Below are 135,830 nucleotides of genomic sequence, written 5' to 3' on the forward strand. Positions count from 1 at the left end.
AATTCACCTGAAATTTCTTAAACTTTGAAATCCAATTCCCCTAGACACTGAGCGCTAGGCCAGCAAGACGTATGCATTTGATCAGTTAGTCAGTGTGCCAGCTTGCCTTCTGCTGCTGTGATAAAAACACTACAACTTGGGGAGGAAAGGGTTTATTTCAACTTCCGGTTTCCAGTTCATAAACCAGGGCAGGACTGGAGGAAGGGACTGAAGCAGAGACCGTGGAGGATACGACTTACTGACTTGCTTTTCTATACAACCTACCGACCACCTGCCCAAGGACAGCACCTCCCACAGTGAGCCACAGTGAGCTGGGTCCTTCAACATCAATCACGTCAGTCTGATGGAGGCGCTTTCACAGCTGAGATTCCCTCTTTCAGCCTGTGACAAGCTGACAAAAGCTGACCAGTTCAGTCAGTTAATGAGGCAAGAAGAGGACACTGGATCCCCTGGAGCTGGGGTGACAGCTGTTTTGTGTTGACACAGGGTCTCAAGTGGCCCAGGATGGCCTCTAACCTACTATTTGCCTAGTATGACAGTTTGAATGAGAATGGCCCCCATAGGCTCGTATGTTTGAAAACTTGGTCCCCATCAGTAGAACTGTTTGAGAAGGACTTGGCCTGGTTGGAGGAGATGTGGCATGGGGGCGGGGTAAGTCTTGAGGGTTCAGAAGACTTACCCCATTCCCAGTGTGTGCTCCGAATCTGCCTTCAGTTAGAGATGGGAACTCTCAGCTATTCCTGCAGCAATGCCTTCAGTCTGCCACCATGGGCTCTAACCCAATTACATGCTTTCTTTAAAACTTGCTCTGGTTCATAGTGTTCTGTTGTGGCAAGAGAAGAGTAACTAAATCACATATAATGGTCATGGATTCCTGAGCCTTCTGCCTCCATCTCCCGAGAGATGGCATTAAAGCTATGTGCCACCACTCCCTGATGGAGCCCTTGGCAGGATGGTTGGTTTTAATGTCCAACTTGCCACAAATTGGAACCACCTAAACTGGGAGCCTCACCTGAAGAACTGTCCCAGTCACCTTGACTGATGTGGGAAGACCCACCCCATTTGGGGGCAGCACCTTTCAGTAACCACTCAGATAAAAAAAAAAAGGGGGGGTACCCCTTTAATGGAAAACTGTTCCTCTCCTCTTTTCTTGCTTGACCTCCCTCTGCTAATTCCTTCCCTGACAGCAGGACCAGCGCCCCCTGCACTTTTATGGTGGAGTAGGGACTAGAAGCTCTCCGGGAACCTTTGAGCTCCTGGTGTCAGGCTGGAACTACTGAGGCACCCGTCTTGGGGACCGACTAGCTACTGGTTGTCACCCACCGGTGAGAGACAGTTGTTCTAGAGCTACTCTGACTGTTGAGGCTCCCAGACTCAAGGACCAAGTGACTGCTGGATTCTCAGGTGTGATTCGGCTGTTGTTTCTGTTTTAAAGCTCATTTAGGGGCTGGAGAGATGGCTCAGTGGTTAAGAGCACAGGCTGCTCTTCCAGAGGTCCTGAGTTCATTTCCCAGTAACCACAGGGTGGCTCCCAAGCATCTATAATGAGATCTGGTGCCCTCTTCTGGGATAAAGGTGTACATGCAGATGGAACACTCATTAAAATATTTTTTTTAATTAAAAAAATGGTCATTTAAATTCTGATTTTACACACATACACGTTTATCTCCTTGGTTCTGTTCATCTAGAGAACCCTTACTAAAACATTCTTTTTCATTTTTCCATTTTGTTTTTCTTGTGTGTGGGAGGGAGGACTGCACCATCGTGAGCGTATGGAAGCCAGAGGACTTGTGGGGAGCTGATGCTCTCCTTCCATCATATGTGTTGATGGGGTTGAACTCAGGTTGCCAGGCTGGTGGCAGATGCCTTTACCTGCTGAGCCATGTCATCATTGGCTGTGGCTCTCTTGTTTTAAAAGACAAATCACTTTCCAGTTGATGGCTACACTGGGTTGCCTTTCTGAGCCTTAGGCCACTTCATTTGCTTAATTAATTGTGTGTGTGCATGCATGTGTGTGTATGCCTGGGTGTATGTATGTGTACTATATGCATCTAGGAGACTGCAGAGGCCAGGAAAGGGCATGGGATTCCCTGAAACTAGAGTTACAGATAGTTATTAGCAATGGCTCTGAACACTGGTCCTCTGCAAGAACAAGAAGTTTCCTTAGCTGCTGAACCAGCCCTCTAGCCCCACTTCATCAGGGATGGTTGCTATACATTTTGACCAGAGTTTCCAAGTGTTATCTGTGGGTGGCTAGCGATCTGCAACTTACCCGGCTGAGACCAGACTGGAACGCCGCCCCATTCAGGAATAGACTAGCCTTTATTGAGTATCTTCTGATACTAGGTGTGTGTTACATCAGACAAAGCAGATATGCTGGCTCCATTGAGGTCATGCTGTGGCTCCAGATCCAGCAAGACAGAAGCACGCTGAAGTTGGGGACGTGGAGAGGACTGTGAGGACCTAGACATCAACACCCTAGAAACATTTTGCTGGAGACCGGCTTTGTAACCTCCGTCCCTGTAGCCCTGAGTTCCCCTAACAAGCCTCCTCCTTTTCTTCCCTCCTCCTTCCCATGCTTCCTTCTAGAAACATGTGCTTTTTACTCCAGTGAGGATCCGTAGTTTACTAGAGTGTTGTGGATTCATGCTAACTTCCCCATTAATTAACTCCTGGTGAAAGCTAACACCATTTCATCTGGTATTCTTTCTTTTTTTTTTTTCAACCAGGTGGTGGCAGGGCACGCCTTTAATTCCAGCACTTGGCAGGCAGGGACAGGCGGATCTCTGGGAGTTTGAGGCTAGCCTGGTCTACAGAGTGAGTTCCAGAACAGGAGCAAGTCTTCAAAGCTACAGAGAAACCCTGTCTCTAAAAAACAAAACAAAACAATCTATATTTATTTCCTTTGTGTGCCTGTGTATGTATGTGTTCACACATACAAGCATGCCTGCCTTCCTTCCTCTCTTCCTCCCTCCCTCCCTCTCTCTCTCTCTCTCTCTTTTTCCCCTCCCTCCCTCCCTCCCTCCCTCCTTCCTTTCTCTTTTTGGATCTAGGACTCATGTAGCACAGGCTGCCCTCAGACTCACAGACTCACTATGTAGCTGAGGATGACCAAGAACTCGTTTCTCTCTGGTCTTCACTTCTCCAGAGCTGGGATTACGTGGTTTAAAGCGTGCTAGGGATCAGACCTGGGCTTCACTCACGCTGGGCAGGCAGTCTGTCTCTGTTTTGTATTCTGAAGAATGCACTGTGACATATCTTTCGTCCACTCTGCAGTCTCTTAGGGGAGCTGTCAACAGAGACCCTGGCTTAGCCAAGGTAATTGCTCTCTTTAGAGGCAGCACTTCCCAAATATCCAGCCTGAAGTTTGCTCCTCAGTGAAGCAGGTCCCCTGATTATGTGGGTTTTTTACTTTAATTTCTTTCTTTTTTTTTTTAAAGATTTATTTATATATTTAATAAGTATACAACATTCTGCTTCCATGTATTCCCACATGCCAGAAGAGGGCACCAGATCTCATTACAGATGGTTGTGAGCCACCATGTGGTTGCTGGGAATTGAACTCAGGACCTCTGGAAGAGCAGTCAGTGCTCTTAACCACTGAGCCATCTCTCCAGCCCCCTTTAATTTCTTTTTTAGATTTATTTGTTTTCTATGTATGAGCATTCTGCTTACAGATGTGTATGTGCACGGCACACATCTTGGTGCACACGTTGGTCGGAAGAGGGTGTCAGATTCCCTGGAACTGGGGTTGTGGGTGGTTGTGAGTACTATGTGGGCGCTGAAACCGAACTAGGGCCCCTTCTTTGCAAGACCGCAAGTGCTCTAACCACAGAGCCATCTCTCTAGCCCTTATTTATGTCTGTTTCATACCAAAGAAAACAGCTTTAGCAGAAAGCACTTTCCCGAGACCACACAGTGATTACCGTTGTTTCCTGCTCAGCGTGGGTCCCAGGGACCTGTGCTTGCTCCCTTTTCCCACTGAAGCCACAGCATGGGAATACCCATTTTGAGCTATGTACAGAAATGGAAGACAGAGGTCAAGGGGGCAGAGGGACCGCAAGATTGTTACAAGATGTTATATAGTTGGTCCTAGACGTTCAGAGAAGAGTCCTTGGAATCATTTGTTTGATGTGAGGTTCAAAAACTAGGAGTGTTTCAGACTTCCTAAAGCGGGGCCGGAGATCTAGCAGAGATTGCTAATCTCCTGTACCTTTCTTCCATCTCTGAGGGAAGAAAAACCTGTCTCGTCCAGGACCGCAAATTAGACTGGCTGGTGCTCTGGCGCCATCTCGTGGTAACTACTCGCAGTACATCGTGCTGATGACAAGTTATCTAGAATAGCCCATATCCCTTGAGCTCTAGGGGAAGGAGCCAAACTGTTAGGACCCTGCTGGGAAGAGGCTGGTGGGGGTGGGAAGGTTCAATGGATAAACCACCTGTTGCCAAGCTCGAGGACTAGTGTTTCAGTGGTGGGAAATTGTTCTCTCTTCATGTGTGTGAGCACATAAACAAATAACGTATCTTTGGAAAAAGAACTCAGTTTCTGTTTAGCGCTGGCTGTCCTGGTACTTGCTCGGTAGACCAGGCGGGCCTCGAACTCAGAGATCTGTTTGCCTCTGCCTCCCCAGTGCTGGGATCCGGCTGAGAGCTTGCTGCTTTGACAGAAGACCCAAGTTCAGTTTCCAGAACCCACACTGGGCAACTGGCAACTTCCTGTAACTCCAGCTCCAGGGGATCTGAAGGCCACTTCTGGCCTCCACCGGCACACATGTGCACAACACACCCACCCCTTATACGTATAATTTTTACATATACATAATTACAGATAATTTTTCAAAAAAAGAATTTGGAATTTGGCTTCAAATAGAATTAGATCCTCATTCTACTCTGTATTGGCTGAGTGACCTCGGGCAAGTCCCTTCATTTCCCTGAATATCATTTTCCTCATTTGTAAAGTGGAGAGCATGCGTATACCAGCCCCTCCTTATACCCAGGGCCTGTTTAACACGAAGCCTGGAAAGCTTTAGATGTTTATCTTATGCAGAAGGCACTTCATAGTCAAAGGCAGGGAGTAGGGTGTGCGAGCATGCGGAAGACAATAGCAACAGCTCCTCCCTCTTCCCTGGGTCTCAGCTGGGCAGTCCCTGCAGCAGGGCAGGGCAGCGGATAAGCCAGCTTGGAGGTATTTATTTTAAAGATGTGTGTGTGTGTGTGTGTGTGTGTACTTGTAAGTGCAGGTGCCTTCAGAGGCAAAGAAAGGGCATCAGGTCCCTGGTTGTAGTCCCAGACACTTGTGAGCTGCTCATCTGGGTGCAGGGTCCTGAACTCTGGTCCTCAGCAAGAGCAGCAAGGGCTCTTAATGACTGAGTCATTTCTCCAGCTGTTTGTTTTTAATTTCTTGCTTTGTAGCCTAGGCCGGCCTAGAAATTACAGTCCTTCCACTTCAGCATCCTGAGTGTTGAGATTCCAGGCATGCCCACCACACCTACCTCAAAGAGAAATATCCATCTGTCCGTCTGTCTGTCTATCTAATAGATATAGAACAAGAGAGGAGCCAGATCCCTCCCGGGAGCCGCTGCCCATCCTCAGCTGAGTGCAGCCCTCTGCAGGTTTGCTCCCCTGGACTGTGGCTGTCTCTTGTGCCCAGGAAACACCCTAAACACCAATTACCTGCTCGCACCTCTCCTTTCTTCAAGGTCTCACTATGTGGATCAGGCTAGCCTCCAACTACCTCTGCCTTCAGCACCACATCCTTTCTCCAGCATCTCTGAACAGCCGCACCTGGCTCTGGTTCTGTCTGCCGGCCCACAGATGCACCTGACTCTTCCCTGGTCCTGAGCCAGCACCCACCACCTGCAGGGCGGTGTCCTAGCTCTGTTCTCTTGGTTTCCTTCTGTCTCTTTAACTGTTCCTTTTAGGAGTTCCTACTCTGCACACCCAGGCTTGGCTCCTCAAAGGTCTGTCCTGCCCTTCTCTTTCCACTTGTCCTGCTCTTCCAGAACCATGCATGCATTAGTTTTTAGAATTATTATGATGATTATTTGTGTGTGATATGTGACTATACCCACCTTGATGACCCTATAGATTGCCTGGTGGCTTGCTTGTTTTGTTTGTGACAGGGTCTCATGTTGCCCAGGCTGACCTCAAACTTCCTATGTACAAGATGAGCTTGAACTCCTGATCTCCTGCCTTTGCCTCCTGAGTGCTGGGATTACAGACATGCGCCACATGCCTGTATTCGATAGTGCTGAGGATGGAACCCAGGGCTTTGAGCGTACAAGGCAAGCACCCTGCCAACTGAGCTACACCCGCAGTCCCTCTCCTTGACCATCTGATCTACCCCACTGGCTTTAATTACCAGCTGCTTTGTTTTTCCCAGGGCTACACAGAGAAACCCTGTCTCAAAATAAATAAATAAATAAATAAATAAATAAATAAATAAATAAATAAATAAATGGAAATTTGTTTTTACTGGGCTACACAGAGAAACCCTGTCTTAAAAGTTGCTTTTAAGGACTGGAGAGATGGCTCAGAGGTTAAGAGCATTGCCTGCTCTTCCAAAGATTCTGAGTTCAATTCCCGGCAACCACATGGTGACTCACAACCATCTGTAATGAGGTCTGGTGCCCTCTTCTGGCCTTCAGGCATACACACAGACAGAACATTGTATACATATTAATAAATAGATATTTTTTTAAAAAGTTGCTTTTAATTATTTGAGTGTGTGTGTGTGCGCGCTTGCACGTGTGCACGCACCATAGCTCCTGTATTGAGGTCAGAGGACAACTTTTAGGAACTGCTTCTCTCCTTCCACCATGTGGGTTCAGAGGACAAGATTCAGGCCATCAGGTTTGTCCACAAGCACTTTTACCTACTAAATCAATCTCACTGGCCTAGCCACAGTAAAACCTCCCTCTGCCTCTCCCCTCTCCACTGTAGGCCACACTAGGCTGATCCAGTTTCAAAGAGAAACAGAATCAGGCGGTGGTGGCTCACACCCTTAATCCCAGTACTTGGAAGTCACACACCTTTAATCCCAACACTAGAGAGGTGGAGACAAGAAGGGATTTGGCTGGGCAGAGAGAGGAATATAAGGTGGGAGGAGACAGGAGCTCAAGGCATTCAATCTGAGGATTTGTGGGAACAGGATCTTGCCCCCTTGGTTCTGAGGATTTCGTAGAGGTAAGAACTCGTGGCCGCTGCTCTGCTTCTCTGATCCTTCGGTCCTTACCCTCTAATATCTGATTCCAGGTTATTGTTATTTTGATTTTTTCAAGATAAGGTTTCTCTGTAGCTTTGAAGCCTGTCCTGGAACTAGCTCTGTAGACCAGGCTGGCCTGGAACTAGCTCTTGTAGACCAGGCTGGCCTCAAACTCACAGAGATCCGCTTGCCTCTGTCTCCCAAATGCTGAGTTTAAAGGCGCGCGCCATCACCGCCCGGCTCCAGGTTTTTATTATTAAGATCAATTAGAATTCACACAACAGTTACTCAAGATCATTTCCCATCCTATGACTTTGTCATTTTAGAGAGTTGATACTATTTTTTTTTATTTAATAAGACCAATTTACAAGTTCTGAGGGACTAAAGGTGTAACCATGCTTGGAAGACCATTGTTCTGCCTACTGTCAGCCTCTCTCTGGTCCCTAACTATTCATGGCGCCTAGTCCTCAGCCCACTCAAACCCCACATCTCTTCTAAGTCTCTTCAGGAGAAGAATTTCAAATCCCATCACTGAATTGACCTGTGCTAGGCGTTCGATGAGACTCATCGACCACAGTTTATTCTCTGTGGACGCACAGAGCTAGACGCAAGTCCTTGTCTCCCCAGATACCGTGGTAGAATGGATGGAGCCACGACGAGGACAGGCGGCCCCATGCAGAAGGAGAGAGTGGAAGAAAGAGTTCCAAACAGTTTCAAAGGAAGATTGACCTAGGAATGGTCAATCCCCCGTGGTTCATGGACGACCCCACCCACCCCACCCGAGACAGTTTCCTTCTCTATGAAAGTAGCACGCATGTGCAGCTGTGTAGTTTCCTGCTGGCGGGATTTGCAGATGTGACTTCCCTTTCATTTGGTCCTCTCTCCCTCTCAGTCCACACTCCAGTGCTTTTCTTCTGGTGTTAAATTCTCAAACACCTTGTGGGTCTCTTATGAATGCTCTGGGCGTTCATTCCGTTAGATTCCTTTATGGGTCTTCCCTAGATAATGCCCCCACTTCCTTCCTTCCTCTCCTCCTCCCTCCCCTCCCCTCCCCTCCACTGCTTGACCCTCCCCTCCCCTTTTCTCCTCTCCCTTTGGGAATCTGAGAGTCACCCTGTGTAGCCCAAGGTTACCTAGTCCTGAGAAGCCTTGAACTTGTGATTCTCCTGCCTCAGCCTCTTGAGTGCTGGGACCACAGGCATGTGCCACTGTTCTCAACTTAGATAGTCTGCCTGTTTTAAATTAAAAGTGTAGATTCGTTAAAAATGAGAGTAAAAGCATTTGGGTGCCTGATATAGGCTGAGAGCAGGCTGAAGTCAACACATGGGCCAAGAGTCAAAAGCCTATGTTTTATTTTTGGCTTCCACTGAGATAATAGAGAGATGTGTGTTAATCTCAAAAGCATTTTCTCTCAGAGAATGCTCTGACCTTTTCATCGTATTAGCAACAGATCTCTGACCTATTGCCTCAGCTTTTTCTCTGAAACACACTTTCCTGATGGTGAAGACTTTTATTTTAAAATCAGTGCGGTCTGAGTAGGCTGATAATTCCCCAACCATCAGGTCCTAGGCTTATTGGTTAGTTCTTCTGAGTCATGGGCTTGTTATGTTGCCCAGGCTGGTTTCCAACTCCTGGGTTCAAGCAATCCTCCTGCCTCAGACTTCCACATATCTGAGACTACAAGCTCACAGTACCACGCTCAGCTCTGATAAAAAGAATCACTAATATGTATCATAAAGCAGATACAAGATATTTTACATTCCTAGAAGTGCTTCTCTGTAGTCCCATCCTGCATCTAAAATATTTAACAAGGGGTATGTACTTTAGGTAGTTTTTATAACATTTGTGTGTGTGTGTGTGTGTGTGTGTGTGTGTCCATGCCACGTGGTCAGGGGAACTTGTGGAAGTCGGTTCTCTCCAGCATGGGAATTTCAGGACTGAACTTAGCCTTAGCTTGTCAGGTTTGGTGTCCAGCACCTTTATCTGCTGAGCCATCTTGCCAGCCTGTGATACACTTCCCATTGCATTATTTGACCCAAATGTGGTGGTGAACACACCTGTAATTCCAGCAGCACCCAGGAGGTGGTAGAGGACGGGTGACCTGAAATTTAAGGTCATCTCTGCTAGGTGGTAATTTGAGACCAGGGTGGGTTAGACACTTTGAATAAATCAGATAAACAAGAGGAAGTCTCCCATTTCCTAGTGAAGGCCTTTAGTAGGGGTAGCAAGATGTGAAGGCCTTTAGTAGGGGTAGCAAGGTCACCAGCCAACCGCTGAACCGACACCGGAGCCACAGAATCAGATCCTACCATGATACCTTTTCGGGGTCAGTAAAGGTTTCAGAGGTGCGTGTTAGCCTGAGGTCTCCACTCAGTGACAGTATGAGCCATGGCTAGAGCAGGAGAGGCCCAGGAAGCTGCCCTCTCTCAAACTCTGAGAACAAGAGAAAGGGATTGGTGGCCATGGGTGACACATCTGGGAAGAAGCAGAAACCACAGCAGGACCAGGACGGCACAGCTGGTGTACACGGTGATTTGCAAATCTGGGCCACTTCCTGTTCAGAAACCAGTGATGAAATATGCTTGGGCAACTTGGGCCTCGACGGGCACATCAAAGGGAGGTTCCCACCTTAATTTCAGGCCTAAGGATGCTCTTTGCAGATCTGTTGGGGCCACACAGCTGAATATTTCAGGAACATGGCACCTAAAGAAAGGGCTGAGTTCAAGAATTAATGGGAAACAACCCAAACATCATTGCTAGTGAACAGACTTAGTCAGGTGAAGAACCTTCCTTTTTCTTTTCTTTCTTTCTTTCTTTCTTTCTTTCTTTCTTTCTTTCTTTCTTTCTTTCTTTCTTTCTTCCTTTTCAAGACAAAGTTTCTCTGTAGTTTTGGAGCCTGTCCTGGAACTAGCTCTTGTAGACCAGGCTGGCCTCAAACTCACAGAGATCCTCCTGTCTCTGCCTCCCGAGCACTGGGATTAAAGGTGTGCGCCACTACCACCACCCGGCTCTCCTTTTTCTTTTTAAGTTTTATCATTATTATTATTATTATTGTGCATGTGTGTATATATATATATACACATATATTTATACACACACATATTAATGTATACACATACATAGTGTGGGAGGGGGATGCATGGGTGCCACAATGTGCATGTGGAAGTCAGAGGATAACTTTCAGGAGTCAGTTCTCTACTTCCACCATGTAGGTCCTGGGGATTGAACTTTGGTCATCACATTTGGTGCCAAGTACTCTACCTGCTGTCCCATTTGGCTGTCCCTGTTGAGCTATTGCTTCTTTTTCCTCTTCCTCTTCATCGTCATCATCTTCTTCATGCTGTCTTTCATCTATCTATCTATCTATCTATCTATCTATCTATCATCTATCTATCTATCATCTATTATCTATCTATCTATCTATCTATCTATCATCTATCTATTATCTATCTATCATCTATCTATCTATCATCTATTATCTATCTATCTATCATCTATCAATTATCTATCTATCTATCATCTATCTATCTATCTATTATCTATCTATCAATCATCTATCTATCATCTATCTATCTATCTATTATCTATCTATCTATCTATCTATCTATCTATCTATCTATCTATCTATCATCTATCTTTTTCTCCCTCCCTCTCTGATACAGGGTCTCACGCAGCCCAGGGCCTACTTGGTAGATCTGGAGCGAGCACAACCATGACTGTCAAGTTTCCAGTTGATGCTGATGGAGCTCATCTGGGGACCATTTGAAGATCACTGAACATGAGCAAGGCAAAGCAGAATAATAGTACCCTAATGCTGATGGTCTCGTCAGGGAGTTGAGTCAGTTAAACAACTGCCCTGCTTCTGAATGTCTCACCCGGTGAGAATAAACCACTATCTGTTCAAGCCCAGTTGGATTTCTTATCATTTCCAAGATCCCATGTCTTCTTATGGCCTCTGAGGACATCAGGGTCACATATGATGCACATGCATACATGCAGGCAAAACACTCCCATACATAAAATTATTAAAGAAAAAGTGTAAACCTCAAGATTCTATGCCCAGGGTTTATAACGTCAGCCAGTACTGCCCCGCCTCACCCCTACCAGCTTGATGCCTGCTCCTCTGAAGAAACTAGTTTCAACTCTTAGGCAGCTTCCTTTGCAATTGAGGAATTTGAATAAACAGCTTGCTAAATTACCCTTATTTACCCTCCATCTTTGTTTTCTCCTTTCCTGTTAAGCAAGACGAAGATACAACTTTTTTTTACTCTACCCCTAGACTCCTCCAATGATTTCCTGATCCAGTTGAGTGACAGTCTCTTGCTACTGTTCACTATCTATAACATTGTGCTGACCATTGGATTTACTAATTAGATTTTCCTCACTGTTTAAGCCTTTGTTTTCTCTGGAGTCAAATGATCACTCTGTGCTGAGGTGCCTAATTTCTAAGAATCTGTGACTAATTCATCTCTCATTTTCTTCACGGGGGACATTTCTTGTTTCTTTTCTCCTTGCCCCATTTCACCTAGGGTCTTGCAGTGTAGCCCAGGTTGGCCTCACGTTTACTATGCTTACTGTGAAGCACAAACCTTGGACTCTTCTTGCCTCCACCCCTGGAGGGCTGGAACTAGAGGTATAAACTGTCAACACTGAGCTGGGTGAGAATTCTTTTTTTGTTTGTTTGTTTCTTTTTTCTTTTCTTTCTTTCTTTCTTTTTTTTTTCTTCTTCAAGACAGGGTTTCTCCTATAGCCCTGGCTGTCCTGGAACTTGCTCTGTAGACCATGCTGGCCTTGAACTCAGAGATCTGCCTGCCTCTGCCTCCTGAGTACTGGGATTAGAGGGTTCTGGAAGATCATGGTTAAGAGCTGTAGTTGTGGGCAAGGCTGCCCTCACAGCAGGGCTAGCTGTCAGTGCAGGAAGGAAGTGCTCTAGGCCGCAGGAAGAAAGCAGAGAAGAAAATAAGTAACTCTGCATCCTTCTGGTTTCCTGCCTGCTCCTCCTGTTGAGCACAACCAGGAACCTGGCTGCAGGGGAGCTGGCTGATGCTCTCCACTGGAGTAGATCTGGGCTCAGAGAGGGATGTGGGGGGCTCAGAACACAGCCACAGGGGGCGGGGCACAACTTTGAAAGCAAGTGCAGCTAAAAAAACACCCTTGTTCACAGTTCACACTGCTTCCAGAACAGCAGGGTAGCTAGCTTAGAATTCTGGGTTGGCAACTCTTTCTCTCAGAATTTCAGAGGCACAGATCCATGTTTTCCTGGCTTCCACAGCTGCTGTTGAGAATTCTGTGCCGTTCTCCTTCCTGGTCCTTCTACATGTGACTTGTTTTTCCTTTCTGGAAACTTCTGGTCTTACCTTTCCCCCAGGGTTTTGCTTTTTGCAGTTGCTATGCTGTGGGGTGATTTCCTTTCTTTGCCATTCAGAGTCTCACCCAGGAGGCCTTGGCCAGGTGTGCTTACCCAGTCCCTTGTAAGGCCCTGAAAACGCAGGAGCTACTGATACAGGGCAGAGGGTAATGAGGGCGCTCTTGGATGCTGTCTGTACTATCATGTAGCTGGAGAGGATGCAAGATCACCATGGCAGTGCGCTGTATAGCAGTGATCTGCTGAGCCAGAGTCACACACAGCTGGTCCAACCTCTGCTCCCAGGGCCCACATCACTGAACAGCTGTGAAAGGTTTTAGTCAAGTCAGAGTAGAGAAGGGAAGGCAGAGAAAGGGGCTTGCTAGATGTGGGGTACAAGTTATTGTAAGGAGAATGGCAGATTGGCATAGCATGAAGTTGGTTCCCATCAGGCTGCCTGGTCCCGGCATTGGGCCTGGGCTTCCATGTTGGAGGGAATCAGCCAATATGCTTACAAGACAGACTTCACGAGACTGTTCACAAGCAGGAATGTCTGTGGAGTCCAGAGTACAATGTGTAAAGAGATAAGGGGGCGTCATTCTCTGTCTGGAAGGGACCTATGACTATTGCTGATCTTCTGGAGTCCCAAGCACTGTGACCATCAGGACCCAGTGCCACTGAGAAAAGCCCTGACCATGCCCTCTCAGGCACCCTCAGCAGTGCCGAGCAGAGGTGCTTCTGAGAGTCAGGCTGAGGAGTGGACAGGTAGGAATTCTAGAAGGAAAGAAGGGCCGGCAGGCAAAGACGCACAGTTGGTTTCTGTACATTTTCAAGGCTGGCGGTGCAGTCTTCCACTAAGTCACGGCAAGTTCTCTACATCTAAAGAAAGTGAGGGCTGACTGCAGGTAGCCGAACGGGCCATGCGTCCATCGGAGATCCAGAGTCCACTTACTGTGACAACCAACACAGAGATGACAGGAAAAAAGAAAATTAGTCCAGCTCGCTTAATGACAAAGCCATTTAATTAGCATTACCCTAAATTGGCTGCTTGACTAACCAGTGGGTTGCAAGCTATTTTAGTTCAATATATGACTCAAGAGGTTTGCTCCCTCAGCTAGAAGGTGCAGGAACAGAAAGCTCCCTGTGGCAGTAGTCCAAACACAGTGCCTCTAGAGTCGCCTTCCAGGCATTTACTGCACTGCTTACTCTACCATGGCCACTTAGGAAAAAACTGCTTTCTGAGCCAGGCGTGGTGGTGCAAGGTACTCTGCTACAAAAATAAACACAAAAGGCAATGAACGGATAAATACACCCAAGGAGTAGTGATTTTTTTTCCTTTTGTTTTTTTTTTCTCTCTCTTTTTCTGTCTCTCTGTCTCTTCTTTTTGAAACAGGATCTCAGGAGACCCTAATATCCACCATGTAGCTGAAGCTAGCTTTAAACTCCTGCCCGGCTTGCCTCCACCTACTGAGTGCTGGGATCACAGGCATGTGGTACCCGTTCTGGCTTTCATGAATCCTTTTTTGTAGGATTAGTTAAGTTACAATTTGGTGAGAAAACAACTCACAACACAGAGCAGACTTTCCTGTTGCTCTTCGCCTCCCATCTTTTGTGGTCTAGCAGAGAGCTCTCACATGTCTGAAATAGATTCAGGCCTTCATTATGCAGCCCAGTCTGGACCCTCGAGGGCTGCCCTTACAGGGTTCACAAGTCATCTCTGTTTTCTATAGTGGAGATTCACTCTGTCTTCGCAGTTCTGTCCTTTGTGGATAGTGCATCCCAGCCAAGGTGGAAAACAAAGGCTTCAGGCAGAAAGTGACATGTTTCTGCATGGACCATTGACTATGTCTGACCATAAAGAGAGCAGGAAATAAACTCTATCATAGACGGATAAGGCCAAAAGCCAGATACATTTAGCAATAGGTGTTAATTGCCTATCATTTATGATGTGCTGAGAGTTGTTCTAGAAATGCAACAGGCCAGTGAAGCTTTGCATCAACCCTGCAAACAGGCTCTTAGCTTTACTACCATCCCCACTTCACAGATGGGATACTGAGGTACAGAGGTCAGCAGCCGAAGCCACACAAACGGTATTGGAACCCTATATTGCAGCCCAGGCGATCTGACTTCAAGGTGTGTGGGTGTGTCATCACCAGACTATGCAGGGCTCTCACCAAGCAGGAGAAAATCAGAAGCTCCCAAAGGCTTTTTCGATGTATGGGCATGGTTCAGTGAGATTGTCATACAAGAGGCCTCGAGAAGCTCAGTCACCTGTAACTCTAGCTCTAGAAAATCAGATGCCCTCTTCTGGTGTCCAAGGGCACCTGCACTTATGGACACACACCTACATATACACATACACATTCACATGGTTGAATACTTAAATCTCTAGGCCAGAATGTTGCAATGCCTCTAATCCCAGCACTCAGTAGGCAGAGGCAGGCAGATCTCTGTGAGTTCGAGGCCTTTCTGGTCTGCACGGTGAGTTCAGGTCAGCCAAGGCTACGCAGTGAGACCCTGTCTTAAAATAAAGCAAACATTTAACAAATGTCTAAGATAATATCTAGTCTGGTAGAGCTATCTTAGGAAAATACTTTATGAGCTTGTATGCTTATAAAAGTAAATTCCTCGAGGTTTAGCTAGAATGAAAAGGTTTTGGACAGAGTAATAAACTTCTAATTAATAAAGTCACAGAAAAACTTAATTTCCCATGGAAAATATAAACATTTTGAAGGGAGCCTGTTCTTGAGAGAAAGCAGAGCTGGACAAGAGGGCTGTCTTAGCCGTAACCGAGCACTTGGCCTTGCTGTCTTCCCCGATCCTTTGTTCTAGTGTTCAGAGGAAACCCTTAGGATCACAAATCGGAAGGTGCTGCTCTCGTCTCTGACAGCACTTTCTGTTTCTTGGAGGAATTTGTTGAAGGAATGATTTCTTTACTTCAAAGAATGAGAAGAGGGAATGAGAACAAAAGCGGATGGCAGTGGGTTCTAGACCACACATATATTCATTATCTGTAGCAAGAGTGGCCTTGGAAAGTAATATTTAAGAACCATTTTAAGTAGTTGTTTATTCCATGCTAACCCATAACTGGTTCTCTCCCAAACAACTTTGAGTGAAAGTCTTCCCACAAAACTGTTTTTTTAGCCGGGCGGTGGTGGCACACGCTTTTAATCCCAGCACTTGGGAGGCAGAGGCAGGCAGATCTCTGTGAGTTCGAGGCCAGCCTGGTCTACAAGAGCTAGTTCCAGGACAGGCTCCAAAGCTACAGAGAAATCCTGTCTCGAAAAAACAAAAAAACAAGAAAACAAAAAACCTAGCATCTTTGCTTTGTGAGTATTTAAGTAAGAAAAGAAGGTGGCTGGAGAGCAGCTCAGCAGTAGACAGAATTTGGTAATCTCCCATAGGACCCTGGTTCAGTTCCTAACATCCACATTGGTCAGCGCTTCCATCAGCTCATAACAGCATGTCACTCCAGCTCCAGGGGATGCAATGCCTTCTTCTGGTCTCCTTGGGCACCTGCACACGCACACGCGCACACACACACACACACACAGAGCCAGGCATGGCGACACATACCTTTAATCCTAGCACTCTGGAGGTAAATGTAGGCAGATCTCTGTGAGTTTGAGGCTATCCTGGTCCACAATATGGAGTTCAGGCTATCAGGGAAAACCTGTTCAAAATTAAATAAATTATTTCAAAAAAAGAAGGAAAGAAAAAAAGGCAGAACAGTGCTCAAAGAAGATGGTAGTCACAAGACGAAGGCTAATGGATATCAGCGGGCAGAAGGTATGCCAACTTAGAAGTGATCATGAGGACTAGACAGTAATGGCGCACGCCCTTTAATCTCAGCACTGGGCAGGCAGAGGCAGGCAGATCTCCAAGTTCGAGGACGCCTGGTTCTATAGAATAAGTTCCAGGACAGCCAGAGCCACACCGAGAAACTTTGTCTAGAAAAACCAAAAAAGAAAAGAAAAAAAAAAAAGAAGTGATCATGTGGGAGGGTGTAGTGTCTCTTTAACTTGAATCAGAGGATGAGTTCTTTCATCTCTTGAAGGAAAAACTAAGCTGAGGAAGTCTGGGATACCCACAACCCTTGGGTTATATAAAGATAATAAATATACATTTCATAAAGGTTGCGGTGAAGAGCATACTGTGCTAACTGACACGAAGTGCTTAGCGAAGCGCCTAGCACACAGTAAGAACTCGGTAGATGTTGGCTGTTACCTCACTATTCTCTTCGCTCTCCTCCCTTTTTCACCAGGTTTCATTCATTCTTTTCCAAGGACATGAAGGGGGCGTGCCCTCCCACTGCCGCTCTCACCTAAGCCCCGCCCCCGCCTCTTTCCGGATTGGCTCCTTGGAGGCGGAGCCGAGGGAAGAACCCAGTGCGGTGCGGTGGGCGGGGCGCATGCGCGGGTTGGGCTGGGTGGAGGAGGAGAGGAAGAGCTGCCGGAAGTAGGCGGTGGAGGTGGCGGCAGAGCTGGCCGAAGCTGCCAGGGAAACCGAGGCGGGAAGCGCGGCGGCAGATCCTCAGCACAGGGGTCAGGTGTGCGGCCCGCACGCCTGAGGCCGAGGGCTCGCTCCGCCTAGGCCGCGTCCCAGGTCCCGCAGCCTTCGCGGGTCCCCTCCTTGCCCGGAGCCCGCCAGGAGGCGCCGCGCCGAGGGACTGCGGGGCGGGGGGCAGACGGCCCTGACCCCGGGACGGCTCGGGGCGGGGCGAGAGGACACGGCTCGTCCCGCTCGGGAGGTGCGCCTGGGCGGGGGCCCCGAGGCCTCAGCCCCGGACCGAGGCAGGGGCTCCTGGGGGCGCGGGGGGCGCGTCGCCCTCTGCCCCCGCCGGCACCCTGGCCATGACGGGCAAGTCGGTGAAGGACGTGGATCGGTACCAGGCGGTCCTGGCCAACCTGCTGCTGGAGGAAGATAACAAGTTCTGTGCTGATTGCCAGTCCAAAGGTAGCACATCCGCGGCACCGGCTGGGGGCTGACTGCGGGGCGGTGGCGTGGCGGTGGCCTGAGTGGGGAGGGGATTCTGGAGCCCAGGCGGCGAGCCCTCTTCGGATGGCAATGGGTGCTACCCTTGCTCAAGAGCCTTCTGGATTTCCTGGGGCTCGGGGTTTGGTGTGGGCGAGGGGGCTGGGGAGATGTGTGTGTGTGTGTGTGTATGTGTGTGTTTGAGAGCGTGGTGAAGATGGTATAGTGGGGGGTGGGGAGGCCCGGTGTGTTCAGGTGAGAATGTCTGTGTTGCAGGCTCTGAATGGCTTCTGGGCCCGCTGTCATCCAGAGCTGGAAGCCTTTCACTTGGCAGAGCTGTGGGTGAGCTGCAGTGTGGTGGTGGGGGTGGGAGCGGCGAGGAGGAAGGTGAGATGACGAAGAGGAAAACTGTCGAAATGGTTTTTAAAGGTGGTATTCCTTACTGTCTGCTCTTTCATTAGCAGCTCCTGTCATTTTGCCACCTTGTTGAGCTCTGGCAAAGTGCTTAGGTGGCTGTCTTCACTCAGGATGTGTGCCCTGGGAAGCTGCCTTACGCAGTGACACAGTGCGGATTTCTAGATAGCCTCTCCTGGTCTGTGGAGGCCTTGTGCTTGTGTGGTGGCCGAAACTAGCAGGACCCGGGCTGTAGTGCAGGACCCATTCAAACAGGGAGAACGGGAAGCAAGGAATTTATCGAATTCGTTGCTTCCTTGGTGCTTCCACTCGTAGAGGTGAAACGGAAGGATTTTTGTAAATCGACCACAATCATTTAACCTTTGTTTTCTGTGCTCTTAAAGGTTCGTGCTTTAATAAAATTAAAGGTCAACATGGTAGAAAAATGTACTAGTGAAATGTTTGTACTTGGCGTTGTAGAGACAAGCAGTTATATTTTGGGGGGGCTATTGCTCTTGTACCTTAGTTCCATTTCCCAGATTTGCCTTATAGCATATGGGCATATAGTTTAAAACAAATTCAAATGTGTGTGTATTAATTTTGAGAAAAGCAATAGATTCTTAACCCACGCTTCATGTGATTATGGTTTATTTAGAGTAGGGTTATGTAAGGAGGGCATCAGGAATGATGATGCATTGATTTAGACTCCTAGTAATATTTTTTTAGTGACCTCTATCAGTAGGCAAATGGAATGTACTATTAGGAAAGCAGGTCCCTGGATTTCTCTCCTAAAATTTTACTTATTTATTTATTTTTATTTTTTTCGAGACAGGGTCCCTCTGCATAGCCCTGACTATCTTAGAACTCACTTCGTAAACCAGGCTGGCCTTGAGCAGAGATCCCCTGGCTACCCCCACCTGGCTAGATTGATTCTGGTTAGATCTATTGGAATGTTTGGTTTAACATTTGATTTCACTCAGATTCTCTAATGTCCTCAGTTGACAGCTCTTAAGTCACAGTGAGGCATCCCTGGGTGAACATCATCACATTTGGGGAATCAGATACCGTTTTTTGGTGATTTTTAGAACCACCCCCTCCCCTATTTCTCCTGTTGCTCTTAAACTTACTCATTCCAATAAAATATACCACGTGGAAGAGAGAGGTTACTTTATCATCTCCTCCAAATTTCCCACTGCCCCTTATTAATAGCCCTATTGGGAACTCAGATATGAAGCCTTAGTTAATGCCTAACGAGAACTGGTAGCTGGGGCCTGTGAAATGGCTCAGTGGAGAAAGGCGCTTGCCACCAAGACTGACAACCTGAGTTTGGTCTCCAGCCCCCACCGTTGTTCCTCGACCTCCACGGGGATGCTCTAACACCTGTACAAATCCCTACACAATCAATAAATAAAATGTAAGCAGCAGCGACAAAAGCTGGTAGCCGCTGATGCTGCTACCTTAGCTCCTGAACGTTCCAAGTCAGAAATTCTCTTCAATACATTTCACCACTATTAAAAAAGGGTTGCCGTGTGTCGTTTTCTTTCAGTTCTGTTAAACAGGCTTTTGCTGAGGCCTTGTGTTTGTTGAGTGGGAGAGTTATCCAGCCTAGTCTGCCAGTTAACCCCTCATTCGTGTTGTTCCTCTTTTCCCCTTTCTGCTTTTGTAATGAACACGCTTGCAGTTCTCAGAGGGTGGTAAGAAAGACGTTTGCATCTGTGCATCGTGGCTTGCTCAGCTGTGGTAAAAGGCCCTTAGTTGGCAGAAGAATTTGAAAACTATTCACTAAATATTTGAGTTTACTTTTTTTTTTCATTTTGTTCTTTCTCAGAAAATTGAGAGCTCACCAGACAGGGTCTGGAGAGTGTTCATCTATTAATATTTAGTCTATTGATGTAGCTTGGACTACAGATCTGAAAGTGGATACTTTTGTAAAAATGCTTTAAAATAACTCTTTGGCAATGACTCTTTTTAAAATTTTATATTTTGTGTGTGTGTGTATGTGTGTGTGTGTGTGTGTGTGTGTAAGAGAGAGAACAACTTATACCATGTGGGGAGAGAACTCAGATGGTCAGACTTGGTGGCAAATACCCTTTCTTTTCACTGAACCATCTTACCACCCTGCCTTTTCTATTTATTTTTTAGAAAAATTATCTTTCATAAAAAGTTTATTTTTATTTTGAATTATGTGTATATGTGAGTTATTGACCATGGATGCCAGGAGAGGGTGTTGGATTCCCTGGAGCTGGAATTACAGGTGATTACGAGCCACCTGAGGTGGGGTGCTAGGCACTGAACTCAGGCCTTCTAAAGAGTACGAACTCTGACCACAGAGTAACTTCTCTAGTCCCCTGATTCTTCTTTCTTACATCATATTTAGGGCTGGGTGGTGGTGGCAAATGCCTTTAATCCTGACACTCGGGAGGCAGAGGCAGGAGGATCTCTATGAGTTCGAGGCCAGCCTAGTCTACAAGACCTAAGTTCCAAGACAGCTAGGGCTGTTACACAGAGAACAACTATCTTGAAAAAACAAAAAAGAAAAGAGTGATATCTGATAGTTGATCCTTAGAGTGATGTAGTTTAAACATCACAATAGAGAACAAACAGATACTCTTCTCTGTAGTCAGTAGAACACTGGTTCTCAACCTGTGGGTCTCAACCCCTTTGGCAAACCTCTGTCTCCAAAAATATTTACATTATGATTCATAACAATAGCAAAATTATAGTTATGAAGTGCCAACAAGAATAATTTTTTGGAGCTGGGCGGTGGTGGCGCACACCTTTAATCTCAGTACTCAGGAGGCAGAAGCATGCGGATCTCTGTTTGAAGCCAGCCTGGTCTATGAGGATTCCAGGATAATCAGGACACAAAGAAACAAACAAACAAAAAAATAATTTATGGTTGGGGTCACCACACCATAAGGAACTGTATTAAAGGGTCACGGCATTAGGAAGGTTGAGAACCACTGCAATACAAAGCCTGTTGGACCAGGTTCTCGAATGGCCAGATTACTCGGGCACTCTTTGTTAAAAAAACAAGAAGTCACAATTTAAACCATCTGAAGTGGCCACACCTATAATCCCAGAACTCAGAAGTTAGAGGCAGGAAGGAAGTTCAGTTATCCTTAGCAATTTTGAGGCTAGCCTGGGCTACATGAAACCCTGTCTCAAAAAGCTCCCTTTCACAATGCTGTGACTTGTTCATAGCCCAAGATACAGTTTCCTTATCATGAAAACTCCAACGTTAATACTTTCAACGGACTGACTTCAGTAATGATACACAGGACAAAACTAGTGTAAGACCCAGATATGTCCTTAGTAACTGGCTGCTGGAGACCATCAGACTTCCTTTGTACTTGGGACCACAGTGGCCCAAGACTTCGCCTTTAGCTCTGTAGCTCCAAGTGTTTATCAGTGTGTGGGGATTAACCCATTCAGAGACTGGTTAAAACCAGATACTATCTATCATTTACCATTGGGAAGGTCTGCCTTTCTGAAGACCTGTGTTTTCTTTCTTGTCTGCCGTTGGGACGTCACCAGTGTCAAGGTTTGTGAGAAACAGAAGGAGCCGACATGGGGCCACATGATGGCTTGTGAAGTATGCGAGAGACTGGAGCACCTCATGGAGTCTGAGGGCTTTGCTAGGCTCTCTTCCCTCTTTTGTCACATCTCGTCTGTGAAGTGTTTCCCTCTAATCAACTAATCCCTGCCTGTTTCATCTCCTGTTATATATATTTTCATTTAAGTTGATTGTCATGTGGTTCAAAATTCAAAAACTCTAAAAGAGTGTGAAAAGTCGTTGTCCTGGGGATAACCGCTGTTGGCCATTTCTTACCTATCATTTTTCTTTGTTTGAAACAGGGTCTTGTAGCCCAGCCCGGCCTTAACCTCTGTGTAGCTGAGTAAATGAACTCCTGATCTCCCTCCCCAAAGCTTGCATTACAGGCATGCATCCCTGTGCCTGGTTTCTTATATATGTATTTGAGACAGTTCTGTATAGCTTTGGCAGGACTAGAACTCGCTATGTAGACCCAACTAGATGATGCAAACATGCTGTGATCTTCCCGCCTCTTTCTTCTAAGTGTTTGCCTTACCTGACCTTTCATTTTAAATGTATGTGTGGGGACGTATGTGTGAGGATACATGCGTACATGTCTATACCTCCCTGTGGAAGCCCATGTTGACCTTGGGAGTCTTCCTCTATAGATCTCTTCCTTTTTTATTGAGACAGATCTGTCACTCACTGATTCTGGCCAATCTAGCCACCTTGTCTCGAGGATCCCCTGGGCTTGCCTCCTGTACTTGGGGACCGTAATTAGGCTGTCATGCCCACCTAGCTTTTAGGTGAGCTATGGAGATTGGAACTCCAGTCCTCACACTTGCAAGAGTGCTTCTTCTTCTTTTTAATTTGTTTATGTGCATTGGTGTGAAGGTGTCAGGTCCCCTGGAACTGGAGTTACAGACAGTTGTGAACTGCTATGCGGGTGCTGGGAATTGAATCTGTCCTTTGGAGTAGTAGCCAGTGCTCTTAACCACTGAGGCATCTCTCCAACTCATTGTAGGAGTGCTTTACTCCTGAGTCTTCTCCCCAACCTCCTTTACCTGATTTTTGAGAGATAATAAATGCATTGACAAACTATGACATTTTCTTTTTTTTTTGTATATGTGGATTTTAAATAATGACATTATATGTATAGGTTTTCAGCACTTTTGTGCAAATAGCACATTACCTACTGAGTTTGGTCTCTGGATTTTTTAATCAACATCATAATATGAAGACAGTGAAGATTCTCTGTCCATGTACACAAAAGAGCTTCTGCATTATTTCAAGGTCGTATACAAGTCTGTACTTCTGTTAAGTTGAGAAACATTTTTGAATGATTTGGAAGACAGCTTCTCTTATGGAAGATGTCTTTGGAAAGGGATTAGAGGCTGGAGAGATGGCTCAGCAATTAAGGGCACTTGGGATTTTAGCAGAGGACCCAAGTTTGGTTCCTAGAATCAACATGGTGGTTCACAACCATCTGTAAGTTTAGTTCCAGGGATCTAAGATCTTCCTCTGGCTTTCATGGCCACCAGACATGCATGTGGTACACAGACAAACATGCAGGTAAAACATTCTTACACATAAAATAAGAATGAATACATGTAGGTGGATTTTTGGGGGGCTGCCAGCTCACAAATAATGACACAGACTTATTATTAATTATGAATGCTTGGCCTTGGTTTACACTTGTTACTAACTAGTCTTGCAACTTAAAATTAACCCATATCCATTAATGTACTTTTATGTTCTTTTATATGGCTCAGTTACCTTTACTCTGTACTTCCTATCCTGCTTCTTCTGCCACCTGGCTGGTGACTATGCCTTCCTCCCAGTGGTCTCTCTCTGCCCAGAAGTCCCGCCTATGTCTCCTGTCTAGCTATTGGCTGTTCAGCTTTTTATTAGACCAATCACAGCAATACATCTTCACACTGTACAAATATCCCACAATAAATACATCTTTTAATAAAGTATCTGCAGCACTCAGGAGCCTTTGAAGAACTGAGGAGGCTTCCCCTGGTGATGGAGCAGCTAGGTTGACCCTTCTTCAGCATGCCACCCACTCTCTCAGCTCCATTTCCTTTTCTTCTCTTTCTTCTTTTTTTTAATGTATGCGTGCTCTTTCCACACGTACACATGCATGTAAGAAGAGGGCATCCGATACTGTTATAGATGGTTGTGAGCCACCATATGGGTGCTGGGAATGAACTCAGGACCTTGGGAAGAGCAGCGAAATGGTCAGTGCTCATAACGTCTGTCAGCTTCATTTTCTTAATAGGAAAATGCAAGTGTCTTGTAAACAAGTGCTATTCAGATGCAAACATCATTTTTATATCACTCTTGGTCTTACTTATCTTATCTTGAGTTTGTTAGCTTCATTTTTTAACTTTATATTCTTAAAATACTTCGGTTACTGAAAGCCACAGTTGGAATGATTCATAGTAATCCCCTAGTCCTTAAGCCAAAACCATTTTCTATATATGGGAGTTCTGGCATTTTTACAAATGTACTTTAAAGGACCCTGAGGAGAGCCTGGATGTTTCCTGCCTCTTCAGACATGGATGAAAGATTAGACCAGGAAATTTTTTGTTGTTATTTTTGTTTTGGTTTTTCAAGACAAGGTTTCTCTGTAGCTTTTGGTGCCTGTCCTGGAACTAGCTCTTGTAGACCAGGCTGGCCTTGAACTCACAGAGATCCACCTGCCTCTGCCTCTATCACCTGGCTCCAGGGAATTTCTTTATGTGGAGAATTTAACCTTTTTTATTAAAAATGTACTATATTTTAATTATTTGTGTGTGTGTGTGTGTGCATGTGCACATATGCTACAACACATGTGATGGTCAGGGACACCTTGTAGGAAGCAGCTCTGTCTTTCTGCTGTGTGACTGTGGAGAATGAGCTCAGATAGGCAGGCAGTGAGAAACTTTACCCATTGAGGCTGCTTACCAGTCACCCAGTTTTAACTTTTATACTTTAATCTTTAGCTGTCCTTTTATTTATTTTTTTAATCAATGGTCAACCATTGCTTTTTAATTATCATACCTTATAACACAAACTTTCCTGTCAATTTTAAGTTGTTTTAGCTATTATATGTCAGTGGCATATGATAATGCAGAAACATATTTTTTAACCTCCTTGAGAGGTTTAAAAAAATTCTACCAGATGTAGACAGACAAAAGTTGTTCTTCCATTTTCAGTTTTCTTGCCGTTATAGTCTCCTCTGCCCAAGACCAGATAACTTTCTGAGCTTTCACAGCTGATGCATATTAATCCTGACAGTCATGATTATACTGACAAGTTACTGAAAGTAATTAGTCAAAGTCACTGTTAAATCGTCTCATAGTTTTAATGTGCTAAGGCTGTTCTCTGGGAGACACTTCCTTGTTTATTCTGCATTCCTTTTAAATAGCTGTGGCCGTGAGGAAAAGAGGACAGAGTTCCTTTAGGAACAGCTCCCTTTAGACTGAAGATTGCACACTGTATGTATGTATGTATGTGTGTGTGTGTATACACATGTGCACACACACATGCATGCATACATATACAGTAATGTGTCCTAAAAGTGGAGTGTGAGTACATGTCTATATTCATATCACCCAGGGAATCAGGAATTCAAGATTATCCTGATCCAGCCTAGGCTACATGAAACTCTGTCTTGTTTTGTTTTGTTTTGTTTTGTTTGTTTTATTTCTCGAGACAGGGTTTCTCTGTGTCACCCTGTCTGTCCTGGAACTTCCTCTGAAGACCAGGCTGGCCTTGAACTCACAGAGATCCACCTGCCTCTGCCTCGTGTATGTATGGATTAAAGACGTAGGCCACCATGCCCGGCTATGAAACCCTGTCTTAAAAGACCAAGGAAAAAAAAAAAAAGAAGCAAGCAAACAACAACGAAACACCCCATTAAACAAAAACAAACAAACAAAACCCCAAACAAACAAGAAAATTTTAAGCACTCAGTCTGTGCCAGACGCTTTGCAGGGACGTATGATAAGATTCAAAGATGGGACCTTTGATCTCAAAGGTTTATAGTCTAGTGGGAAAGAAGATATATAAAGCAAATAATCATTATGACATGTGTACAGGGAACAGGAAAAGCACTGAAGAAGACAAAAAGGCCTTAAGGCAAGCTTCAAAGAGGCAACTAAGCTGATGGAAAGGATACACACGGCTTTGCCAGGCATGTAGGAGCTATATTCAAGGAAGGGGAGGCAGAAATGTACAGAGCCTCTGGTGTGCTGTGCTGTGCACGTGTGTGTGTGTGTGTGTGTGAATGTGTGTATTGTTTACGGTGATTTGACTACATATTGTGAAGTATGAAGGTTAGAATTTGGTAGCTGGTCAGAGACCCAGATTTGAGTCTTGAGCCTGCATCATCTGTATGGCAGGTGCTTTCGTGGACACTTGCCTCCCTCTGAGGATGGTCTAATGAAATGCCAGCAGAACGTGTGCTGTCGTCTCTGCAGCTGTTAGTTTCGAAGTTGAGCAGGCTCTTATGCTCAAGCAGGACCATGAGCCGAATATTTGTGATGACTTCATGATTGTGTAAGGTGCTCTCTTGGTAGCAAATCTTGTTTCCAGATAAATCTGAAAACTACCCCCTTCCTACCTTTGTCATCTGATGTCTTTATGGGATGTAGGTGGCAGCTTTCTTGGGCACAGTTGTCTATCTAACTGTTCATCACATGAGTCATTGTCTGTTTCTGTTCTTCTGCCTGCACATTCCAACCTGAAAATAATATGCAATTGGTGGCTGTGACACACTATTAATTACGTACATTGCATGCTTGTTAGTGGAGCCTACCTGTGCTATGGAGAAAGGGTAAGTGACACAGTATGCAGAGTTTGACTCTTTCTCCAGTTGATGTCCACTGTTGAAAAGACGCCCAGCAAGAGTCTGTGTCATACTCACTTGCTGTACATTCTGAACACATGGTGTCTCTTAGATCCTGGCCACAGTTGTACTTCTGTTTGAGCAAGGGGCCCTTTTAAGTAGATAGTAACTCTGAGGAAGTTCCTTACTGCTCCTGAAGTTCTCAGCCCAGCACACCATACCGAAAAGGGAGGGGCAAATTTCTGTAGAGTAGAACATCTTAACATCCACCCATTTTCCACAGTCCTCTAGTGTTGAGACAGTAATCTTGTATTGCTTAATTAATTGTTTTTTGTAGTGCTGGGATTTGGCTACTCACATGCCAGGTAATTACCCTACCACTAAGCTATATCCTCAGCCACCTCCTCCACCCCCCCATTTTTAGATAGGGTTTCCCTATGTAGTCCTGGCTAGCTTGGAACTCACTATGTAGGATGAAGTCTCAGATTTGTGCAGATTCTTCTGCTCTGCCTCAGTGCTGGGATACAAGGGTGTGTCACTTTTAGACTTTTTGAGACAGAGCCTCTCCAAGTTGCCCGGTTTGGCTTGAACATTTGTATTTCCCACCTCTATCGATTAAGTCACTAGGATTACAGGCCTGTGTCGCTAGGCCCAGCACACCCGGCTCAGGATCTGGTGTATCCCAGGGTGTCCTTAGATTCAGTATGTAGTTGAGGATTAGCTTTATTTCTGATCTTTTTACCTCCACTCCTCCAGTGATAAGATTATAGGCAGGTGCACCACACATGGTTTATGTGATGCTAGGTATCACACCCAAAGCTCCATTCATGCTAGGCAAGAACTTAGTGACTGTGCTACATCCCCAGCCAACGTTAACTTTTTAAATTGCGATTCACTGCACTTGAAGTGTCCCCTAGGATGTAAGCCCACAAGGACAGGATTTGGGGCTACATTCACTAATCTTCTGAACAGTGATAGGGGTTGATAAGGCCTAAGTAAATCACTGAATGAATGAATGTGTATTATCATCTGTACATTTTGTTCTCTAGAAGGATTTTTTATAGGATATCTGGATAAAATAAAATTATTTTCTAAAAAATAATTTTAAAAAATATGTTTGACATATTGGAAGGTCTCCTCAGTCGAGAACCAGTTAGGAAAACAGAAACCAATAGGTCAGGGAATCAGTTGTTGCTAAGTTGTTACCGAGACACGTAGGCAATCATGGTATCCAGGAACTACCATGTGGCTAAGGAAGTTGAGAGTGCCTGAAGCCATGTGGTATGATCCAGAGGCATGGAAAGAGGAATTGTTCAGTGGCTGCTGAAACCCAAGACAAATAAGAGAACTCTGACTTCTTTCTTCCTTTTGCCATTTATCCTTACTAGAATCTCTTATTTTTTTAAAATATTTATTTATTTATTATGTATACAATATTCTTTCTGTGTGTATGTCTGCAGGCCAGAAGAGGGTACCAGACCTCATTACAGATGGTTGTGAGCCACCATGTGGTTGCTGGGAATTGAACTCAGAACCTCTGGAAGAGCAGGCAATGCTCTTAACCTCTGAGCCATCTCTCCAGCCCCACTAGAATTTCTTATTGAAGGAATTTATCCAGAAATCATTTGGCAAGGGAGGCTGGGAAATGTAGGTGATTTCTTGTGATAGAGTAGAATAAGGGTAAGAGCCAAGTACTGACAGACACAGATGCTGAAAACATCTCCAAGATGTGATTGTTCCCCCTTCGTTATTAGGGATGACATAAAAAATCTTCCAGGTAAATGTGGACAGGAAATAGGAAGGGGTTTCTGGTAGAAAACCCTTCGTGTGCTTTTAAAGGATCCTAGCTATCACTGAAACTTCGTCCCAGGAAGTAATGAGATACAGCAAGTCATATCCTGTAAGACTGTGTGCCAGGTTGAAGCTGTTTGACTATGGCTTGCCACCAGGAGCTATGCATCAATTTATCGTTTGATTACTCAGAAGATAAGTTCCTACTCTTTGAATTCTGGGAAGCCTAGGGTCTAGGCATGTTGCCTCATCCTCACCTGGGTGACTTATGTCAATAATACAAAGATGCACAGAATTTTATGGATGGCAGCTTTAAAATATGACGCGGCTTAATCTCTCCTTGATAATTAAGGTAGTTGCAGTGGGATTAATTTCCTTGTACCATGCACCACTGTTTCTAGACTTGTTAGGTGAGGAGTGGGGGCCTGTGGTTGGTGTCTCCCAAGAACTTCAGATAGGTTGGTTAGTGAAAAGGGTGATATCAGCAACTTCTGCACCAACCCTGAAAAGTATTATAGTCTTACAAGGAATGTCACTCTTCTATCTAAAGGCAAAGCTTGCCAAGTTACGGCCGCTAATATCCTTCCTGACTATAAAAGCATTTGCGTTATGTGATTCCGGTTCAGCACTTTCTAGAAGTGCTTTTTTTGTCAATCAGGTCACCTGTATTTGGGCTCTGCCCATGTTAATGGCTGTGGTGGAACTAGGCCAAGGAAAGGTTTCAGTTCAGTGTGAGTATGTTTGTTTTGGGTGTTACTTTCCTCAGCTGAAGGGAATGTCGTTGTTTAAGTTGTCATCAACAACAAAAAGCACATGGGTTTCCTTGTGTTTTACTTTTCTCTGAGAAATTAATTTCTTCTTGACAGGCATACCTGTAATTCACAGATACAATTAAATACAATTTGGGTTTTATTTATTTGCTGTTTATTTACTTTTGAGACATGGTCTTGCCACGTAGCTCTGTCTGCCCTGAACTCACTGTGTAGCCCAGACTGGCCTTGATCTATAGCAGTTATCTCTCTCTGTTTCTGTTTGTTTTGTTTTGGTTTTTTTTTTTTTTTTTTTTGAGACAGGGGCTCTCTGCATAGCTCTGACTGTCCTGGAACTCACTCTGTAGACCAGGCTGGCTTTAAATTTAGAGACCTGCCTGCCCCAGCCTTTCATTGCAGGATTAAAGGTGTGTGCCACCACTGCCTAGCTTGTGGTAGTTCTCTTACCTGAGCCTCCTAGCTGTTGAGGTCACTTGAGTGATCCACCATGTCTGGCATATGTATATGTATAAACACACAAACATTTGTTTGTTTTGTTTTATTTTTTAAAGACGGAATTTTTCTATGTAGCCTTCACTGTCCTGAAAATAGCTCTGTAGACCAGGCTGGCCTCGAACTCACAGAGATTCACCTGCCTCTCTTTCCCAATTGCTGGGATTAAAAGTGTATGCTACCATACCTAGCTAGATTTTATATTTTAATTAAATAAGTAAGTAAATAATTTTGAGGAGGTTGAGACAGAGTCTCACATAGTTCAGGCTGGTCTTGAACTCCCAACATAGTGGAGGATGCCTTGACTTCTGGGTCACACTGTAACCACCTCCCATACTGGAATTTAGGCAGCTAGCTTTGTAATTTGGTATTTGAGATATTTGACATTTCCCCAGAATGCCAGTTCTTTTCAGCCAGGCTACCTGGGCTTAAAGGTACATCTTAAAGCACACCCGCGCCTCTGTAGAGCTTCGTGTTGTATAGTTATAATTATCTCTCACTGTGTTTGACTCTTCCCTTTCTCAAACCTTCTCCTTCCCTACCCCACTCTTCTGGATCCTGTATTCCCCACAGGCTTTGTGAACGCTGGTCCGTGATGGCTGAACGACAGGTCCTTCCCCAGTGGAAAGCCCCAGAGATGAGCAAATTCACCTTCAGCTGTGGCCATCCAGCAGTGTAAGGTTGTTGTGGGGGTTCTCACAGTTTGTCAACTCTCCCTCTTGTGTGGCCGAAACCTGCCTCAGTTTCTACCTTCATAACTTGTGGCTTGCAGAGGAATAGGATTCTCTGTTGTTCCTTCTTTTCATTGATGATGAACGTATTCTTTGGGCAGTTTTTTCATCCCAGGTTGGTTTTAGATGCATAGAGAATACAGTTTTAAAACATACTAGGTTTTACAAGTCCACCTGCAGAAGATTTTGTTGATTTTTTTTTCCTTTTTGTTTAAAAAAAAATCAACTCAGCTTTTATAGGAAATTTCTTAGTCCTAAACTGGATCCTTTTGACTTCCTGCCATTGTTTTTCTCACCCCCACCTGAATGAATGTGTGGTGGTCCCATTTGGTGGTGTACTGAAAATAGGAAAGGACTCAGGAGGGAGGGAAGCTGCCTTCTCTGGGGATAGTGTCCCAGCACAGTGATGCAGCAAGGAGAGCATCTTTGCCTCTCCTCTCGTTTGCACAGAGAGCTGTTGTCTTAGTTGCTCTCCTTTGCTGGGAGAAACACCATGACCAAAAGCAACTCGGGAGGAAAGGGTTGATCTGATTATAGCCTGTCAGTGAGGGCATCACAGAAGGAAGGAACTCGAGCAAAGGGGGAGGTGGGGCCTGAGGAGAGCAGCTCATTGCCTTGCTGCCAGGCTCACATTCAGCCGCCTTTCTTGTACTTTTCTTGTACTCCCCTGGACCACCTGCCTAGGGGTGGCACTGCCCACTCTGAGCTGGATCCTGGCACATCAATCCACAATCAAGAAAATAATCAACAGCCCACAGACTGACCAATCTGATGAGACATTTCCTCAATTGAGGTTCCCTCCTGCCACATGACTCTAGTTTGTGTCAAGTTAACAGAAACCAACCAGCACACTGTCTTTTGCAACAGTTGCTAGTGAAGGCTAGACTGTAAATCCCCGGCCTCTCCAGAGTAGCCATCTGTCACTGTGGGTTTGTGTGCAAATCTTACTGTGTTTCTTCACCTTGCTTGCCCAAGTGCTCACAGCTGATGTTGTTTTTAACTCCTTCCTCTTTTCTTATCTGACGGAAGTCCCCAGTGTGCAGATTTAGAAATGAGCTCTCTGACATTTCTGACTGTGACTTGAAAGAATTTGCTTTATTAGCATGTTGATAGTTGCTTTAGTTCTTAAGCTATTTGGTTTGGTGTGGTTTGATTTGTTTTTTCGAGACAGGGTTTTTCTGTTTATCCCTGGCTGTCTTGGAGCTCAATTTATAGGCCAAGCTGGCCTCAAACTAAGAGAACTGACTGTGTTTGCCTCCTCCAAGTGCTGGGACTAAAGGTGTGCATCGCCACACCTGGCAGTTCTTAGCTTTTGAAAAATGATTTCTTATGAGAACTTTCTATGTAGATCTCAAGGTCTTAGTCTGCAGCCTGCAGCCTCTGGGTTTGTGTTGCTGATACTTTATCTTGTGTGGTATCTGACACAAGTCCTTAGAGGAGAGCTAGCAAGGACCCCATCCTTCCCAGGCTGCCAACAGCAGAGCCATGGGAAACAAATTTCAGTGTGACAGCCGACTAGATAAAGAAAAAACTAGAAAGATTCAGTCAGGCTCTCCTGCCGGCTTGATAGTAGCTGTTTGGCACAGGATTTGACTTTGTCACTCTGAAAGTGGGCATGGGAACTTTGGCAAGAGGAATTGCTGCAGACAGGGGAAATCTAAGAAAAGGTCTTTCCTGTAATGGGGCTGCTGTGTGTTTCTAGCTCAGACAAGAGAGCAAGGTGCATCTTTAAATGAAGCTTTCGAGCCAGAGCCAGGAGGGTGCATTTTAGTTCCGTTGAGTGTCTTCCTTGGTCCTCAGCCTTGTCTGAACAGAAGCAGCTTGGCACAAATGACTCCAGTCGAGGGTCTACATTATGGCAGAGTAAAAATAGATCCTCGTTTCATTAGACTGCGCATGTATTTAAGGGGGAGGGGAAGACTTGTTGCCATGGGAACAGACTCCTCGAGCAGGGTTTTTGATTTTTGGTTTTTTTTTTTTTAATCTTATGAGATTTGTGGAGTGGGGAGATGTGCTTATTTTCTAAACATTAGAAGCTGTTGCCTTTAAAAGCAGAGCCGTCTGCTGCCATCATTTCTTACTATGGCACTTACCTATATATGTGATAAAACAGTTGGAAAGTATGGAAAATCAGAACCGCGCAAATGGTCGTTCTCAGAATTCTCATTGCTCATTATTTACTTGAGTTTGTGCTTCAATTTTTATGACATTATCATTTCATTTAACATTTATCATGGCATTAAAACATGTAAATACCTTTGTTAAAAACATACTCTGTCATGGGAGTATGTCATCTTTTATATAACACTAAGTGTTGAACATTTAAGTTTTCAATTTTCATCATTATAGACAATAGTGCAGTGTAAATCTTTGTGCTCTTTCAGGCTGATGAGTTATTCACTTGTTCAGCCCTGAGTAGTTATGGGCCCCTCTAATTTAGAGAGCTGGGTAGCATCTCCTGGTTGGAACCGTTTGAGAGATGGTCTTGCTGTAGGGCTGTCATTCTGAAATGCTTTGCTGTGGTAGATGTCTGTTGAGGCAAGGAGTGGGGAGAGCTGGGGAGTCCTGGCTGACCATAGGGCAGCTTTGTGTGTCCCATCACAGTGGGGTGGGCCAGCTCACCATGCTCTGCCTACATGGGAGAGTGTTTTCACACCATGATTAACCCTTAGGTGTTCACAGTCTTCCTTCACTCAAACCCCTCTGCTGAGAAGGCAGATTAGAGGCCCTACATTGCTACGAAGGGAACGGTGATTGCTATAGTTTTTATTTTCTGAGCAAGGGTTTTCCTGGACTATAACCAAAGACAAAGGACTGTGTCTCTGTGTGTGCATAGTGGATGTGTACTGTCTGGCAGTGTCTTTGTGCCCACCACACAGTTGTTCTGCTACTGTGTGTTCAGATCTTACTCTTCTTTTGGTTCCTAACAGTCCCCTTCACACTGTGGGCACGAATGGCTGGAGACTTGTGACATTCTAGGAAGCTGAGAGGTGAATCTCGTGACTGCTTTGTGGCATTACTTCTTTGCGGCGTTTCATTTGTGTGCTCCTGGCATCTGTGCCACATGAAAGCTGGGACCAGTCACGAAGCCAATCCATTACCCTCTCTCTGTAGGAGGTTCAGTGTGACGTATCATCTGGGGGAAATGTAGCAAGGGGTGTGAAACTGGAGGCTGAAATAGCAGTCCTTTAACCCTTTTGTGGGACGGGGTAAATATTTAGACATTGTTCTAGTGAAATTATAACCTTGTAGCAGTTCTAGGAACTCTCAGTCCCCACTGGAACAGGTTTGCTTAGCCAAAGAACCTTGTTTTGGCTCCTCAACCTTCCTTTGGCTCTTCGGAAGCTGTGATTATTATTCTAGAGACCTGCCCTGCTCTCTGCATACAGATCCCTGTGCAGATCCTTCTCTGCAGGGTTGGCTTCTTTGCCCTGCCCCATGCCAAGTCTTTCCATATGTATAGCTCATACTTGCTTCTGATGTCCTAGCTTTGAAACGCTGTGATGGGTCATCTCTGTGAAAGGGCAGACCTCCACCTTCTGATCACCTTTCAGGCAGGGCTGTTTCGGTGATGAACATTCAGCATGTCACTGGACTAGCCATTTGTACTTTGATCCCAGGATTGTTTTCTGTGCTGCTGTTTGTTTAGGAAGCTGTCTAACCTGTGTAGATATGGTTGTGATTGGTAAATGGCTCTGCTTTTCTATGTGTCTGCCATTCGTTGGTCTCCTCTGATGTGTGGGGAAAGCCACTGTGCTCCTTTTCGGGTCACAGATTTCATCTGTTGGCTCAGGTTTTGTATAGAGCCACTGCCTGGGTGAAAAGCCTGTGCTTTGCTGGGAATGGCTGAGAGACCTCCTCTGCTTGACTGCTGGGTCCTGAGATCCAGTGTGCCACCCTTGTTCTTCTGGGCTTCCTTTTTAGTGGAGGGGTATGGATGGAAAACCTGAGAATGAGTCTTCACATTCAGTCTTGGACGTCCATTTCCTAGCTGCACCATCATGTTATAATACAAAAGGTACCTGCAGAGTGAGGTATTAGTTTAGTAATGACTGTTATAACACTTCTGATACGTTTAAGGTGTGTAAAGATGATGCTAATTCCAGTTCAGCGGATGATCCTTTCTGAGTGAGCTTGAACTCTCCAGTTTCTCAACTGTGCTTTAACTAGAAAAATCTCTAAGGTTTTAGAATACTATGTTTGTATTAGTCAGCTTTCTATCACTATAATGAAAAACCCAAAGTCTAATGATGGTGGCGCATGCCTTTAATCCCAGCACTCAGGAGGCAGAGGAAATTGGAGTTCAAGGCCAGCCTGGTCTACAGAGTGAGTTCTGGGACAGCCAGGGCTACACAGAAAAACCCTGTCTCAAAATAAACAAACAAACCTAATTAAAAAAAAAAGAAAGAAAGAAAGAAAGAAAGAAAAATCATCCAAGGCAATTACATTATAAAGAGCAAAGGCTTGGGGTGGTGGGGGTGCTGTTAAGAGTGCTATCTGTTTTTGCAGAGGTCCTAGGTTCAGTTCTCAGTGCTCACATGGCAGTTTACACCCAACTATCTGTAACTCCAGTCCCAGGTGATCAGACACCCTCTTCTGACCTCCATGAGCATACATGCATACATATATGCATGCAGGCAAAATCCACATACACATAAAAGAAATATGTCTAAAATAGTTTTTTAAAAAGAGAAGGCTTTGTTTTGACTCTGGTTCTGGAGGGTCCCTCCAAGACAAAGGCAGTACATCATGCCTGGAGCACACGGTTTGGCCAAACTAGGAAGCAGCATAGAGGGTGAGTCTAGGGTCTCACAACCCTCTCTGATGGCAGGCACCCAATGATTTAAAGACTTCTCATAAAGCCCTGCTTCTCAGTGCTACACCATCTCCCTGGGACCAAACTTTTGACATATGGGCCTATAGAGTATCCATACAAGCTACAGTCCACTCTAAATGCCTTGCCTATCTGTCACAGAACAAGAGAAGACTGCTCTGCAGAATTGTCGTGTTTTTCTCTCTTGCCTTTTCCAAAGTAAAGACTTAAGACTGATTCCTCAAGCCAGGTGGTGGTGGCGCACGCCTTTAATCCCAGCACTTGGGAGGCAGAGGCAGGTGGATCTCTGTGAGGCCAGCCTGGTCTACAAGAGCTAGTTCCACGACAGGCTCCAAAGCTACAGAGAAACTCTGTATTGAAAAACAAAAACAAAAAAGACTGATTCCTCTAGACCAGCACTCTTGACCTCAGTACTATTGACATTTTGACATTTTGGTAATTCCTTGTGGGGATGGGGATTGCCCTGTGTATTTTGTTGTTGTTGTTTTTTTTAAATCAGCATTCCTTGGCCTCTAGATGCCTAGCATGTTTCTACTTCCTGCCAGTTGTGACAGCCAAAAATTTCTAGAGATATTTCTTTAAAGTAGAAATTGCTTTGGCTGGGAACCATAGGTCTGGAGGGATAAGAAAGGGGGGAACTCTTTGGATGTGGGTGGGGTTACTGCCAATAGTCATGTTGTTCCTCTGCTTCCTCTTACCTGTATTATCAGCAAGTTTGAATTCTGTGGAGGGACTTTAGTGATTATACCAAGTTTTGAAATACAGCTGCAGCTAACTGACTTTGAAGTGGTTATGTTGCTATCAGCTCAGCAGTCCTTCCCTGCTTATCTGCTATTAGTGTGGCTGGGTGAGGTAGTGGCTGGCATGCATGAAAGCATTTCTTTGTAGAGACGATCAAGTCAGCAGTGTGAATCATGGATCCGGACTGGGTCCTGTGTGAGAATCCAGTGTTGTGACAGTTAGTCCTACAGCTACCCAAGGAAGAAATTAACTTGTCATCATTAGGTAGAGGGAGAGGAATCTATCCCATGGATAGAGGATGAAGAGCAACTCATGGGTCAGTTTCAATATCGTATTTCTTTAGTGGCTTATTCCAAAAAATTGTGCCCTCCCTCCCAGTGGGAAGGCTCCATCAGTCTGCTGCTATTCCTTGAAATGATGATTGGACTGTATTGGATTTCCAGAGGCATTGACCCTAAGAGGTTGAACTTTTCTGCTTGTTAACAGTTGCTATAAAATATCAGTTTAGGAATAACATTGGATTTGTTCCCATCAACTCTGAATTCAGTCTTCACTGGCTCAGTTCAGAATTGTGTACAGTAAAGGAGACCGTGTTCTGTGTTATCCTCACAGGGATGCGCTGGGATGCCAGTACCATGATTCTGACACTTGAGCCTGTGTTAGTCTCTGTGCTGGGGTTCTGGCAGGCTTTGCTTCTAGTCCAGCTGAGCCTTTGCTGGAGTAATTGCCCACATGGAGCCTTCAAGCCAAACACAATCGTTTGTACTGAGATAGTCTCACTGTTTGGCTCCTCATGAAGTAACCTCCTTCCTGCCCTTCATGAAAGCAGCTATTTTTTGTCCATCCCCCCCTTTACAGAGAAGCATGTCCCAGCCACCACTCTTCTAGCTTATTCATAAATGCTTTAAGCAGGGTCTTTGTATAGAGGGAATTAGCTAGAGTCAAACTCATGGGCTGGCCGAGGGACATGAAACACTGTAGACGTCTATTCCTCTGACATTCTATGTGGTTTAAATTAACATTATGTCATTCCTCTATATAATGTCATTTCACAAAAATATCCCTACTAGGTTTTTATGTATTACTATTTTATATGCTTTTTAAAAATGTATATGAATATTTTAAAAAATGTATATGAATATCTTGCCTGTATGTATATAAGTGTATTGCATACATACCCAATGCCCAAAGAGGCCAGGAGGGGGTGCTGAATCCCTCAGAACTGAACCCCGGTCCTCTGCAACTGTTCCTAACCACTGAGCCATTTCTCCAGCCCTGTTGTTTGTGCTTTTTTTATCCCAAGAGATTTTATTTATCTATTTTGCGTGTACTTATGTGCATATTTGTGTGGGGGGGGAGATTGAGAGAGTACATGCACATGTATGGGTGTGTGCATGCCATGACACATTCCTGTAGTCAGAAGTCAACCTCAGGAGCCCTTGCCTTCCACCTTGTTTGAGGGAAGTCTCTGTTCACCTTGCATGCTCCAGGCTGATTGGCCTGTGAGCTCCAGGATTTCTCCATCTCCACATCCCATCATGCTGTAGAATAGATGTGTGGGATTCAGATGTGTTCTACTGCATCCCACTTCACAGGCCTGGGGATTCGAACTCAGGTCGTCATCTCACTTGACAGCGAATAATTTACTCTTTGAGCCATTTCTCTGGTTAAGAGTTATTTAAATTAGAGCTGGATTGTTGTTTTTTTTTTCCTTCTTTGCCTTTTTTTTTCTTTCTTTCTTTTCTTTTCTTTTTTTTTTATTGAGACAAGGTCTTGTTGTTTGGTCCAACATGGGCTAAAACTCACAGTTCTCCTGCCTTAACCTCTTGACAACTAGGATTTTGTTGGGGGAGGCTGCTAGTATGTCTCTCAACCTCTCTGATTCGAAATAATCACACAGGAACTATATTATTTGCAGTATTGTTTGGCCAGTAGCTTAAGGATATTGCTAGGTTTTTTTCGAGACAAGGTTTCTCTGTAGCTTTGGAACTAGCTTTTGTAGACCAGGCTGACCTCGAACTCACAGAGCTCCGCCTGCCTCTGCCTCCCAAGTGCTGGGATTAAAGACGTGTGCCACCACCGCCCAGCTTGCTAGCTAACTCTTATATCCTAAAGTAACCCATCTCCATTAATTTGTGGATCACCACGAGGTCGCGGCTACAGGTAAAGTTTCAGCAAGCTCCAGGGGAGGTGTCTGTCCCTGGAGGTGGCGGCTATGCTACATGGCTTCCCTCTGACTCCATCTACTCTCTCTATCCTCTATCTGCTTGGAACTCCCTCCTTGCCCTATTCTGCTAAGCCACTGACCAAAACAGCTTTATTCATTAACCAATAAAAGTAACACATAGACAGAAGGACTTCCCACACTAGGATTTCAAGAATAGGGATCTGGCTCTTTCATTACATTTTACAATATTCGCTGGGCATGGTAGCACACACCTTTGATTTCAGCACTGGGCAGGCAGAGGCAGGCAGATCTCTGTGAGTTCCAGGACATCCAGTGCTACATAGAACCTGTCTCAAAACAACAACCCAAACTGACTGTTCTTAGTGCTTTGTAAGTTTAGAGGACTGGTCTCTACTGCAAGTAGCTTGGGGATGTCCTTGGTTGCGAGTCATCCATTCTTACTGACTTCTTAAGATTCTTCAACACAGGCAGGAAATCATTTGACCAGCTTTTTTCCTTTTTCCTTAAAATATATCTGCACTTTATTAAAAAAAAATCAACTGGGCGGTAGTGGCTCATGCCTTTAAACCCAGCACTTGGAAGGCAGCGGCAAGCGGATCTCTGAGTTCATTGCCAGGTAGGTCTACAGAATGAGTTCCAGGAACAGCTTCAAAGCTACAGAAAAACCCTGTTTCAAAAAAACATTAAAAAAAAATCATAGCAGCACATATCAGAAGAATTTCCCAGGGAAATACCAAGAGACTTGGGCCTTGTCCCAAAATTTTAGATAGCACTACCACAGCCATGTACGGCCACCCATCTAGACAGACTGTTCTTTCCTCTGGTGCTGGGGGTTAATTCCAAGGCCTTGCGCATATGTTTTAGGTTAAGACATTACTGACATGGAAATTGCTTACCATGTGCATGAGATACACCGTGGTGTTCCCATATGTACAGCTGTAGAGTTTGTGACAGTTAGGAACCACCTAGTTTAGTACTTTGTTTTGTTAGTGTTGTACTTTAAAATATTAGTGTATGTGTGTGCGTGCGTGTGTGTATATGTGTGTGCTAGAGATCCATCTCAAGACCTCAAGCATGCACTTTACCAGTGCTACCTCCCTTAAAATCTATGATTATTGCCGGTGGTGGTGCATACCCAGCACATGGGAGGTGGGAGGCAGAGGCAAGTGGATTTCTCAGTTCAAGGCCAACCTGGTTTACAGAGCAAGTTTCAGTACAGCCAGGCCTACACTGTGTAGAAACCTTGTTTTGAAAAACTAAAAAGAAAAGAAAACCCATTATTATTATTTTAAGACACTGTCAAACATAGCTACTCAGGCAGGCCTTGAATTTGCAGTCTTCTTGCCTCAGGGGCTGGGATTACAGGATTGCCATTAGCTAGAATTGTAGAACCACACCAAGAGACCTAGCATTTTAATGAATTTTTAGAGGCCTTGTAACTATCTTTCAAAAGAGCTAGATTTTAGAGATAACCTAATCTAGGTTAGGAAATAGTTGACAAAGTCACAGAAAGGATTAGCCTATCTTTAGCTCTGTGGATTGCTGGGATCAGGCAGATAACCTCATGCGTCTGGACTAGTTCAGAGGAGTACTTAGGTTTCCTAGGGTTCGTGGGGAATTCCTGGTGCTATTTCCTGGCACTTTGGCTGTTAGAGCCATGGACCTGTATTCCTTTCTGGAATCCTTTCGTGCTTTTCAGTGACATTTTCTTTTGTGGCCCTCCCTTGCCTGAGCTGAGGAAAGTCAAGGGAGCTCCACAGTTTGTAAGCAAAGCTACCACTTGAGAAAGACGAGGAATCATTCTTCATTTCTTGCCTAAGACTTCAGTGATTTCTTGACGTTTTAAGTTTTTGTGTTTTGAGAAAAGCTCCGTTGACTGTTGAGATAGGCATGAATCTCCATTGAGTATCATTCCATCTGTGAGCACTAGACAGTGCTCTGTTTCATTAACCTTTTCCTGTTCCCTGGTACAAGGCAAAGTTGCTTTGCACCTCCACTGACATCAGAGCAATCCAATTACTGCATCTGTTCATTTATTGATCACCTTGATTAAGTTGACTCAGCTGGCTTGTATTTTGGTTGACTATAAGAAGCACTGCTCCCCCCTGCTAAAATCTCATAGCCTCCACCTTTGTCGTGCATATTTCATGTAAATCTAGGAGTGAAGAGCAGCCCTGGGAGATGGAAGTGGTCCAGACAGATGAATGGAACCCAGCCAGAGCAAGCATCTCTAGCAGTCTGTGCCATCTAACAGTGGCACAGTAAACCCACTACCTTTTGAGGTGGTCCCTAACTCACTAGTCACTCCAGAGCCGGATGATTGCCTAAAGCAGTGGATCTCAACCTTCCTAATGCTACACCCCTTTAGTACAGCTCCTCATGTTGTGGTGACCCCAACCATAAAATTACGTTTTGTTGCTACTTAATAACTGTGATTTTGCTAGTGTTATGAGTCATAAAGTAAATATCTGATATGCAGATATCTGATGTACTCCCCCTGTAAAAGGATCATTTGACTCCCAAAGGTGCCACAACCTGAGAACTGCTGGCCTGAAGGGTCTTCAATGATTTATAAATTATTTTTATTTTATATGCCTTTTTTGCCTGCATGTATGAAGGCTGCTGTGTGGGTGCTGGGAATTGAACCTGAAGAGCAGCCAGTGCTCTTAATTGCTGAACCATCTCTCCAGACCTTGTACCTCTAACTTTTGCTTTGTTTTGGTTTTTCGAGACAGGGTTTCTCTGTGTAGCCCTGGCTGTCCTGAAACTCTGTAGCCCAGGCTGGCCTCAAACTCACAGATATCTGTCTGCCTCTACCTTCTGAGTGCTGGGATTAAAGGTGTGTGCCACCACTATCTGGCACCTCTGACTTTTTAACTCCTTAGTGATCTAAGAAATATTTCCATTTTCTTTGTCTCAGACATTTAGGAAATTTAACTTTTATTCTTTTCTTGACTTTGCACATGGACCATGTCCCTGTTTGACAGACATAAAAACAACATTCTGGCTGGGCTGTGGTGGTGCACGCCTTTAATCCTAGTGCTTGGGAGACAGAGGTAGGTGGATCTCTATGAGTTCGAGGCCAGCCTGGTCTTCAAGAGCTAGTCCCAGGATAGGCTCTAAAAACCAAAAAAAAAAAAAGAAAAGAAAAACAACGTTCTGTTTGTTGCCCAGAGGGAACAAGCGGCTTCTCTTGCAGGGTATTCTGAGAGCAGAGCTTGATTGACAAGCCCTATTTTAGTCTCATGGCTCCTTAAACTGCTTATATTTACAGAAGTTACTGTGTACTGTTGTTTTAGTATAGGGAACTGAATGGATGCCATTTTTGAATAAATAAAAATGGGTGTTTCCTGAGTTCTAACTGATCCTAATAATAAAAACCCAAACCTGGAGCCAGATATCGGGGTAAATGCTGAAGGCCCAGAGAGACAAAGGAGCAAGCCACAGCCAACTCTTACCTTGCTAACTCCTCAGCTGAAAAAGGGCTGAGCTCCTGTCTCCTCCCATCCTGTATTCCTCTCTCCATCCAGCCATATCACTTCCTGTCTGTACAGGTCTCTACACCTAACGAGTGATATTCAGACAAACTTTATTTGTTAAAGCACAAACAAAATATCCCCACAAACAAACTGGTAAACATACCTCTTGTAGCCCTACTTAATTTCTCATCTCAACCATTAATCAAGAAAACATCCCATAGAGTTACCTATAGGCCAGTCTTATTGGGGCATTTTCTCCATTAAGATTCCCTCTTCCTAGATATGCCTAGGTTTGTGTCAAGTTGACAAAAACCAACCAGGACATTGTCACATTTAAACTAGTTTTCTGTCCCAGTGCCAGGCTCATGAACTGTTTTAGTTTCATTAACAGCTAATATGTCTATAAGTTTATTATTTCATTTGGCATGTACTTATCTTGTATATGTACACACAAACACTGCACATACATGTGCACACAAGCCATGGCATACATATGGAGATAGAAAACAACTTGGAGAAGTTAGTTCTCTCCTTCCGTCATGTGGGTTCCTCATCAAACTTAGCAACAAATGCCTTTACTTGCTGAGCCATTTTATACCCTCATTTGGCATCTATTTTTGTTTTTTTTTTTTCTAAGACAGGGTTTCTCTGTAGCTTTGGAGCCTGTCCTCGAACTAGCTCTTATAGACCAGGCTGGCCTTGAACTCACAGAGATCTGCTTGCCTCTGCCTCCCAAGTGCTGGAATTAAAGGCATGCGCCACCACTGCCCAACTCATTTGGCATCTGTAAAGCCATTAATACTAGTAAAGAAGATGTTAATCTTGTCAGTCTGAATGGATTATGAATACCTGGGAGATTAATAAATTTAGGGAAGATTAACTACAGAGGGAAGATGTGTATGTGTGTAGACTGCCCCACAGACAGTCCACATGGAATGGGGCCTGTCTGGTGCAGACATCCTCTCTTCTTAATCAGCGTGTGGCGAGCTCTGCTGTCCTCTCCTCACCATGATAAGCTAAGACCTGAAGCTGTGAGCCCACATAAGTGTATTTTATAATTTAATGTATATCATAAAACACAAATTTTATTTAAAAGTAAAGGGGGTGGGGGAAGCCAGGTGTAGTGGTACATACCTCTAATCCTAACTCTGCTGAAGCAGAGGAGGAAGGATTGCTACAAGTTTGAGGCCAGCTAGGGAAAGAGCAAAACAAACCCCTAGTAGTGTTGTACTCCATTGGGACACACATGCGAATCCATTGACTGGCTCTTCAGTGGAGGTGAATGGGAAATGTGTTCTAGAATCCTCATTCTGTACCATGTTCTTATGTGCAATTGTTATTTACTGTTCCTCTCTGTTCTAGGCGTTGGAGGTAGATGTTATACACATTTTATAGATGGGGAGACTGAGTCCTAGGATGTAGAAGTCTCTGAAGGTCATATGTATCATCACTGATGGGAGTCGCATTCAAACCTAGGCCTTTTCTGGCTTCACAAATTATACTTTAGATAACTAGGCCATTTCCTCGTGTTGTCAGCGTGTAAGTTGTGGGAGGGGGAGCGCCTTGAACTCAAAGTCTCGCATACTCGGCGGGCGATTTACCGCTGAGCTCTACTCCTAGCCCATAAGTATCTTTTGTCTCTTCCTCATTACACAGTCTCCTATGGATTGTGCAGCTGGGGACCAGGAAGTCTAGATGCTGAAAACTCAGAACTCAGGCTGTAGGGCAGTGGCTGAGCTCTTGCCTAGAATGTGAAGTCATCGACTCAGACTCAGGTTTGGGGAGGATGGGTGACTGAGTGAGGTAGGAAGGAGAAGTGTCACTATTGCACTGGGGAACGTGGGAGGAGTGTCCGTGGGAGAGGAAGAGAAGGCCGTCATCTGATTGCTCACTAAAAGATAGCTGCCTGTATTTCTGTTATGGGGCCTTTGCAAGGGTGTAGACTCAGAATCTGGAGAAACCTCACAGTGGTGCCGGTGTCTTGGATGACTGGAAACGGCTTTATCTCGACTTCGACCCAGGAAGCAGCTAGCCTAATATTCTTTTCAAAAATCGTTATTAATTTACTTATTTATTGTGTGTGTGGAGACCAGAGGGCAACCCGTGGGAGTGCACTCTCCTTCCACTGTGTGGATTCCGAGTTACACAGCCTCAGTGGCAAGCACCTTCACCTGCTGAGCTGTCTCGTTTGCCCCATCTTAACTATCTTGGTTTTTAGACTTCAGAATCTAGAACAAAGGAAAAATGCCAGAGAAGCATGAAATATTGATATTTGGTTCCATTGCAAGTTTTAAAGCTCATATGGGAATTCTGAAAACTATTCACAAAACCAGAAATTCAGCACCGTGAGAAACCTCGTTCATTTTACATCTGCATGACACCCCACTACCAGAAACAAGTATATGAGTCATTGCGTGTCTGTTTATGGAACCTGGAGAGATTGAAGATGTTTTAAAAGATAAACCTGAGCCTGGCAAATGAATAGCAATAACCTTGCAAGCAGAGAGCACCCTCTGGTGGTGACTAGGAGGATGTGTGCCTCCTGTGTTTTTGTATTTTGCCATGATGAGCTTTACCTGAACCAAAATTATATCTTTCCGGTAATAATTATGGATTCAGATTTTTCTAAGAGTTCCCACAGGATTCTAGAATTTGTTCATGAAAACACCTGTGAAAATACACAGACTGGACAACTGTCTTTTCCCAGAGAACGGGAGTCTTATTCCAAGCACAGGCCCTGCTAATCTCTGTATGAGGCAGTCAGTACTGGAGTCACTTGGACACTTTATCACAGCCTCTGATTCTGATACCGTGCTTAATTTATGCCATCAGTTTCTGAGGAATGATAGAGAAGGAACTATGTCAGATTTTTCAGTCAGTCTTTGGCAGTTGTCATATAACAGTGACTTTTTTTCCACATAAAATTATGAAGAGTTTGGGGGATTTTCCAGAGATATTATTAGGGAGCAGAGAACTGTCAGGGGTTGGGAGGTTCTGACACAGCTTTTAAAATTCACATCTGAGATTTCTTTTTTGTACCAATAAGCATTCAAATAGTTACATTATTTGGTAATTCTGAATCTAGATAATTCTGAAGTTGGGTAAAATGGGGACACCAGGCTAGGGGAGAGGATCCTGTTAGGTTACTGTGGATGCATATTTCATAGGCTGGAGGAGAGGAGAGGATTACAGCGTTTTCAGTTTCAGCATGAGCCTGGCAGGCCTGCAGTGTGAGTATCCTTTTCCCTAGGAGAAAGCTGAATCCAGGCCCCTCACACTTCGCAGTGTCTTCCCCTGTTGGTGTGAGGTCCAGGCTAGAGAGAATGTGACATGGTTTTCTACCACTCTATTGGTGGTGTTCTTCATCCAAGTAACAACGTACAGTAGCATGCATTTTAACTCTCATTAGACACTGAAAGCCTGTCCTGTGTCTGCACATTGCCTAGTTCCATGTAGATTCAGTGTCTGCAACTGGCAAGTCATAGTCAGAAAACAGATCTGTAATTGCCAGGAACTGGGAGCTAAGGGTGGCTGGGGAGGGCCACCTTGGGGCTTGAGTGATCAAACTGTTCTGGAATTAGACTGGTGGTCACCGCACAGCTCTGCAAACCGTTTAAGCTGAAAATCAAACATTGATCCATAGGAATGAATAAAGTCAATATAAAGGTGATTACAGTAAAGTCTCTCTCATTTGATTTTAGCAGAAATGTTGCTTGATAATCTCAGTAGCACAGATGGGCTGGGACATTCTCATAATTTGTACTTGATTGCCCTGTCTCCATCTTCATAGGGCCACGATGGGCCTCCTGGAACATTGGCGTGTTTATCTGCATTCGGTGTGCTGGAATCCACAGGAATCTGGGGGTACATATATCCAGGGTAAAATCAGTGAACCTCGACCAGTGGACTCAGGAACAGATCCAGGTACGAGCACAATGGAGGGCCAGCTTCTCTTATTCCCCCCACCCCCATAAGAATAGTTCCAGGAGAACTCTAAACTGATTCTGGAGGGGAGGAGAAGGGAAGAGGGAAATTTAGTTTCAAACACGTTTGTCAAATTCTTACTTTGTTTATTTGGGACAGGGTCTCATAGTGTAGCCCTGGCTGACCTGTAATGTACAGAGATCTCCCTGTCTTTACCTCTTGGGTGCTAGAATTAAAAGCCTGTGCCACCACACCCAGCAAATTGTTATTTTCGTTGTTGCTTTGAGACAAGCAGGCCTCTAACTCTTTCTGCACTTCGCTCATCCTCCCAAGTACTGAGATTGCACGTGTGTCTTTCTTGTCTCAAGACACCTGTGGTCATTTAAGACTTTTGGCATTTACAGATACAACATTTGTAGTTTTATTTTTACTTATTTATTTATTGTCTTTTTCAAGACAGGGTTTCTCTGTAGCTTTGGAGTCTGTCCTGAAACTAACTCTTGTAGACCAGGCTGGCCTCAAACCCACAGAGATCTGCCTGCCTCTGTCTCCTGAGTGCTGGGATTAAAGGCGTGCGCCACCACTGCCCGGCCACATTCGTAGTTTTAGATGTAGGCAATCATTTAAACAATGGGCTGAGGGTATAGCTCAGTGAGGGCGTGTTTGCTTAGTCTGAAGGAAGTTTGCTGGGTTTGATCCCCAGCACTAAGAACAAAAAATCCAAAAGCCTTCTAAACTGTAGACTACTCATTTTTCTTCCTTGTTCTAGAGATTGAACCAGGGCCTCATAATACCAGGCAGATACCGTGAGCTGTGCATCTGAGCTATGCTTCCAGCCTTAGAGTGATGCTATGCTCTGAAATGCTGTATCAGTCTTGCATGCTGTGAGCTTGGTTGGCTGGGAGTGACACATAAATTACTTCTGCCGGATGGCCAGAGATTTGCTCCTTTATGTAGCTTCATTGTTCTTTATTTTCTTCCTATATTAAGACACGTTATTGAAGTCATTTTATTTTCTTTTTGGGCAGGGACATCAAGGAAGAAGGATCCAAAGAAAACCACTTGCTAGAAGTTAATGGTAGAGATCAGAGGTTTTGTTTTATTTGTGTCTGAAGAGGCATTAGAAATGACTTCAGACTGTATTTACAGACCATTGTAGTCTAAATGACGAATGACTTTTTTTTTCTATTTTTATTTCTGTTGCTGTGATAAAACACCTTGACCAAAAACAACATAGAGCAAAGAAAAGGTTTATTTGGGGTTTACTTGGCTTATAACTTTAGGTTACAAGCCACTATTTTGGGTATGTCCTGGCAGGAACTTGAGCAGCTGGTTGCTTCACACCAACAGAACAGAGGGGCACAAATGCATGCTGCCCTTCATCTAGCTTCTGCCTCTCTTATACTGTTCAGAGACTTCTGCCTAGAGGATGCTCTGGCCTACAATGGGCTTGGTCTTTCTACATCATTAACAATCAAGACAATCTTCTATAGGCATGCCCACAGGCAAATCAGAACTAGATAATTCCTCAACTAAGACTATTTTCCCAGCTGATTCTCGGTTGTATCGTTGATAGTTAAACCTAACCAGCACGGGAATCTATTTAAATGCTTAATTGAAAATATACATTTACTGATAATAGAACTGGATAAGTTAGCTAAAAGTATGTTTGGAAGGGCTGAGGATGTAGCTTAATGGTAGTAGAACATTTCCTACCATGAACAAGGCCCTGAATTCAATTCTCAGCACTGCCAAAAGAAACTTGTATTAACTTAGAATAATAGGACCCATTAGTGCTGGCTCTGTAGTAATTTGATGGGTAGCTATGTAGCTTGGGTTTTCAAATGAATTATTACTGAATTATTTGTCTCTTATTAGACACTTCTTTCAACTAAAAAGAACAACAGCAACAAAAACTATTCAGGGACTAAGAACACTGACTGCTCTTCCAGAAAACCCAGATTCTGTTCCCAGCACCCATGTGATGGCTCACAAGTGTCTGTAGCTCCAGGCCCAAGGGGTCAGATGCCCTCCTCTGGCCTCCTCAGACACATGCTGTGCTAGAAAAATACCCATACACAGAGGAGAAAAAACAAAGAAAAATTAAACTACGGAGAGGGAAAGGATGTGGAAACAAATGTTGGGAAACCAGAGCCCAGAAGTTTCTGTCTTGGTTCTGCCACTGGCCGCTCTCTGAAGTTAGCTCTTCGCAGAGGAGAACTGGGAGAGACAGTCACACTCTGCTCTGACCCGCTCTTTGTTCTCTTTATTGCAGTGCATGCAGGAGATGGGGAATGGAAAGGCAAACCGACTCTACGAAGCCTACCTTCCTGAGACCTTCCGGCGGCCGCAGATAGACCCGTATCTTTTCTGGAGCATAGCTGAGTGCAGCTTGGATGTTTGGGAGGAGCCAGGCATCTCTACATGGATCAGTCAAAAACTTTGGCTTTTCTTTCTCCTTCAACCAAAACAGAAAAAGCACTTGTGTGCTGATGTTGGGATTGTCATATAGTGTCCCATAGGGAAAGCTCAGTATTTAGGGCTGCAGTGATCTCACTGTGAATTCTCCCATAGAGTGACAGCTCCGATAGTTTCTGAATCTCTGAAACTAATGTTTGATGGAAAGAATGCTTTTCTTTGCTCTGTTAAACCCTGACAATCAGCAAAACTGGCACTCATTTTTACTGCTTATTAAAATAGCTTGTCTGAAAGTATTGACTGTTTTGATCAGATTATCCATATTGTTATTTCTCCATTCCCTCAGCAAGGCCTGACAATCACAGAACAAACCAATTTGAAGGTGATGTTCCTCAAGGGGCACTTTGCAGACTTCCTCTTTAGGGCTTGACTTTGGCTGTTGGAGCCTGTTAGGTGACAGAGACCCAGCAATCAAAATCTGACCGTGGGGCCTAAGCTTGTTTTGGGGAGGCCTTTAGGTACCTTTGAACTCTGTTGATCAGGAGCCTTAAAATTACCACTGGCTGTTTCCTCTGCAGTCTACAGTGGCCACAGATGCCACGCCTTCAGTGAAGGTCAGTTCCACCTGCTGTCAGCAGTCCAAAAGGAAACCAGGAAATGGTGACTGCCTGCAGTAACCTTGCAGGAGTGATTTCAAGGTTTTGGTCAGGGGAGCTGCACGCAAAGAGACAGGAGTCCCTTGGGGAAACCAGGCAGGAAGGAAAGAGGAGAGTATTACCATGGGGGACAAATTGGTCTTTCACGGTTCCACTGCTGGAGACACTATTGATTAGTCCTTAATGAATGTTTGCAGAGCTGTTGAAGGATTTATTCGAGATAAATATGAGAAGAAGAAATATATGGACCGAAGTCTGGACATCAACGCCCTTAGGGTTGGTTGTAAATCTTTCATTTTGTTTATGCTAGTGATTTGCTTTTTAATCAGGCCAGGGAAGAATTTGAAAGACTTTCACTTAATAAACAAAATTCCAGTGATGCAGCAAAATGGTCCCCAACAGTCAGTTAATAGATGTGAAAGTGGCCGCTATGGCACTGTACACTTTTAATCCCAGCTGAAACAGGCAATCTCTGTGCATTTGAGGCCAGCCTGATCTACACAGTGATTCCAGGCCAGCCAAGGCTACATAGTCAGACCCTGTCTCAAATAAACAAACTAAGGCTACAATAAACGAACAAATAAATGTAAAATTAGGAGAAAGGCAGGTGCTGACTATGGAACATGCTTGAGCTTACCTGGCAAGCAGGACAGCTACCAGTGGATTCTCTGCCTTGATCTACATGGAGAAGTGCTACTGATTCCCCCTCCCTCCCTTCCGGCTTCCTTTTTGAGTGTTTGGGACAGGGTTTCACTCTGCAGCTTAGACTGGCCTCAGACTCCTCTATCTTCTAAGTACTGGGATTGAAGGTATCCTTTATATCTGACTCCAAATTCCTTCTTCCTTTTTCTTTTTCTTTTTTTCTTTTTGGTTTTCCGAGACAGGGTTTCTCTGTAGCTTTGGAGCCTGTCCTGGAACTAGCTCTTGTAGACCATGCTAGCCTTGAACTCACAGAGTTCTGCCTGCCTCTGCCTGGTGCTGGGACTAAAGGTGTGAGCCACCACCACCCAGCTTCCAAATTCCTTCTTTAAAAACTATTTCTTTATTTAATGTAGTGTGTGTGTGTGTGTGTGTGTGTGTGTGTGTGTGTGTGTACATGCAATGTCATGGTTTGCATGTAGAGGTCAGAAGATGACTTACCGGAGTCACTTCTCTCCTACCATATGGGTCCCTGAGAGTGGATTCAGAGATCATCATCAAGGCCCCTGCCCACTGAGCCATCTGGCTTGTCCCAGATTATTTTTTAGAGATGGACGTGTTGGGTGTAATAGGTCAAGTAGAATGATATTGTGTGTATGTGTATATTAATAAGTGCACATATACTTCTTGCTATAAATGAGGCCAAAAGCAGCAAGTCTGGTCAGATCACCAGTGTTTCCTTCAGTCTGACCAGCACATTCTTCCACTGTGATGTTCTAATGGCCTGTGTCACTGGACACATCCTTTTTCCCAGGAAGAGTTTCAGAGGGAAATGGATGGGTACCAGTTGTCATGTGTGTAACAGTAGTTTCGGGATGTGTGCCCACTAATGATGACTAGGGAGGATGAAGCAGAGATGACGATCCAGAGCTTTGGCAAGATCCTTTAGAACAATTGATTTGATAGTCTTAGCACAGGTCTGTCTTCTAGTTAGTTAGTTTGTTTGTCCTTCATTCCCTCCCTCCCTCCCTTCCTTTCTTTCCTTATGTGAGTTGGTGTTTTGCCTGCATGTATGTCTGTGTGGGGAGTGTCAGATCTTATCGTTACAGCTAACAGCTGTTAGCTGCCATTTGGATGCTGGGAATTGAACCTGGGTCCTCTGGAAGAACAGTCAGTGCTCTTAACCACTGAGCCATCTCTCCAGCCTCTTATTTTCTAGCTTTTATTCAACTGCTCACTTTCTTTTTTGCATTGCTAGGGATTGAATCCAGGCCTTGTATATACCAGACAAGTACTCTACCTCTGAGCTACATTCCCCAGCCTTTAGTTTTTTATATTAATGGATGATACAACAGCCAGTGAAATCACTGTTTGCATGGGGCTCCCCAAGCCATTTCATATAAAAGCCTTCCCAGGTAGTTAAAGAGTAAGCTAATAGGAATCAGCTGTAGATGGATGTTTGGCAGTGTATGAGAAGGGCACTCATTATTACCTGCTGAGCCTCGACAGGCAGGTAAATGCAAGGTAGTCCAGGTAGTCAGGGAAGAGGAACTCCTTCCAACTGGATACGAAGAACTCCTCACAGCATCTGGAAAATAAGGCTTGTCAGTTAGTGTACCTGTTCCAAGAAAGAATTAACCACTCTGTGCAGCTACATCCCAGAGTGCACTATCAGTAGAATCTAACAGGTCAACAGTCAGCAGCATGAACTCTGAAGCAGAGGATGAGGGCTCAGTTCCTAGTTCACTGCAGACAGCTCACAATTGCCTGGAGCCCCAGTTCCATGGGATCCAACACCTGCCTTTGGCCTCTGTAGGCTTTGCACTCGCATGCACAACATACCTCTCTCTACACATATTACACATAATTTTAAAATAAAATATTTTTAGAAAGAGTTTAAACCCAAGCAATACATCTTCTTTTATTTATAGAAAATAAAAACTGTGTTCACTGTGCTGAAGTGTAAACCAAACGAAGGAGTATGGAGAGTGATCCAGAAGATGGAAGGAGGGCTGTGGTAGGAGGCTGTTTATTGAGATTAGATCTTGCTATGTAGCCTAGACTGGCCTGGGATGACTCTGTAGCCCAGGTTGTTCTTGAATTGGAGATCCTCTGCCCTAACACCTGAGTGTTAGAATCTCAGGCCTATTCTACCACGCCCTCCCTCCCTCCCTTTCTTATTTTATTTATTTGTTTGTTTGTTTGTTTGTTTCTGAGACGCAGTTTCTCTGTGTATCCTTCCTTAGCTACCTTGGAACTCTCTCTGTAGATCAAGCTGGACTCAAACTCAGATCTGACGGCCTCTGCCTCCCCAGTGCTAGGACTACAGATGCATACCACCATGCCCCAATTATTGTTTCTTATGTTTCATTGTAGGTTATAACTTTATGAAAGTCAAAGAAACTCAGTACTTCTCTCTTTACCAACATACTTTCTAGAGGTTAGATAATTTTATGCAGTTTTCTTAGCATTGTATAAAACTGAAGTTTTATTTCGTTCTACAAGCACTAGGTATTACTATAAATATCTTCTCTGTAAAATGCGTTTTAAATCAAGGACTTTGGTCACAAGGAGACTGAACACTTTTATATGGGCACTGTATGTGCCTGTGTCCTTTAATTTTTATTTATTTGTGGATATACATGTGTGCCTGCTTGGATGCTTATGTGTGTGCATCATGTGCATACAGGTATCTGTGTTGTTCAGAAGAGGACATTGGATCCCCTGGAACTAGAGTTACAGGTGGTGGTGAGCTGCCCAATGTGGGTACTGGAAACAGAACCGAGGTCCTCTACAAGAGCAGCAAGTGCTCCACAGAGCCATCCTGCTAGCCCCCATGTGCCTGTATTTTTAAAGTTATTTTATGATTTTACTTTCCATTGACATGTTTATTTGATGTTAAAATTGACCAATAGCTTATTTTATAATCTGAAAGAATTCTAAAGTTGCCACTTGAATTATCTTGTCTTATTTTCTTAAGTTTTGTTTCTCTAATTATTAATCTTGAAACTAAAGCTTTGCTGTATTTTGTTTAGACCAGGTCTCACTGTAGCCCAGGGTGACCTCAAACTCAGAGCGAGCTTCCTGCACCAGTCTCATAAATGCTAGGATTACAGCTGTCAGCTACTGTGCCCGATTTTCTCTCTCTCTCCTTCCTCCTTCCCTTCCTCCCTCCCCCTTCATTCCTTCCTTCCTTCATTTTTTAAGACATTCATTTATCATTTCATTGATTTATGCCCCCGCAATGCTTACACACGTGTGGACAGCCCATTTATGGCAGTTCTCCAGCTGTTCCTATCCTGGGCAGCCCTAGATGCTTGTGTTATTGTCATAACCAGAATTCTACAGTCTTGCTTTACGCTTTCTGTTCAGTGTTTCTGGGCCTTCCTCTGCTTTATCCCGCGCACTTCTCCAAGCGGTGCTCTCTCTGGGTATCTGCCATCATTCCTTCTCACAACGTGGCAATTCAGCTTCAACAGTTTTTAAGACAAGGTCTCCTATAATTCAGGCTGGCCTCAGACTCGCTATGTAGCCAAAGTGGCCTGTGAAATTCTTAAGTGCAGGCAAGTTTGTGTCACCAATGCCCAGCCTCTAGCTTTGTTTCCTGATTTTTAAAAATAGAGGTGAAAGGGCCGGAGACATGGTCCAGTGGTTAAGACTACTTGATGCTTTTGCAGAGGACCAGAGTTTAAAAGAGAAAAAAAAAATCCGGAAAGAATATTCTTTTTTTTGGACTGTTGTTTTGATGGTCTTTGTTGTATAGTCAAGACTGGTCTCAAACTCAAAATTCTCCTGCCCCCCTTCTTCCAGATGATGAGATTACAAGCATTTACCACCATGCCTGTCTTTAGTACTTATATTTTATATTCCGTTGGCTTTGTATAGTTATTTATAACACATAGGAGATTCTAAAAAGGGCACAAATGGGTAGCAACTTTTAAATCTCTATAGATAGCCTGTATCAAGGGTGATGAGCGGGTCAGGCTGATGAGAAGAGTGGGTGCTTAAAGTATGCAGTCTCCCTTCAGTGTGGAGGCTGGGGGAAGGCCAGTGCTTATACCCACACCGAGTCGGTTGAGTTGCTGCCTCAGAACCTTAGGGACCTCAGCTATCTGGCTTGCATTTGGATTGTAGCTCCTAAAACGCTAATTGTGCTAATACTAAGATGCCCCGTCCTGTTAAATCTCTTTAGAAAGAGAAGGACGATAAGTGGAAGCGAGGGAGCGAGCCCGCGCCAGAGAAGAAGGTGGAGCCTGTTGTTTTTGAGAAAGTAAAAATGGTAAGTGGGGATCCTCTCACTATGTGGGTGGTCTTGTGTTCACTTATATGGGGGAGGATGCTGGTGGCTTTGAAACCATATTGCACTGCTGCAGTGGGCCCAAAGGCCCACATGTAACACAGGTCACTGTTTGCCCTCTGCCTGGTGCTATCTAACGTGCTCTGTAGCATCTCCTGTTCTTCTAGGACCCCACCCCTCCTCCTCTTCCCATTGCCCTCTGTCCCCCTCCCTCTTTCTGAGAGAAGGTCTCACTATGTAGCCCCGGAACTCACAGAGACCTAGTGGTGTGCTACACTGCATCTAGATGGAAGCCTGGAACCTGTATCTTTCCCTCTGAGCAAGGGCGTGTTCCCTGCCAATGTGCAATGGCAATGCGCTGCTTCTGAGCAGATGTTCCCTCTGTGTTGGTCTTGTTAAACCTCTCCCCTTCTTCCTCTGCTGCATTGTAAAGCAGTCCAGAAATGGGGTCATACCCACCCCTTCCCCGTACGACACTGTGACTGGTACAGATCCTCCAGGAGCATATAGTTTTCAGAGAAGAGATGGCCTTTGCGGGGGAGGGGTTGAGACAGGGTTTCTTTGTGTAGTTTGGGCTTTCCTAGAAAAGACTCTGTAGACCAGGCTGGCCTCAAACTCACAGAGATCTATCTGCCTCTGCCTCCCGAGTGCTGGGATTAAAGGCGTACGCCACCACCACATGGCCTAATTTTTATTTTTGAAAGGCTTATTTGTTTTTATCATTTTTAAAAAAATATTTATTTATTATGTATACAATATTCTGTCTGTGTGTATGCCTGCAGGCTAGAAGTGGGCACCAGACCATGTGGTTGCTGGGAATTGAACTCAGGACCTTTGGAAGAACAGGCAATGCTCTTAACCACTGAGCCAACTCTCCAGCCCTGTTTTTATCTTTTTTTTAAAAAAATGCGTATCCCTGCAGGCCAGAGGAGGGCACCAAACCTTATTACAGATGGTTGTGAGCCACCATGTGGTTGCTGGGAATTGAACTCAGGACCTCTGGAAGAAGAGTCAGTGTTCTTACCCGCTGAACCATCCCCATGTTTTTAATCTTATATATGTGAATGTTTACTTGCATGTATATGTATGAGTGGGGCATATGTCCTCTGGAACTAGAGTTGCCATATGGGTTCTGGAAACTAAACCTGGGTCCTCTTCACAAGCACCCTGTACTCTTAACCACTGAGCCATCCCTCCAGCCTTTTTTTTCCCTTTTCTCCATTTTTACTATTTCTTAAGGAAAAGTTCTGTATATCATTGTGAAGCTCATCTGTAGACTCAGTCCATGGCGACCTATGGTAGAGTAGATTGGGACTCTGTAAAGTGATGTCCTGTAGCATGAAGTAAGATTTTCTAAACAAAATGGGAAGTTTGTTGGTTCCTGACTTTTTCTTAATTAAAAAATAAAACTGGGCAGGACATAGTATCACACACCTTTACTCCAGCACTGGGGAGGCAGAGACCGGCAGATCTCTGAGTTCGAGGCTAGCCTGGTCTATATGGTGAGTTCCAGGACAGCCAGGGATACACAGAGAAACCCTGTCTCAGAAACAAAATGACAACAAAACTCAATTCATGTGTTTATCTGTGGGGTGTATGTGCTGTAACACACACATGGAGGTCAGAAGACAACTCTTGGGAGTCCATCATCACCTGGAAACTGAGCTCAGCCCATCAGATTTGGCTTTAGCTGCTGTCTGTTGTGCTGTCCCTTCAGGGGCTTTTCCCCTGGGACCAAAACTGTCTGTTGGTGCCTGCTCCTGGCTGGCTTTAGAAAGATAAGCCTCCCCAGAAAGCTAAAGAAGCTGCCCAGGCCTGTTTTTCACTTCACGTTTCTTCATGCACTCATGCTTCCTGGCCCTTCTGAGTTTTGTTTCTTTGGTAACTGCCTTTGACAAACAGCCCTACCACAAAAATACCTGTGGCTTTACAGTGATGGGGTATGTCGAAAACAACTGTTTGCTCTTCTTTATAGAATTTTTTTTTCACCTTAGCCACAGAAAAAAGAAGAAGCACAGCTACCTCGGAAAAGCTCCCCGAAGTCTGCGGCGCCAGTCATGGATTTGTTGGGCCTTGGTAAGAATCAGGCTTTTTAGCTTCTGTGTTCTTGCAGATTCAGGGGATTCTCAGCTCCCATGGGAAGACTGGGAATTGGGGCTTGTATTTGTTTCTACTTCACTGGGGTTGTCCTCTGCTGATCTTCCTGTTAGTTCTGAACATCACTCTAAGAAAATGTTCACTGGACGTTTTTCAGAGCAGCATTTCAATGTCATGGCCGAGAGCATGGCCTTGGTGTCCACAGTGTGACCTACTGTCTGGGATCTTGAATAGTTTACTTAGCCTTTGGATGTCACCTTCATAACCATATGGTGTGCTGGGTCAGTGTCTGCTTCAGTCGCTCCTGGCCCTTCTACTTTATTCCAAGCCCTTTACAAATGTTGTAATTTCACTGAAGAGTTCCTTTGAGCCTTCTGCCACTTCTCTGTTCTCTCCTGCCAGCCACCATTCCTGTGCGGCCATTCTCTGAGATGGCCTACTGCCTTGCAGTCAGTTTTCTCTTTGCATCCCTGATCCTGCCATTTCCAAAGAGAAAGCCAGTTCTTTCTCACAGGCCTGGGATCTCCATTTCCAAAGAGAAAACCAGTTCTTTCTCACAGGCCTTGGGCCTCCAGGCCTCTGCTGCTGGTTCAGGTTGGTAACTACCATGCCTCTAGTTTCCACACCATGTTTCTCTCTGAAATTGAGCCCTACACACCGTGTCCTTCCAGTAGCCAGGAGGAAGCCAGCCACTCAGCTGTGGCACTGATGTGGCCTTCAGGTCTGAGATTCTGCTGCCTTCTGACTGACAGTGATCTGTAGCCTACTACAGAGCACTTGTGGGAATGTAGGGTGAGGCCTCTCTCGAAAAACTCCATCCCGGCTCCCTGGGCCAAAACCTGTGGTCTTTCTGTATCTGCTTCTTGGCTCACATAGAGGACATGTCTTCATAGCTATGCTATATTTAATTCCGTCTTTCCTCCTAGATGCCCCTGTGGCCTGCTCCATTGCAAATAGTAAGACCAGCAACACCCTAGAAAAGGATCTAGATCTCTTGGCCTCTGTTCCATCCCCTTCTTCAGTTTCCAGAAAGGTGAGTCTTTTGCTCTTCTCAGGATTAAAGTTGGTAGCTTGATCATGGAGTTGAGTCATGCTTCCTTGGTAGGGCTGAACTTTTGTTTCTCTTGATTTTCTCTTTGGCATTGTGTTGTCTTGTCATAGTCCAAGACGACTGTTTCATATTATTTTGTCTTTTGCCCCAAAAGAGTGACTAGTTGTCTGTGTCACAGGGTGTCATATTTTAAAGGCTGATACTTGAAGTCAGCCCCTTGACCTGTTGTGGGGATGAAAGACTTGGACTTCAGCTGCTCTTATTTGTGGAGTACTTGCTACTGCGTCCCAGAAATGATGTCTGTATCTGCCTTAGTTGGGGTTTCTGTTACTGTGAAGAGACACCATAACCATGGCAACTCTTATAAAGGAAAGCATTTAATTGAGTGGCTTACAGTTCAGAGGTTCAGTCCATTGTCATCATGGTAGGGCATGGTGGCATGTAGGTAGACATGGTACTGGAGAGTTCTATATCTTGTGCAGACAACAGGAAGTGAACTGAGATACTGGGCATGGCTTGAGCATATATGAGATCTCAAAGCCTACCTCCACAGTGACACACCACCTCCAACAAAGCCTACTCCAATACCTACTCCAACAAAGCCATACCTCCTAATAATGCCACCTCCTATGAACTTATGGGGACCAATTGCATTCAAACTGCCATATTCCACTCCCAGACCCCCATAAGCTTATAACAATATCACAGTGCAAAATGCATGTAGTCCAACTTCAAAAGTCCCCATAGTCCATCACAGTCTCAACAATGGTTTAAAGTTCAAAGTCTCCTCTAAGACTCATGCAATCTCTTAATTGTAATACCCTGTAAAATCAAAATAAAAAAGCAAATCACATACTTCCAACATTTGTGACAGAGGATATACATTACCATTCTAAAACGCAGGGAAGGGAGCATAGTGAGAAAATACTAGACCAAAGCGAGACTGAAAACCAGCTGGGCAAACTCCAAACTCTGCATCTCCATGTCTGATGTCAAGGCATTCTTCAGATCTCCAACTCCTTTCAGCTTTGTTGACTGCAACACTTCTCTCTCTTGGGCTGGTTCCACTCCAGTTAATAGCTCTCCTCAGCAGGTATCCCATGGCTCTGGTGTCTCCAAGGGAATCCAGGCTTCAACTTCACAGCTTCCTGCAGTGGCTTCTCTAGGCTTTTATTCAGGGACACCCTGACATACACCTGGCCTCACAGGCTTTCCTTAGTCGCTGAGGAAGATTCCATAATGCCTTCCTTCTACCCATGACTGTAAAGCCAGAATCATGTGGCCGAAACTTCCCAGTTCTGCTGCTTGCTGGGGCTGGAACGTGGCCCCTTGATGTCTTTCATCATCTCTTGTTTTCCACAGTTTCCTTCACTGCCTAAGCTTGGCTGCTCTGGAGTTAGCTCTGTAGACCAGGCTGGCCTCAAGCTCAGAGATCCCCCTTCCTCTGCCTCCCGAGTGCTGGGATTAAAGCCGTGCACCACCATACCTGGCTCTAAGCTTTTCTTTAATTCCTTTTCACAAGTTGGAAATTTAGCAAGGTGGGATCTTACCCTGAGATCACCTCTCCCTTTATTCCATTTCTTAATCTGTTTATTTCTTCAAATGCAGAATTTAGCTCCATTCTACTTCCTGGTGATGCTGTTTTTCTCCTCAGATTTTACAGTTTTATTTTACCCTGCTCGGCTTGCTCCTTTTCATCATAAATCTTCATTAGAGCTAACACTAATAACCACATGACAGTCTATACTAGGCTGTTTTGAGGTTTCCTGTACCAACAGGATTAATCCAAAACTCTTCACTTTAGCCTCAGACAAACTTTGCGGACAAGGGCAAAAAGCAGCCACATTCTTCACCAAAATATCACAAAAAAAAAAATCTCTAGGCCACATATGAATATTCTTCTCTAAAAACCTCTTGTGAGCCAGGCCCCCACAGTTCAAATGACACTTAGCACTTCTGTCATAGGGCCATACTACTATTAAGCCACACTTAAATTGTTCAACTGCTTTCCAAACCCAAACTCCCAATGTTCATATTACTCCAAACAAAACATGTTCAGGACTATCACAGCAATACCCCAGTCCCTGGTACCAACTTCTGCCTTAGGTATTTCTATTGATGTGAAGAGACACCATGACCATGGCAACTCTTATAAAGGAAAACATTTAATTACAGCTTACAGTTCAGAGGTTCAGTCCATTATCAGCATGGTGGGGCATGGTGGTGTGTAGGCAGACATGGTACTGGAGAGGTAGTTGAGAGTTCTATATCTTGTGCAGGCAACCGGAAGTGAACTGAGATACTGGGCATGGCTTGAGCACATATGAGACCTCAAAACCCGCCTCCACAGTGACATATCTACTCCAACATAGCCATACCTCCTAATAATGCCAACCCCCTGTGAGCTTATGGGGCCCAGTTACATTCAAACTACCTCAGTGTCACTTTGTATATTTTGTTCACTTTCATATCTGCACAAGAATCCTCTATAATGTATATTTTGTGGGTGAGAACAGAGTTGTGGAAGTTGCTTCTGGTTGTATTATGGAAAATAGCTACTCTGGTGTCTTTGTATGCGTGAGAGAGAAAGGCTGGGAGTTGAACTCAGGACCTTATATAGTCTAGGCAATCACTTTGCCACTGAGCTATCTCTAACCTGTACACTGAACTAAACTCGATTCTCTGTGCTGCATTATTTTGGGATTGTTTGTATTTCTTTCTTATCAGGTCATATTGTTTTATTGAAGAACAAAGGCTTGTACCTGAGCTTAACTTGCAGGGTTTGTCAAGTATTTTTATGGTAAAATTTTCAGGAAGATGCTGACTTAACATGAGCCATAATTCTTTTCTTTCTTTCTCTATCCCCGTTGTCTCACGCTCTAACAGTGCTGTCCAGGCTGGCCTAGAACTCACTGTGTAGCACAGAAGGCCTCAGACTTTCCGTCAGCCTCCTGCCTCAGCCTCCTAAATTCTGGGATTATTAGTGTGAGTTATCACACCTGGTTCATGAGCCATTAATTCTTTTTTTAAAAAAATACTTTATTTAACTTTATTTTATGTGGATTGGTGTGAAGGTATCAGATCCCCAGAAACTGGAGTTACAGACAGTTGTTAGCTGTCATGTGGGTGCTGGAAATTGAACCTGGGTCTTTTGGAAGAACAGCCAGTGCTCTTAACCACGAGCCATCTCTCCAGCCCCGAGCCATTAAGTCTTATCAGAAATGATAGGTGTAGCAAAAGGTATAAGGGTTCTTACACAGAGGCCCATTCTGATTGTCCTGCTACCCTCCCTGCCCTAGGCTGTAGGTTCCATACTAATGGATTTTCTCATCGTCCTCCCTGCCCTAGGCTGTAGGTTCCATGCCAACTGCAGGGAGTGCTGGTTCTGTCCCTGAAAACCTGAACCTGTTTCCTGAGCCAGGGAGCAAATCAGAAGAAACAGGCAAGAAGCAGCTCTCCAAGGACTCTATCCTCTCACTGTATGGATCCCAGACGCCTCAAATGCCTGCCCAAGGTAAAGACCATGAACGCATGGAAGTGCTCCAAGGAAAGACTGAGAACAAACATGCAAGAATTAGATGCTGTGTTAGAATTCAGCCATAAAGAAAAATGAAATTTGTAAACAATAGATAGAACTGAAAAATATTATGTTAACTGAAATAACACAGGCTTAGAATTACACATACCACATGTTTAATTTTTCTCTCATATAAATAAACATGTGCAAAAATTATGTGCTAGAATCTACATATGAGAAAGTAATTGTGGCTAGAGTCCAGGAAACTAGAAAGGGTCCATGAAAGGGGAAGGCTCTATTGATACATGTGATATGAAAATGGAAGGGGGGGCTGGAGAGACGGCTCAGAGGGTAAGAGCACTGGCTGCTCTTCCAAGGTCCTGAGTTCAGTTCCCAGCAACTGCATGGTGACTCACAACCATCTGTGATGAGATCTAGTGTAGGCATATATACATGCCGGCAGAACACTGCATAAATCTTTCTTTTTAAAAAAAAAATGAGGGGCTGGAGAGATGGCTCAGAGGTTAAGAGCATTGCCTGCTCTTCCAAAGGTCCTGAGTTCAATTCCCAACAACCACATGGTGGCTTACAACCATCTGTAATGGGGTCTGGTGCCCTCTTCTGGCCTGCAGGCACACACACAGACAGAATATTGTATACATAATAAATAAATAAATATTTTAAAAAAATGAAAGGAGGAAGAAGAAGTAATGAAGAGAGCGAGTGTGCAGCAGGGATGGGGTCCAGGGAGATGAGGGAGAGGGGTGTGTATCGGGGTGATCGACCAAAAGTAAGTGTATGAAAAATGCCATAAAGAAACCTGTTCCATTGTATGCTAATTTATAAAAAGAATTATTTTGTTGTTACAAGGAATAGTAACTGTGAGGTCAGAAACACTATGTATATAACAAACTTGAAATGACATTGCTGGGGAAGCCACAGAGAATCAGCAGATAGTCATACTGTCATCTGACCGAGGCCCCTGCCCACCTTCTGTGAGGTCTGGTGTCACTCTTCTGTGGGGTCTGCCCTGAGAAAAGGAAGGACTAGGTCAGAGCGAGGCCCAATGGTAACCACAGAGATCTGTAAGGAATTTATCCTGCTGATTTGCTGTGGAGAACAGGATTCCAAGTTGAGTAATCGGAGAACCTCTTCCAGGAAAGGAATAGCTGGTGAATATTGGGTTAACTTTGTGTCTTTTCCTCTTTAACAGACCCTTATGTGTGTTTTCTTGGCAGCAATGTTCATGGCTCCTGCTCAGATGGCCTATCCCACAGCTTACCCCAGTTTCCCTGGGGTCACACCACCTAACAGCATCATGGGGAGCATGATGCCCCCACCAGTAGGCATGGTAGCTCAGCCAGGAGCCTCTGGAATGGTTGCCCCCATGGCTATGCCTGCAGGCTATATGGGGGGCATGCAGGCTTCCATGATGGGTGTGCCGAACGGGATGATGACCTCTCAACAGGCCGGCTACATGGCAAGCATGGCAGCTATGCCCCAGACTGTGTATGGCGTTCAGCCAGCTCAGCAACTGCAGTGGAACCTGACTCAGGTAAGCAACCTCCCTGGACCTGGAATGGGCTTCAGATCCTTCCCTGATGTCCCACCTGGTGCCACTTCTTTCGCCCCCAAATCCTTTCCATATGGACGCGCTAGTGCCAGAGACATACCTTGTTTTATTTCCCTAGAAGGCCTGACTGAAGTCAGACTTTTTGAGGGTTCCTGAGTTCCTATAGAACGAGACCTCCTATAGTCTGAGTCCCTCCACACCTAAAAACCAAACAAACAAGACAAGCAAGGGACACACGCAAAGCGCTAGTACATGACACGTGACATGACATTAGACATAGGCACACCCGAGTCCACTGAGCCAGAGCGGAGACTATGCAAAAAGAGGAGAGGGAGCAGAGGCCTAGGGTAGCAAAGCTGGAGGGGGCCGGGGGACGGAGGCATACTGAGAACAGGGCTAAGCCCTGGCACAGAGTGCAGCTCTGGTTTCCTGGGGCCTCACAGACACGGGAACAGAAACAGAGGCGGCTAGGTTGTGTGGGGGGAGGCAAGCGTGACGTAGGAAGAGGAAAGTCTCTGGAAATCTAGAAGTGATGGGAAAAAACCAAGTGAGGAATGGAATAGAGGCACACAAATCCGAAGCCACAGCGTCCATTCCTCTGTGTGGTCATTCCACTAACAGGAGAGGGCGCCCTCAAACTCCCGTCTAGTAAGGTCCTCAGACCTTCATACCTGTCTGCGTTGTTGCTGCCTCAGAAGAATGAGACGCTTTGAAGCCAGCAGACTGTGCCAGCAGAACGTGCTAACGTGGTAGCTGGCATTCTTACAAACCTATGAGGAGAAAGCAGAAAATATTCAGAGGTCATGATCCTACCCCAAGCCATGAAGCTGGGGGAAGGAGAGAGCGCTCAGAGTGCCGCCTCAGTACGCTACCCACTCTCCAGGAGAAGACCATATATACCTAAGAAGATTTTGGGTGGCAAAATTGTTCTTGAAAGGTTAAAAAGGAAGAAGAGAGACGCAGAGTTGAGACAGTAGGGAAGTCGGGTGAACTGGGAGGTGTTGGGGTGAGGGCTGAGTGTGATCAGTGCAGGCTGTTAGCCATCCAAAGAACTGACTTTTAAAAGTCAAAGAATTTCAGGTAAAGAACCCTCCCCTCCCACAAAATCATAAAGCAGAAAAAGAAACTGTTACACAGTTCACCAACCTGAATAAAGTCCCCTTAAATAAAAATTTGCAAATAAGAAAAACTGCGTGAAGCTAGGCATGGCAACCTGTACCTGAAATCCCAGAACTCCAGAGGCTGAGCCGGGAGAACTGAGAACTGGGAATTGTAAAATGGAGTGCACTGTGCTCAGGGGAAATAATCCCAGAAGTAAAGGCTGAAATACAAATGAATGGATTTAGCTGAAAACATATCTGATAGCAAAAGGCATGAAACAAATGAGAGGAAGTGTGATATGAAGGAGCAGTGTCCATGTGCACTCCCCCCCCCCCACACACACACACAAACTAAAATAAAACAAGGGAGCAGAAAGAACCAGAGTGGACTGGAGAGATGACTCAGCAGCCAAGAGCACCGGCTCTCTTCACAGGACCTACTTGGCAGCTCCCAACTGTCTGAAACTCCAGGTTAGGGGAACTGATGCCCTCCTCTGGCCTCTGCAGGTACCAGGCACACATGTGGTACACATTCAGACACACAGACAAAACACTCATGTACATACAAATAAATAGATCTATTTTAAAAAGAATCAGAGAAAGTAGTATAGAAAGTAGGCAAAGAAAGGGTAGCATATGTGTGTTTGTAGACAACTAAAGAATAAAAATAAGATCATAGGACAGGGTTGATATATTTAATTATATATATACATATATATGTATATATATAATTAGCTGTGTGTGATGGCACGCACCTTTAATCCCAGCACTTGGGAGACAGAGGCAGGCGAATCTCTGAGTGTAAGGACATTCTGGTCTACATAGTGAGTTCCAGGACAGCCAGGACTACATAGTGAGACCTTATCTCAAAAAGCAGGCAAAACAAATAAATGAATAGTTCTGGAAATTAGTATATATAATGTGATAATTTATAATATAATATATAAAAGTAGGATCTTTTTGTTTATTTTTTGAGACAGGGTTTCTCTGTGTAACCCTGACTGTTCTAGAATAGGCTGGCCTTGAACTCAGATCCACCTGCCCCTGCCTCCTCAGTGCTTTGATTAAAGGTACACACTGGGGGCTGGACAGATGACTCAGCATAAGAGCACTGGCTTCTCTTCCAGAGGACCAGGCTCAATTCCCAGCACCCACATGGCAGCTTACAACTGTCTGTAACTCCAGTTCCAGGGGATCTGATACTTTCACACCAATGCACATGAATAAGAAATAAAAAGTTAAATGCATTTAAAAAATGAAAAAAAAAAAAAGAGGGAGTGCACCCAAGAACAGGAAAATTCTCTGGGCTGAGGCCCCACACAAGTCTGTCAGTCACACATTCAACAGAAATGGACACCCGACTGACATCAGGCTTTAGATTAGAGAGAAAAGAGTTGAGACAGTGAGGCAGTATGGACAATTGTAGCAGCGTGAGGTGTGGTTCTGGGAAAGTGTTCTTCCTCTTGAGATGCCTCCTGACCTCCAGGGGGTGCAGTGGTACCGTACCTGCACCTCAAATTTATCTTGAAGATTTTGAATACATGTATATGTATGTATGGGTACACAGAAATACATCAGGCTAAAACTGTAACTGTTAGTGAATTGGAAGGTGAAACTTGGGTTTTGTTACATTGTTCTTCCAGTTTTCCCTTAGTGTTCAATTTTAAGGAAAATTGAAATTTTTTGAAAAAGTTGATGGAAGAGCAAGTTTATACAGCAAATTTCAGTCTGTCTATCAATCTAATTACAAAGAAGTCCCTCCTGGTCCAGCATAGTAGCTCATGGCCATAACCCTAGTACTTGTGGGGCAGGGGCAGAGGCTGGATAATCGCTGCAGGTCTGAGGCCAGCCTGGTCTGCATAGTGAGTTCCAGGCCAGTCAGGGCTACACAGTGAGAGCCTGTCTCCGAGCCAGACAACAAAAAGAAGACTGTCTCATCCAGCTACATTCTACTGACTCTTCTCTGGTTGTCGTAGACGACAGACACTTAGGTTGTCTCCCCCTTTTCTTCCTTTGTCCATCCAGTAGGAGGCTTCCATCACCCTACTTGTCCAAGCAAGCATACAGGAGCTGATATTGGCACTAGTGCCCTCTGCTGGGCGTGAGGCGGACCTCTGCCGCAGGCCTGGTTTTAGACTCTTAAGAGCAGGCTGTGACCAGCTGACAACAGGCCCCAGTAGTGAGGCGATGAGGAGCAGGCCTGGAGAAGAAGAAGAGAAGCTCGCTGGAAGGTTTCATGCTAACTAGACTCAGGCCTTCTTCTCCTCCCCTGCTCTGTACACTAACTGGCTAAGTGCCCACGGCCTGACCTGAAAATTTCTATTCTTTTCAGATGACCCAACAGATGGCTGGGATGAACTTCTACGGAGCCAACGGCATGATGAGTTATGGACAGTCAATGGGCGGTGGAAATGGCCAGGCAGCCAATCAGACGCTCAGTCCTCAGATGTGGAAATAAAAACAAAGCAGCCTGTATGGCTGCCACTCTCTTCATCCCTTGCTTTCCCTTTTCTCTTTCCCAGCTCTCTCCTCTTTTTCCTACCTCTCTCTGTTTGGTTTAGAAATTGCTCATAAGTCATCTAGGGTTTGGCATCCTGCCCAGCCCAGCCCCTTCCTCAACTCACAGACCTCTCTGTTGCTTTGTGTTGATCATATCCCGACTGTCCAGATTTCCTCCCCACCCCCACCCTCTCCCAGCACCAGCACCTTAGAAATTATTGTCAGAAGAGGGTACATGAGCGTCTCAGTACCTTGCCTTGAGGTTGAGCCTTCTCTCGGGCCTCCAGAAAGGTCTGCAGAGGCCGAGCAGCAGAGGGAGCGTGGAGTGGTCCTTTATTTGTTTTAAGCTGGTTCTAAGTGTCGGGAGTTTTGCTGGGAGAGAGAGGCATTGTTCCCAGCTTTGTGGGAACGAAGGAAGTTCTGCAGTCACATACTCCTCGGGTCCTGGCTCTGGAGTGAGGCAAGCCCCTTCCTATGAGGATGAGCAAAAACATCACTCCATTGACTGAGGGCTTTCAGGATCTGGAGCCTCAGGACTCGCTGCTTCAGTCAGTTTTTACTAGCACCAAAGACTTCATGAAGGTCCCACACATCCCTTGCCCGCCTTCTGCCTCCCCTGAGCAGGATCTGGGCCTGTGGCTGAAAGACCAGCCCTATAAGGAGATGCAGAGCTTAGTGTGTGCGCTGCTGGTGTGCCTATGGATGTGTGGGTCCCACCTGCCACCTCCCCATCTTCTCTGGGTGTTTTGTTTTATAGTTCTAGGTTTACAACAGAGAGGAATTAATTTTTCAACAGCCTAAACCTGTTGCCAGATTATTCTACAGTTTAAAGCTCGCCATCTCATTGATAGGTCCCTCCTCCTTTCCCTCCCATCCCCCATCTCTGATGCCCTCGTCTGAGTGCTGTTTGCCCACCTTTTCCAGGTGTAAGAGGCAGAGAGCCTGGACAGCTTTCTCTCAGCCATTGTTCGCCCCACTTGAAAACTCAAACAAGAAAACTTTGCTTCAAAGATCTCTTGTGGGAACCACAGCGCCTGGTTGCCTTTCTCCTGTGTATGTGTAAATTCCTTAATAAATATTGCAGGGAAGGACCGTTTCCTCGCCTGTCACTCTGTCACTCTTGGAAGACAGTATGGCACACATAGGGTTTTTGCTTTCCAAGAGCATCTGCCACCTTCACTTGAATTTTAAAGAATTCTGTTCTTGGCATGCCAAGGGCCAGGCCAGCCCAGAAGACAGAAAGGAGGCCTTTCTCCAGTGATGCCCAGAGCAGTGGGAGGACTGGTCTGGAGCCCTGCACTGTAAGGAGTGTGGGATGGTAGAATCTGGAGTGTTTCCCCTATAGGTAGAAAAGCTGAGACCCAGAGAAGGAGCGCGGTTACCAGGCGTCAACTGTTCCTTGGCAGAGCCCATAGTAGACTCCAAGACTCTGATCTGTGAACACTTGGTTCTTTACCTGAACCCGGATGAGTAAATCGGTAGTTTAAACTCCTCCCTAGCAAGGAGCAGTAGCTCCCTTTGGCTGCCTGGTTAAAGGTGACCCAGCCCTCTATGCAGTGAAAACTAGGGGGAACTTGACTTCTCCATCCTGAAATAGGGTGACACTCTGCTTGGCTGGGGTGGGGAGGATGGATGTAAAGGACAGCGGTCTGCTGCAGCGCATTCCCACCGCTGTTTGACTCCCCTCTCTCTCCCACCTCACTGTCCTTGCATTTGAGCGCATGGTTGCGTGTTAGCCGTGTGAACGGGAGGCAAGCAAGGTAGCCACTCCCAGTGAGGCCATCGGCACCCATGTCCTTTCTAACCGGAATTCCAGCAAACTACTATCCCTAAGGGTCTCGGGATAAAACGGAGCTAATTGTAGCCTCAAGACAAGCAGTTCCTGTGGTGCAGTTAACACAATACAGGGCAGTCAGCAGGCATTCAAATGTCAGGAAGAATTATGTGCGTGTAAGACATTAGTTCACCCAGCACATACTTCACGTGCAGACATTATGCCAGACACTGTCTGAAGCGCTAGAGTAAATAACTACTCCAGTTGTATGGGGTAACTCAGGAGGAAAGGTGGACAAGCAACTTCAGAGAGTTGAGGGAAGAGAGTGCGCATGGGGATTTGGATGGAGTGTATCAGAGGAAGTTATGGTCTAACAGACCTGAATAGGCCATCAGTGTGGTGGAGATCGGGAAGAGTAACACAGGTACCTGAACTGGAAGTGAGTTGGGAGGTGTCAGTATGGTGGATTCATCTTGGCATCAAGAGACGAGAGCTGAGACTTGGGGCCACTAGGTTTTAGGATTTAAGAAGAAAAGAAATTAGCCAGGCATTGGTGGTGCACGCCTTTAATCCCAGCTGGCGAATCTCAGTGAGTTCAAGACCAGTCTGGTCTGAGTTACAGGACAGCCAAGGCTGTTTCACAGAGAAACCCTGTCTTAAAAAAAAGATAAAAAGAAAAAAAAATTGACATTGTCCCTGATCTTAAGCTTTGCACAACACATTTATAATTGCTGATGATAGATTATGAGTGGGGTTGGAAAATAGTGGCATCCGAGCTGAATCTTAGGGAGGTAGCAGTTAACCAGTGGGTAGAGGGAAGGGGAGGAATATTCCAGATAGCACCATGTGAACAAAGACCATTTGGAGAGAGGAGAGCAGGTAGAGATTCCTAAGGTATATGTGGGTCTGGTGTGAGATGAGACAGGTAGAGTTGGCCAGGTTACAGGAGAGTTCCCCACACCTCAGAAGAAAGCACACACACACACACACACACACAACCGGTGAACAATAGATGTCGTTTTCTCATTTGAGTTCTAAATAGCTTGCTCTTGTACCACTGTGAGTAACATGTCTAAGGAAGCAAGGTGAGAGCCATGGGACCAGAGCGACGACAAAACCATGCTAGGGCATGAGTGGTTTTTTTTTTTTTTCATGCTTGTACATCAGTGCACCGAATGCATGCCAGGTGTGTGAGGAGGTGGTGACCTCCAGGTGAGTGCTAGGAACCGAACCTGGGCCCTCTGTAAGACTAACAAGTGCGCCTAAACACTTAAGTCAGTTTTCCAACCCTGAATTTCAATTTTTTAAAAACTGTTTGAGAAACTGGAAGTTGGGCTGGTGAGATGTTCAGTGAGCTAAGGCACTTGCACAAGCCTGAGGCCCGGAGTTCAACCCACAGAACCCACGGGGTAGAAGGACAGGATCTACTCCTGTGAGCTGTCCTCTGACCTCCACATGCATGCCACTGGCCCGTGTACGCCAACACACAAGCACACACATGCGAGCCACACGAAACAAACAAGATGTTTGTAAAGGGAAAAAAAAGAAGCATGATCTTCACATTCTTCAGATGTGAAGGAGACATGTTCTGCCATTGTGGAGAAGTGGTGTTATATAAAGTTATATAAAACACTGAGGTGTTCACTCAGGAGCAACATGTACATACAGTCTGGTGATATTTATTCGTGTGGACACACCCACTGCAGATTTGTGGTTTAATGTACTAGATCCAGTAACTGGGCTTATTTTTTTAATGAAATTTTGTTTATTTTATTGTATGGGTGTGTTGTCTGCATGTGTGTCTGTGTGTTATATGTGGTACCATGGAGACCAAAGGGGGACATTGGATCCCCTGGGACTGGAGTTAAAAGTAGTAGTTGAAGACATAAATAAGATGGGTGCTGGGAATCAAATCTGGGTCCTCTGGAAGTCTAGCAATTTCTCCAGCTCCAGCTGGGAAGTTTTAAATATATATATTATAACATAATTATGGCATTTATCCCTTTCCTTTCCTCCCTCCAAATGGGCATATTTTAATAGACAAGGCTCAATATATTTTTGGCTTGCCCTGAAAGCTGAGATGAAGACATTGTCTTATATATACAGAAAAAGATATCAAAGAAAAACACAGGATGAATTACTAAATATATCATTCCTTCTGTCACCTGCCACTGGTAGGAACCCAAAGACATTTTGTTTACTAAAATCGTGAATCCCACTAAGTTGTAAAAGTGCTTAGCAAGGCCACAGCCCTGGGTTTGAAGGGCAAGAATGATGTTCCCAAAAGTTCATCTTCCACCAGGCATGGTAGCAAAGACCTCTAATCTCAGTAGCAAAATGGAGAGTTTAAGGACAGCCTGGGCTACATAGTAAGATGGTTTCAAAGAAAGAACGTAAAAGGGAAAGGAAGAGGGATAGTTCAGTTGATAAGAGTGTTTTCCTAGCATGCATGAAGCTGTGGGTTCAATCCCCGCACTGCATAAACTGGTCATGGTAGTGCACACCTATAATCCAGCACTATGATCAAGAAGTGGGGCAGGAGGATCCAAAGTTCAAGTTCATCTTGGCTACTTATTGTTTGAGGCCATTCTAGACTATGTGATACCCAGTCCAAAAACCAGGTATAGACTCTTTAAACACCATTTAGTAGCCATCCCCCTATAGATCAAGAATGCTGCTGAAGTGGTGGCAAGATGCCTCAGTGGTTGAGGGCACTGGCTCATGTAGAGACCCAAGTTCAGTTCCCAGCATCCACAGGGTGACTTAAAAGCATAACTCCACTTCCAGAGGATTCAACCCCCTCTTCTAGCCTCTGTATGCCTGTGCATGCACATTAAATTAAAAAAAAAAGAATGCTGATGAAATTTATTTCCTATTTTCAGTGGAGCTGTGAAATTCCCAATAGTTGCCTTTAACAGTGATCATCTGCCTGAAGCCCACAGCAATCAGAATGGATACCTAGATTTTTGGAGCTAGAGAATTGGGAATGGGGTCCCAAGTAAACAGCAGGTTACTCAAGTCCTACTTCATCCAGGCAGCTGAAATCTCCCCCAACTTTGGGGACAGACATTACTGAGATAGATGTGAAGCCTTGCCTCCTGCTGCTGGACCCGAACTAGTGGACAGCTTCTGGGTCTACTCAATAAGGCAAGGCTAGAGGACTTAAAGTCCTGCCGGTGCGCACGTGCATCCCACTCCTGGCCTGAGCCAAGGGGAATTAACTGTACCAGGTGGATTTTAGCCGTAAGCTGTTGCCGATTCCCTTGTCCAGACATCTGGTGAGACAGTATGGAGCCGGGTAATGAAAGCTTTGCCCCAGGAAAGCCTCTCCCTACAGGACCTTTAGCCTCTCTGACAGATCCTCAAGTTATTGAGCGGAGTCTAGATGGTATCTTCAGATCTTTTCCCTCAGGCAGTCTGAGTCACCAGAGAGGGTTTTTCAGATAGACCTATAGAGTTTAGACCAAATGGGACGCTCTGCAAAGAAGGTTTGGAACCTTAAGTTCTTTGTGTATGCTTTCATTTATCCTTACCCCGCCCTATCCTTCATGTTCAGCACAGAACTGGTCCTCCTCTGTGCCTGGTGCCCATTGGTTCTGAGTCCCCTCTGAGACGATGTCTCCAGACTCCGGGAAAGACACCAAGAGGACTGCAGGGCACAGGGATGCTGGGACCCAGCTGCTTCAACAGTGTCTCCCCTCCCGAGAATTCCACTCTCAGCATCACTTTCACTACCATTCTCAGTGCAAGCCAGGCAAAGCACTTCTATCAGGATCCTGCAATCGGCTCTTCTCGATGCTTGCTTAGGGTGCCAACCTTTTCAGGACGATTTAGAGTCTCTCTAGCACCCATCTCTCTGATTGCCATTCAACTCGTCCTGTAGATTTATGTCTACGAATAAACCCCTGTCTGAAAGAGATGAAGAGGGAGATGATCCTGCTCACCCTCATGTGCTGGTGAGCACCATTCCTTGGAAGAGACAAGGCTCCCAACAAAACTGTGCAGTCTTCAATGTGTGGAAGGATGGCCTATAAGCTGAGTGGAAACTAGGCATGCCTGAAATCCCAGCACTTCGGAGTCTGAGGCAGGAGGGTTGCTGTGAGTGTGAGTCAGTGTAGACGCAATGGCAAGATCTTGTCTCAAAAATAAGTAAAGCTAGACTGAGTGAATTCACTGGAATCAGAAGCTCAGAACCAGTGTAACTGTGACTCCAAAGGATGATTTTAACCGTTATGAACTTCTTTCAACTGTTAACTGAAGTATGTTCTGTGTCCAGCAAAATACAAATTGTTCTATGGATAGCTTGGTGAATTGTGCTATCTCTCTCAGGTCCATTAAATACGAGATTTTTTAGGACACTGTTGTTTGGGGGCAGGATAGTGTGGGCTGGTTGGCCACGATAGCTCACTTCACAGGAGAGGGTGACTTCCAGCTCATTGTTCACACGTTCAGGGACTGATCTGGGTTATCTCAGAAGCAGACCGAGACAAAAAAGAGCACACAAGCCGCTTATTTGTGAAACTCAGGAAACACCATGGGAAGCGGAGGAAACAAGCCAAGGAAAGGAAGACAGCGAGGAAAGGGTTATTATTCTTAGGTCACTTTTGTGTGTGTGACACTGTTAGATGCTTCCATCCCTCTACCTTCTCTTTTTGTTTTCTGTCTTTGAGACCATCTTACCATGCAGCCCAGGCTGTCCTCAGACTCTCTGCGTCACTGCTGGGGTTCTAGGCCTTTGCTCCCATGCCTGGAAGAAGAGGAACCTCTGGTCACACATTCCTTTCCTTCTAGTGGTAGTGGCTAGACCAAATCTAGGGCCACGGCCTTGCCAAGAAGGGACTATACAAATTTTAGGTTTTATTTTCAAAAGCTTTTTGTGTGCGAATATTTTGCCTGTATGTTTGTCCACCTAACCTCTGGGACAGCTCATTAGTCCCAGAATTACAAATTTTCAAACAGATCACTTAATTTAAAAGTGGGACTATTGCCTGGGCAGTGGTGGAACATGTCTTTAATCCCAGCACTCGGGAGGCAGAGGCAGGCAGATCTCTGTGAGTTCGAGGCCAGCCTGGTCTACAGAGCAAGTACCAGGACAGGTTCCAAAGCTACACAGAGAAACCCTGCCTCGAAAAACCAAACCAAAACAAAAAAGTGGGACTATTTTAACTTTATTATTTTTAGGTTAATTTTTACAGTGTACTTTAAAAAACAATTTACTTTTATTTCATTTGCATTTTGCTTGCATGTATGTCTGTGTGAGGGTGTCAGATCTTGGAGTTAGAGACAGTTGTCAGTTGTCATGTGGGTGTTGGGAATTGAACCTGGGTCCTCTAGGAAGTACAGTCAGTGCTGAACCATCTCTCCAGCCCCTTAAGTGTACTTTTTTAAAATATTTATTTATTTTATTATGTATACAATATTCTTTCTGCATGTATGCTTGAAGGCCAGAAGAGGACACCAGACCTCATTACAGATGGTTGTGAGCCACCATGTGATTTCTGGGAATTGAACTCAGGACCTTTGGAAGAGCAGGCAATGCTCTTAACCGCTGAGCCACCTCTCCAGCCCTTAAGTGTACTTTTTAACATGAAAAAAATTTTAAATCATTTTTAACACGATAGAAATTCTTCATATAGACATTTAAATATTCTTTCCTGTCTATGTCCAACAATATGCAGTTAAGAAACAGGGAGGTGAGCAGGCAGCACAGGACTCGCACCTTGCAGCGGGGGCCAGCACTACACCAGAGCATCTGTGAAGCCAGCTTCTTCTACCTGCGGAACCCCTCCTAGAATTGAGATGCAATTCCAGTCTCCTCGCTGAAAAAAGATTATTGTAGATATGTCAATTGATTGGGTTTACTGGCAGTTGTTTTGATAAAAGGCTGAATGTCTTGACTACGATGTTCTCATTGTTTTATGGTCTGAAATGCTTTCCTACTTACAGGAGTGAAATTGTTCTCTTTTGAATACATTTACTAAAATGAAAAAGGGAGCTGAAACATCATTCAGTTTTAGTTCCTGGTTCAAACAGCATCATGAGGTCATGGCTTGTTTTCAGAGAATGTTATTTTTGTTTAATTTGTACTTATTAACAACCTAGTATCTATTTTCTCTTAATACACATATTTTTATGTAAGTATGAATATGTGGTCATATATATAGTTCCGATATGTCTGTGTGCATGTGTGTCCATACATGCATTTTCCCTGATGTGTATATTTGTGTGTTTATGTGGACAGTGAGGTAATTTTAGACTGAGTCACGTGAAATTGCCCTTTTGTATGTCAAAACTGATCAAGTATCAGAAATTCATACAGTTTAATTTAACACTTTTTTATTTTTGGCCCAAACCAGTTCCAAATGTGCAATCCTCTTGTCTCAGCTTCCTTAATGCTGGAATTATAGATATCTGCCAGTACACATGGCTCAAATAACCATTTGTTTCCCTACAGATTATTTTTTTCTTTTATTTATTTTATTTGCTTTTTTTGAGAAAGGATTTTAACCCAGGTTTGCCTCAAACCTGCTTTGTAACAAGATCCTCCTGCCTCCACCTTCCAAATGGTATAAATCAGTTTTCTCATTAAAAAGTTTTAATGAAATCTACTTTTAAAATTGCATGATATTGTCAGGTATGTGATATAGTCCCAGCACCAGGAGGCAGAGGCAAGAGGATTGCCTCATGTTCAGGGTCAGCCTGGCCTACGGAGTGAAATCCTGTCTTTAAAAACCAATGCGTGTGTGTGTGTATGTGTGTGTGTGTGTGTGTGTGTGTGTGTGTGTGTGTCAGACAGACAGACACACACACTCACACACGGCGGGGAGGGGGAAGAAATTAAAAAAGACTTTGTAGAGCAGCCGGTGCACACTTCTATCAGGGATGTGCAGTTCTCTGACTCCTACTTTGGATAGTTTGGGTACAGTCTGCTGTCATTTGTTGCTCGTCCTTTTGACTTTTCCTCCCGTGCCGCATCTAATCATATCTTTTGCCCATTTCCCCCACTGACTTTTTTTTCTTTCCCTTTCCTTCCAACCCTTTTACATTGTTGAAGCTGAAGTGCACAAATAAATAAAAATTAATATTTTAAGTCAACCAACTGAAAGTTTCTGCACTCATTAAGGAGACTTTTTACATATTCGGGGCTATTTCCACCAGCTCCGGTCTCTGGGCACTCAGTCGTTCACCTTTCCCTCCCCTCCCCCAGACTTCAAAGATCTGCCCCGCCCCCGGGGTGGGCGGAGCTGCTTGGGGGCAGCTGGACCTGGTCCCTGGTATCAGCAACTATTCACCAGTGACTGGCGATGCAGGTGATAGAGCTGGGTTGCTTCTGAGGATTAACTTCTCAGAATCAGGCTTTAAACTGTCTTTCATGAACTAGAAGGGACTACGACCCACGCTTCCACTCTAACCCTTTGCTTACATAGGAGAGGACTAATAACAACGTTAGTTGGCTCATTTCTAGAAGTGATGTTTTAAGACTAAATATATGATTTTGGATTGTTATGGCAGAATAAACTAGTACTAACAGATGTCGAAATTTAACAATGAATTTTGGACCATAAATTCCATCACATGTTATATGACCTGCCTCACAACAATGTGGATATAGTTAACACTAATGGACTGAATGAGTTACTAAGACAGTGTTTTGTCTGAGGATAGGGCTCAGTCAGTATAGACTTTAAGAGCAAGCATGTGGACATGAGATAGATTCCCCAAAATACATGTAAAAAAGCAAGGCACAGCCCGAAATAGTAGTGCACGCCTTTAATCCCAGCACTCAGGAGGCAGAGGTAGGTGGGTCTCTGAATTCAAGGTCAGCCTGGTCTGTACATGAAATTTCAGACCAGCAGAGGCTTCACAGTAAGACCCCGTCTCAAACAAACAAAACAAAACCCAAGTGGTGCCCTATGCTTGTAATTTCAATGGCTGGAGGAGACTGAGACAGACCAGTTTCTGGGGCTCATGGGAGACCCTATCCTAAGAAAAAAGGTGGATGAAACTTGAGGAATGACACCTTAGGCTGACCGCTGACCTCTGATCAGTACGTACACACGCACTGGCATGGATTCACACCATGGTGTTATAGTCTAGCTTAAAAACAGACCTTTACTCGTTACCATTTCTGCTGTCACCTAAAAACGATTTGCTATTATCATTTACTTGATTTATTGCATCCTTGCATCTACCATAGGTTATTCTACAGTGAGCGTAAGTCCGACTGTGCTAAAACAGAAGTTTAGGACTGCGAAGATGGGCCAGAGAGTACAGGCCACTTGCTGCAAAACCTGGTGATCTTAGCTTGAGTCCCGGGACTCACGTGGTTAAAGGAGAGAGCCAATTCCTACAAGTTATCCTCTGACTTCTGAATGCATGCTGTGGCTGCATAGGTGTGTGTGTGTGTGTGTGTGTGTGTGTGTGTGTGTGTGCGCGCGCGCGCGCGCGTGCATGTGCACGCGCAACAGAAATAGAAGTTGAATCATGCTGGTTCTCAGTTCTGAGGTTTTCAGTGGCGTCCCATGTTTTTACCATGGTTTGCCCCTAGCCATCCTGAAGTCTTGCATCTGACTACACATGCTCCCATCTCAGGGACTTGGTTCTCTTCTACAACAGCCTTGCTTTCTTTGTTGTTGGTTTGCTTTGTTTATCAAGACAGGGTTTCTTTGTGTAGCCCTGGCTGTCCTGGAACTTGTTCTGTATCCACACTGGTCTTGAACTCAGAGATCTGCCTGCTTCTGCCTCCTGAGTGCTGGAATTAAATGCAGGGGACACTACGGCCTGGCTAAGACAGTCTTTCTATAGATAGCCATGTCCTGACTTCTTACAGGTCTCTGTTCAAAGAGCATCACATCAGAGGGCGCTTCCTTAGCTGCCTTCACAGAAGCAGCTCCATCGCATATAACTATTCTCAATACATTAACAACTGGATATCTTTTATCATCCATCCTCAATACTAGTTTGAAGTTGCATATTCCTGTTCTTTCAGTGGTTACCTGAGTTACAGCATGTATTAAAAACCCTTATGAGGTTATATACACCACACACACACACACAAATATCAATGAGCCTTCAAAAAATTTTTAAGAGTTTCCAGGTATCTGCCAAAATAATCCAAGTTATGTTTTATTTCTTTAAGGAAACATTAGTTTTTAGTGCCCCTCCTGGGTCCGGGAAGACTGAAGTAAGAGCCTCAGGCTTGCCCTAATGCCACATGAAATTACACCCACAGCTTGGTTATCTGTAAGTCTGCACTAGATACTGTAACCCAAAACTTGCAACATTATAACGCTATCTGCTAAAGAAGACATATATTTACTTTTACCTGTAACATGACTATAGAGACAAAAAAGCCCCCCCCCCAAGGAATAAAAATAAGTGCTCACACCTGAACAATCAGCCTCTGTGGGGAATCAATGACTTGCGATGTCTTAAGCAAGCCTTTGGAGCCTGCCTCTAATGACCCAGGTATTCTGACCAGGAGACAACTATTACTGAGCTACAGACCACCTAAAGGCAAGAGAGAAGCCAGCTGGTCCCTTGGGCATGGACATCACCACTCATAAAGTGGCCCAAGAGATAAAACTAAAACTAGTTTTACTGGCTCCAAAGGCCTTCCACCCTCTCTCAGCCGTGCAATCCCTTCTCCGGGAGCACTGGATGTGACTATATAGCAGTGTGTTTAATAAACTCTATTGCCGATTTCTGTCTTTTTTTCTTTTTGGCAAATTCATTAACAGCTCAAGTGCCTCTGTCTTCAACTCAACAGACAGAGGTGACTGAACCAAGATCACAGCGCAAGACAGGCATATTTTTGCAGCTCGGAAATTTCTCCCACGTTGTTTCCCTTCAATACCACCACTCCTTCCCGGCCCCCAACCACTACCACCACCACCTCATGGGACAGCCAGTCCTTCGAGGTCCTAGTCAGGTAAAGAGATTCCTATATCCATCCCAACTCGTTATCCTCTCCCGCCCCCCTTTCCTGAGTGCAAAACGAAAGTTCTCTTTTCCAGCTAGCTGGGCAAAACCCGCTTTCAACTTAAATTGACTTTCTGGATGTTGCCTTCCCAGCTTTGGCTCTGGTAAGCCTCTCCTATCTCACCATCTCTTAGATATCTTCGAATGGGTTCAGTTTTGTTCTCTCCAATGTCCTATGTTGACTGAGCCTTTAGAGAGGAGTTAAAATAAGGCACCGAGGAAGGCTAATCCAGTCGGACTGGCGACTTTTAAGGGAAAATTGAGTCACAGAGACACTAGGCGCTTCTCCCAGCGGCAGGCACACAGGAGACACGCCGTGAGAACACGGGAAGAAAGGGGCCCTAGCCTCCAGGACCGTGAGAAAATACATTCCTATTGTTTAAGCCACCTGGTGTGTGGTGTTTTTTGTTTTTTTTTTAAAGTCAGCCTTAGCAAACTAATACATGCCTTTAGGGACATTAAAAATACATATCCCGGAATTCTGTTTTTTAAGTTTATTTTTTTCTAGGTCCCTGAAGCCATTTGGGTTGTCGTCTATTTATTTTTCTACTTATCAATTTCACCAGAATGAGGTTAGGAGAAGGCAGGAACTACGTGCTATTTAAGGCTGCATCCTGAAGCTAGAAGAATGAAAGAGTGACGGAGAGCGGCTTCCCCAGGAAGACCGGCCCCGGAGACCCTGGACAGGCGCCGGGAGCTCCGTCGGGCACCGCCCCTGGCTCTGGCACTCACCGGCCGTTTCCGGCTTCCGGGATCTGGGTGGCGCGGCACCCGAGAGGGCGGAGCCAGGGGCAGGACGCCGGCGCGGGCGGCGTGGGGTGGGCGGGTCCCGGGTGGAGGCGCGGGGTCGGAGCCCGGGCCTAAGGGGCGGAGTGAGGCAGTCCCGCTGTGGCATCAGAACCGCAGCCGGCGCCGGGCGTCCTCAGCTGGGGCAGGAGATGCTCGGGTAGGACGCCCGTCCGCGCCGAGCCTCGCTCCTGGGTGCAGAGGGGGAGAAGCGGGAGAAGCCGGTCTCCAGTTCCCGAGGCCGACGGTGCCTCGGTGCCCTCCGGGCGCCGCTGTGTGAGCGTGGAAGGCCGGCGGGAACGGATCCCCGCGCCACCCGGGGCTGCTGCAGAAATCCTCCGGTGAGTAGGCAGCCCCGCTGCCGGGCGGAGAACTGGTCAGGGTAGCGGGTACCGAGGATGGGTTCGGCAAGCTTCTGTGATTGTCAGCTGCTTCGGAAGGAACAGCCGAAAGTTTCTGCACTTAGTAACGAGACTTTTTACATATTCGGGGCTATTCCACCAGCTCTGGTCTCTGAATACTCAGTCGTTCACCTTTCCCCCCACTCCCCCAGACATCAAAGAACTGCCCCCCAGGGGGATGGGGAGAGTTGCTTCTGGGCTCTCAGATCCCCTGGACCTGGTCCCTGGTATTAGCAAGTGTTTATCGGTGAATGGGCGATGCAGATGATGCAGTTGGGTTGTTTCCAAATTTGCTGCTACGGTCAGTTCTGCAATGGCTCTGGATGTACTTGACACACCGTATTTCCTCCATTTCCGTGGGAGCTCGTACCCCTCTGTGAGTTTTAATTATTTCTGAAACGAGAATTCACTTCACCTGCTGCTGGGCGTCTTGGGTGCGTGGTGATGTCTGTTGCCGCTTGTTCATGCCAAAATGCAGCTATGTGGATTGTTTTATCAGCTGAGATACTCAAGCTGAACTTTCTTTTAAGTTCAGATTTCTAATTTTTTTAAAAAGTAACTTTAAAAGATGATACCATGGGGCTGGCAAAGATGGCTCAGCCGGTAAAGACTTTTGCAGCCAAGTCTGATGCCCTGAGTTCGATCCTGGTGGAAGTTGTCATGTTAGCTGGGCGGTGGTGGCGCACACCTTTAATTCCAGCAGTCGGAGGTTCGAGTCCAGCCTGGTCAATAGAGCAAGTGCCAGGACAGGCTCCAAAGCTACAGAGAAACCCTGTTTCGAAAAACCAAAAGAAAAAAAAAAAAGAAGAAAAAGTAGTCATGTTACCTCCACCCCACCATAAATAAGCACATATAATTTTTTAAAATTTAAGATAATACTATTGTACAGCTTTAAAATTAAAAGGTTTTAATTATTAACTTAGAGTTTGCTCTAGGCCTAACATTGTCTCAACACTGCATCCCTGTGTAGTACAGTTACTAACCACATTTTATAGAAGGGGAAACTGAGCTTAAGATTTGAAATGCTTTAGAGCTTTATGTACAGGTAGGTCAGAGGGTTCTGACGTCGAGGATTCTTTCTTGACTCCAGATAGGCAGAAAGAAGGAGCGTGCAGCTTATGAGGCGGGAAGTCAGGCAAGGGTGCGTAGACGTTTGTACATTTTTGGATGCTTGTCTTTTTGTATTTGTGTGTTTGGAGTTGAAGGGTACTTCTATATCCAGGGCACTGTTATTTTAGCATCAAGGCCAAATCTTATGGCATTTTTGAAGTTCTAGATACAGTTCTGGACTTTTGGCTGTATGATGGCTACTCTGGATCATGTTTTCTTTCTTTCTTTTCTTTTTTTTTGGAGGGTGGATTTCAAAACAGGGTTTCTCTGTGTAACAGCCCTCGCTGTCCTGGAACTCGGTCTGTAGACCAGGATGGCCTCAAACTCACAGAGTGCAGGAATTAAAGACAGGAGCCACCACCAGCCACGAGGCCAGACTGGATCTCGCCTTTCTTGCCTTTTGTTCCTTAAGCGTACAAAGCGTACAAAACGGATAAGTGCGGTGGCTCAGTAGGGAAGGGTGCCTGCCAGGCTTACAACCTGGGTCCAATCCCTGTGACCCACGTGGTGGTGGAAGGAGAGAATGGATTCTCAGAAGTTGTCCTGTGGCCTCCACCTGGGCACCGTAGCACAAGCACAGACACATAAATGAATAAATAAAAGTTTTTTTAAAAATTTATTACGTATACAGTGTTCCTCTGCATGTATGCCTACACGCCAGAAGAGGGCACCAGATCTCATTATAGATAGGTGTGAGCCCCATGTGGATGCCAGGCATGATGGCATGCATCTTTAATCCCAGCACTCAGGAGGCAGAGGCAGGTGGATCTCCCTGAGTTGGAAGACAACCTGGTCTATAGAATGAGTTCCAGGACAGCCAGAGCTATGCGAAGAAACCCTGTCTGAGGGGGGCAGGGGTGGAAAGAAAGAAAATAAGGAAGAGAGATACTGGGGGGGGGGATGGGTAGAGGGGCGGGAGTACAGAGGACCCAAACCAGTTCCAGGCCTCCCGAAGAAACACCATCTGTTTCCAGAGTTCTTCAGGTCCTGGCATTGTCTGATGTTGCAGGGTATCAACAAACTTCGGTGGCTGGAAGCTTATGATCTGAGGAGGCCAATACAACTGGGAAGCCTGGCACCAGAAGTTCCAGTAGTTTCCCCCACCTGAAGCTGCCACCCTCAGTTAGGTGGACACCACCATGCCTCAGCAGCTTTTGATCACCCTGCCCTCTGAGGCCAGCAGCTGGGTGAAGTTGAACCATCTCGAGAAGACCAAGGAGGATATGATGAAGATGTATGAAGGAGAAGGTGAGAACAGACAGATGAGGGTGGGAAGGGGTGGTACCTTGGGGACAGATAAGGTCTGTGTGGGGCTTGTACTTGGTTTGGGGGCCAGGGGACATTTGTGAAGGAAATGCTGGGCTCCCACCTCTAATTCCTCGTGACTTTTACTATGCACCACTTACATTCCCATTCCCAGATACAGCAGGAAGCCAGGCCACAGGGCCCCACCCCCACCATCCCCAATCCCCCAACCCCGGCCCCCACCCCGGCCAGGTTGCTGAGGTTGGGGGAATCTTAACTCAGAAGCAGAGAATCAAAGGTCTCTGTCCCGAGTCTCAGGTTTTCTGCCCAGCTTCTGGTCGTCTTAGCCCTCGTCACTGTTTTTGACAATTACCAATCTTTGTGTCATCTTCTTCCTCTGAGTGGCAGGAGCGAGATGATGCCTGACTGCCCTCCTCTTACCTACATTGTCAGTTCCTGTAAGACGTGCCCAAGTCTTAGTCTGTTCAAAAGTAGTTAGTTGGGAAGCAGAGTAGATGCTTTGTGTGAGTTCTTCATTCATATCCATGATGTTTTGTGTTTAGCCAAGTGTTTTGTTTGATTGGGTTTTGTTTTTCTTTTTGTTTTTTAAATGCCCTACCCAAGCGCCATTGGCTAAGCATCTTAACAGATGAGAAAAGAAAAAAAAATTTTTTTTTTATCACAGTGTTGCCAGCCTGGCCTCCAGTTTGCTGTGTAACAGAGGCTGGTCTTGAACTCGTTACCCCCCTACTTCCACCTCCTGAGTGCAGGGATTAGAGGTGTGTGCCACCATTCCTGGCATGAATAATTGCTTATTATTAATTGATGAGATAGACACATAGAGTGTGGAGGCCCAAAAATGTGAGCCTACTCCACCTTGTCTGAAGGTCAGAGAGTCTCAGCTTGCTCAAAGTTGTTAACCTAGGGTGTGGTCACTTGGTGTTTTGGACATCAAGATGGCCCATAGAGGTGTATCCTCTCCACTCTGACCAAAGGTAAGAGAATTCAAGCATATTTCTGCTCCTCTTTTTGAATTAGGAGTTTCAACCTAGGGAGTGACTGCTTGGTCTAGGATACTTTGTCAGGATGCTTGGTCTAGGGTAGGTTCACTGCCTAAACAACAGAATGTTTTTCTTTTTTTAAATTTTATTTATTTATGATGTATACAGTGCTCTGTCTGCATGTGTCCCTGCAGGCACCAAATCTCATTACAGATGGTTGTGAGCCACCATGTGGTTGCTGGGAATTGAACTCAGGACCTTTGGAAGAGCTGAGCCATCTCTCCAGCCCCAGAATGTTTTTCTCATGAACTAATGGCTTGATGTCTAAAGTATTGAAGCAAGTAATTGTTTTAGTTGTCCTTTGTATCATGTTAAAGTAGTCTTTTACCTCCCCCTCCTTTATGTATTGAGGTATAAAAGTATATGGATGCACACCTTTAATCGGGAGGCAGAGGCAGATCTCTGTGAGTTCAAGGCCAGCCTGGTCTACAAGAGCTAGTTCCAGAACAGGCACCAAAGCTACAGAGAAACCTTATCTTGAAAACAAACAAACAAACAAAGTATATGGAAAATTGAATACAAGGCAAACTGAGAACTCTGAATTCAGCACTCAGTATTTGCTGAGTTGCCCTCCCAGGACTATCCTGTGTCTTTGTGATTCTTTCTTATCTTTGTACCTCCTACCGAACATTTCTAATTCTCACACCCCTACCCTGGGACGTGTGGACCTCCCATGGCTAGGATTGCGGCAGTAGTCACCCCAAAAAGGTGGCCCATGACATATGGCAGCCAAACAGAGTAGCAGCCCGTGGCATATGCAGCCCAACATGGCGTGGCTCCCGACAATAGAGATAAAAATAATAGCAGGTAGTTTTAAAAGAGTTCTTTGGCATACAATGGGCAGGAAGCCGTCCTCCGATTGCCTGTGCTAAGACATTTCCCCAAGGCAGGCACCACTGAATGAGGTCTAAAAGAGTGTCTTAATTTTTCTAAATTGGAGAAAGGGTAGAAATATTTATACCTTAAGGAGTGGGTCATAGAGTGAACTGTAGAGCGGGGAATGTTCAACCTAGTCAAAGGGTAGGAATGTGGTGCCGAGTGTGCAGCTGAGGCCAGCCCATGTGATGACAGCCTGGAGTGAGACTCTGTCTTAAAAGAGAGCAAACCCAGTGTGGTATGGAAAGCTAAGTTTCCGTGCTCAGGAGGCAGAGGCAGAGGCAGGCAGGTCTCCTGAGTTCCAGGCCAGCCAAAGCCCCTATGTGAATGTGTGGGAAGAAAACCCTGCCAGTGAGGCTGGGGACGGGTTTTCTATTCAGTGATCTGGGAAGGTACACACCTCATGGTTTTTCTCCTTCTACAGCTCCGAAACCCCATGATGCTGATGGGAGCCAACAAGAAAGTTCATCGGATGGGGTGACCCCTAGCATCCTTGCAGTAGAATCCCAGGTATGTTGGCATTTCCTCTCACTTTCTTGACATTCCTTCTTAGTTTTTAGGAATGTAAACTGCCTTTCTGAGAAATAGAAGCAGTTGAGACCACTAATTCTATCTGGGGAGTTCCAGTCAGGTTACTTACATACAAAAATTAGGCTTTCGCCAGGCAGTGGTGGCGCACGCCTTTTAATCCCAGCACTTGGGAGGTAGGGACAGGTGGATCTCTGTGAGTTTGAGACCACACTGGTCTACAGAGTGAGTTCCAGGACAGCCAAGGCTGTTATACAGAGAAACCCTGTTGAAAAACCAAAAATAAATAAATAATGAATGAATGAATGAAAAATTTTAAAACTTTTATAGTGACTTCATCTGGAATTAACACCGTCCTGGTTTCAGGATAGAAAGCAAAGAGAGCGGTACAGTTCTGTCCCAGCTCCAAACTGACAGCGTCACTTGGCATCTACGATAAGCATCAGTAAAATAAAGAAAGCATTGGAGAGAGAACTCGATGGATAAGGAGTGCTTGGTGCACAGCAGTGAAGACCTGAGTTCAGATCCCAGCCTCGGCATAACAATCTGGGTGTGCTTGGAACCCCAGTGCTGTGGGGGATGGAGAGAGAGGATGCTGGGGCTTGCTGTTTGCTAGTCTAGCTGAAGAAACCCAAACTTGAGGTTCCGAGAGAAACTCTACCCCAGCGGAATAAGGTGGAGGGTATAGAAGAGGACCCCAACGCTGCCCTTCCTATGTTTCACGTCTGCAGACACAGGTACACAACCTGCATATGTGTACATATATTGCACACACACACATACTTACATACATACACAGCAGATTAGAAATGCAGTTTCTAACACAAATAACAGCCATCAAACATGGAAATGAGAATTACGTTCCAAGGATCTTAGTGATCTGTGTACATGACTGTGGCTTTTAGTCTAGCATTAAAAACAGGTGAAGAGATTAAAAAAAAAACAAAACCAGCCAGGCCACTCAACCCACACCTTTCACAGGTGGGCAGGAAACAAGAGAATCCAGAACCATTTGGGGAATTGTGTCAGAAGTAGGTCATCACTGCCTGACAGAAATTTGTTGAGACCGAAGGAAATTCTAGAGTTAGAACAAAGAAATACTTAACAGGGGCTGGAGAGATGTTCAGTGGTAAAGAGCACTGGCTGCTCCTGCAGAGGTCCCAGGTTGATTCCCAGCACCCACACCAGGTAGCTCATAACCTCCTATTACTTCAACTCTAACACCACTGGCCTCATGGGCACCTGCATGTACACTCAGGTGCGCACACACACACATACACATACAGTAGAGAAATAAGCCTTTAAAAAAAGCAGAAATATTTGCTGGTAGATTATTGGAGGCCTAGAGAGATGCTCAGCGATTAAGAGCACGAACTGCTTTTGCAGGGGACCTGAGTTTGGTCCTAACATCCATGTTAGGCACCTCAAAACTGCCTGTAGGCTGGACGCGGTGGCACACACCTTTAAGAGGCAGGTGGATCGCTGAGTTTGAGGACACTCTAGTCTACAGAGCAAGTTCTAGAACAGCCAGGGTTACACAGAGAAACCCTGTTTCAAAAAAACCAAACCAAAACAAAATTAATAATATCTTTTTTTTGTTTTTGTTTTTAAAGAGTTTTTTTTGAAAACAAATTCTGTAAGTGAAAATAATATAAGATGCCAAAGTCAGCGGCTCGGGGCTCGGGGCTCGGGGCTCGTTCTTCCTCTTCAGTGTCTAGGGCAATTAAAACATTAGCTTTTGACTACTTCAGTTTTCTCAGCTGAGCAGCTGACCTGCCTGTCTCTTGGTTCTCGGATTGAGAGACATCTGCGGCTCATTATGGTGTCATATGAAGAGGGCGCTAACGTTCCAGTCGCTTAGCCTTAGCTTAGCCTTACGTTGCCCATACTTGGAATCTCTTCTCTACGTTTATCAAATTGCTTTCTCAATGGCTGCTCAAGGTTGGGCGCTTGGTGCAAAACCTGAGTTTAGTCTCAAGTATCCACGTGGTGGAAGGTGAGTGCCAACTTCTGAAAAGTGTCCTTTGGCCTCCACAAGCATTCCGTGGCAGTCTCCTAATATATAAATAAGTGTAGTGCAAGAACCTAAACGTCTAGGTTCTCAGCACCAGGAAAGGATTGCATTTTTATTAAAATCTGAAGTACAAGGGGCTGGAGAGATGGCTCTGACTGGCTGCTCTTCCAGAGGTTGTGAGTTCAATTCCCAGCAACCATATGGTGGCGCACAACCATCTATGATGAGATCTGAAGCTCTCTTCTGGCATGTAGGTAAACATGCAGCCAGTACATTGTATACATAATAAATAAATAAAATCTTTAAAAAAAAAAAACTGAAGTACAAGTGACCTGTAAGAAAACATAGATGTATGTATGATTCAGGGGGGCATGCTGGCTCACAGATGTATGTGTGATTCAGGGGGGCATGCTGGCACACTTCTGTAACCTCAGTAATTAGGAGGCTGAGGCAAGAGGATTACCTCAAGTTTGGAAGCAGCTTTGACTACATAGCAGGACCATATCTCAAACAAACAGACAAATAGACAGACAAGGGCTGGAGAGGTGGCTCAGCCATTCAGAGCTCTTGCACAGGACCTGGGTTGGATTCCTAGTACCCATAGGGTAGGTGACAACTGTCTGTAACTCCATTTCCAGGGTCCTCTTCTGGCTTCTGTTTTTTGTTTGTTTGTTTGTTTGTTTTTGTTTTTCAACACAGGGTTTCTCTGTATTTTTTGGAGCCTGTCCTGAAGCTAGTTCTTGTAGACCAGGCTGGCCTCGAACTTACAGAGATCCACCTGCCTCTGCCTCCCGAGTGTTATGATTAAAGGCATGTGCCATCACTACCCAACTTAAAAGTTTAAATTTTAAAGGTGAATTTTGTAGTTGTGAAGCGTTAGCTTAAATCACGTATAATATGACTCAAACGTATATCCTTCATGTTTTTAGTTTTCTTTTTGAGACAGGGTCCATGTAGCCTACGCTGGCCTTAAACTCACTATGTAGAATTCTCTACGTCCGAGGATGTCCTTTATTTCTGACCTGGTAGTGTCCACCTCCCAAGCCCTAGGGTTATAGCGTGTGCTGTCACTCAGTTTATACAAATCTGGGGGTTGAACCCGGGGCTTTGAGAGTGCCAGGCAAGTATGTCATCAGCGGAGCTGGATACATTGTTGTTTACTGGCCCATCAGTTGCTGACAGAGGATATTAAGTCTGTCATCCAGAGTTTTTTGTCTGTTTGTCTCTTTAGTTCTGACAGTTTTGTTTGTTATTAATTAACATTATTATTTAGAATAAAATAGGTTCTACTGAAGTTTGGGCTTGAGGAAAATCAGTTTTGCTTCATTTGAAGTTTCTCCAATCAGAAACAAACACTTTGGACTGTCTTTTTTGTTGTATTTTAAGACAGGGTCTCTCTACATAGCCCTGGCTGTCCTAGAACTCACTATGTAGACCATGCTGGCCTCAAACTCATAGAGATTGCCTGCCTCTGCCTCCTGACTGAGTGCTAGGATTAATGGTATGCACAACCATGCCTGGCCTTGGATTGTCTCCTTAAATAGATCTTAGCATTATGCGGTAAGCCTCTGATTTACAGTCATCCCAGCCCAAACCTACTCAGTCTTGTCTGAAGTGCCCTTCTTTCTAGCCCAGTGGCTCTCAACCATCCTAAACGCTGCGACTCTTTAATACACTTCCTCATACTGTGCTGGCCCCCAACCCTAAGGTTATTTTTGTTACTACTTCATACCATAATTCTGCTACTGTTATGAATTGTATTGTAAATGCCTGATAGACGAGATGTCTGCTGTGTGACCCACACATTGAGAACCACTGTTGTAAAGTCTAGCCGTGTGCCTTCATCTGCAGTCTGCTTTCATTAACTTGGCTCTCCGTCCTTTCCGCTTCTGTTTGCTTACTTTAATCTCTGTCTACAGTGTGACCGCCATAACCCGCGCTTGCTTGTTTATCCACTTACACAGTTGGCCACTAATGTGGGTGCTTCTAGATGTATTTTGTCCTTTGTCCTTTTTGTTCATCTTTTGGATTGAATACTTTTTCATTGTTCCATTTTTGCCTTAGAATGATTTTTTTTACACCGCTGCAGCAGTGTTGCATTCCTGTAACCCAGCTTCCCTGACCTTGTTTTTGTCAGTCCAGTCTTCCATAAGTGACAGTGACATTTGCTGCTCTTGCAAGAGACCTGGGTGCAGTTCCCAGCACCCACACAATGGCTCCTAATCATCGTAACTCCAATTCCTGGGATCCAGTGCACTCTTTCAACCTCCTAGTGCACCAGGCACACACATGGTACACATATATGTTGGCAAAAGACTCATAGACATAAATAAATCTTAAAAAACAGAAACAAACAGGTGACTTTGAGATTCCATCTCCCCGCAGTCCGAACGGCTGGCATCGAGAGGTGACAGATGCTGGCTGAGGGTGTAGGGAAAGGAGCCCTGACTCACTGCCTGTGGGCTGTCAACGAGGATAGCCTTTACGGAAGCCAGTATGGAGGTTTCTCAGAACATTAGAATAAGGTTTCCATATGACTGCATCATACCACTCCTGGGCACATACCCAAAGGACTGTATCCTCCTGCCTGTCCCTGTGTGTTGCTGTACTTCTCACAGTAGCAAGAAAACGGAACCAGCCTAGATGCCCATCAGCCTGTGAACGGGTAATGTAACTGTGATGTGCACACAGAGGAACTTCAGGAAGCTATAGAGAAAAATGACGTCATAACACTGGCAGGAAAATGGATGGGTCTGGGAATTGGGTAAAGTCAGCGGACCCAGACTCAGCCAGACAAATACCACACGTCTCTCGTGTGTGGGTCCTAACTTACAGTGTTCACGTGTGTGTGTATGGGTGGGGGAAGTGAGAAGGTAGTAAGGGAATGAGCCGGACAAAGCGGTGTTGAAATGGGAGGGGCCGTGACAGGGAGGCGGCTGGGAAGTGGCAAGCAGGCTGTGGGAGGGCATGGAAGGGACAAGTGGGCTTCCGGGGTGCGAGGGAGGAGACGGTTGGAGAATCAGCAGAAACACATTTTCTTTAAAATTCCACAACGAGCCGGGGCAGTGGTGGCGCACACCTTTAATCCTACCACTTGGGAGGCAGAAGCAGGTGGATCTCTGAGTTCGAGGCCAGCCTGGTCTACAGAGTGAGATCCAAGAGAGCCAAGGCTGTTACACAGAGAGACCCTGTCTTGAAAAACCGAAAAACAAATAAATCAAATTCCACAACAAAACCTAATGCTGTGTATGCTAGTTTAAACTGTTTTCAAGAACGTGCAAGTATTATGGACAGTGAGCGCTAAGGCGAAAACAGCCCCTGCCCTGCCCGCCTCTGTGCTCATCTCTTGCCCCAACGCTGCCTCCATCCATGCTGTTCTTGTTCTCAGTCTGATGTTCAGTCTGAGGCCTTTTGAACATTCTTGAATACTCTTCCCTCAGATTCCCACACGAGTCAGTGCCTCCAGCCGACAGTACCTCTGCTGCTTTCACAGCACCCCAAAGAGAAGAGCGCCTCGACTCTCACTGGCTTTCTTTTTCATGTTTTTGTTTGTTTGTTTTGGCCTTATCTACTTAGTCAATTATAGCAGTCTCTCGAAAATCTCTAGACAGACCAGTGGCCAGTCCTGGAGAAACTGGTGTGAATCTCTCTGAACTTAGAATACTGCCTGCCAGTGTTCCGTAGACTTTGACTGGGGTGGACCGACTCACACTGACTCTTTGCTATTCTAGGAACTGTTGACATTCAAGGACGTAGCTGTGGACTTCTCCCGGGAGGAGTGGAGACAGCTGGCTCCTGCGTGCCGGGATCTGTATCGGGAGGTGATGCTGGAGAACTACAGGAACCTGGTGTCAGTGGGTAAGGCCGAGCAGCCATTCCTGCTCGTTTCTGTTGCTGGGAGAAAATCCCCCACAGAAAGCAGCTCAGGAAAGAAAAGGCTTATTTGTCTCATGATTTTAGTTCTAGTCCACTATTTGGGGGAAGTTGAGGCAAGAACTTAAGCATCACATCTACAGTAAAGAGCAAAGGCTAGAATACACCTTTGTTTGCTTGCTTGCTCCCAGCTGCCATTCGCCACAGTGGGTTGAGGTCTTCTCTCATTAATTGAGACACCTTTCCACACCAACTTGATCTAAACAGTTCTTCAGCTAAGAATCTTCTCACGAAATCCACAAAGAATCAATAAAGAAGAATTTAAAATTATACGTATTAAAAAAAGAATCTTTCCAGGTGATTAAAGGTTGTGTCAAATTGACAATTAAAAATTAACCATCATGCCAGCAGTCCTCCACAAATCGGCCCATTTTGAGAGGGCCATTGTTGCTAAACCATTGATAACATGGGTTCACTGGGTTCTGTATTAGAGATTTCTGGTTCCGCTGCAAACAATGCCGGGGCGAATCTGATGACATCCTTAAGGGACAAGCTTTATGTCATAGAGCTAGGAGAGAAAGCTGTGACCCTATTGGTTATCAGAATCCTGAATACCAGCAGCTGGATCCAGACTCTGGGGCAGTTCTTACACAACAGCAGCAACGTTCCTAATTCTCCTTTAACTCTGAGCAGGGTATCAACTTTCCAAACCGAGTGTGATCTCCCAGCTGGAGAAAGGAGAAGAACCATGGATGGCAGAGAGTCAAGACCCAGAGGACCCCATTTTCGGTGAGACCAGAGTAGATGAGCCTTGTGGGTTGGTAGGCCAGAGTGCAGGGTGTTCCCAGGCTGTGGGGAAGGCTGGGGCACTGGCAGGACCTGCACAGGGTCTCATTTCACCCCTGCGCCATTGCTCCTCTCTGTTCCAAGACTGGAGGGAGAGAGTCTTGTCTTCATTAGAGATGAGGCCACTCCCCTCACAGAACCAGGAGACGGCTGACACAAGATGCCTTAGAGATGTTTGCTGTCTCTCTAAAGTTTCTTTTTCAGTGCCCACTACCTTCCGCAAAGCTTTTTCTCTTTTGCTTTTGTTTCTTTTCCCACTATTATTTTATAATATCACTTCAGTTTTGATTCTCCTTTTAACTCTTGTATATAATTTTCCTCATAACACCTTTATAAAAAGTTCTGCAAGAGAGCTGGCAAGACAGCTCAGCAGGTAAAGGTCATTGCTGCCACGACTAAAGCCCTGAATGTGACCCCTGGAACCCACAATGTGAAAGGAGAGTCCTGACTTCCTGAAAGCTGAACTCTGACCTCTGTCCACATGTGTGTGTGTGTGATATGTGTGTGCCAGTGTGCACACACAAACATGTAATTTAAATAATTAAAAACTTTTCTCTCACAAATAATCAGGAAAGTTAAAGAAATGATACAGTAATGTCCAAGTGTTGGCCAAAATGCTGAGTTCTGAGAACTCTCAAGCTGACCGGAAAACAGTGAAGCAATGAAAGGCAGGTGTGCCCTAATCAGATGAGGAGCATCTACCCCGTGACCCAGCAGTGCTGCCTCAGCCAACTGTCTGAGAGGATTACTTGCCTATGCATGCGGACAGATATGTCCATGTCTATGTTGACTGCAGCATAGTGTAATCTCCAGTGTGGAATTTAGGAGGTAGTGGCAGAGGGTCAGGAGTTCAAAGCCAGCCTGCTTTACATAGGACTCTGCCTGAGAAATGAAAAAGGCTCAGGGTTTTCTCCATAAAGGTCTTATACCTATTATGTATCCTGTGTCAGATTTATCGTGAGATCCTGACTTGCTACTATAGATGATATATTTTAGAATTATATTTTGTTTATTGCCGCTAAGCAGTAACACTGTACTTTGAACGTTTCTATTTTGACGTATTTTAAAACTTCTATTCATTGGTTTTGGCATTTTGAAACAGGATATTATTGCTAGGTAGCCTAGTCTGGCCTCAAACTCAAGGTGATCCTCCTGCCTCAGCTTTGCTGAGCAGGCAAGAGCCATCACACCCTGCTTGATATTCGGAATGAGTATTCATAATGATCTTCAGTAGCCACTTTGTTTTACCCTGTTGTAAATAATAATTGCCTGTACATCCTCCTGGATTTTATCATCCACAACTGATAATGGTGAGAATAACACAGGGTGGGGAGGGGCGGGAACTGAGATGCCAGGCTCACAACACCAGCAACAAGAAGGAAAAGAGGGGAGCTGCTGTGAGGGTTGTTGGCTCTAGCCTGTTTCTTGATGGACTCTCAAAAGGGGCTTTCTAGAGGGCTTCTAAAAAAGAGGCACTAGCCGGCCACTGCGGTACATGATTGCAACACTCGAGGGACCGGCAGGAGGGGCAGGCCCTAAGGTCATACTCATCTATGTAGGAGGAGTGAGGCCAGCCTGGAATACTTGAGATCTTGTCTTTAAAAAAAAAAACTCAAATAAATAACAAGTATTTATTTAATTCAGGGAAATAGCAAAATTCCAAATTCACAGTTCATTCTGGCTTCCCCTTCCCTCAGCTGTGGAGTGGGGTGCATGGTAGTTTCTCCCCAACATCTCCCTTCTACCCAGAACCAGAGCCTTTGTTACTGTCTCTGTGGTGCACACGCCTTTAATCCCAGCACTCAGGGAGGCAGAGGCAGGGGGATCTTTGTGAGTTTGAGGCCAGCTGGGTCTACAGAGTGAGTTCCAGAATAGCCAGGGCTACACAGAGAAACCCTGTCTTATAAAACCAAAAACTAAAAAAAATTTAAAAAAACAACTTACAGAAAATTATACCTTCCATGAATACAAACCCGTCACCTGAGATATTAGTTAGTAATGGTGTAATGGATTACTAAGTAAGAAAACTAGCTAGAATTTAAAACATTTTTTAGTTGACAGGGCTTTGACAGTTTCATACATGTATCTTGTGCATTCTAATTATTATAATTGATCTTCTCACCTCTATTTTTAGTCTAAAAATATTAAATACAAAATTTAAAAGCTGAAACAGCTAGTCAGAATTTTAAAGGATGTTTATATCAAGCACAGCAGCAGCAACCATTCTGGGTTTCTTGTAAGTTTACTTGGCATGAATGATATTTTATAGATATATTAATATGTAGTGGCATTTCATTTGTATTTTAATAAATAAGTCAACCTGGAGACCCAAAAAAGCAAAACAGCCCGGCACTGGCTCTTATCTCTACCTCAGTCTGAAATGGCGATCCTGCCTCCAGGAATCTCAGAGACTGAGACTGAGCTGTCTCCTCCCGTTTTATAATTCTCTCTAGTGCTGGGATTAAAGGCATGCACTGCCTGGTTTCTATAGCAAACTAATGTGGCTACTGGGATTAAAGGTATGTGTTAACCACTACCTGGTCTGTAAGGCTGGCCAGTGAGGCTGTTTTACTCTCTGATCTTCAGGCAAGCTTTATATATTAAAATATAAATAAAATGCTACTATATTGATAACTATAAAGAACAGAACTAAATGCAAGAACATAGAAATTACAACTTTTAGTTAATGGTAGCGTAGTGCTCTTGTGACTAGTCTTATTTAAGATCCTGTGTTCTGAACTGGTGGCTCTGTGCTCCTGGGGGTGGGGGTGGGGACTACAATGACATCTTTTTAACCGTTCTGAGACAGCCAAAAGAAGTTGTCAATTTAAAGCCATATCCTTGAAAGCATAGCCCTTCGGTGCCATTCTTTAGAGTTATTAGAACACAACTGTGCCATGTGTGATGCATACCTAGCATTTGGCAGGTAGAGGCAGGGGAGCAGGGGTTCAGGGACATCTTGGCTGTGTAAGGCTCTGTCTCAAGAGAGAGAGAAAGAGACAGACAGACACACAGAGAATTGAATATTGCAAATTTTACAACATATAACAACAGATGCAAGCAAGCTATTCACTGTTTATTTGTAATTTACTGTTTAGTTCTGAGAAAGGTTTCATGTATCTCAAGCTTGTCTTGAACTTCTGATCTTTCTGCCTCCACTTCTCGAGTGATGGGATTACAGGCATATGCCATCTCACCTACTCCATGTGCCTCCACTTCTCGAGTGATGGGATTACAGGCATATGCCATCTCACCTACTCCATGTGCCTCCACTTCTCGAGCGATGGGATTACAGGCATATGCCATCTCACCTACTCCATGTGCCTCCACTTTTCGAGCGATGGGATTACAGGCATATGCCATCTCACCTACTCCATGTGCCTCCACTTCTCGAGCGATGGGATTACAGGCATATGCCATCTCACCTACCCCATGTGCCTCCACTTCTCGAGTGATGGGATTGCAGGCATATGCCATCTCACCTACTCCATGTGCCTCCACTTCTCGAGTGATGGGATTGCAGGCATATGCCATCTCACCTACTCCATGTGCCTCCACTTCTCGAGTGATGGGATTGCAGGCATATGCCATCTCACCTACTCCATGTGCCTCCACTTCTCGAGTGATGGGATTGCAGGCATATGCCATCTCACCTACTCCATGTGCCTCCACTTCTCGAGTGATGGGATTGCAGGCATATGCCATCTCACCTACTCCATGTGCCTCCACTTCTCGAGTGATGGGATTGCAGGCATATGCCATCTCACCTACTCCATGTGCCTCCACTTCTCGAGTGATGGGATTGCAGGCATATGCCATCTCACCTACTCCATGCAGTGACCCAGGGTTTCATGTAAACTAGGCAGGCACTGCCAGCTGATCAGCCCCATTCTCTAATTCTTAATTTCATTTCTTGTTGCCCGGCCAGGCTGCATAACTATATCCAAATACAGTAAAAATCTCATGCTGCTTTCCGTGCTGTTGTCTAAATCTCTGTCCTGTAACACTTACAGTGGTTGTTTTTTTTTTAAAGATTTATTTAGTCATATATTTCATGTATATGAGTGTTCTGTCTTCACGCTCACCAGAAGGAATCTGATCCACTTACAGATGGTTGTGAGCCACCACGTGGGTGCTGGGAATTGAACTCAGGACCTCTGGAAGAGCAGCCAGTGCTCTTAACCTCTGAGCCACCTCTCCAGTCCTAGTGGTTGATCTTATGAAGGAGTTATTTGCATTCCTTTTTTCCTTTCATGTCTTTCAGATGTGACGAGGAAGTCAGAAACCAAGGAGTCAGTTGCAGAGGATGAGATTGCCCTAAAGTTCTGTCATGGCATCATAACAGAAAGGTTCATAGAGGATGATACCATTCATTCGACATTGAGAAAAGCCTCCAGCTACGATGGTACACTAAAAGGGAACCGGGAAACCCGTAGGAAAGGTGAGAGGCGAGCCATTTTGACCCACAAAAAGGGACACCAAGAAGCGAATAAATTTGGGGAAAACTTTGAGAGTGCCAATGTTATTTTAGAACAGAAACGCCATAAATACAACCCAGCTAGGCGGAGGAACAAATATAAGTTAGATTCGACTAGCGATCCAATGAGCTGTGTAGGAGCCAGAATGTATGGATGTAATATATGTGAAAAAATGTTCAAACAACCCATTCACCTTACAGAGCACATGAGAATTCACACTGGTGAGAAGCCCTTCAGATGTAAGGAATGTGGAAGGGCCTTTAGTCAGAGCGCATCCCTTAATACCCACCAGCGAATCCACACTGGTGAGAAGCCCTTCACGTGTGAGGAGTGTGGCAAAGCCTTCCGCCATCGCTCATCGCTCAACCAGCATCATAGAACTCACACTGGAGAGAAACCATTCGTCTGTGAGAAATGTCAGAAAGCCTTCAGCCAGAACATCAGCCTGGTCCAACACTTGAGGACGCATTCTGGAGAGAAACCCTTCAGCTGCAACGAATGTGGGAAAACTTTCCGACAGATTAGGCACCTTAGTGAGCACGTAAGAATTCACACTGGGGAGAAGCCCTATGCATGCACTTCGTGCTGTAAAACATTCAGTCATAGAGCGTATCTCACACATCACCAGCGCATCCACACTGGGGAGAGGCCCTACAAATGTAAGGAATGTGGGAAAGCCTTTAGGCAGAGGATACATCTTAGCAACCATAAAACTGTTCACACAGGAGTGAAAGCCTATGAGTGTAACCGTTGTGGGAAAGCCTACAGGCACGATTCATCCTTTAAGAAACACCAGAGGCACCACACTGGAGAGAAGCCTTACGAATGTAGTGAGTGTGGAAAGTCCTTTAGCTATAATTCGTCGCTAAGCCGACACCATAAAATCCACAAGAGGAACTCTCTTCGAGAAGATGTCTCAAACAGTGATACAGGACATGAGAACAGAAGGCAGCTCTGAACTGGTGATGGTAAGCTTTAAAATCTCAGGACTCAAATGTAAGAAAATGATAACGACAGTGGCAACTTTTGATTTTGCCAATAGCATAAATAAACACTACATTGATGACTACTACTGTCAGACATGCAAAATGATAAATTCAAGCATTATGAAAAATTAAGAATTATTTTTTCTCATTTCATGATTGAGTAATAAAATATTTTGTTATGGACCATTTGATTTACAGATTAGTATTTGGGAACTATTGTTTAAAATGTTACTACCTGGGCTGGGGAGGTGGCTCAGCAGGTAAAGGCACTTGCCACTAAGCTTGGTAGCCTACCTGATTTTGATCCTTGGGATCCACGTGGTGGAGAGACTGGCCTCCACGAGCTGCCCACTGGTCTCCACGTGTGCTATGGAGTGCTATGGCGCACACTGATATTCAAACAGCGCTCACACCCTTGTACTCCGGTCACAGTTTCGCACATCCTTTCTCCAAGATTCTTACACCAGCTTTTTAAACACCTGTGCTCTTCTGAAGAACTAATTTATTGATTTTCCATGCTGAATTAAGTCTAGGGCATCAGGCATGATTGGCAAGTGCCACTATTAAGCAATACCAACTTTTTTTTTGTCTTTTTTGAGACAGTCTCCCCCCCCCCAAGGCTGGCCCCAAGAATGATCTTGAACTTGCCTCGTCTCTCAAGGTCAGAGATTACAAATGTGGGCCACCACACCTTGTTTATGCGGTGCTGGGTACTAAGTTCACAGCTTTGTGTATGCTTGACAATCACGCTGCCAGCTAAGCTACATCCTCAGGCCTTTACCTCTTTTTTTTTCTTTTCTTTTTTAGTTTTGGAACTGGACTCACTAAGTTACCCAGGCTGACCCTGAACTCATAATGCTGCTACCTTAGCGTTCTCAGTAGTGGAGATTACTGACTTCTGCCCCTTGAGGCTCAACTCAAGCACCTGCTGAGTATAGCCAGTTCTCTCCAGGTGATATTTTGTTTGCAGTTTCCTTTTTCTGCCCATGTTTGGCATCCCTTCGTCCTTCCACAGAACAGAGAATGATATAATACACTATACACACACATGTATGTATATGTGTGTGTATATATATTCAAACCTGTGTTCCTGGTGAACCCTTGCATTCTTGACTGAATTTACTAAATGAACCAAAAAGCCAGACCTTAACCTTTAGGATTTTAGACTCAAGTCTAAAATCCCAGTGCTCAGATTTTAGATATGGGTCACCATGGGCTGGAAAGTATTTCTCAAAAATAGAAACAACTGGGGCTGGAGGGATGGCTCAGAGGTTAAGAGCACTAGCTGCTCTTGCAGAGAGGATCAGGCTTTGTTTCCACACGCCCATGTGGCTCTCAGACCTCTAACTCGAGTTCCAGGAGATTCGACCCCTCTTCTGGCTTCTAAGGGGCGCCAGGCAGCCACGTGGTGCAGATACCTGCTGGCAAAATATCCATACACATAAAGATAAGCACTTTAAAAATTTTTAAAGAATCTGGGCATGCTTGTAATCCCAGCACCGAAAGAGCAGAGGCAGGAGTATCCCAATTGGAGGCCAAGAAAAGGGATAAAAGAAGAAAAAAAAGGCACGGACAACAGGAGCGCTAACGTCTTTGAAGTTTGAGTTCGTAATGGTTCCTTAAACTGGGAAAGCTGGTGCCAGATGCTAAGATCCGGATTCGGGTCCAAGGGTGTCAAAAGTCAGTATCACTGGGGACAGCGAGGTGACCGCCGCTTCCTCTCTTCGGGCTGGCGGTCGTAAGAGACGGAACAGTGACAGAGCTTTCCGGGCTAAAAGACATTAGATACTGCAGAGGACACAAGTGCAGCCGGCTTTAGAAGCAGCGCAGCCCTAGTCTCGCGACATCGGGGGGTGGGGCCATAGCTCCGGAAAGGACCGCCGCCAGGAATTCTGGGACGGTGGTCAAGCCGGTGGGTATGGTCCCTTGTACGAGGCTTCTGGGCTTTGTATATTTAACCTGGCTCAATCCGATCCCTGACGTGTGGGCTCAGTACATTGAGGGTGCGTGTGGCTCACCCGGGGGACAGGGACTCGGGGGCTGAGTGGAAAGCACACGTCTGCCTGCGTGGAAGGCCCGGGACGAGTCAGGACGCGGAGGATAAAGGCAGTGGCAGGCGGCCGGCACCCATCAGCGAGGCAGGGCCTCCGACCTCGGGCTGCCGCTGGGACTGAGCGCCAAGTGCAGGCACTGCGGCAGGTGGCCGCTCTGGGGAATGGGAAGTTACGGAGACCTTGCCCTGGAGAGGCCAGTGCGAGGAGTTATGGTAGGCAGCTGACCCTGCAGTGTCACTCAAGTAAAAACACCGTAAAATGAGGGCGTGGTCAGGCGCGTCTTCCTCACTTTGCCATTTTAATGCACGCCCTTCCCTGAGGAGGGAAAACAACCAAGGCCCAGGTGAGTATGAGCTCCTAGTCTCCTAAAGTTACTGTTTTTCAGAGCGAACAGATACATAGACTCATCACTGCCTTTGAAAGAGGAAGGAAAGCCACGTTTATGTGCACTGTTTTAGCAGACTAGATGTAGAAGGATTAGCCTACCAATTCTATATTCTAAAGATGTGCCGGTAGCATCAGAATTTTATTTAACGCATACTAGGAGATTCTACTGGATTTTTCAGGATTAGTTTCAAAATCTGTGGACTCTTGATACTGACCTGGTGTTTTCTGAACATCTCATTCATTTTCACATAATAATTTCTAGCTATGCCTATACACTTTTTAAGCATGTATGTTCACATATATTAAATATTTAATATAGATATTAATAAATATTTATTAGTTTTGTTTTTTTCTAGACAGGGTTTCTTTGTAACAACACGATCTAGAACTCACTGTTGTAAACCAGGCTGGCCTCAAACTCAGATCCACCTGCCTCTGCCTTCCTGGGATTAAAGACATGTGCCACCACCATCTGGGTCATAGTAGGCCTTTTTCATCATAAGATAATTTCTTACTGAGAGAGGAAGAAAATTAGTGGCAAGCTCTAGTGTGGCTAACACCAGTTTGTATAAAGAAGAAGGTCATAAGGGTAATTTGTGTGTATGTGTTGTTTTCTTTTCTTTTCTTTTTCTTTTTTTGCTATTGTTCTGAGATATTGTCTAATGTAGCCCAAGCAGGACTCAAACACAACTCGGCTATGTAGTTGTGAGACCTTCTCCTACTTCCATCTCCCAAGTGCAGGGAATACAGACATGCCCTGCCTCTCATGGCCAGTAAGGGTAAGTTAAAATTCACTAAGAGCTTTTTCTCATCTTAATATGTCTCAAGAGCTATAGTCATTAAAGATAGTGAAATAATAAACCAAATCTGTAGAGTTTTGAAGTAAAATAGGCAAACGTCATTGAAATCGAGGCTAAGAAAAATAAGATTTGCCTAAATTCATCCACAATATGTTAGTGGCAGATCCATGAATCAAACAAAAATCGTTCTACTCTCAAGATGGTTCTGCTGTCGGTGGCACATCACTTAGTTAACGTGTGCAGTGTCCAGAATTCTATCTGTAGAAGTGAAAACAAAAAATCGACGTGGTTGGCGGAACATGAATACAAAAACTCATCTTATAAAGTGTCCTTGTGTTTACTAATGAGTCATAAGTAAATTGGCGTCTTAGGGCTGGGGATGCAGTTTAGGAGTACAGCACTTGTATAGCACACGTAAGGCCCTGGGTTCAGTTCCCAGTACTGAAATGAATGGGTAAATCAGTCAACCAATATCATGATTCTTCTAGTCTCGTAGGAATGTGTAAGTCTTTGACGATGGTTGGTGCGTTATGTAGGTCCCTCCTTGTTCAGTCTAGAACTGTACCATGGCTGAGACTGGGGAAGAGGAGACAGCGTCGGCAGAAGCATCAGGGTTCTCAGACTTGAGTGACTCGGAGTTGGTGGAGTTTCTGGACCTGGAAGATGCCAAGGAATCAACGGTTCCACTTAGCAAGCCTGGTCCTTCTTCTGAACACCCTGGAAAGGATGACAAACCTGTAAGCTTGCAGACCGGAAAAAATGGACTGGATGTCTTGTCACCCATGGAGAGATTCCAGCTGAAATACTTATATGTCACTGACCTGTGTGCTCAGAACTGGTGTGAATTGCAGGTGGTGTACGGAAAGGAACTTCCTGCTTTCTCGACACCTGAGAAGGCAGCTGTTTTGGACACTGGTGCTAGCATCCACCTAGCAAAAGAGCTAGAACTTCATGATCTTGTGACTGTCCCCATCACCACTAAAGAAGATGCTTGGGCAGTCAAGTTTCTGAACATACTCTCCATGGTTCCTACCCTCCAGTCAGAAGGGCGCATCAGAGAGTTTCCTGTGTTTGGGGAAGTGGAAGGAGTATTTCTTGTTGGAGTGATTGATGAGTTGCACTACACAGCCAAGGGGGAACTGGAGCTCACCGAACTCAAGACGCGAAGACGCCCAGTGCTCCCTCTGCCAGCTCAGAAAAAGAAAGACTATTTTCAAGTTAGCTTATACAAATATATCTTTGATGCCATGGTTCAAGGAAAAGTGATTCCTGCAAGCCTAATCCACCATACAAAATTGTGTCTAGACACGCCACTGGGGCCTTCAGTGCTGAGGCATGCCCAGCAAGCAGGCTTCTCTGTGAAATCTTTGAGTGACCTCATGGAACTGGTTTTCTTGTCTCTCACACTGTCTGATCTCCCAGCTATCGATACACTAAGACTCGAGTATGTCCATCAAGAGACTGCCGCTGTATTGGGCACAGAGATTGTAGCCTTTGACGAGAAAGAAGTGAAAGGCCAGGTGCAGCATTATGTGGCCTACTGGATGGGCCGCCGAGCTCCTCAAGGTGTTGATGTGGAAGAGGCGTGGAAGTGTCGGACCTGTGACTATGTAGACATCTGTGAGTGGAGGAGGGGCCATGGAGTGCTCAGCCCTTCCCTGGAGCTCAAAGCCAAGAAGTTGAAATGAATGGAAGTTGTTTTCAGAAATGTTGATCATTTCTGCTCTTAATACTCCCGTGTGAAAGGGTCGGTCTCTCAGTTGGATTTCATGGATAAGGTTTTTATTTTTCTGTCCCCAACCTTTAATAACATTCCAATCCGGGGCCAAGATCAGGAATGAATGGAGAGATTTGGGTTATGGTTATGGCTCTGAAATGAACTGCAGAGAAGACAGATGTGTGTCATGTCTGCAGCAAGGGTGTCCCTCACTGATCACTGTTTTCTCAAGAAAATTATTTGGGTTCTGACATTTTTTAGTTTTTTTCTTGATGCATTTTTTTTTTACATTTTTCATAATAAAAATGAAATGCTCTCTAGAACGATTGAATTGATGTTTGTGTGTTTGCTGACCTTTGAAGATGACCACTGTACTATACATAGTTGTGTAGTGCCACAGTCCTTTGAGATCATGTGTCAACATTTTAGAAATAGGGCTAATAGAGCAAGCAGACCACGGATTTAAAGTAAGCATAATTAGTAGTCTCAGGTGATGCGAGAAGAAATCATAGAAGTGAAAACATTAGATGAAAAATATATATGAAATAACAGTATTCATATATTATACAATCTAGCAGTATCATTCCTGGGCATATGTCAAGGAAAAGTCATATGTATGCAACAGAAAATATGAAAAAATACTTTCACAAATACAGAAGTCTAGAAACTATCCCAGTGTCCATCACCAGTGATTGAAGTGATATATATCAACCAGAACATGAGCCACAATGGTATGTAACATTATGCATGAATCTAGCAACACTAGGTGAAAGGGTAAGTCCAAAAAGATCACATGCACTAGGACTTCCTTTTTCATATAGCAGAAAACCAACATTTTAAGGAAAATGTTCTGATAAAGTTAGATTATAGTCTGTCTCAGTAAGACAGTCACTCTAGGAGGCCAGGGCTCACAGCCTGAAGACAGGAGACCTCATCCCCTCCTGGAGTAGACAGGCCACTGCTGGAAGGATTAACACAGGTTGGGGTGGGGAGAGCAAACCCTAGCTAGACAAAGGGGAACTAGCTATGCTTTCCCTGACATTAAATTATGGTATGGCTCCAGGTGAATTTAAACTACATAGTTTCCATAGCTGGTAAAGACGTATTACCTTATAGCCCCACCCACTAGGAAAATGCTGTAAACATAAGCTCTGCCTTTGTTCCCCGGAAATGCACACATCTTTCCTGTCAGCTGACACTGGCAGTCTCTGGGTGGCCAGAATAAAGAACCTACTTCCACCTGGAATTTGCCTATCCCCTGTCTAAAGAATCTGCTCTTTCTTCAGGGTGCCTTGAACACCATTTGTCTATTTAAAGGGGACACATTTTCAGTGTACCATAAAACAGGGGAACCCTTATCTCAAACATCACCAAAGAAGCAGGAGAAACAAACTGAATGGCTATCACCTGGGAATTAAGGATATGATAGAGACAATGTTGGAGAATTTGTAAAAGTTGATGGATGGTGTGTGTGTGTTCAATTCCTCATACCTACATAGTGGAAAGAACCAATTTCTCATACCTACATAGTGGAAAGAGAAATGTTCTGATCTCCTCACACACTAGATGAATGTAAGTTTTTTGTTTTGTTTTTTAAGATTAACCAGGGGGCTGGAGAGATGGCTCAGAGGTTAAGAGCACTGACTGCTCTTCCAGAGGTCCTGAGTTCAATTCCCAACAACCACATGGTGGCTCATAACCATCTGTAGTGAGATCTGGTGCCTCTTCTGGTATGCAGTCATACATATAGACAGAACACTATATACATAATAAAGAAATAAATATTTAAAAAAAGACTAACTGTAGGGCCTGGGTCTGCCCCTGCTCCTGGGGTTCATTTTGAGGACAGTTTCTGATCAGCCAACTAAAGCATTCTGTTTGTTCCTGTGCTCCCTCTGCCCCGCCTGGTGATTAGCATGGCAGCGTGCAGGCAGATGTGGTGCTGGAGCTGAGCAGTAGCAGGAAGTTGACTGATAGTCACACTGAAGGAAGCTTGAGCAAAAGAGATCTCAAAGCCTGCCAACACAGTGACACACTTCCTCTAACAAGGACATACCTCCTAATAGTGTCACTCCCTTTGGGGGTTATTTTCTTTCAAACCACCACAGTGACTAACTTGGTTTCTATATTCTCCAGTCCACTTCCTGAGGTTTCCACTAAGAGTTTTAATTGCAGATTCGTCTTTGGAAGCATTTTCTCATTCTTAGAGCTCCCCTATCTCTGGACAGGGAAGAGACTTGGACTATGGAGTGTAGTGAGTGTCCCTCTAGCCATATCTTCACTGTCATCCATGTATCCACACAGGAAAGAAACTTCTGGTGTGTGAGGAGTGAGGCCAGGGCTTCAGTCAGAGTTCCAGGCTCCATGCCGGCAGTGTCCACACTGGACAGAAACTTGTGTGTGACCTGTGACTGAAGCTTCAATCACAACACCAACTCGGAGTTCACACAAAAACTATTCTGCCAGAGTTCTAATTCTGCAGTTCATCAGAATCTACAGAAGAGAGAAATGGTGGTGGCGAAGTGCTAAGTGTGGCAAGGACTTCAGTCAGTTACGATTGCCACATGCACCAGAGCTGTTGAAACATAGACCTCCATGCTCATCACCCAAGTCCACAGGAGAGAGGCTTCAGGTGTGAGGGTGTTGGGAGGGGGAGTGGAGCTGGAGAGACTCCACAGCGTGATGTAGAGTAAGGGCTGCGGTCAAGGCACGGCTCTGAGACTATGAAAGAAAAACCCATTCAATGCCACTGCAGCGGTAAAGGTTTCCATTGCTAGAACCTTTGTGTGACCACAGTCCACCCGGAGGAGAATGTCTGAGAAGTGACCACTGGTTATCACTTCCATCCATTCCACACGGGAGGAAGAAACATATGAAGCATGTGGTAAGGACTGCGTTGGAGCACACAGCACCTTCTCCAGCTGAGCTTTGGTACCTCCCAGAGACTGAGCTCTGTGGAAACGGCTTTGTGTACTCTGCCCACTTGTGGTGACTATGTGCTGAGTGGGAATCTGCCTGTGAGAGACCCCTGCTACCAGCTTGATGTGTGTGGAGGTCTCCATAGTCTGCACTTTCTATGTACGTACACTTGCAACCGTGCATGCGGAGGTCAGAGGACAACTTGAGGGAGCGTGTTCTCTCCTCCCACCACATGGGTCCAAGGATGGAATCCAGGGCCAGCAGGCGTGGCACAAGCACCTTTACCCACTGAACCATCTTGCTGGTCCCATGCTTTGGAATCTTAATCATCTATTGTGCCATAAAGATTCAGTCAGGTCATAAGTTTCATCCTGAATTATTCCTGCAGGAGAGGAGTCCTACTATGTTGATAAATAGAATAATGAGCTAGTTGGGTGTATATTCAAATCAATAAGTGGTACAATAAATTGAAAGTCCATGTCTAGGCCAGAGAGATAGTCAGTGTTGAATAGTGGTTAAAAGTGTTTTCTACTCTTGTAAAACACCCAAGTTCGGTTCCCAGAACCCTAACGTGTTCACAGTGGCCTGTAAAACCAGTTCCAGGGAATCCCATGCTTTCTTTTTACCTCCAAGGGCTTCTGCACACAAGTGGTGTACATATTCTCAGGAACACACACGTATACATAAAATTTAAGAACACACAAAATAAAGTTTGTCTCCAACACAAAGCAGTCCACAGCACCTGAAACTGTTGTCTGTGAAATATGTTTTAGAAAAATTTTCCAGGTGTATTGGTACAAGTTTGAGGCCAGCTTGGGTTACATAATGAGTACCAGGTTAGCCAGAGCTATAGTGTGAGACCTTGTCACCAAACAAACGGAAAACAAAACAAAACATGAAGAGGGCTGGTGAGATGGCTCAGTAGGTAAAGGTGACTGCCTCACAAACCTGATGAGCTGAGTTCAAACCCTAGGACCCACAGAAAAGGGGAAGGAATCAACTCCGTAAAGCTGTCCTCTGACTTCCACACACTCATGGCATGTACTTACACACCCTCACACATGCACCGATAATAATTTTTATTTTTATGTACATCGTATGCCTTTCTTTGTGAGAGTGTCAGATCCCCTGGAACTGGAGTTACATACAGTTGTGAGCTGCCATGTGGATTCTGGGAATTGAACTTGGGCCCTCTGGAAGAGCAGCCAGTGCTCTTAACTGTTGAGTCATCACTCCAGCCCCCAATAACACATTTTTTTTGTTTTTATTTTTTTGAGAATAATAATTTTTTTAAAGAATAAAACACAAAACAACAGATACAGCCAAAGTCTTTTACCCTGTCTTTTTATTATCTGTGCTTAGAGGCAACCATTATTCTTAAGCTGTTGTATGTGCCTGTGTATGATTCTATATTTCTATCACCTATCTGTCCACAGTGTTTACATGGCACATCAGTCATATTGTATGTGATTTTTTTTTCTGCAGTTGTATTTATTATTGAACAGTTTTTTGGTTTTTTGTCAGATTTTTAGTGTTACTGCCTGAGGACTAGTTTATTGATTTGTTGTTGTTGCTTTGTTTTCTAAGACAGAGTTTCTCTGTGCAATAGCCCTGGCTGTCCTGAAACTCTCTTTGTAGACCAGGCTGGCCTCAAACTCACAGAGATCCACCTACCTCTGCCTCCCAAGTGCTGGGATTAAAGGTGTAAACCATCGTTGATTTTTTAAACTTCTGTCATGTCCTAAGAGAGCAAACTCTTCCTTCTTCTTCTTTTTTGCTGCTGGGAATGGGACCAGGGTCTTGGGCAAGTGCTTTCCCATTAAACTGGGCCCCAGTCTATTAGTATTAGTATTAGTATTAGTATTAGTATTAGTATTAGTATTAGTATTAGTATTAGTATTTTATTCATTTAGTATTTTTAAGATAGAGTCTCACTGTGTAGCCCAGGTTAGTCTTGAACTTGCAGCATTCCTCCTGCCTCTTCCTCCCTTACATGCTGAGCTATCTCACTGCTCCCATTTTCCCCCTGAGGTGTAGCTTTGGTATCCATCCTAGACTGCGCACCTTGAACCCAAGGTCATCTTGCCTCAGCCTCCTGTGCCACCATGACTGACTTTGAAAATTAATTTCTCCATTACTCTTTATCTTAGTTAGTTTTTTGTTGCTGTGATAAACACCATGACCAAGAGCAACCTGGGGAGGAAAGGGTTTGTTTCATTTTATAGCTTGTAGTTCATCATCCAAGGAAGTCAGGGCAGGAACTCAAGGCACAAACCTGGAGGCAGGGACTGAAGCAGAGGCCATGGAGGGTGCTGCTTACTGAATTGCTTCTCATGGTTTACTCAGCCTGCTTTCTTATAACCCAAGACCACCAGCCCAGGGGTGACACAGTTCACAGTGATCTGGGCCCTCCCACATCAATCATCAATCAAGAAAATGTACCACAGGATTGCCTATAGGTAACTCTAGTGGCATATTCTCAACAGAAAGTCCTTTCCCCAAATGACTCTAACTTGAGTCAAGTTGACCTTAAACTGGTCAGCACACTCTCGTACTATAGCAAGCCTTGGGTAGAGAATCTAAGTTGACATTTAGTTTTCCTCAGCAATTCTTTAGCCTCTGGTGCTGCTATTAAAATACCTGGGAGTTGTGAGTATAGCTCAGTCATGCTAGAAGTCCCGAGTTCAATCCCCAACACACACACACACACACACACACACACACACACACAGAGTTATTAGCCTTGTTGTTTTTTTAAAATTTTACTTGATGTCTTGATGTGTGTTTGTGTGGATGCATGCCATGTGTGTGCCTGCAGAGACCCGAAGAAGGCACTGGGTGCCCTAAAGAGGAGTTACAGGCTGTTGTGAGCTATCAGAGGTGTGTGCTAGGAAAACTCAGGTCCTCTGCAAGAGCTCTAAGTACTCTTAACTACTAAGCCGTCCCTCGAGGCCCTTACTGCTATTTTTGATACAACCTGTCTTTTCTGCATGACTTCTATCTTTGAAGAGATTCTGCAAAATTTTCAAAAGCAGAAAAGTTTCCTATCATTTCACAATGTCGTCTATGATGATTTGATGATTTTATTTATATTTTCTTTCTTCTTTTTCTTTTCTTCTTCTTTTTTTTCTCTATGTGATTCTGGCTGTCCTGGAACTAGCTCTGTAGACCAAGCTGGTCTCGAACTTACAAAGATCCACCTGCCTCTGCCTCCTGAGTGCTGGGATTAAAGATGTGCCCAGCTGTTTACATTTTTATTTTATGATACATTATACTTTCTCCCTATACCACTTTAAAAGTTTTTATTATATCCTATGACTTTTATCATTTGCTTAGAGCTTCTGGAATCACATGGCTAGCGATTATTTATTTTAGTTTCCCTTGCTTTCCTTCTTTTAGGGGAGAAAAGGAGGTTGAGACAGTCTTATCACATAGCTAAGACTGGCTTCAGGCTAGCTGTGGAGTTCAAGCTGGCCTCATGATCTTTCTGTTTCAGACTTCTAAGTGCTGGCTCCTAAATGTGTGTCACCACATCCAGCTCCTTCCTCTCTCTTCCTCTCTCTCCTCCCCTTCCCCCTTCTCTGAGACAGGGTCTCATGGTACAATTCAGGTTAACCTTAGCCTGAAACTCTCTATGTAGACCAGGCTGACCTCCTTCTCACAGAGATAGGCCTTGCTCTGTTTCTCTAGTGCTGAGATTAAAGGTGAGTGTCACCAGGACTGGCTTCTATGAATTAAATTTCTTCTGAAGGCTTTGGCAGCATCCTTCCCAGAATGCAGCTTGGTCATTGTGATGGTTTGAATCCCCCACCTTCCCCTGTAAGACTCATAGATTTGAGTGCTTGGTCACCTGGGAGTAGCACTATTTGAAAAGATGAGGGGGTGTGGTCTTGTTGGAGCAGGTGTGGCCTTATTGGAGGAAGTGTGCCCCTGGGTATGGGCTTTGAGGTTTCAAGAGCCCAAGCCAGGACCAGTGACTCTTTTCCGTTGCCTGCCGATCCAACTTCTACTTCTCCAGCGCCTTGTCTACCTCCATGCCAACATGTCTCAACATGATGATAATGGACTAAACCTTTGAAGCTATAAGCCAGCCCCCAATTAAATGTTTTCCTGTATAAGGGTTGTCATGGTCATGGTGTGTCCTCACAACAACAGAACACTGACTAAGACAGTCTTATATATCAAAAGCCTATATTCTAAACAAAGGTGGGATGACCCCTTTAAAAACCAAGTGTGGTACATGTTTATAATCCAGCAGTTGGGAGGTAGAGGCAGGAGGATTAGGAGTGCCTGACCTGGCTATGTGAAGAGTTTGAGGCCAGTCTGAGCTACAAGAGACAAGCAAAACATGGCACAAAAACCTATAAAATAATTATGCCAATTGACTCAGAAAATTTGTGTCAAATAATCTACATTAAACAAATAATCATATTAAATACAGCTTAAAATATACATTAACAGAGGCTGGAGAGATGGCTCAGTGGTTAAGAGTACTGGTTGTTCTTCCAGAGGACCTGAGTTCAATTCCCAGCACCCACATGGCAACTCACAACTATCTTTAATTCCAGTTCCAGGGGACCTAACACCTATGGCAAAATACCAGTGTGCATAAAATAAAACTAAATAAATTAAAAAAAAATATACATTAACATGTAGCCAGGTGGTGGTGGCTCACACCTTTAATCCCAGCACTTGGAAGGCAGAAGCAGGAGTTTGAGACCTGCCTGGTCTACATATTGAGTTCCAGGACAGCCAGGACTACACAGAGAGAAATTCTGTCTCAAAAACAAACAAACAAACAACAAACAAGCAAGAAAGTATTATTTTATAAGAACAGAAAATACTTTTTCTAAATCACATGATGCAGTATAAAAATATTGACAGTGATATATTCTTTGTGTTTTAATAAACAAAGCTTGCATGAAGATCAGAATGCAAAACAACCACACTAGTCAGCCATATAGGCCAGGCAGTAGCAGCACACATCTTTAATTCCAGCAGGATGAGACAGGAACTCTCTTTTAGTCTGAAGATTTCATAGAGGTAAGAGCTTCTTAGTGACTTGGCTGCTTTGCTTTTCTGATCTTCAGGTTGAACCCCAATATCTGTCTCTGGGTTTTTATTATTCATACTACAAATACTCCACTAAGAATAAGTATGTTTTTGGAATACTTTTAACAACTTTGGTGATGTGCATTGTATAAATAAAATCACATTAAGAAAAAACGGGAAGACATGCATTCATGTCAATAGTGTTAGTGGGGGGTTTTCTGTTTTATGCTTTTCAGGATTTTGTAATTCCTAGTGATTTCCCTTCCCCATTAGCAATCGTACTGGGGCTGGTGAGATGGCTCAGCAGGTAAAGGCACTTGCCACCAAGCCTGATTCCTGGGAACTCACATGGTAGAAGGAGAGGACAGATTCAGGAAAGTTGTCCTCCGTCATCCAAATGCACACTCTGAACCTAGGCACGCATGTCCACACAAACATAACTGTAAAACAAAGGTATTGGTGCTTCCGAATACGAAGTTATGTATGTCCACTTAAAATATCAACTACTGAATTGGTTGTGGCGGCACTTGACTGTATTCTTAGAACTCAGGAGGCTGAGGCAGGAAGATTTGCACGAGTTCAAGACCAGCTTATCTACAGTGTGAGAGCCAGTCTCAAAAAAAGAATCAGAATATTATGAAGCAGAGCTAGCTGAAACTAGTCTGCTGCAGAGTGTCAACTCGGTGGAGTAGGAGTAGCTAAGATCATGACATGGAAGCTGGAAGCTGCCACACACTGTCACCCCAGCTTTCAGAAGGTTAAGATAAAGGATTGTATGAGCCCAAGAACTGGGGAACAGAGCAAGAGTCCACGCATGCACACGTGCACACACACAGATACACACATACACAGACACACACAAAAACACCAACAAATACATGAATAAGTTTTTGTCTTATCTTCTTTTCCGTGTGTTTGTGTGTGACGTTGTTGTGACTGATGATTCTCTGAGCCAAACAATCGCAATCTTGGGGAGTTCAGCTGTTCACACTTGCAAAGAATTATAGCAGCTGGGTTTGCTGACTGTTCACATTGCCTCATGGAGGAGTAGGGAGGGCCACAAGACTTCCACCTGAGTATTCTGACAGCTCACTACCATTTGCTGTATGCAACTTAATAGCACCTGGCATCCGGAAGGGACTAGAGTGTATGCAGGCTGGAAGACCAGGCAAGAGGGCTCCGAGTAGCTGCGGAGGCCCCAGTCCCTGCTGGGTCAAGGCTTTCCAGCGCAGATATCTGGGGGAAGAGCACCCACACTTCTGTAAGTATCCCCTCACCTCTGCTCTGTAATTAAGCCCCATATAATCTGATAGGTTTCCCAGAGTGAACTTTGGTAGAATTGTACCTCAGTTTGTCGTTGGTATCTCAGGAGAGAAGGTAGGCCTTGTCTGCATCTCACTCTGGGAAGGGATTTTAGCTACAGGGTTTACGTGGGGGGGGTGTTTGCATCTCACCATGGGAAGGGATTTTAGCTACAGGGTTTATATATGTGTGTGTGGGGGGTATGACTATGCACACAGAAGACAATCACTGAAAATGTGGAGAGATTTCACAGTAAATAGAAATGACTTTTAAATGTATGGACAGGTGCTCAACCTGTCTCATAACAAAAGATGCCAATCAAATGGAAACCAAGGCCAGGTGCAGTAGTGTGCTTTTAATTGCAACAAAGCCAGGACAATCTCTTGAGTTTGAGGCCTGAGGAGGTCCTTGCAGGTATCGTACAGGGAAGTGAACCCTGCAAAGAGATAAGAATGAAAACCCAGTGCCAACTGACCTAGTCAACCTGGACCAGACTTCAGGGAGCCTAATAGCAGGTGGTTTATTCCAGAAGTAGTTAAGCCCAGTACAATTTGGAAAAAAAAAACAATCCCTCTTGCACAAGAAATCATAATTACACTGAAACTCACCTTAGGGTGCACATCATTCCCTCCAAGACAATCTAGAGATAGGCCACCTGTTCTAGCTTAAGGGCCTAAGGGGCTGTCCTGGTCTAAGGCATACAGATAGCATAGAGACCATTTGGGCTGATAGCCATCTCTGGTCCTGGTTGTGGAGTTTAGGGAAGCCTCTGGCTATCAGGGTCATTTAGATTATCAGTCACCAGCAGTCTTGGTTGTAAGAGCTTCATATGGTTTGGCTCAATAGATAACACAGAGCACCAGGCTGTTAATCACGACCAGTTCTCAGCCTTCTGGATGAAAGAACAGGTTTTTCATCTTTTCCGTTGGAAAGACAATCCTGTGTGCTTAACATCCCTGGTTTCTCTGGAGATCTGTGGGTACAAGGACCTCCATGCTATGCACCCAAGAGAGACCAGTCTGGTCTACATAGCAAGATCCAGGCCAGTCAGGCCTGCACAGGAAAACCTGGTCTGAAAATCCAAGGAAATAAAAGGGGGTTGATGGGAAAGGGGGTGATGGGGATACCAAGGTATCTTTCCTACCTCTCAGGGAAGCAAAACTGTGAACAGTTTAACATCCACCGTTAGCAAGGCTCTGGAGACACAGGTATTCTCCTATGTTGCTGGAAGGGAAGAGGAACAAAACAGAGAAGCTGCTACGGAGGGGAACCTGAGAGAATCCACCAAGACTGTAGATATATTTGCCTTTTGAGCTACATTTTGTTCCTGAGAATCTGTCTTGTGGGTAGATTTGCACATTTTAATTGAACAGGAAAATATTTTGGCATTGCCTTCAGCAGTGAAAATACAAAACATACCCATTAGTAGCAGTAGGTTTAATAAACTTCATGCCCAGCAACCAAAGAGTCTGCAGCTGCAACAAAGACTCAAGACTTGGCTGCTTTTATGTCTTCACTTTTCAACACTGTTTTATATTTATGTTTTTATATGTATGATTATTTTGCCTGCATGTATGTCTGTGCATCCTGCACATGCCTGATGCCTGTAGTGGTCAGCAAAGGGCAAAGTTCCCAGATTCCCTGAAACTTAAGTTACTCACGGTTATGAGCCATCACTCTGTGCTGGGAACTAAACCCACGTCCTTGGCAAGAGCAACACGTGCTCTCACCTGCCGAGTCATCGCTCCAGCCCCGAGTTTTTGTTCTTTGAGTGTCCCAGCTTGGCCTCAAACTTTCTGTGTAGCCCAGGATGACCTTGAACTTCTGATCCTACTGCACCTCGGGTGCTAGGAGTCCAGGTGTGCGCCACCACACCTGTATAGTGGTGGTAGAGATGGAAGCCACGATGGAATGCCAGGCAAGCGTCCTACCAACTGAGCCTGAGTTACAGCCCTGCCCAGTCCACAGTGTTTCTTAAAGGCAGCAAAGGGAAACTCTGACAGCTAGTCTCCAGGCCACCCTCTCCCTCTTCTGGTTCTTTTCACGTTCAGAGAAGCACCGGTGATGAAAATCGGGCTTAGTTCTTCCCCACACACATAACAAACAGTATTGGTTTCTGCTACAAGTGACAATGACAGTGCCAGGCAGGGTGTCACACTTGGGAGCAGCCATTCAGGAGGATCTAGAGTTCAGGGCCAGCCTGAGCTACACAGTAAGACCCTATCTCAAAATGAGAGGCGCTAAGGAAATGGCTCAGCTGGTACAGTGTTTGCCTTGCAAACTCAAGGATCTGAGCTTAGAGCCCAAACCTGTCTTTAAAACAAAACAGGAATGGAGCAGTCACTTGGAATTCCAACCTTAAATGGGTAGAGACAGGCTCACTGGCTGGCTACTCTGGCCTGCTTGGTAACTTCTAAGCAACTGGGAGACACCGGGGTTGTCCTCCCAGGTGACAGCTGCCCAGGGGTTCTTGCTGCAGTGTAGCTGAAGTCTTGCCATGTGTGGGCTAGCTGTGAGCAGCCGGTCTGTACTTGGTTATACTAGCGGCCTTCCGGTTTCTACAAGCTTCAGGAGGGCTCAGAAGAGCCCTGAATTTGCACCTTCTTCAGTCCCCTGTGGTTTTGCTTGCAGAGGCGCTAAAATCCACCTGCTGTGCCCTTGCTCCCTCCAATGAGCTCTCACTCCCTGCACCTTCTGTCACCACTGTGAGGGGCTGCCCTCTTATCCTGCCAGTGCCCCCTTGAGACACCCCCCCATGCCTTGCTCTGCCACCAGTGTGGCTAATGTAAGTTCCTCAATCAGGTCAAGGTAGCTTGGACTTCAGTTCTTGGCAATCCACAGCTTTCCTCTTGCACCGTTTTGGAAGGCTTCAGGTCTTGTGACATTTAGAAATCTTCCCTAGCCACGGCCAGCAGAGAGACTGGACACATTCCAAGGAGAGTTGCAAGCTCTGTCTTGGGTCTGCTGCCTCCAGGGACCCTGCGCACCTGAGCTAAGGTTGCAAGTAAAGGGGAAAGAGGGACAGCATGGGCAGCGGGTTTCAGCTGCCGGGACTCTGGAATCCAGCAAGACCCTGTAAGCCACCAGCTGGCTCCAGAAATCTCGAGAAATAGACTGGACCCCGTAGCTCATATCTGGCATGAAGTGTGGTCTAAGCCCCCGACATCCCACCACAGCAAATGCCGCCTTTGCAGATTCCTGCTTTGGCCACCTGCTTCTCTCCGTCACTACCCAGCTTTATCTCCTCCAGGTCCAAGCAACATGAACTATGGATATGATTCAGTTGCTTATTATTTTGTCTTCCTCATTAGTGGGAACTGTCAGGGTAGAATTTGTTGTTAGTGCTCATTACAGATATAATAATTTTACTTTTGCATTTATATATTCAGTCAAGTAGCTGCATGCATGTGCTATGGTGCGTGTGTGGAGAAACATGCAGCTATCCTAGTTTAGGGCAGGAGAGACTAAGAGATTGTACTTAAGATAGTCTCTCAAGGTATCCTCACCTGCCTAAGGTAAAGAGGACCATCTCATGGTGGTGAGTGCTGGTTCTTTGTTTCGTTTTTGTTTTGTTTTTGGAGACAGGGTTTCCCTGCGTAACAGTCCTAGCTGTCCTGGAACTAGCTTTTGTAGACCAGGCTGGCCTCAAACTCACAGAGATTCACCTGCCTCTGCCTCCCGAGTGCTGGGATTAAAGTTGTGTGCCACCACCGCCCCACGAGTGCTGGTTCTTAAGGGAACAGGGTGCTAACTGTGCCTGCAGAGAAGGGGGTCACCACAGGCAGTGGCTCACTGCAGAGAGGGGGGTCACCACGGGCAGTGGCTCACTGCAGAGAAGGGGGTCACCACGGGCAGTGGCTCACTGCAGAGGGGGGTCACCACGGGCAGTGGCTCACTGCAGAGAGGGGGGTCACCACAGGCAAGGACTCAATAGCTTTCTAAAGCTGTGTGTTCTTCAGAGTCAGAGCATGCTGTTCTCAGGTCTGTGCAGTCTTCAGAGAGTTCCTTTAAGGGGTTAGGATGGCACTGTCCTAAGAACTCAGACACTTTATTCCCCAGTGCTTGTTTCCCAGCAAGCACCAGTCTTCTATAACATACCCACAGAGGTAGGTGTGTGTGTGTGTGTGTGTGTGTGTGTGTGCACACGCACGCGTGTGTGCACATTTATGGGCTGAATCTTAAATGTTTCTTAAAGGCTCTTAAGTGAAGAGCTTGGTTGCCAGCCTGTGGCATCACTGGGAAGTGGAGCGACCCACTGACGCTGTGCCAGGGGTGGGGGAATGGAGAGAGTGGTGGCCACAGCACAGCTGAGCTAGGACTGCAGGACGGGATGCTGAGAAACTAAAGAAAACATCCAAAGGCTTCATGCCAGGCACAAAGTTTATTGAAACTTATGAGGAGAGGAGGGAGGGAGCAGAAGCGGGAGAGAGAAAGGCTGCCCTTTGTTCCTCAGCGGTCCTTTTAGATTGCACTGCTCGCTTGCCAGAGGAAGAGAGGAATTGTGTTTGGCTGCATAAGCAGTGGCATCATTGGCTTGCCAGCTTGTCCTTGGATGACCAGCATTCCAAGGAAGAGCTGACTTAGCCTGTGTGAGGCCCCTCTTCTAACAAAGCTACCCACCTGGTTCATGTAGGGTGGGAGAATTTCCCTTTGCCTGGACACTCAGGTTTCCTTGAGGGGATATGAGGGACGCCAGCCCTTTCCTCTCTGCTTACTGACTGCCATGGGCTCTCTGCCAGTTATGCCACCCAACCCGAGGTCCCAAAGCAGCAGAGCCAAGAGATCTGGGACTGAGTGCCAAAGCAAATCATTCCTCCTTTCCAACCGGTGATCTCAGCGTTTTATCACAGCTATAGAAGCCGGCTAATGCAGTCATGTGAGCTCAGTGTCCTTCTCTGGAGCAGGAGAGAGAACAGCTTACTTCTGCTCTCTTAGAGAGGCCACAGGAGGGAGCAGGGATGCAGCTCAGTTGGTAGACACCTACTTAGCCATGCATGGAGCCCTGGGTTCAGTTCCCAGCATCATGGAAAAACCAAGTGTCCTGTGCTCGGCCTCGCCTGCAAGAACCACGCGGGACACAGGATCCTTCTGCAGAAATGGCTTTAATCCTCTTGGGAGCTAGAGCATAAGCCACATGGCGGAGACCCAGATATGAAGGAAGCCATCCCTTATATATGAAACAGTCCTAGCTTCAGACGTGTCACTCTTGGATTGGTCAACTGCTCCCAGTCCCAGGTGATACCTTGGGAGTAGTGGAAAGTTACCAACACGTGTGAGCTTTCTAGCTCACCTGGCGGTGCAGCGCCATCTATGGTGGAGAGTGTGGTTGCGGCCTTCTACATCTCCCCCTAATTTTACTTCTTTGCAGAAAGGCAACTCCCTCAGAAGGTAAAGATAGAGGTCACACTTCCCAAAATAGAAACATTAAAATGGGCTTACACGGAAACTGCCCCTAGGCTCATGACACCTGGAACTTATCCGGCCTGCCCTCTGCCATTTTTCTGGGAAAGGGAACATACGGCAGGAAACCCTTATGCAGGGCGACTTATCTCTCAGAGAGGGTCATTCTCTGTGTGATGCTTTTCAGCTCCACAACCTTCAGGGCTAGCTAAGCCAAGCACTCCACCCTGTGCCATGGACCACAGTCCTAGGGGTGCAGGAGCTGGATGGCTTAAACCTTACTGCTTTAACATAGATAACCACATATCAGTAGAAGCTCCCTGTTCCAGGGCAGCCAGCGCTGTGCAAAAACCACTTTGTCCCTAAGACTTTGGGATTTGAGTCAGCAGACCATCCAGAGGAGAAACACTATTCCATAGCAGGACCGTTCCAAAACACTTCCACCCCCACCCATTCTTTGAAGTAGGGGATGAAGGACACAATCCAGGACTGGAATTCTTCGGCCAAGCTTATGTCCACTCGCGTGGAGTTGATTGTCATGATGGACCGTCTCAAGGAGGACAGCAAATCATCAAAATTCTCCTGCAAGATACAAAGACAATTCTCGGGACAAGTTAGCCACTTTTATAAAGTTCTCATATGGTACATTGGTCACACATAAGGCTGGAGTTTTCCATTCATAGCCCAATTGGGCAAGCTGCCATAAGATATCCACCTGTTCTTTATTCTACCTCTAATAGATGTATCTATGGTAGCCTGCTGATCCAGGGCTGTAGCCACTGTGGTAGATAACTGATTGAGGGTCTCTGTTTTCCATGGTAAAGGCCGTGCTGCCATTTAAAAAATGTATAATGAACAGAGCATCGGGGGCAGTTCCTTTATTATTCCCCCCTTTTTAAATTTTAACAAGAACTGGTAAGTTTTCCAGTCCAATTACCTAGAAGATAACTAGACAATTGCTTAATAATCTGGGATCGCAGGGGCACAACTCTCCAGCTGCATCAAGAAGTCTGTAGTATCCAATTTTTAATTTGAATAACCATGGCATTTTGTAACCTGTCTTGAAGATACCCATAGTGTTTAGCAGAAATAACTGACAGGATAAGGGAAACTGATAGCAAGCAATAACTGACAAATCAAGGGGAAAATCCAGCAGCACAGTAATGGCACAGCAACAACAACACTGTAATGTACAGCAACAACAGCACAGCAGTAACTGACAGACCAAGGGCAGGAGCTGGACCATCCCTCAGGAACCTGCCAGCTCCGCAGCAATCAGGTCAGACAGCTCCATAGCAGAGGCTTTGTCCTCAGGCCTCTGGACAGATGAATCCACAGCATGAATGTCAATAGATGTATGTCAGCATTCCTAGAAAAAAAACATCTCCCAAAATAACATTTAAGAGTATTAAAAAACTCAGTGTAAAAATTTAGCGCAGTCAGTACTGGAAGTAGGCTGGTCTTGAATTTAGAGACCTATAGGTCTCTGTTTTAAAGAGCAAATCTTGTTTGCCTGTGCCATTATAGCAGGCCTTAGAATTAAACCGTTTTAAATCTGGCACAGATGAGATTATTGTTCCAAAAATATGAGAAAACCGTTTTCCTGTTTTTAGCCTGGAGTCCTAAGATGACAAGGTCACATGGAATTGAACTTGCAACCTCTGGAAGGACAGGCAGTGCTCTTAACCTCTGAGCTATCTCTCCAGGCCCTCTCTATTTAGAAGAAAAAAAACCTCTAGGTTTAGCATTGTTTTTCCCACCCATTGCCTCAGGCAATAGGTTCACCTTTGTTACCTAGGATATCGGTAACCAGGTTGCCGCGCTTTTATTATGATAATTACGACCAGCCCTGCCTGAAGTCAGCATAGATTAGCATAGCCAGGTGGAACCAGAGCCATTTTAGTCTCAGAGACCCTCATAGTCCCAGGTACATTGTAAGCCCTCTGGCCCGGCTGCCTGTGGCACCGCTCTCACTCCCGGCACCACCGTGACACCCTCCAGGCCAGGCACCAACCGAGCCGGCGCAACGTGCCTCCCACCATAGCCACAGAGCAAAGCTCCGCTCCAGCTGCCCTCCAGCCCCAGCTGCACCCACTCCGAACCCAAACCGGTGTACGGAGCAAAGCTGAACTCAGAGAAGCAGGCTTGCTGCTCTGCAATCACTGAAAGGACCTCATTTAATCTTTTAGGGAATTTGGGCGCCGTTAGTCTCTTTGGCTGTTTCCTGCTGAATTGGGCCGCTGCATTTTAGGGGTAAACACTATAACATTTCAGGAGGTCTCGGTGATTCAAACCACGTGGATCTCAAGCACATACTTAGGCTCCCATCCTCCGTGGAGGCGAAAACAGAACCTCTTTTCCAAAACATCATATCCTTAGCAGTTTCTAAATTTAAATATCTTTCTCCTATCCGGTACACAAAAGACAATATGAACAACATAACATAAAGCTTTTGACCTTGTAAATCAGCCTTCTCCCCCATTTTTACTTTCTTAGAATCACTGGGGGGTCCTTTTTAACTTATCTGAGTGTGCGCACAACCTCCCACTGCTGCTCAGTTTCTGATATGCTCTCTGGACTTTAGAGCGTACCTCTCTGAGCATGCATGCCTGCAGTTCTGAATCCTTCCTGGTCTCCGGCGGTGCAAAGTTCTTCTTCTTCCCGGGTATCGCACCAGATGTCCTGCGCTCGGCCTTGCCTGCAAGAACCACGCGGGACACAGGATCCTTCTGCAGAAATGGCTTTAATCCTCTTGGGAGCTAGAGCATAAGCCACATGGCGGAGACCCAGATATGAAGGAAGCCATCCCTTATATATGAAACAGTCCTAGCTTCAGACGTGTCACTCTTGGATTGGTCAACTGCTCCCAGTCCCAGGTGATACCTTGGGAGTAGTGGAAAGTTACCAACATGTGTGAGCTTTCTAGCTCACCTGGCGGTGCAGCGCCATCTATGGTGGAGAGTGTGGTTGCGGCCTTCTACAACCAAGCATTGTGGAGGCAGAGGCAGGAAGACCAAACATGCAAGGCCATTGTTGGCGTCATACTGAATTGGAGCCAGCCTGGGCTACATAAAGACCCTGTTTCAAAAAAAAAAAAACCAAGTCAAAACAAGTCACAGAATGCAAGTGTTTAGACTTTCCAAAGAACTATTTGACATGTATTTCCTAGCTCCAGATGAACCACTTCAACCACCCATGCAAACAAACGATTGCTTAGTCTATTTGCATTACTGTCTTCATTTTAAAGATAGTTCTTCATTTTAAAATTTAAAAATTTAAAATTTTAAAAATATTCATTTAAAAAATATGGTCGAAATTCACATAGTGTAAAATCTACCATCTTCTTTATTTTCTAGCTCTGCCTCCCAAGTGCTAGGATTAAAGGCACGCACCACCATCGCTTGGCAAATCTGCCATCTTAATCACTTTCAGGGTCCGGTTCACTGGCGCTGCTGTGCAACTCTGTCTGTAACCTTTGCTTCTCACAGAAACCGAAGCTCCCCCACAACATCGCTCCCTGTTTCCTCTCCTCACAGCTCCTAGCAACCACTTGCTCTAAATATCTCACTTAGTGGAGTCACATTGTACTTACCGTTTTTTTTTTCTTTTTTAGTTTTTCGAGACAGGGTTTCTCTGTAGCTTTGGAGCCTGTCCTGGAACTAGCTCTTGTAGACCAGGCTGGCCTCGAACTCACAGAGATCTGCCTGCCTCTGCCTCCCAAGTGCTGGGATTAAAGGCATGTGCCACCAGCGTCCGGCTGTGCTTGTCTTTTTGTTACTGCTTATTTCGCTTTACAGAACATCTTGAAATCTCATTTGCACACTCTCACACTTGGCGTATTCACTACCTGCTGATGAACACTTGGGTCTTGCCCATGTTTTATATATTGTGAATGACTCTACTGTAGAACTTGGGCATGCAAATATCTTCTGGTTGTACTTTCCATTCTTTTAAGTATCTGCCCAGAAAAAGAATTGCTGGACTCCACGGTAATGCCATTCTTAATGTTCTGAGAGCCCGTCTGCCATACTCTTTTCCTTTTAGTAATTCCCACCCAGAAGACACCAGAGTTCCAGTTTCTTTCAGGTCTTGGAGTGTTTGTCTTCTGTGCATTGATAGCAGCCATCTTCAAAGGTGTGAGGTAGTGTTTCACCGTAGTTTTGATTTATGGGGCTCTACTATTAAGTGACGCTGGGCACCTTTGCACTGGTGAGCGTATCAGCCTGTTTGTGTACCATTGATTTTGTTGTTGATTGTTTATTTCTTTTGAGACAAGATCTTTGCTATTTATTTCAAGATGGAGTTTCACTATGTAGCCATGGCTGACAAGGAACTTATTCTGTAGACCAGGCTGACCTCAAACTCTCAGAGATCCACCTGCCTCTGCCTCCTAAATGCTGGGATTAAAGGTGTGCGCAAGCACACCCTGCTCCATTTTATTCTCTTGAGATAGGGTCTCTTACTGAGCCTGGAACTCACCGGCTGACCAGCAAGCTCCAGCCTCCACACACACGCTGTGGCACATGTGTGGACCCCCCCATAAACACAAACAAATACATAAATGTAAAAAAAATTTTTTTTAGAAAGATCTCTAAGGGGGCTAGAGAGATGGCTCAGCAGTTAAGAGACTGACTGCTGTTCCAGAAAACCCAGGTTTGATTCCCAACACCCACATGGCACCTCACAACTGCCCCAAACTCCAGTTCCCAAGGGTCCATTCCCCTCTTCTGGCTCCAAGTGCACCAGCAAAGCCTGTGCTGCACAGTCAGAGACACAGTCAAATTGCTCACACATAATTAAAACAGTCTCCAGGATAGAACCCAGCACTGGGAGCACGAGATTATGGGCTGCTAGTCTAACCTTCCATCATACACAATAAAAACATTCTCACTAGGATGAAAAACCATCCACGCACTCATTTTGCAGGGCTGGGGATCGAACCCAGGACCTTGCATATCCTAGGTAAGTATTCTACCATTGAGCTACATCCCTAACCACAAGAGATACTTTTATAAAACCCAAAAGAGAAATGAAGCTTTCGTTGAGGGAATGATTTCTTTTTTAAAAAATAGGGTCTTAAGTAGCCCAGGTTAGGTCAAACTTTCTATGCAGCTGAATATAGCAATGAACTCTTTCTTGATCTTCCAGCCTCTACCTCCAGAGTGCTGGGATTACAGGTGTGCACCACCATGCTCAATCACAGGGACTGATATTATTATCATTACTATTATCTATTATTATTATTGGTACAGGATCTCATTCTGTGGCCCTGGCTGGCCTTGAACTCACAGAGACTCTGCCTCTCTCTCCAGAGTGCTGGGATTAAAGGCACATCCCACCACACCTGTCTGATAGTTTTAGGACTAGACGACATTTTCATTCCTAGATCCTGGAAGATATTCTTTACCAACCTATGAAGTTTTGAGGCAAATAAACATACATTTAAAAAAATCCAGACTGTGGGCTTCAATTCTACCCCCATACAAGAGGCATCAGCTAGTGAGCCACTGTGAGGCTTTATTTATAAAAGAATTGCTTGCCACACTTCCGCAACCTCTTTACAACTGGCTCGCATAGTTATTGGCACAGGCGTTGTTCTTATGTGACAGTCCTAAGTGACTCACTTTTGGAAGGTAGTGAAATCTTCAGTGATTCCTTGTCTCTGGCAGGCTGCACCTCCCCATCTACGGAACCCTCCCCGCATGCTTGATCAGGCAGTTTGCTTGGAAACAGTCTCACTATGTGGCCCTGGCTGACCAAACTCCCTATGTAGACTTGGCTGACCTCAAACTCACAGAGATCCACCTGCCTCTACCTCCTGGGTGCTGGGATTAAAGACATGAGTCACAACATCTGGCTGTGGCTAGCCTGTTTTTGTCACTGTCTCTCAGGTCTGTGACTAAACTATGGAAACTGTTTACTAATGATAGCTAAATGTGCTGGTAAGTTTTTTAAAATTTGTGTGTGTGTGTGTGTGTGTGTGTGTGTGTGTGTGTGTGTGTGTGTATGTGGTCTGGTTGACTTGAGACAAGCTAGAGGCATCTGGGAAGAGGGAACCCCAACTGAGAAAATGCCTCCATCGGATTAGCCTGTAGTGCAGTTTCTTGATGGCTCATTGATGTGGGAGGACCTAACCCACTTTGGCAGTGCCACCCCTGGGTGGGTGATTCTGGGGTGTCTAAGAAAGCAGGCTGACCAAGCCATGGAGAGCAAGCCAATAAGCAGTGTTCCTCCATGGCCTCTGTTTCAGTTCCTGTCTCCAGTTTCCTGCCTTGCGTTCCTGCACGATGGACTACAAACTCCCCAAGTTTCCTCCCCAGGTTTCTTTTGGCTGTTGTGTTTGTCACGGCTGTGGAAAGCACACCTAACGCACTAGGGGAGAAAAATGCAGGCGCCTCTGTGCTATGCCTGACTGTGCTTAGGTTTCCTGAGCAGGTGTACCACCTCAGCATATTCTGGGAACGATCTAGAAGTCACCCTGGCCATGAAGACAATTCCCACTTTTACATTCCACCTCCTGGGGGGAAGATAAGTTTCCAAGATTCTCGCCCAAGCTCCAGTCCTTTCAGATGGCTCCTGACCAGAAATGCCCTGAGCGCAGGGTTTGGAAAGGATGGCTCTCTCCATCCGACACCACAGACTCCTATTTGCAGATGACATTTTATTTATTTTTTTAAAATATTTTTTATGGTTTATTTAACTTTATTTTATGTGCATTGGTGTGAAGGTGTCAGATCCCCTGCAACTGGATCATCAGACAGTTGTGAGCTGCCATGTGGGAATTGAACCCGGGTCCTCTGGAAGAGCAGTCAGTACTCTTAACCACTGAGCCATCTCTCCAGCCCCATGCAGATGACATTTTAAAAATAGGCATTGGAGGTATAATTACAGAAAATGTGATGCATTCCTTTTTGTTTTGTTTGGGTGATAGGGTGTGGTTATGTAACCCAGACTATGCTTGAACACTTGATCCTCCTGCCTCTGCTCCCCAAGCACTTGGACTTACAAGCCTAAGCCAATATGTACTTAAGTTTACTAATTAATATTTCCCCCATGCAGATTAGCCTTGAATGTTCTAGAATTTAATATCATGGTATTTATCCTTTGTGCCTTTCCTTTCCTGCGGGTTTTGTTGCTGTTGTTTGGCAGTTCATCTTTGTGTTGCTTGTAAACGGTAATGTTAAACAGTTGCCTGATCAATATGCCTCAGGTGGCTTTTCTCATTGCACTCGTGGGTAGCCATGGCAGTTACACATTCGTGGGTGGACATGGCAGTTACACACTCGTGGGTAGCCATGGCAGTTACACATTCGTGGGTGGACATGGCAGTTACACATTCGTGGGTGGACATGGCAGTTACACACTTGTGGGTGGACATGGCAGTTACACACTTGTGGGTAGCCATGGCAGTTACACACTCATGGGTGGACATGGCAGTTACACACTCGTGGGTAGCCATGGCAGTTACACACTCGTGGGTGGACATGGCAGTTACACACTCGTGGGTGGACATGGCAGTTACACACTCGTGGGTAGACATGGCAGTTACACACTTGTGGGTAGACATGGCAGTTACACACTTGTGGGTAGACATAGCAGTTACACACTCGTGGGTGGACATGGCAGTTACACACTTGTGGGTGGGCATAGCAGTTACACACTCGTGGGTGGACATGGCAGTTACACACTCGTGGGTAGCCATGGCAGTTACACACTCGTGGGTAGACATGGCAGTTACACACTCGTGGGTAGACATGGCAGTTACACACTCGTGGGTGGACATGGCAGTTACACACTCGTGGGTGGACATGGCAGTTACACACTTGATCTGCTGCTTCTCCCAGTCTATCCTCCATTACCTGTTCCTCCATGGTGACAATGTTCCTTGAAGGCAGTGGTTCTCAACCTTCCTAATGCAATGGCCCCTTAATACAGTTTCCCATGTTGTGGTGACCCCCACCTGTAAAATGATTTTGTTGTTACTTCATAACTGTCATTTTGCTGCTGTTGTGAACCGTGATGTAAATATCTGGGTTTTCCGACGGTCTAAGGCAACTCCTGTGGAAGCTATGTTAACCTTCGGAGGGGTCACGACCCACAAGTTGAGAACCGCTGCTTTAAGGGACTCTTTCAGAGAGAGCATGAGGTTTTGTCAATAGATGGTGCTGCAGAGCCGTCGCAGCAGGCAGGAACTTTGTTCTACTCTCCATCCTCTCTGGCAGAGGCACTGCCTGGGATATTTCCCTTAGTGTCCTGCCCTGGTCACGTGTACCCCTCACAATAACACTACAAAAATATAGCCCTAGCCCAGAGCCACCTTGAACAGCGCTCCCAATGAGGACACTGCCCATCTCGGGGCTTGCTCAGCCCCGCTGGCCTGACACCCTTGACTCCTGTGTATCAGCTCCCAGCTTCAGCTGACCAGCATCCTCCCCATCCCTCCCTGTGGAGCCAGGCCTTGCACCACTCCATCTGCAAGTTGGTCCATGACTCTTGTGGGCACTTCTGCTAGTTTCACCTGCCTGTACTTGGGTGTTTCTGCTACCAAGTTCAGTCTGGGTGGCCTAGCATACCGTCACCACCACTACTACTACCACTACTTCTTCCTCTTCCTCCTCTTCCTCTTCATCCTCCTCCTTCTGGCTTTTCAAGACAGGGTTTCTCTGTGCAGCCTTGGCTGTCCTGGAACTCGCTCTGTAGACCAGGCTGACCTTGAATCAGAGATCCTCCTGAATGCTGGGATTAAATGTCTCGCCCACAAGAACGACGCGGGACACTTAGGATCCTTCTGCAGAAAAGCTTTAATGCATCTTGAGAGAGAGAGCATAAGCTTACATGGCGGAGACCCAGAATGAGGGGAACCCGTCCCTTATATAGGAAACAGTCCTCGCTTCGGACGTGTCACTCTTGGATTGGTCCGCTGCCCATCAACCCAGATGACACCTCGGGAGTAGGCAGGGACAGCAGTAGAAAGTTACCAAGCACAGGCGCTGGGATTAAAGGCGTGTGCTACAACACCTTGAACTCACAGAGATCTGCCTGTCTCTGCCTCCCAGGCATTGGGACCAAAGGCATGTACTACCACACCTTCAGGTCACAGAGGTCAATCTGCCTCTGCCTCCCAGTCATCGGGACTAAAGGCGTGTACCACCACACCTTGAGGTCACAGAGGTCCATCTCTACCTCTGTCCCTTGAAGCAATGGAGAATGTGGTTGCGGCCCTCCACAATTAAAGGTGTGAGGCTTCCAGCATACTTATCATATATACTAAACATATATTATCATACATGTTTTCCAACAGGTTTATATCTCAGCTTCTAGAAAAGAGTCCCTCCTTCCAGTTTGTTTCTTTGGGTACCTTCCTTCGTCATCAGATCATTTTGGGCAAAGTACTGGAGATTGAACTCAGGGTCTTGTGTGTGCCAGGCAATCCCTCTACCACTGAACTACCTCAGGCTCCTCCAGTTCCTTTTGCTTCATAACTGCTCCACTGCTAAGTTTTTATTTTGTTACTTATCTTTCTAGAGGCAAGGTCTTACCACGTAGCCCAGGCTGGCCTTGAACTTACCACGATTCTCCTGCTTCCATCCCCAAGTTTTTGTCTTACAGGCATGAGCCACCACACCTGACTAAACTGATCATTTTCTTTTTTACATTAAAATTTCCCTTAGTAAGTCGGATATGATGTGGTATCCCTGGTTTCAGGTTAAGTTACATTCTGAGTTCCAAGCTAGCCTGGTTCACATAGTGAAAACATGTCTTAAAACAAAACAACCAAAAAAACAAACAAAACAAAAAATAACCAACAACAACAACAACAAAAAAAAAACCCTTGCTGACTGGTGGTGATAGCACACGCCTTTAATTCCAGCACTCGGGAGGCAGAGGCAGTCGGATTTCTGAGTCAAGGCTAGCCTGGTCTACAAAGTGAGTTCCAGAACAGCTAGAGCTGTTACATAGAGAAACCCTATCTTGAAACGCCAAAATCAAAGCAAATCAAGCAAAAACTTAGCTAATTACATAAAGGAATTCCCTCTTTCAAATTACTATGTGTGTTCGATATTCGGACTGAACCCTAACAGAAGGTTCAGAGATTGGTACTGTGTCCAGTTGGGGCTTTACTGAATGAAGCTGCCTTGAATGTCCTCACCTTTGGGAAGATGTATGTTTTCATTAGTCCTGATAAACATTACAGAATGGAGTCGCTGGGTCCTGGGATGGGGCCAACCTCACAGAGCTCATCTCTGTGAGGGACTGCCAAGCTGCTTCCCCAAGTGGCTGCCCCATCTTAGGGTTCCCTCAGAAGTGCAGCTCTGTGTCTGACCAGAGCCTGACACTATCGGGCTTTTCTCAAAGCAGCGACGTGGGCATGCAGCTCCTTGGTGACGAACGCCATGGGTCCTCTTCTGTGCTTATCTGTGCAGTTTTGAAACATGTCTGTTTAAATCTTTTAGCCTATTTTGATGCATCTTGTTTATTTATTTATGTAGATTTTTAAGACACAGTTTCTCTACCTTACATCCCCACACATACCTGTCCTGGAACTCACTCTGCAGGCCAGCCTGCCTCTGCCTCCCGAGTGCTGGGATTAAAGGTGTGCGCCACCACCTGGTAGAGACAGAAGTTTATAAAGTACTTGTCATGGAGTCATCCTGTGGATCCAGTGGGCCAGCTTCTCACACAGCATTGTTTGTTGAAAAACAAACAAAAACCTGAATTACTTGGTAACGCTGTCAAAAATCAATCTCGTATATATTTCTTGTATCAGTCTCAAAAATTGATCTCGTATAGATTTCTTCACTCTTCCACTGACCCTGTATCTCTTCTTAGAACACAGTCTCTGCCTTGCGGCATGAGGACCCTGTTAGCTACCATTCTTTCACTGTGACAGAACACCTGCAGAAGGATGGGAGAGTTGACTCAGGGCTGAGGAACTCTGGGTGATCGGCCAGAGGACAGACCCAGCTGCAATTCTGTGTCCGCATGGTGGCTCACAACCTCCGGGTACTCCAATCCTGCAGTTCTGATGCCCTCTTCTGGCCTCCTTGGATACTGTAAGCACACGGTGTACAGAAATGCACCCAGGTAAAACACTCGGACAGATTTAAAGGGAAAACAATCTGCAAGAAGCAACTTCAGTCGGGACAGATTTACTTTGGTTTCTGGTTGAGGACGTCTATAGTCCATAACAGCAACTGGCATGGCAGGGGGTGGGCACACGGCAGGAAAGCGGATTGACAGCTGCTTGTTATATAGTTCTGGTCAGGAAACAGAGTTCAACAGAAACTGGGTGGGCTCTGACCTAAGCTCGCTGTCTTCCTCCAGCAAGGCCCCACCTCCTGCACAATCCCCCAGTCCTGGCCCTCAGCTGAGAGCCAAGGAGCTCATCCAACCTGTCATTCTCCTGGGCCTGGGCGAGGCCTCGGATGCCACCCAGGCCTGACGACCCGACATGACCCCACATGAAGTCAGGAGAGGTCCTGACTCTACAAAGCTGTCCTCGTAGCTCCATGCGTGCTGTGGCATGGGTGCCCACCCATCACACACACAAATTACAAACTTAATTTTAAAAAGAATGTCTACCTTCTTTTTCAGAATTGCTTCAACTAGTCAAGATCCTTTGCACTTTCTAATCCTCCTGAGAGTTCCATCCAGCGCATACCAAACCTAGAGGTCAATCTGAGGATAACTGACATCTTCTTTTAAAAAGAGCCATTTATTTTTATTTTATGTTTGGGTGTTTTACCGGCATGTATGCCTGGGTGCCATGTGTGTGCAGTGCCCACAGAGGCCAGCTGATCCTCTAGCACTGGTGTTACAGATGGCTATGGGTGCTGGGAATCAAACCCAGGACCTCTGGTAAAGTAGTCAGTGCTCCTATGGGCTGAGTCATCTCTCCAGTCACAAGCATCGACTTCTTGATAGTGCGGTGCCTTTCAGAAATTACACATTCCTCTCAGCCGTGTCATGTTCCAGTGCATAGTTCTTAGAAACATCCTGTGACTATTGCATGCGTGTGTGGATCTGTGGGCACACCAATGTGCCGTGGTGCACACAGGGAGGTCAGAGGACAACTTTGGGAGCTATTTCTCTTTCCGCTTTTTATAGAGTTTTGATTAGGTCACCTTGGAGGAGGGAACCTCAGCCAAGGAACTGCCTCCATTAGAGCAGCCTGTGGGAGTGTCTGGGGGATATTCCTTAATTGTTAACTAGGGTAGGAGGGGCCGGACCACTGTTGGGGGTGATGCTCCTAACTTCCTGCAGTGATGGACGGAGAGGGAAGTTAAGTCAAACCACCCCTCTCCTCCCCAGGCTCTTTACCGCAGCGATGGAACGCTGCTAACTAGGACACAGAGGTCTGGGGACCTCACAGGCCATCGGACATGCACAGCAAGTGCTCTACCCACTGAGCCATCCCATCACCCTGTTTTCTAAAATTTATTAGATGCGATTATAAAATGGCATTGTCTCACTTGGGAGGCAGAGGCAGGAGGATCATCACAAGATTGAGGATAGCCTGATCTATATAGTTAGTTCCAGACCAGCCAAAGCTACATTGGAAGACCCTGTCTCAAAAAGACTATAATTGGAGGTTTCTTTGCTGCCCACCAGTTCCTGAACAGCCACTCTGAGGCTTAACATTAATTATAAATGTTTGGCTGATGGCTCAGGCTTTTTACTAGGTAGCTCTTATGTTTAAATTAGCCCATTTCTATTCTTCTGTGTATCACCACATAGCCTGTGGCTTACTGGTGGTGTTCTGGCATGTTGTTCCTTAGGTGGCTGAATGGCATCTCCCAGACTCTGCCCTTCTCCTGTATTTCTGCTTAGATTTCCTTCCAGCCTGGCTCTATCCTGCCTTGCCATAGGCCAAAACAGCTTTATTTATCAACCAATGAGAGTAACACCTATTCACAGCATACAGAAAGACATCCTACAGCAAAGACAATGATCTTAGATTTCATTTTCTAAAATTATTTTTGATAGGGTATAATAGTAAAATTGATGTTTGTATGGTGAGCTTGTATCCTGGGTCCTTGACAAATTTATGACTCTGAGTTATTTTTTTCTGTAGAATTTTCTGTCTATACAATCATCCTATCTGCAAATAAGGCAATTTTACTTCTTTTACTCTAATCTGTGACCTTTTGTTTGTCTATTGTCTTAATTGAAGGACTACTGGTACAGTGCTGACTAGAAACAGTTAGGGGCAGACATATTTTTATTTCTCTTCCTAATCTCTGGAAAGCAGCCAGTTTTCAGCGTGTGTACCATGTTGCCTCTAGTGTGGCAGGGTTTGCTTTGGTGTTTGTCTTCGTTACTGTACTATTGCTATGAGGAGACACCATGACTAAAGCAACCCATAAAGCAGGCGTGACTGGAGCAGCACCTGAGGGCTCACAGCTGATCCACCACAGTTAGGGGGGGAGGGAGGGAGGGAGAGAGAGAGGAGGGGGAGAGAGGGGGAGAGAGGGGGAGAGAGAGGGAGAGAGAGAAGGGGAGAAAGACAGAGAGACAGGGACAAGAGAGAGTGTAGAAGGCCGCAGCCACATTCTCCATTATCAAGATGGCGCTGACATCCGGCTTCACCACCAGGTGAACGCACATGTGCTCGGTAATTTCCCACTGAGTCCCCGCCTACTCCCGAGGCATTCACCTGGGATTATGGACAATGGACCAATCCAAGAGTGACACGTCCGAAGCAGGGTCTGTTTCCTTTATAAGGGATGGGTTCCATCTTATCTGGGTCTCCGCCATGTTGGCTGATGCCCGCTCTCCCAAGGGGCATTAAAGCTTTACTGCAGAAGAATCCTATGTGTACCGCGTGGTTCTTGCTGGCGAGACGGTAGCGCGGGACATCTGGTGCCGAAACCCGGGAAGAAGAGGAAAAAGAAAAACTTTGCACCGCCGGAGACCCCTTGGACACAAGGAGGATTCAGAACTACAGGAATGCGTGCTCAGAGAGGTACGTTCTAAAGTCCAGAGAGCATATCAGAAACTGAGCAGCAATGGGAGGTTGTGCGCGCACCCAGATAAGTTAAAAAGGACCCCCCGGTAAAGAATGGGGGAGACAGAAAAGAAAATAAGTTAAAAAGGACCTCCCGGTGATTTTGGGAGAGTGGAGATGGGGGAGAAGGCTGATTTACAAGGTCAAAAGCTTTATGTTATGTTATATGTGTTGTCTTTTGTGTACTGGATAGGAGAAAGATATTTAAACTTAGAAACTGCTAAGGATATGATGTTTTGGGAAAGAGGTTCTGTTTTCGTCTCCACAGAAAAGGAGAGCCTAAGGGTGTACTTGGGATTTATGTGGTTTGAATCACCGAGACCTCCTGAAATGTTGTAGTGTATACCCCTAAGAATGCAACGGCCCAATAACAGCAGGAAGCAGCCAAAGAGACTAAACGACGCCCAAATTCCCTAAAAGTTTAAATGAGGTCCTTTCAAGCCTGCTTCTCTGAGTTCAGCTTTGCTCCATGCACCGGTTTGGGCTCGGAATGGGTGCAGCTGGGGCTGGAGGGCGGCTGGAGCGGAGCTTTGCTCTGTGGCTATGGTGGGGAGCACGTTGCGCCGGCTCAATTGGTGCGGCTCGGTTGGTGCCTGGCCTGGAGGATGTTACAGCGGTGCCACAGGCAGCCGGGCCAGAAGGCTTACAATGTACCTAAAACTGTGCTGGTCTCTGAGGGTAAAATGGCTCTGATTCCATTTGGCTATGCTAAACGATGCTGACTTCAGGCAGGGCTGGTCGTATTTATCATAATAAAAGCGCAATTAAGGTTTAAATGCAGTATAAACAGGCAGTACCGTATTACATCTACATAGTGTGACTTAAGTTTTTAAGAACTGCTTAGCATTTTAAGAACTCAAGTCCTCCTAAAAGATTGCTGTGTGTACGCTTGGCTTGTCTGGTGTTTCAGGATCCGCAGGGAGATGGATGCGAAGGGCCCTTGGATTTTGGGGTGATTGGGTCGTTGGCTGGATCTGTGAGAGTTTACAGCCGCTTTTGCTGTGGCACAGATGTTGAGAGTTGGCTAGTAGGGAAGCGGCCCTGTTCGCCGCCTCTCCCATTGGCCCCTTGAGCCACAGGCTCTGGCGCGGACCTTGAGTTATTGCCGGCCTGTGCAGCCTTGGTCTGGGTGTCGGCTCCCGCCACACTCCGCCACCAACACAGCCTCAGAGAACTAGGCTAGCCCCGCGGGAAAGGCAGGGGCGCCTGGGGGTGGAGCCACCACTTCCTGGCCCGGGACACGGGGATCCGCGCAGCGAGCAGGCCCAGGGCCGCACACAGCCCTTGGATGACGGGCGGGCTCTGGAGCCCGAGGCCACCGTACCAGCAAAAAATACGGGAGCCAATAAATCTTAAATCTAATATCAACAAACAGGGCCTGCTGTAATGGCACAGACAAACAAGATTGCTCTTTAGAACAGAGACCTATAGGTCTCTAAGTTCAAGACCAGCCTACTTCCAGTACTGACTGTGCTAAATTTTTACACTGAGTTTTTTAATACTCTTAAATGTTATTTTGGGAGAAGAGTTTGTTTGTTTTTTTCTACAAATGCTACTATTCATGCTGTGGATTCATCTGTCCAGAGGCCTGAGGACAAAGCCTCTACTATGGAGCTGTCTGGCCTAATTGCTGCGGAGCTGTCAGGTTCCTAAGGGATGATCCAGCTCCTGCCCTTGGTCTGTCAGTTATTGCTGTGTTGTTGTTGTACATTGCAATGTTATTGTTGCTGTGCTATTGCTTGCTATCAGTTTCCCTTATCCTGTCAGTTATTTCTGCTAAACACTATGGGTATCTTCAAGATAGGTTACAAAATGCCATGGTTATTTAAATTAAAAATTGAATAAATATCTATTTAAACAAAAAAGGGGGGAATAGTAAAGGAACTGCCCCCGATGCCAAGAATGGCCATCGCCATGGCTCTGTTCACCATAAATTTTTTAAATCTGGATGATAATGGCCAAAATGCTACAACACGACATTGTTCGGATCCGCAGCGGCCCAAAGATTTGGTTAAGTGGAAAGATGTGCTTTCTAATGAATGAAAAGGCCCGGATCCCATCTTATTGAGATCCAGGGGAGCTGTTTGTGTCTTCCCACAGGATCAAGAAAGCCCATTCTGGCTGCCAGAGCGATTGACCCGAACAGTGAAGAGTGATCCACAACACACGGATTCGCCTGAGGACCTGGCTGCTGTTCCTCCTGCCATTTTGCAGATGGATGACAGAGCACCGATGGAGGACACTCTCAGCTTTCCCGAAGCTGTTACCAGTCAGCCATAGGATGGCGGTGCTTCCTTGACTTTTTACAACCAATATGACTCTGGGCCCCCTCCCCCTACCGTCCTAGAGATGATTTATAAGCTTGGCCATAGGATTACAGTCCTGGGTCGTGTCTTTCTTCCCCTACTTCAAAGAATGGGTGGGGGTGGAAATGTTTTGGAACGGTCCTGCTATGGAATAGTGTTTCTCCTCTGGATGGTCTGCTAACTCAAATCCCAAAGCCATAGGGACAAAGTGGTTTTTGCAACAGCGCTGGCTGCCCTGGAACAGGGGGCCTCTACTGATATGTGGCTATCTATGTTAAAGCAGTAAGGTTTAAGCCAACCAGCTCCTACACCCCTAGGACTGTGGTCCATTGCACAGGGTGGAGTGCTTGGCTTAGCTAGCCCTGAAGGTTGTCGAGCTGAAGAGCATCGCACAGAGAATGGCCCTCTCTGAGAGATAAGTCGCTTTGCTTAAGGGTTTTCTGCCGTATATTCCCTTTCCCAGAAAATTGGCAGAGGGCAGGCCGGATAGGCTCCAGGTGTCATGAGCCTAGGGACAGTTTCCGTGTAAGCCCATTTTAATGTTTTCATTTTGGGAAGTGCGACCTCTATCTTTACCTTCCTAGGGAGTTGCCTTTCTGCAAAGAAGTAAAATTAGGGGGAGATGTAGAAGGCCGCAGCCACATTCTCCATTATCAAGATGGCGCTGACATCCGGCTTCACCACCAGGTGAACGCACATGTGCTCGGTAATTTCCCACTGAGTCCCCGCCTACTCCCGAGGCATTCACCTGGGATTATGGACAATGGACCAATCCAAGAGTGACACGTCCGAAGCAGGGTCTGTTTCCTTTATAAGGGATGGGTTCCATCTTATCTGGGTCTCCGCCATGTTGGCTGATGCCCGCTCTCCCAAGGGGCATTAAAGCTTTACTGCAGAAGAATCCTATGTGTACCGCGTGGTTCTTGCTGGCGAGACGGTAGCGCGGGACAAGAGAGAGAGATGGAGAGAGGGATAGAGCGGGAGAAAGAGAGACAGACACACTGAGACATGCAAACAGACAGAGAGATGGACACACAGAGAGACACACACAGACACACATAAAGACACAGAGATGGGCACACAGAGAGACACACACAAAGACACACAGACACTATAGAGAGAGACACACAGAGACAACGACAAAGAAACCTCAAAGCCCACCCCCTGGTGACACACCTCCTAATCTTTCCTAAATAGTTCACTAAATGGGAACTAAGTATTCAAATACATAATCCTATGGGGGTTGTTCTTATTCAAACCATCTATTTATTTATTGGGGGGGCATGTTTCACACACATATGAAAGTCAGAGGACAATTTATGGTGTGTTGTATCCTTGGATCCTGTGGATTGAACTTGAGTCATCAGGTTTAGCAGCAAGCACCCTAACCCACTGAGCCATCTTGTTGGCCCTAGGTTGATGCTTTGAGACAAGATCTCACTCTGTAGCTTGAGCTAGCCTAGAACCACCATGTAGCCCAGGATGTCTTTGAACTCCCAACCCTCCTGCCAAAGGCTCCCAAGTGCTAGATCAGCCATCCTGCTTGATTTTAGTTTTGAGACCAGATAATGCTATTTTTATGTAGCCAAGGCTAGCTTGGAACTCCTGACCCTCCTGATTCTGTATCTCAAATGCAGAGATTGCAGAAATCTGTCAACCATGTGTGGCTTTGACATTTTTGGTTTTTTTTTTAAATTTTATTTATTTTATTATTATGTATACAACATTCTGTCTGTATGTATGTCTGCAGGCCAGAAGAGGGCACCAGACCTCATTACAGATGGTTGTGAGCCACCATGTGGTTGCTGGGAATTGAACTCAGGACCTTTGGAAGAGCAGGCAATGCTCTTAACCACTGAGCCATCTCTCCAACCCCGACATTTTTGGTTTTTATAAATTCTTTTCATGAGGCTAAGAACATTCCTTTGTGGGCTGGAGATATGACTCAGAGGTTAAGAGTACTGGCTGTGATTCTAGAAGTCCTGAGTTCAATTCCCAGCAACCAGATGGTGGCTCACAACCACTCATAATGAGATCTGGTGCCCTCTTCTGGCCTGCAGGCATATATGCAGACAAAATACTGTATATGTAATAAATAAATATTTTTTAAAAACGACATTCCTTTGTATTCCTTTCATGAGGACATTCTTTTGTATTCTTAATTTTGAGATATTTTTAAAGAATCATAAATGAGTTTTGAATTGTCAAATTCTTTGTGTTCACATGGATATGTTGGGCACACCGGTGCATGCATCTGAGCATATACAGGGAATCCAGAGGTAGATACTAGGTGTCTTCTTTAAATTTTTTTTGAAATTTACTTATTTGTATTTTACAGGTATGGGTGTTTTGCCTACATGTTTGCATTGTGCATTACATGCATGTAATGCCTGCAGAGGCCCGAAGAGGGTGTTGAGTCCCCTGAACTGGAGTTATAGATTGTTGTGAGCTGCCATGTGAGAACCGAACCCAGGTCCTCTAGAAGAGCAATCAGCGTTCTTAACCTGAGTCATCTCTCCAGCATTGCCTATCATATTTTAGACAGGGTCTCTTACTGAACCTGCAGCTCACCAATTTGACTAGGCTGACTGGCCAGAGAGCCCCAGGAGTTCTCGTTTCCTTTTCCAACCCTAAGGTTACAGGAACACACCACCACATAGGGCTTTGCTCATGGGTGCTCTGCCTTGCAACCGAGTCGTCTCTGCAGTCCCAAATTCTTATGAATCTACTGAAATGAAACATGGTTTTCTCATTCTTATTTAGCCAGCCATTCTTTGTTCCTTTTTTCTTTCTTTTTCCCTTCTTTAGGATTGTGTAATAATTGTCTTAGGGTTTCTTTTGCTGTGAAGCACCATGATCAAAAGGCAAGTTGTGGAGGGAAGGGTTTATTTGACTTACACTTCAACATTGCTGTTCATTATTGAAGGGAGTCAGGACAGGAATTCAAGCAGGGCAGGATCCTGGAGGCAGGAGCTGATGCAGAGGCCATAGAGGGGAGTTGTTTACCGGCTTGCTTCCCATGACTTGCTGTGCCTGATTTCTTAGAGAACCCAGGCCCACCAGTCCAGGGATGGCACCACCCACCATCCTGGGCCTTCTTCATTGATCACTAATTGAGGAACTGCCTTACAGCTGGGTATCATTGGTGTATTTCCTCAATTGAAGCTCCTTCCTCTCTGATGACTCCAGCTTGTGTCAAGGTGATACACAAAGCAGCCAGTCCAGTGATAGACTCTTATCTTCACTCTGTATTTATTGTCTGGTTGTTTTAATGTTTCACTGTTTTTTTCAACTAGTGCTTATACATCTCTAATAATGATCTACCTTCCAATAATATCCCACACCAAGTCTAATGTGCAAAGCTTACATAGTACCTCCATTTCCCCATATTAATCTTTGTTCTCTGATTGTCATCTATTTTGCTTCTACGTAAGTTTTCTGCTCCATAGTAAGTAGTTATCAGCTTTACTTTTTCTTTTCTTTTTCTTTTTTTTAATGCTGAGGATCAAACCCAAGCACTGGCATGTGCAGGATACAACCCTTCCAACCACATCTGTAGCCACACACACCTTTAAATGAAAGTTATTTATTTCCTTCTTGAAACAGTCTATGTATCCCTGGATAACCTAGAATTTCCTATATAAAACAGGCTAGCCTCAAACTCAGAGAGTCACTTGCTTCTGCCTCTCTAGTGCTGGGATTATAGGGCCAGGCCATCTTACCCAGCAACTGTATATTTTTTTAGTTTTTTTTTTTATTGGTATTTACTGAGCTCTATTCTCTGCTCCCCTCCCTGCCTCTCCGCTTCCCCCTTCAATCCTCCCCCAAGGTCCTCATGCTCCCAATTTACTCAGGAGATCTTGTCTTTTTCTACTTTCTTCTTCCCATGTAGATTATATCTATGTAAGTCTCTCTTAGTGTCCACATTGTTGTCTAAGTTCTCTGGGATTGTGGTTTGTAGGCTGGCTTTCTTTGCTTTATGTTTAAAAACCACCTATGAGTGAGTACATGTGATAATTGTCTTTCTGTGTCTGGGTTACCTCACTCAAAATAATATTTTCTAGCTCCACCCATTTTCCTGCAAAATTCAAGCTGTTATTTTTTTCTGCTGTGTAGTATTCCATTGTGTAAACGTACCACATTTTTCTTATCCATTCTTTGATCAAGGGGCATTTAGGTTGTTTCCAGGTTCTGGCTATGACAAGCAAAGCTGCTAGGAACATAGAAACTGTATACTTTTAAAATTTGTGTGTGTGTCCATGTCCACTTGTCTACATGTGTACCGTGTGTGAGAGAAAGCCGGTGGAAGCCAGAAGAGGGCACCAGAACCTCAGGAACTGGAGTGAGGGGCAGTTGTGAGTGCTGACAACTGAACCCCGGTCCTCTGGAAGAGCCCTGGGTACTGCTAACCAGTGAGCCATCCTCTCTCAAGTCCTGCTTTTGTTTTTTGATATATGGTGATTATCAAATTAAAGTCACCTTCTGTTTACTAGGAGTTCTTTATTATTATAAGTAGGCTAAACCTTTAAGTCTTTTCTGTATTAGGATAAACACATTTTCTCCTTTAATCTATTAATATAGTAAATTACAGAGATGAATTTTTCTAATAATGATATACCTTGCATGCTGATGATAAACACTGCTTAATCTACTACGTCTTAGCAATTGTTGGAATTCACAGTTTGTATTTAGGACTTTCACATCTTTTAGAGACAGGGAGGGCAAAGGGTGCTGCAGAAGTCAGAGATTATTGCAAGTCCCAGCTCCAGAGCTCGACCAATGGTCACTTTCTATCAGGTGTGGTGGAGTCACCTTCTACCTGAGTGACCTTTGCCCTGTCCT

The 135,830-nt window shown here is 45.3% G+C and overlaps 3 protein-coding genes across 11 annotated transcripts; all 3 read left to right on the top strand.

Annotated features, from left to right (window-relative positions):
- The first annotated feature begins 17,014 nt into the window (after positions 1 to 17,014).
- Smap2 (small ArfGAP2) lies at positions 17,015 to 66,180 on the top strand. Its single transcript, XM_048434539.3, has 10 exons — positions 17,015 to 17,504; positions 45,104 to 45,237; positions 47,513 to 47,598; positions 48,509 to 48,587; positions 53,143 to 53,229; positions 55,242 to 55,323; positions 56,271 to 56,377; positions 59,744 to 59,909; positions 61,151 to 61,467; positions 64,918 to 66,180. The coding sequence occupies exons 1-10, from the start codon at positions 17,402 to 17,404 to the stop codon at positions 65,041 to 65,043; spliced, it is 1,287 nt and encodes a 428-aa protein (XP_048290496.1). The 5' UTR covers positions 17,015 to 17,401; the 3' UTR covers positions 65,044 to 66,180.
- An 11,502-nt stretch (positions 66,181 to 77,682) lies between these two features.
- LOC125400460 (zinc finger protein 69-like) lies at positions 77,683 to 95,226 on the top strand. 3 transcript variants are annotated; one of them, XM_048434542.3, is made up of 7 exons: positions 77,683 to 77,966; positions 80,146 to 80,384; positions 82,743 to 82,828; positions 88,592 to 88,718; positions 89,427 to 89,522; positions 93,844 to 94,598; positions 94,783 to 94,919. In XM_048434542.3, exons 2-7 carry the CDS (start codon positions 80,276 to 80,278, stop codon positions 94,786 to 94,788), a joined length of 1,179 nt encoding a protein of 392 aa, XP_048290499.3. In that variant the 5' UTR covers positions 77,683 to 77,966; positions 80,146 to 80,275; the 3' UTR covers positions 94,789 to 94,919. The 3 variants fall into 3 exon arrangements, with proteins under 3 accessions (XP_048290499.3, XP_048290497.3, XP_048290498.3); XM_048434541.3 differs by having other exon boundaries at positions 77,686 to 77,966; positions 93,844 to 94,020; positions 94,258 to 95,226; XM_048434540.3 differs by having other exon boundaries at positions 93,844 to 95,226.
- Positions 95,227 to 96,888: 1,662 nt separating this feature from the next.
- On the top strand, positions 96,889 to 100,324 carry Exo5 (exonuclease 5). 7 transcript variants are annotated; one of them, XM_085686520.2, is made up of 3 exons: positions 96,914 to 97,440; positions 98,153 to 98,263; positions 98,821 to 100,324. In XM_085686520.2, exon 3 carries the CDS (start codon positions 98,851 to 98,853, stop codon positions 99,970 to 99,972), a length of 1,122 nt encoding a protein of 373 aa, XP_085542646.2. In that variant the 5' UTR covers positions 96,914 to 97,440; positions 98,153 to 98,263; positions 98,821 to 98,850; the 3' UTR covers positions 99,973 to 100,324. The 7 variants fall into 7 exon arrangements, with proteins under 7 accessions (XP_048290507.3, XP_085542646.2, XP_085542645.2 ...); XM_085686519.2 differs by having other exon boundaries at positions 98,837 to 100,324; XM_085686521.2 differs by having other exon boundaries at positions 96,936 to 96,955; positions 98,837 to 100,324.
- The last annotated feature ends 35,506 nt before the right edge of the window (positions 100,325 to 135,830 follow it).

Source organism: Myodes glareolus, chromosome 3, assembly GCF_982192425.1.
Source record: "Myodes glareolus chromosome 3, mMyoGla1.1, whole genome shotgun sequence".
NCBI lineage: Eukaryota > Metazoa > Chordata > Mammalia > Rodentia > Cricetidae > Myodes > Myodes glareolus.

Coding starts and splice junctions, on each gene's coding strand:
- Smap2 (XM_048434539.3), top strand. CDS start 17,402: ATGACGGGCAAGTCGGTGAAGGACGTGGATCGGTACCAGGCGGTCCTG. Junction 47,599..48,508: donor CGGCGGCCGCAGATAGACCC/GTATCTTTTCTG, acceptor GAATGTTTGCAG/AGCTGTTGAAGGATTTATTC. Junction 55,324..56,270: donor CATGGATTTGTTGGGCCTTG/GTAAGAATCAGG, acceptor CTTTCCTCCTAG/ATGCCCCTGTGGCCTGCTCC.
- LOC125400460 (XM_048434540.3), top strand. CDS start 80,276: ATGCCTCAGCAGCTTTTGATCACCCTGCCCTCTGAGGCCAGCAGCTGG. Junction 80,385..82,742: donor GAAGATGTATGAAGGAGAAG/GTGAGAACAGAC, acceptor CTCCTTCTACAG/CTCCGAAACCCCATGATGCT. Junction 88,719..89,426: donor CAGGAACCTGGTGTCAGTGG/GTAAGGCCGAGC, acceptor AACTCTGAGCAG/GGTATCAACTTTCCAAACCG.
- Exo5 (XM_048434550.3), top strand. CDS start 98,851: ATGGCTGAGACTGGGGAAGAGGAGACAGCGTCGGCAGAAGCATCAGGG.